General features: G+C 54.4%; 3 protein-coding genes and 1 long non-coding RNA gene across 6 annotated transcripts; 1 reads left to right on the top strand and 3 right to left on the bottom strand.

The window, feature by feature from the left end:
* Positions 1–15,586: 15,586 nt before the first annotated feature.
* Positions 15,587–31,261, bottom strand: FTSJ3 (FtsJ RNA 2'-O-methyltransferase 3). Of its 2 annotated transcripts, none has more exons than XM_038385166.2 (22): positions 31,159–31,261; positions 29,885–30,061; positions 29,479–29,584; positions 28,460–28,506; positions 28,156–28,235; positions 27,659–27,758; positions 26,933–27,127; positions 26,719–26,834; positions 24,579–24,683; positions 24,227–24,327; positions 24,059–24,139; positions 23,740–23,886; positions 22,833–22,968; positions 22,350–22,546; positions 21,385–21,496; positions 20,596–20,686; positions 19,996–20,155; positions 19,722–19,798; positions 18,481–18,583; positions 17,208–17,391; positions 16,996–17,090; positions 15,587–16,421 (listed from the first exon to the last, which is right to left on the bottom strand). In XM_038385166.2, exons 2-22 carry the CDS (start codon positions 29,949–29,951, stop codon positions 16,232–16,234), a joined length of 2,490 nt encoding a protein of 829 aa, XP_038241094.1. In that variant the 5' UTR covers positions 29,952–30,061; positions 31,159–31,261; the 3' UTR covers positions 15,587–16,231. The 2 variants fall into 2 exon arrangements, with proteins under 2 accessions (XP_038241094.1, XP_043359208.1); XM_043503273.1 differs by lacking the exon at positions 31,159–31,261 and adding an exon at positions 30,153–30,348.
* Positions 31,262–31,530: 269 nt separating this feature from the next.
* PSMC5 (proteasome 26S subunit, ATPase 5) lies at positions 31,531–43,048 on the top strand. Its single transcript, XM_038385163.2, has 12 exons — positions 31,531–31,703; positions 33,369–33,440; positions 34,416–34,485; positions 35,206–35,303; positions 36,413–36,469; positions 36,816–37,046; positions 38,107–38,233; positions 40,418–40,608; positions 40,886–40,984; positions 41,347–41,457; positions 41,836–41,922; positions 42,922–43,048. Exons 1-12 carry the CDS (start codon positions 31,587–31,589, stop codon positions 42,973–42,975), a joined length of 1,314 nt encoding a protein of 437 aa, XP_038241091.1. The 5' UTR covers positions 31,531–31,586; the 3' UTR covers positions 42,976–43,048.
* On the bottom strand, positions 40,439–41,359 carry LOC122457592. Its single transcript, XR_006277214.1, has 2 exons — positions 41,317–41,359; positions 40,439–41,253 (listed from the first exon to the last, which is right to left on the bottom strand). It is a non-coding gene; the product is annotated as an uncharacterized LOC122457592 (long non-coding RNA).
* Positions 43,049–43,554: 506 nt separating the features above from the next.
* On the bottom strand, positions 43,555–79,824 carry SMARCD2 (SWI/SNF related, matrix associated, actin dependent regulator of chromatin, subfamily d, member 2). Of its 2 annotated transcripts, none has more exons than XM_038385162.2 (13): positions 79,608–79,824; positions 60,128–60,312; positions 57,906–57,948; positions 56,753–56,875; positions 55,352–55,471; positions 54,482–54,577; positions 50,546–50,647; positions 49,014–49,175; positions 48,443–48,540; positions 47,806–47,941; positions 46,010–46,132; positions 45,595–45,696; positions 43,555–44,748 (listed from the first exon to the last, which is right to left on the bottom strand). In XM_038385162.2, the coding sequence occupies exons 1-13, from the start codon at positions 79,767–79,769 to the stop codon at positions 44,695–44,697; spliced, it is 1,506 nt and encodes a 501-aa protein (XP_038241090.2). In that variant the 5' UTR covers positions 79,770–79,824; the 3' UTR covers positions 43,555–44,694. The 2 variants fall into 2 exon arrangements, with proteins under 2 accessions (XP_038241090.2, XP_043359209.1); XM_043503274.1 differs by lacking the exon at positions 79,608–79,824 and adding an exon at positions 60,744–60,881.
* Between the last annotated feature and the right edge of the window lie 23,489 nt (positions 79,825–103,313).

The following is a 103,313-nucleotide window of genomic DNA, read 5'->3' as shown; positions in this document are numbered from 1 at the left end:
CACGCGGGAAGCCGGGGAGGGCTGAGAAGCAGGTGGTGGCTTCCTGCTCAGGCCCAGGGAGGTGAGCTGGGGCTGGGGGGGCGTGAGGGGGGCCGCCTGCATTGCAGCTGGTAACCCAGGGGGGGACGCAGGGGAACCGCTTCCCACCCCAGCTCACCTCCGCCACCCTCGGCCTGAGCGGGAAGCCGCCGCCTGCTTCTCAGCCCTCCCCGCGCAAACAGCTGATTCGCAGGAAGCCGGGGCAGCGGGGTGGACAAGCAGAGCCGGGGGGGCAATCAGGGGAGGAGGCAGAGGCGGAGCGGAGGTGAGCTGGGGCCGGGCGCGGGGCAGGATGGGGAGCTGCCACTGGGGGCTCTGCACCCACAAAATTTCCCCCGTAGGGGCTCCAGCCCCAGAGCCCCCAGGGAGTCGGTGCCTAAAGCGCCACTTTTGATATGATCAGTGGGGGAGCGGCCGCTCCCCCTGCTCCCCCCCCAGCTACGCTCCCCACCCCTAGGAGCCAGAGGGACCAGCCGGATGCTTCCTGGGAGCTGCCCCAGGTAAGCACCGCCGGGACTCCCCACCTCGCCCCCCAGCAGGTCCCTCTGGCTCTTAGGGGTGGGGTGGGCACCCACTACGGTGGCCCATGAGACCCTCCTGCCCGGTTCTGGGGGCATTTAGGGGACAAGGGAGGGGGGTGGATGGGGCAGGGGTCCCGGTGGGGGAGGGGGTGTCAAGGAACGTGGGGGGTTGGATGGGGCAGGAGTCCCGGGGGACAAGGGTGGGCCATGACCCCCTCATGGGGTGAGGAGGGAACTGGTTGTTAAGATTTTGGCAGCTCATCACTGCTGTGTAGGTATCTGCAGTGGTGGGGGAGGGGAGCTGACAGAACAACCCTCTCCCCTCCCACTCTTCCCAAACCCAGAGCTCTCTTGTGAGTCTCCCTACAGGTCAGGACACAGCCAGCCCCAATGATTGCATATTCACTGTGGATGGAAGAGACCAGGGCTGAAGCATGCTCAGTGCAGATGCAGTGTAGAAAGACAAATATTCATAGCTTGATAGATTCCAAGGCCGGAAGAGAACATTGTGATCATCTAGTCAGACCTCCTGTATAACCCAGGCCAGGGAATTTCCCAAATATAATTCCTAGAGCAGATCTTTTAGAAAAGCATCTCATCTTGATTTAAAAATTACCCTCACTGTTAAAAATGTATACTATATTTCGATTTGTCTAGCTTCAACTTCCAGCTATTGGATCATGTTATACCTTTCTCTGCTAAATTAAAGAGCCTGTTATCCAATATTTGTCCTCCATGTAGGTACATATAGACTGTAACCATATCGCCCCTTAGCCCATCTCTGTGGAAAGCTAATAAATTCAGCTCTTGAGGATATCACTATAACCCATGTTTCCAATCCATTAGTCATTCTCGTGGCTCTTCTCCGAATTCGCTCCATTTTTCTCAAATCCTTCTTGAACGACGGACACTGGAACTGGACACAGTATTCCAGCAGCAGTCGCACCAGTGCCAAATACTGTACAGAGATAAAATAACCTCTTTACTCCTACTCCAGATTCCCCTGTTTATGCATCCAACGATCATATTAACCCTTTTGGCCACAGCATCACATTGGAAGGCCATGTTCAGCTGATCCACACACCCTTCCCAAACTTTTTCAGTCATCGCTTTCCAGAATAGAGTCCCCAATCCTGTAAGTATGGCCTACATGCTTTGTTCCTAGATGTGTACATTTACACCTAGCTACACCGAAACACATATTTCAGAGTAGCAGCCGTGTTAGTCTGTATTCGCAAAAAGAAAAGGAGTACTTGTGGCACCTTAGAGACTAACAAATTTATTAGAGAATAAGCTTTCGTGAGCTACAGCTCACTTCATCGGATGCATTTGGTGGAAAAAACAGAGGAGAGATTTATATACACACACACAGACAACATTAAACAATGGGTTTATCATACACACTGTAAGGAGAGTGATCACTTAAGATAAGCCATCACCAGCAGCAGGGGGTGGAAAGGAGGAAAACCTTTCATGGTGACAAGCAAGGTAGGCTAATTCCAGCAGTTAACAAAAATATCAGAGGAACAGTGGGGGGTGGGGTGGGAGGGAGAAATACCATGGGGAAATAGTTTTACTTTGTGTAATGACTCATCCATTCCCAGTCTCTATTCAAGCCTAAATTAATTGTATCCAGTTTGCAAATTAATTCCAATTCAGCAGTCTCTCGTTGGAGTCTGTTTTTGAATCTTTTTTGTTGAAGGATAGCCACACTCAGGTCTGTGATCAAGTGACCAGAGAGATTGAAGTGTTCTCCAACTGGTTTTTGAATGTTATAATTCTTGACGTCTGATTTGTGTCCATTCATTCTTTTACGTAGAGACTGTCCAGTTTAGCCAATGTACATGGCAGAGGGGCATTGCTGGCACATGATGGCATATATCACATTGGTAGATGCGCAGGTGAACGAGCCTCTGATAGTGTGGCTGATGTGATTAGGCCCTATGATGGTATCCCCTGAATAGATATGTGGACAGAGTTGGCAACGGGCTTTGTTGCAAGGATAGGTTCCTGGGTTAGTGGTTCTGTTGTGTGGTGTGTGGTTGCTGGTGAGTATTTGCTTCAGATTGGGGGGCTGTCTGTAAGCAAGGACTGGTCTGTCTCCCAAGATCTGTGAGAGTGATGGGTCGTCCTTCAGGATAGGTTGTAGATCCTTGATGATGCGTTGTTGTTTAGGCTTGAATAGAGACTGGGAATGGATGAGTCATTACACAAAGTAAAACTATTTCCCCATGGTATTTCTCCCTCCCACCCCACCCCCCACTGTTCCTCTGATATTCTTGTTAACTGCTGGAATTAGCCTACCTTGCTTGTCACCATGAAAGGTTTTCCTTCTTTCCCCCGCCCTGCTGCTGGTGATGGCTTATCTTAAGTGATCACTCTCCTTACAGTCTGTATTCGCAAAAAGAAAAGGAGTACCCATGGCACCTTAGAGACTAACAAATTTATTAGAGCATAAGCTTTCGTGAGCTACAGCTCACTTCATCGGATGCATCCGATGAAGTGAGCTGTAGCTCACGAAAGCTTATTCTCTAATAAATTTGTTAGTCTCTAAGGTGCCATGGGTACTCCTCTCCTTACAGTGTGTATGATAAACCCATTGTTTCATGTTCTCTGTGTGTGTGTATAAATCTCTCCTCTGTTTTTTCCACCAAATGCATCCGATGAAGTGAGCTGTAGCTCACGAAAGCTTATGCTCTAATAAATTTGTTAGTCTCTAAGGTGCCACAAGTACTCCTTTTCTTTTTGAAACACATATTGTTTGCCTGTGCCCAGCTTACCAAGTTATCTATAGAAGCCTGTATCAGTGACCTGTCATCTTCGTTATTTAACACTCCTCCAATTTTTGTGTTGTCTGTAGTCTTTATCACTGTCGCTGACTCTTGTATTCTTGAATGGGTGGGAAAATAGCTTCAGTGTGAAGTTCCTCTGTCAACTTCTGTGTAGTCTTCAGAACGTTTTGAAATCCCTCATCTGACAGGTAAGACTGTAGGTATGACTTTGCTTTGTCCAGTTGTTCCATTGCTCCAGATATATCAAGGTCAACACCTTGGAGTCTCTTGCTTACAACATTTATTTCAAACAGTATGTCATGCCACAACACTAAGCCACACAGAAATGTGAAGTTATGTATGTTTCTGGTGATTCCATTTCCCTCTGCCACTGTTCTCCCACAAACAGTTCCTGTCATAGCCTTATCCTCCATAATGGCAACTATGGCATCATCTAGCTTCCCAATTTGGTGTTTGATAGGCTTTATCGCCTCCACTTGACTTTCCCATCATGTGGCACTCAGTGGTTTCAGTGTCAGAGAGGATGTTCCCAGATGTTGCTTCAAAATTTGCCATCGATGAGTTGATGCAGAGATAAATACGTAGATGCTTTGAATTACATTAAAAAATTCAGCAGCCTCAGTAGAAACTGATGCTGCATCACTGACCACCGAGTTCAATGAATGAGAATTGCATGGGACAAAAAAAGCTTGAGGGTTTAACTCTCGGATCCGTGTCTTCACTCCTCTGTTCTGTCCTCTCATGTTGGCACCATCATCGTAGCCCTGACCTCTCATGTCAGCTATCGCAATTCCTGTATCTTCCAGCTTTTTAAGAAGCACATTTGTCATACCAGTTCCTGTAGTATCATCAATGTCAATAAATTCTAGAAAATGCTCTCTGACAGTCACCATTGCAGGGACACTTTCACTAGGTTCTGCTGTTGTTACAAAACGCACCATTAAAGTCATTTGTTCTGTATGGCTGATGTCAGGTGTGCAGTCCAGAATAACAGAGGAATATCTTGCTGACTTCAGATCTGCCACAATCTTCTGTTTGACTTTTGTTGCCAGTAACTGTATGATCTCATTTTGAATTGTTTTTCCAAGGTGGTGGTGTGTGTACATTTTTTGGGTGGTGACTCTTCTTAGACGCTCCTGAAGTCCAGCATCAAATTCAGCCATCATCTCCATAATTTTAAGGAAGTTTCCATTGTTCGGTACATACAACTGATCTGAAGTGCCACACAGTGCTAGGTTTTGGGTAAAAAGCATTCTCACAATGACAGTGAGCCTTTGCAAAACATTTTGCCAGTAAAGAAACTCTGATGCAATCTTCTCTTGAGGCTGATCATCTATGGTGGCCTTTAACCTTAGTCTCATCTCAAGCTCTTTCCACCTACGGAATGCTCTCTGGTGATTTGCTGCCTTCTCATGGCATGCCAGATTTCTAGCCAGATTTTTACAGTCCTTTGTTCCTGTAGAACCCAGTGTGGCTGGAACATTAGACTGGAAGAGTTTGCAACAAAAACAGTATGCAACATTCCGGGTTTTTGAGTACATAATCCATGGCCTCTCCTATTTGTCACCATTGGGGATTTCACACCAGTAATGTATTGGATGGAAACTTCTATTTTCATTCTCTTTGGGGAACATGAAGTTTTTCACTTGCTGTGGCCCATGCAATACAAGGAAGTCCCTCAGGCTACTGCTCAAGTGGGTCCAAAGTCCTGGATCATCTAGACTTAAGGAACTAAACTCAGCAGCAGCTGTTTCTTCTACCTCCACCACACACTTCTCTGATCTACACTTTTTTTCAGGAATGTGCATGGTTACATCCATTTGAGATGGAGATATGGATGCTGCAATAGCTGCCAGATCACCTGCACTCTGACTAACTGGGAGATCAGGCCTCTCCTCACGACTCACATCCTCCCTGAGGCCTGAAGGCTCACTGTGAACATTCCTGTCTATGTATCTCAGGAGAGCTCCTTCCTGCTTAGATAGAAAAGCTTCCTTTGCTTTCTTTCTTTTTCTGAATGCTGCCCCAGAGGGGTGTTTTCTTCTTTCACTCATGACTGCTGTTCTGTGCCAGCTATAGTGGCTCTCAACACTCAGTTGAAGGGGACAAATAAGCAGGCTGGTAGCAGGACCTGAGTGAGGGAAGATATCAGTGTCTTAAGGACTTAAAAAGAAAAGGAGGACTTGTGGCACCTTAGAGACTAACAAATTTATTAGAGCATAAGCTTTCGTGAGCTACAGCTCACTTCATCGGATGCATTTGGTGGAAAAAACAGAGGGGAGATTGATATACACACACAGAGAACATTAAACAATGGGTTTATCAGACACACTGTAAGGAGAGTGATAACTTAAAATAAGCCATCACCAGCAGCAGAGGGGGGAAAGGAGGAAAACCTTTCATGGTGACAAGCAAGGTAGGCTATTTCCAGCAGTTAACAAGAACATCTGAGGAACAGTGGGGGGTGGGGTGGGGGGGAGAAATAACATAGGGAAATAGTTTTACTTTGTGTAATGACTCATCCATTCGCAGTCTCTATTCAAACCTAAGTTAATTGTATCCAGTTTGCAAATTAATTCCAATTCAGCAGTCTCTCGTTGGAGTCTGTTTTTGAAGCTTTTTTGTTGAAGGATAGCCACCCTCAGGTCTGTAATCGAGTGACCGGAGAGATTGAAGTGTTCTCCAACTGGTTTTTGAATGTTATAATTCTTGACGTCTGATTTGTGTCTATTCATTCTTTTACGTAGAGACTGTCCAGTTTGACCAATGTACATGGCAGAGGGGCATTGCTGGCACATGATGGCATATATCACATTGGTAGATGCGCAGGTGAACGAGCCTCTGATAGTGTGGCTGATGTGATTAGGTCCTATAATGGTGTCCCCTGAATAGATATGTGGACAGAGTTGGCAATGGGCTTTGTTGCAAGGATAGGTTCCTGGGTTAGTGGTTCTGTTGTGTGGTGTGTGGTTGCTGGTGAGTATTTGCTTCAGATTGGGGGGCTGTCTGTAAGCAAGGACTGGCCTGTCTCCCAAGATCTGTGAGAGTGATGGGTCGTCCTTCAGGATAGGTTGTAGATCCTTGATGATGCGTTGGAGAGGTTTTAGTTGGGGGCTGAAGGTGATGGCTAGTGGCGTTCTGTTATTTTCTTTGTTGGGCCTGTCCTGTAGTAGGTGACTTCTGGGTACTCTTCTGGCTCTGTCAATCTGTTTATTCACTTCAGCAGGTGGGTATTGTAGTTGTAGGAATGCATGATAGAGATCTTGTAGGTGTTTGTCTCTGTCTGAGGAGTTGGAGCAAATGCGGTTATATCGTAGAGCTTGGCTGTAGACAATGGATCGTGTGGTATGATCTGGATGAAAGCTAGAGGCATGTAGGTAGGAATAGCGGTCAGTAGGTTTCCGATATAGGGTGGTGTTTATGTGACCATCGCTTATTAGCACCGTAGTGTCCAGGAAGTGGCTCTCTTGTGTGGACTGGTCTAGGCTGAGGTTGATGGTGGGATGGAAATTGTTGAAATCCTGGTGGAATTCCTCAAGGGCTTCTTTTCCATGGGTCCAGATGATGAAGATGTCATCAATGTAGCGCAAGTAGAGTAGGGGCATTAGGGGATGAGAGCTGAGGAAGCGTTGTTCTAAGTCAGCCATAAAAATGTTGGCATACTGTGGGTCCATGCGGGTACCCATCGCAGTGCCGCTGATTTGAAGGTCTCCATTGTCCCCAAATGTGAAATAGTTATGGGTGAGGACAAAGTCACAAAGTTCAGCCACCAGGTTAGCCGTGACAGTATCGGGGATACTGTTCCTGACGGCTTGTAGTCCATCTTTGTGTGGAATGTTGGTGTAGAGGCTTCTACATCCATAGTGGCCAGGATGGTGTTTTTAGGAAGATCACCAATGGACTGTAGTTTCCTCAGGAAGTCAGTGGTGTCTCGAAGATAGCTGGGAGTGCTGGTAACGTAGGGCCTGAGGAGGGAGTCTACATAGCCAGACAATCCTGCTGTCAGGGTGCCAATGCCTGAGATGATGGGGCATTTAGGATTTCTAGGTTTATGGATCTTGGGTAGCAGATAGAATACCCCAGGTCGGGGTTCTAGGGGTGTGTCTGTGCGGATTTGTTCTTGTGCTTTTTCAGGGAGTTTCTTGAGCAAATGCTGTAGTTTCTTTTGGTAACTCTCAGTGGGATCAGAGAGTAATGGCTTGTAGAAAGTGGTGTTGGAGAGCTGCCTAGTAACAAAGCCCGTTGCCAACTCTGTCCACATATCTATTCAAGGGACACCATCATAGGGCCTAATCACATCAGCCACACTATCAGAGGCTCGTTCACCTGCACATTTACCAATGTGATATATGCCATCATGTGCCAGCAATGCCCCTCTGCCATGTACATTGGTCAAACCGGACAGTCTCTACGTAAAAGAATGAATGGACACAAATCAGACGTCAAGAATTATAACATTCAAAAACCAGTCGGAGAACACTTCAATCTCTCCGGTCACTCCATTACAGACCTAAGAGTGGCTATCCTTCAACAAAAAAGTTTCAAAAACAGACTCCAATGAGAGACTGCTGAATTGGAATTAATTTGCAAACTGGATACAATTAACTTAGGCTTGAATAGAGACTGGGAATGGATGAGTCATTACACAAAGTAAAACTATTTCCCCATGGTATTTCTCCCTCCCACCCCACCCCCCACTGTTCCTCAGATATTCTTGTTAACTGTTGGAAATAGCCTACCTGCTTGTCACCATGAAAGGTTTTCCTCCTTTCCACCCCCTGCTGCTGGTGATGGCTTATTTTAAGTGATCACTCTCCTTACAGTGTGTCTGATAAACCCATTGTTTCATGTTCTCTGTGTGTGTATATCAATCTCCCCTCTGTTTTTTCCACCAGATGCATCCGATGAAGTGAGCTGTAGCTCACGAAAGCTTATGCTCTAATAAATTTGTTAGTCTCTAAGGTGCCACAAGTACTCCTTTTCTTTTTGCGAATACAGACTAACACGGCTGCTACTCTGAAACCTGTCATTAAGGACTTAACTGGCTCCTACTACTTCAGCTGACTGCCTGTTCTCCTGAAGTGGGTTCAGGGAAGCAGCAGGACACAGGAAGCTCCCTGAGAAGCTGGTGTTAATCAGTCCAGGTTCCTGGGGGTGCTAGAGGGGTACATAAGAGGCGCCTCCTCCTCTCTCCCTGCAGCTCCTGCTGCTTTCTGTTATTCCCTCGCCCCTTTTCTCGTGCCTGCCAGTTCTGTCTCTTGTGCTCTCCTCCCTCCAGCACAGCACTTCCCCATCTCTGTGCATCTGGAGCAGAGAGAATACAGGTGCACCAGCAGCAGACACCATTTTCTACACTCTGGGACCTAGTGGTGCCCCTCGCCACACACCGAGTCTGGCACCTGGGGCGGCTGCCTCATGGGAAGGCCAGGCCTGGTTCAACCCCTGGCTCTGCCACAGGCCCTGCCCCCATTCCACCCCTTGTCGCCCCCTCCCCTGAGCCAGCCTTGCCCTCGCTCCCCCCCTCCAGCCTCCTGCACACCACGAAACAACTGATCAGGAGGTACGGGGAGGGAGGGGGAGGTGCTCATTAGCGGGGCTGCCGGTGGGTGGGAGGCGCTGGGAGTGGGGGTGGGGAGCTGTTGACATATCACTGTGGCTCTTTGGCAACATACATTGATAAATTCTGGCTCCTTCTCAGGCTCCGGTTGGCCACCCCTGGCCTAGCACAATCCCCCTGCCAAATTTCAGTTCCAGGCTCCGAGGCCTGGAGGCACTATAACTCCTCAAAGAAATGCTCAGAAAAATGGATCGCCCTGGAAAAACCTACCTGTGTTAATGCTAACCGTGTTCTAAGAAACAGTGTGATTAGTTTTTGCTGAAAGTTTACCAAAAAAATTCAACCCAAGGCAGAGCCTGAGCATGGAAAATTCCTCCCCGGCAGTCCCAGTTTGGGAACGTTAGAAGCGATCGTGAACGGGGTTTTCATGAGACATGCTCAGTAAGCAAACGTTCTTCTCATTTGCTTTGCGGTAGTGGGGTCGCTGCCAGAACCGACTTTAACAAACTCATTTCTCAGCAAGTGCCTCTCCCCTGCTCCGGCCAGGGCTTTCCCAGCATCCTGACTTCTGCATCACCACCGACCCCCAGAGGGGCCCCACCCCCTGCCCTGTAACCAATGCAAGGGGCCTCCTGGCCCACCTGAGCCTTTGCCAGGCAGCATCCTCTGATTCAAGTTGCAACAACCTGTCAGAGCCTCAAATCCAGCAGCTGTGGGTGGTGGGTAAATATTGTCCTGGCTGCGTCCCCCAGCTCCAGCCAGAGACCTGACATGACCCTTGTTTACCCTGGATCAAAGCGAAACTCTGGCTCCAGAGTCTATATCAGGACAGAGCAGGCTGGTCTCCAGCACAGAGTGGGGAGGAGAGAGAGAGGGAGAAGGACCCAGAGGGGGGTGACGTGTGTGTGTCCCCTTGCACCTGCCCATCTGACTGAAACCCCAGGAATGGGGGCCCCAGTAACCCCGGCCTGCCTGCTGCTCCTCCTGCACCTCACAGCTGGGACGTCTGCAGAGCCGTAAGCCCTGTCCGTGTCTGTCTGTCTCTGTGGTGGGCGGTGCTGGGCGGGGGGGTTGGAAGCAGTCGAGGGCACCGAGCAGGGGGCTGCTCACTCCAAAACTGACAGGACAATTCCGTTCTCCCCTGGGAACTCAGACCCCGACGCTAGGTCCCTCCTGGCCCCCTGGTCTTGCCCCTCCTAGCGCCGGGGGAGGTTGGCTCTGGTTAAGACAGTGGCTTGGGGAGCAGGAGAGCTGGGTTCAGTGCCCAGCTCTGCTACAGACGCCCTGTGCGCCCCCGGCCAGACACCGACCCTCTGAGCCTCAGCTCCGCTCTGTACCATGGGGTGATAATCCTCTGTGGCCGCCTGCTCCCTCAGCCTGTCACCTCCTCGGGCCACGGCCTGTCTCTGCCTGCGGGTCTGTCCAGCCCCAGTGCAGGGGGGCCAGGCTGGGCTGGGTCTCCAGGCCACAGTGAAATAGAACAGTAATTACCGACGAACACAGGGCGTTAAACGAACGTCTCAGCCAGAACCTGGGAGTGCCCCGAAGGTGCAAACGCCGAAGGGTCCCTGCGAGAGCGGGCGGAGGCCCCGGGGTGCAGAGTGGCCTGGGGGTGGGGGTGGGGTTGTAGCTAAGCTGGTTACTGGCTGCAAAGGGCTCAGGTGCTCAGTCCAGCCCCAGACTAATCAGCCCCCCCGGCCCCTGCTGTGCATAGGGGCCTCTGTTCACTCTCAGCACCATTAGCTCCCCCCTTCTGGGGAGACCGAGCAGCCAAGGAGCCAGGGATGGATGGGGACTGAGCCCCTCTCTGTGCCCCTGGGGCCCCTCCAGCTCTGCGGGAGGCAGGCTGGGGCGGGGGATGCAGCGGGGGGGGCCTTGCCCTGCCCCTGCCCTGTGGTTAGAGAAACGAACCAGCCTCCAGCCCCGTCGACCCAGCTCTGTCCCCAGCAGGAGGGACACACAGGAATCGGGAGTCACCCCCAGCCCTGGGGGAGGCTCTGGGCTCTCCCCTGCCCTCCCCCTCCCGCACTGCCCATGGTGCTTTCCCCTCCCCAGGCACTATGTGGTGGTGAGCCCAGCCGCGCTCTACCACCCGCACACGGGGACGGTGTCAGTTCATCTCAGCGACCTCAACGAGACCGTCCGGGTGAGCGTCCGGCTGGAGAGGGGGGATGGGTCCAGCGCTATCCCCCTGCTGGAGAGAGAGGTCCAGGGGCCCCGTCTGCACGAGAACGTGCGCTTCCAGGTGAGCCCTCGCCCGCAGCCATGGGCACGGCCCCGGGCACTGGTCGTGGGCACGGAGCCCGTCAGCCCCGGGTCTGCAGCCCCCACCCAGCCTCAGGGCCCGGGCACAGCAGGGCTCAGGGGACTGGCCTGGGCACGGAGCTGGTCACTCGATGGGCAGCTGTAGCCACAGAACTTGAGACCATCCCTCAGCAGCGACAGGCAGGAGGGAGCGGGGATGGGGAGGGGGGTACAGAGAGCGCCCTGGCTTCCAACTCCATCGAGCACCCCAGTTTCATGCTCCCTCCCATTCAGGGCCCCCAGGCTGAGGAGGGGTTTCCTGTGTTGGGGGGGCTGGAACAGGGACTCACAAACACCACTGCCCCCCTCCCCACACGATAGCGGGTCTGCACTACGACCAGCCCGTTACCAGCTGCTGTGGCCTTGCTGGGGTCCCGGTGCAGGTTCCAGCCCCGTCCGGGGGGCAGCAGGAAGTGGCAGAGCTGCACGTCTCGATCCGGGGAGATGCCCTGCAGTTCTCTGAGCGGAAGAAAGTGCTGCTGCGGGCACTGGAGCCCGGGACCTTTGTGCAGACGGACAAGGCTGTCTACAAGCCGGGACAGACAGGTGAGAGGGTAGGAGCTGCTGGAGGGAGAGTCCTGGGGCCCCAGCCCCTTGGGACGGACTCCTGGGCTCTGGGGTCAGGCTGGGGGACTCGCGAGGGATACGGGTCTCTCACTTCCAGGCCTGTCTGCACCTGGTCCCATGGGGTGAGAGGCCCAAAACCTGAGGCCTGTTTGGGGGCCTGTATGGAACCAAGTGGGGGTCTCAGCCCGTCCTTGGTGATGGCACAGACGCTGCAGGGGCACCGATCAGCCCCCCCTGGCAGCCTCCAGCCATGCAGGGCAGGGCTGTGGTCGTTGGCAGAGGGCAGCGCGGGGAAGCTGGCACTGCACTGCCCGGGCTGTGCCCATTCTGTGGGTTCACAGAGGCCGTCAGTGCCCGGGTGTCTGGCTGGCACCTTCCCCAGCTGGGAATTCACTCAGACAAACCAAGTCAGGGCTGATCCCACCTCTGTCTCTGCTCCTTTCCAGTGAAGTTTCGAATCGTCAGTTTGGACAAAGACTTCATTCCCAGTGCCAGGAAGGTGAGAGCTGGGGGCAGGGGCCGGGGGCAGGGTAACAGGGCCCTGGTGCACTGAACACACTAGGTGTGTCTACACCAGGCAGGCCATTCATCCGGTTTGAAATCAGACCGTCCTCTTCCTGAGTAGTTTGCCCCTGTCCAGTACATGCTTGTGTCTGGTATTGGATGGGGGGCGCCCTTTGGAAGAGCGCACTGCTCCGCCCCTGCTGGTGTGAACTCACACACACTGAGTGTGCGAGGTCACGCCAGCTGGGAGGGCCGACACCATTCCTGGAAACACCGGGATCTCCGGTATCCTGGGAATGTCTCAGCTGTCACCCCGGTCTTCTCTGCTGCTGGGGGCGAGTCTCCCAGGGCAGGTTAACAGACTTGCAATAGCAGGGCTTGTGCTGGCCGGCTGAAAACAGCAGTGTGGACCCACCCCCCTGGGGCCTAGTGCCTTGGGCAGTCGCCTCTGTTGTTTGCAGTCTCTTTACTACGCAGAGAGGGGTGATTGCACATGGCATTGAGCCTGAATGAGGGCGCTGGGCACCCCCTGGCTTTAGTGAAGTCTGTGATTGGCTGTGGATGCCAGCCCCCCCCCCCCCCCAGGATGACAGTCATTAGCACCTTTCAGTCTAACTGTGCTGGGCGCTCTGAGTGAGGTGGCAGAATCGGGCCCAGTGTGGAAATACAGATTGACAGCTCCCCTCGCAGCCATCTCGCCCGGCCTTAGACTGCCCCTTGGCAGAGACCCCAGCCTCTCGCCCGGCTCCTCCTCACACACAGACCAGCCACTGCCCTGCATCCGCCACTGCAGGGAGGGGAGCTGCTGGCAAACGTCAAGTGGCTGGTTTGGGATTTAGCCCCAGGGGAAGGTGGATCTACGTTTTCTAGTTTCCAGATTCCCCAGGAAAATCCTTCTCCAACCCCCGTTGAACCTCCCAATTTCTCCCCCAAATTACACCCTCCAGGCCCTAGCGCGAGGGGGTAGAAATGGCTGTGCAGATGGTCATGGAGAGAAATCTGGGATGTAGCCTGAACTCTGGTGTCCCTCCCTCTCCTGCTAGGGGTGGAGCTCAACGCGACCAAGCACTGCAACATTGTGTCTGAAATCTGACCTTTGAGGCTACCTACAAGGCTGGAATCCCCTATGCTGGCAAGGTAACGGGATTACCAGTGTGACAGAGAGGAATATGTCTGTACCAAACTGTAACCTCCATTTACATTGACTGTTTGCCAGATGTGCTGCACTTCTGGTGCACATGTCCCCCATGCACTGGAGATCAGAATGCTCCTGTCCTCAAGCCCCCTCTTACCAAGGCACAATGGGGGTTGAGCAACCAGCCAACTCTCAAGTCCTTCTCCCGGCCTCTGGCTGTGAGACAGAGCCAGCAGGAGTGTCTGGTCTCCTGCTCCACTGAAGTTTTTCTCTTTACGTTTTGTAAATAGCAATTTTTGATAGTGGTTTAATTAGTTTAGCTGAACTCTCCTGTTTTAGGGAAGATTAGAGTCTTTGACGCCCTCTCCTCGGAGCAAAGAATGTCAGCCATACTTCCAGGGCGGGGGAGTCTAGCCTGGGAAGCAGGGACTCTGAAAAAGATGTGGGGGTCGTGGTGGATAATCAGCTGACCATGAGCTCCCAATGCGACGCTGTAGCCAAAAGAGCTAATGCAATTCTGGGATGGATAAACAGGGGACTCTCGCGTAGGATACTCTGTATTTGGCAGGGGTGCAAATGATGCTGGAACACTGTGTCCAGTTCCGGTGCCCACAATTCAACAAGGATATTGATAAATTGAAAAGGGTTCAGAGAAGAGCCCCAAGAATGGTGAAAAAATTAGACAAGATACCTTATAGTAAGAGACAAAGAGCTCAATCTATTTAGCTGAGGAGAGAGAAGGTTAAAGGGTGACTTGATTACAATTTGTAAATATTAGGGAACATATATCCAAACTAGCAGAGAAAGGTGGAACACAATTCAATGGCTGGAAATTGAAGCTTGACAAATTCAAACTGGAAATATGGTGTAAATTTTTTGTAGTGAGGGTAATTAACCAACAATTTACCGAGGTTCATGATGGATTCTCCATCCCTGACAATTTGTAAATGAAGACGGGATGTTCTTCTAACAGAGTGGCTCTGGGAATTATTTTGGGGCAGTTCTCTGGCCTATGCTATGCAGGAGATCAGACTGGATGATCACAATGATCCCTTCTGGCCTTGGAATCCATGAATCCTGGTATGGGGGGGTAGGGCTCTGATGTGAGCAATTTCTGTCTTCTCCAGGTACAGGGGGGTTTAGTCCCCAGGATTTAAATTATATCCCTTACATGGGTCTGCCATGCCTAGAACGACAGACACTCTAAGTGTCTGTATTGTCTGGGTACACAGACACACATTAGAGCAGTGCAGGGACGTGAGAGACCTCACAAAACAGACTGTGAAAACCAGGGAGACTAGACTGAAGGTCTTCTCCTGGAGAAGTCTAGGAGGCCAGGCTCAGCCCGAAAGAGATGCAGGATCCTCCTAGGACTGATCACCCTTGGGCACAAAGTACCCTGGAAGCCATCTCTTCCACCTCTAAGGCTGTGCCTGCCCCGGTTAGCAACCTCAAGTGTGATGGACACCATCCTGCCAAGGAGCAAGGGGGCAGCTCTCCTCCCCAGGTGCCTGCTAAGTCACCTCTTTCTTTGTCACTTATGAAGGGCAGAGAGGATTTCACTTGGGGGTGGCCTCTCAGCACCACTGCTTCTGGCACCATCATTGCTCCTGGTGCTGCTGCGGGTGCATTCGGCACCACTGTTTTCTGCTCCAACGCATCACCACTGGAGCTCTCGCCTTCGTTACACGAGGTGCCGCTCTCCTCAGCGCCTCTGCTACCCGCACCTGTGGCCCAGACATCCCATTTCCTGCACTCAGCATCCATCACATGGGTCCTTCCCCCACACTTGGCAACAGTGCTATTCCAGGTGCAGGACAGACCCAGGCCTCCCCAATCCCAGGAGCTAGCACCCCATTGGCCACAATTCAGGGTGCTATTCTGCAACTGAGGCCTTTCTCTGGAGTCACCAGCTCGGCTCCCTTTCCCCTATTGAGACAGGCAGGGCTGGGAGAGAGCCCCAAGCGAAGAGGCCACAGCTCATTTGGGGAGCTGCCCCATCTGATGCTGGCAGCTGCACCTGCTTTAGTGAGCTCTGACAGCAGCCCCAGCGTCCTGCTGGTACTGCAGCCAGGAGGCCGAAAGAGACACCCAGCCTAAGAGCTAACAGAAGAGGCAGGATGCCCCGGCCGCAGGCTAGCAGAGCCACGGGGAACAGCAAACAGGCCCAGAGAACAGGGTTTAATTTCAGAGCAAGCTAGGAGTGCCGCTTCCCGCAGTGAGACCAGACAGTGGAGATGAGAAAGGGACAGGGACGCCTCTCCCTGCCCAGCTTTAGCTCCTGCTTTCCCAGCAAACCCCCATGCCATGCACCCGCTCAGTCTACAATCAGAGCAGGAAGCAATGCCGGACCGACCTCCAAGGAGCCCTGCTATCGGCCAGGCCGCGGACTGCACAGGAAGCCTGGCTGAAAGCAACAGTCAAAGCAGCCTGTGAACCTCCTGGCCTTGCTCTCTGTGGGGACCGGGACATGCACGCAGTGGGGTGTGGCTAGAAGGTGGATGTAGAGAGTAGAATTGACAGCTATGATGTCAACACAGAAGCCACATGACCAGGGCTAACCAATCGTCTGGCGCACAGCAAGCCTGGGAAGGGTGGTGGTGCCAGGAAGATGAGGCTGGCATGGCCAGTTCCCATGAGCTGCAGACAGGAAGTGGCTCCATTGCCAATAGGAAGTGCCCTCTTCTGATCCAGAGCATCTCCCTCCTCCTCTGGCTGAGGAGCCGGGGGCTCACAAGTGGGCTGTCCAGCTACCCCAGCCTGGCACACAGTGCCAGGCGCCGGCCATGCCCAGCCCTCGGGGGCAGAGTCCTCACTTGCGGCGCCGTTTTGTCTTCTCTTTTCCTTTCTGAGCCCTCATGTCCTTCTTCATGCGGCTGTCCACCACCTTGAAGTGTCCCTTGACCCCTGCAGGGCGCCGCACACGCCGGCCAACTCCCTTCTTGGCTACCAGGTAGGTGACCTCCCGCTTCTCCTTCCCCAGGCCGGCCTTCTTGTAGATGCTGCCAGAGGAGAGGGGAGAGAGGTTAGAGCAGAGACCCGCCCCCCAGCCGCTTGCCCGCCGGGTGGGAACAAGCCCAAGGAGGAGTCAGACCAACAGGGGGTGTCAATGCGACAGCTGGTGGGAGCAACTCCCAGCTCTGGATTCCACATGCTTCCCAGGGCACAAACTGCTCTGGGCTGAGCCCCCATCTCCACAGCCCTAGGAGCTGCCACGTCCTCCAGGGCTGCAGCCTCAGAAAAGCATGGGGATCTCCTTCCTTTCAGACCCCCGCCACCTCCCCACCTTTGTTCTCAGCTGCCTCTTCAGCCCCTGTCCAGCCAGCCAGACCCCCACCCTCCCAGGTCACTGGCTGCACGACCCTCTTCTCAGAACCCCCCCAGCTCAACGCCATTGCCCAACATTGGTGCACCAGGCAGCAGGGGCCTGGCCAAGGCAGAGGCGGGGAGCAGAAACGACCCCTCGGGAGCCTCATGGCCGCTTGCCTGCCTGGCACAGCTTCCGTTGTTCCAACAGATCCCAGGACAATCCAACCACCCCCTGTCCATGCCGTAGATCCCAAAATCATAACTCACCTGCGCAGCTGGGCCACCTTTTCACGCTCCGAAATATCCACTGTGCTCACCACAGCCTCTGCCTTCTTCTTCATCTGTTCCATCTTCTTCAGCATCTGGGGGAGATGGGAGAGATCAGGGAGTGGCTGGGGGGGCCCGGGCAGGCAGAGAGAGAAGAGGGTGGGGGGGAAGGGTAACCCCGTCCAGGGATGCAGGCCATGCGGCTCACTTACCCGCCGCTTCTTCCGGGCCTTGGCCTCTGCCACCTTTTTGATGGGGCGGGCGTTGATCTGGCGCCAGCGCTGCTTGTACTCATCCACTGTCTGCCGGTCCAGAGGCAGCTGCTTCCGGCGGTGCTGCTGTTCTTCCTGCTGGAACCACTCGGGCAGCTCCCCCTCCTCCTCGTTAAAGGCAAACCTGGGGAAGGGATGCCCCAGGTGACGACGGGGCCCAGGGACAAGCAGAGGAGTAGCTTCTCCTCCGGCTGCCATGGGGCTGACAGATAGAAGACTCAGACTCATTGACATTAAGGTCAGAAGGGACCATTCTGATCATCTAGTCCAACCTCCTGCACAGCGCAGGCCACAGAATCTCACCCACCCAGTCCTGCCATAAACCTCTCACCTATGTCTGAGCTACTGAAGTCCTCAAATTGTGGTTTAAAGACTTCAAGGAGCAGAGAATCCTTCAGCAACTGACCCGTGCCCTACGCTACAGAGGAAGGCGAAACTCCCCCAGGGCCTCTTCCAATCTGCCCTGGAGGAAAATTCCTTCCCGACCCCAAATATGGCATCAGCTGAACCCTGAGCACGTGGGCAAGATTCACCAACCAGATACCCAGGAAAGAATTCTCTGTAGTAACTCAGATCCCACCCCATCTAATGTCCCATCACAGGCCATTGGGCCTATTTACCATGAATAGTTAAAGATCAATTAATTGCCAAAATCATGTTATCCCATCATACCATCTCCTCCATAAACTTATCGAGTTTAATCTTGAAGCCAGATAGATCTTTTGCCCCCACTGCTCCCCTTGGAACGCTATTCCAGCACTTCACTCCTCTGGTGATTAGAAACCTTCATCTAATTTCAAGTGTAAACTCCCTGGATATAAACTGGCCATTTGTTCTTGTGTCCACATTGGTACTGAGCTTAAATAATTCCTCTCCCTCTCCGGTATTTATCCCTCTGATGTGTTTATAGAGAGCAATCATATCTCCCCTCAGCCTCTTTTGGTTAGGCTAAACAAGCCAAGTTTCTGACACCACCCCCATGGAAAGTGACCACCAGACAACTCACACCCACAGGGCAGGAGAGAAGGGATCAAATGAGGGATCCACCTCCTGCAACACACCCTGTTCTCTCCCCAAGAGTGAGCAACCAAGGGGGAACGGACCCCTCAAAACCACAGCTGTCCCCCTGCCCAGCGCCGCTTCTCCCCCCCAACAGGACCTGCCCAGAGCAGCTGGCCGCCGCTGCCCCCATACTGACTGCTGCCCCTGGTACCTGTTGAAGGAGTTGTCAATCAAGTCCCGCTTGGCTTTCCTGGAGGTGGCAATGACAGACCCCAGCGCGAGCCCCTCCGCATCCAGGACACGGGCTCGCTTCACTGGGGGGGGAGGGGAGGGGAAGAGAGAAGATGGATAAGTATGGGCTCAGGCTGCTACAAAACCTCCCACCTGGCCCCGGTACCTCCATATATGAAACCATTTACTCCTGAGAGAATTCTGCACCAAAAAATGAAAAATTTTGCAAGTTTTATTTGTCCAATAAATATGGAGGCTCCAGCATGGCAGTGGGGAGCACATGCCACTGGCTGCTCAGGGGTGGGAGATCACAGTGCAGCTCCCCCAGGACACAGACTCAGTGGTGAGGCTGCACCCAACCCTGATGCAGTGCAGGGACCAGGCCTGCCCCAGAAACACCCCAGGGCCCTGCCCCTCAGTGCCAGGTGTGCTCAGGCAGGCTCAGCCCAGCAGAATCCGAGTGTGGAGGGGCTTAGTGTGGTGGGATCCAGGTGTGGCTTGAGATCCAGGTGTGGCTGTGTGGGGCAATCTGGGTGCAGGCGGCTCAGTGGGGGATCCACGTGCAGAGGCAATGGGACTCTGCAGGGGGGTCCAGGTGAAGGTGGTTGGAGCTCAGCCGGGGGGGGGGGTGGTCTGGGTGTGGAGGGCTCAGTGGGGTGAGGATCCAGGTGCAGGTGGCTCGTCAGGGTGGACCAGGTGCAGGGGGAGTAATAGGTGCAGGATGCGTGGGGGAGGGAGGAATTTGCAGAGTTTCCTACAGCTGGGGGAGAAATCTGGGGGTGGCTCTGACAACCCCAGATGCCATGCAGGGGAAGAGGAAGTCCCATCCTCCCCAGCCCAGCCAGGAGGCTGAGCCCGGTGCAGGGTAGGAGCCTCATCTGCATCTTCCCCAGTCCCGCCCCCTGCCCCACAGTGATTTACCTCTCTGCCGGCTGCCCTGGGCACCCAAAACATACTGCTGGGGAGGGTGACATGATGGCTCTTGTGGCTTCCCTTTACTTCCCTGTCAGAAAGTCATTTTTCTGCAGGGAAGCAAAGAAATCTGTGGGGCACTTAAATTCTGCGCATGCGCAGTGGTGCAGAATTCCCCCATGAGTAGAAACCTCCATGGCCTTATGCCCTGTGCCCACCACTTAGACCTGAGCTCCATGCTTGTGTCTGGGGGTGCAGACACCCCAGCGGGGCTGCCTTTCCCCTGCACACAGCCCCCATGCAACTCACCTGGGTCCTCAATGGGCACCACCTCGAAGCCACCTGGCTCGGCCAGCGCCCGCTTCCTTCCCTTCTGTGATGTTTCCCTGGGGGGGAAGAGAGGAGCTGTCACTGCTGCTCATGCAGTGTCCCCCAAGGCAACGGTGCTCAGGACTGGGGAGGGGGGGGACTGGCAGCCCCCCCAGCTCATCCCTCCCACTGCGTAGAGTCTGGGGGCGGGGGCCCTGCTACACCCACCCTGCCCCCACACCAGGCGGGCCAGCGACCCCCGTTTGCTCCTCACCTCTCCTCGTCGCTGCTGCTGTCAGAGTCATCTTCGCCGCTGCTCCCACCGCCCTGGGCTTCACTGGGACCAGCCCCCACGGCTGCCCTGGGCCCCACCTCTGCTGCAGCTCCATCCTGGGATGGGGGCAGCTTCTTCTGCCCCTTCCCCTTCATGTTCCCTTGGTGTGACAAGCAAGGCCAGTGGGTGAGGTGAACTAGGGGGCTCCAAAGGGAGCTCATGGCTGGGAAGGGCCTTGCTGCTGGTCATGCTGGTAAGGGGGAATCCTGCTTCCCAGGGGCCCCAGCCACACTGGCTGGATGGACAGCATGGGGCCGGCTAGCTAGCTTCAGGGGAGCCCTGCACCCTGCCCTGTTTGGCTGGGCCCCTTTCCCTGGGGGGCTGAGCCATGGTCAAGCTTGTCTCACCAGACTCTACCCACCCCCATTCAGGCAATCCCGAGAGCAGGCCGGGGACCCAGAGCTCCAATTGCTTCTGTGATCTTGTGGCCAGTTCCTCGCCTGGACAATGGGGGCACAGCTTCCTCCTGGGCTTGGCTGCCAAGGGCGCTACCCCCAGGGACAGCAGGCCCTATTTATCACACCATGGCCCCCTTCTCACCTGGCGGCGGCTCCTTCCTCTCAGACAGCACCCGCGCCTGGCTGATCTCCAGGGCCTCGTCTGCATCGTCCTCAATGCTGGCAAAGACCTCCTAGGGACAGGGAGCGCTCAGTCACAGAAGGCAGGGCTGAGCTGGAAGGGAGGTGGGGGGCAGCAAAAGATACGTGAATGGCAGGGATCTGGCGGAGGAGGGGGCAGCGAGAAACACATGGGTAGCAGGGAGCTGGGGGGTGGGACCTGTGAATTGCAGGGAGCTGGCCGTGGGGCAATGAGAGACACGTGGGTGGCAGGGAGCTGGCGGGAGGGTGGAGGGGCAGTGGAAGACATGGGTGGCAGGGATGGAGGGGGCAGCAGGAGACACGTGGGTAGCTGGGAGCTGGTGGGGGGGAGAGCGGGAGACATGAGTGGCAGGGACGGAGGGGGCAGTGAGACACGTGGGTAGCTGGGAGGAGGGGGCAAGGACACAGGCCCTCGTGCATGGGCTGCTCTCACTGTGCTCCCCACTCTCCCCCTGGGGTCCCTGCAGCCCACGTGGGGAGACTCTGGTCCCTGCAACTCCCCAGCCCCAGCCAAGCCTCCCTGGGGGAGCTCAGGAGTCTCCTGGCAGCCATTAGCACCACAGCTCACACATGCTGTGCTGCCACCAGAGGGAGACAGGTCAGAGCCAGCACAGACCCAGCTCCAGCCAGCAAAGAGTGGGTGACCCAGGTGAGGCTGGAGCCGCTGCACAGGGGCTGGGACACCCCCCACCCCAGGGTCTGGCCCTTCCCGGCCAGCGGGGACACTCACCTTCCCGAACCACAGTGTGGTCTGCCTCTCGTCCAGCACTGACTTCTCCTCCAGGGGCACTAGCAGGGGATTTTCCTCCCCCTCCTCCTCTGCCAGCTGCTGGAAGGTCCCTCTGCAACACAGCCAGCCGGGCACGCTCAGCCCTGGCACCACGGACAGGGACCCGGCGGGGGGCAGCCAGGCTGCTTCGCACAGGGCTCCCCGGGGCGGGGCACTCAGCAGAGCTGCCCACCTGGCTACAACCCCTGGGAAATGGGGCAGAGCCTCCCACTGCAGCCGTGCTGCAAGGGTTAAGGGCCAAGCAGGCCAACTCCATCCGCCTGGTCATCATCCCCGCCAGTCTCAGCGCCCCCTACTGGGAGCCCAGAGTAGAGGGGCTGTCATTTGCCCAGCATCCCTCATGGCCATGGACCTACCAAATTCACATCATTTTTGTAAATTTCAGTCACAGCATTTTATAAAAAGGTTGAATGTCACGGTTTCAGATACTTAAATTTCACGGTGTTGTAACAAAGTATGAATATGTATTTAAAAATGGCAAAATATAAACATGTAAAGCCCATGCCAACCCCCCCCCCCCAAAATGACAACCCCGCAATGCAGTGTCACCCTCACTTCTGTGCTGCCTTCAGAGCTGGGCTCCCAGCCAGCAGCTGCCGCTCTCCAGCCGCCCAGCTCTGAAGGCAGCGCAGAAGTAGGAGTGGCAATGCTAGAAGCCCCAGTTTGCGAAACGCTGCTTAGATTAAAAGTACACAAGAGACCAGATTTTACAGGGAAGACCAGATTTCATGGTCCAGGACGTGTTTTTCACGGACATGAACTTGGTAGCGCCCTACTCATGGCCAAGCTGGCCCGCAAGCTGCTCCAACTGGGGGGATTTTACTGCAGCTGCCAGGATCCCTCACCTGCCCTCCAGCCCCAGGGCAGGTGGGCGAGTGCCCCCTGCTCCCCACAGCGACTCTGACCTCTTTGGGCCCAGTTCCCGCTTGGCTTCCTGCAGCCGCTCCTCGACATCGGCCAGCTCGTCCGAGCCCAAGTCGCTGGCCAGAGACACATCATCCGCGTCGTCCTGCTCCGAGAGGGCCACGTCGTCGTCCTCACGCGGCGCCTCCAGGAAGGCATCAGCAGACGCCATATCGCCCCTGGCCACCTCGTTCAGCAGCTGAGGACCAGGGAGCGAGTTTCAGGAGCCAGGCCCCACAGAAATCAAATCATCCTGTCTCCTCTTCCTCCCCTGCCAGTTCCCCCTTTGGCCAGCTGCTCTCCCAGCCCAGCAGCCACCTGGCCGGCCAATACCCCTGGAGTGCCCCCACCCGCCACTCTCCTAGCCCTGCTCACTCCCCTGTAGCCTCCTCATTGCCCAAGGCCCACCAACCCTCCAGCTCTGCCCCGAGCAGACATTGGCCGTCATGCCGGTGGGGAGCAAGCTGTTGCCCCTGCAGCCTCACCCGGGTCTTGCCGATGGTTCTGAGGGAGAACATGCCAGTCTCGCCCTCGTCCGCGATGGAGACACCGGGCAGGTCCATCTTCAACTCAATGCGCTCACGCTGCTTACGCTGCTCCTTCAGGATCTTCTTCTTCTTCCTGGGGGGAACCCCGTCGGGGGAGGGGTGTCATGCTGCAGCCAGTGCCCCACAGCTGCTGTCACAAGGATGGGAGCCCGGCTGCCCCAGCATGCCTCCCAACGGGTCTGTCTGACTGCCCCCCCCAGAAAGAGACCCCTGTGCTGGGGGACTAGGCCCATAGTTCTCTACTGCTGCAGGGCCATGCTCTGCAGTCATGGGGGAAGGGGCACCATCCCCCTCCACTACTGAGGGCACCCATCATGCTGGGGCAGAGCAGTGAGCTGCCACCAGGCAATGAGCTCCAGCTGCTGCCGGGGCCCCATGGAGCTGGGTCTTGTGGGGGGTGTCAGAGAAGGCCTAGCTGGCAGGACTCCTGGGTTCTATTCCCAGCTCTGTTGCAGACCTTGGGAGCTTGGGCAAGTCACTCCACTCACTCCCTCGCACGCTGGGGTGGGTGAGCGTCTGAGCCGGGCTGGGGTCTCTGGGAAGGGCAGCAGTCCTGAGGCCAAAGGAAACTGCTCCTGGAAATAGGTCTGAAGGGAGAGGAGCCATGGGGGCACTCAGGGCACATAGGAGTACCCGGAGGGTGCAGGCACCCAGGGAGCTCCCGGGGTGCCCAAGTGTGACAAGGGAGAGCCCCCTGCAGCATTTCTGCTGGCTGGACACCCCAGCCCAGCTGAGGACAAGCTCATCACATGCCTGCAAACAGCAGGAGCTCACAGCACTGAGCTTCCCCCACCCCTGGGTGCCCAGATCCCCTGGCTCAGCCCCCTGGGAGGGCAGCACTCACCTCTTCAGCTCAGCCACTTCCTCTGCCTTCAGCTCTGCCAACCTCAGTTCCATCTCCTCCTCCTCCTCGATGGCTCCATCCCCAGCTTCTCCCGATGTCTTCCCGGCCTCCTCCTCGCCGCCCTCCTCCTCCTCGCCGGAGCTCAAGCTGCCAGAAGATGGAGTCACTCAGCCTGGCCCTGCCCCACCAGCCAACCCTGGGCCAGGCTCCCCAGCGCCACCAGTTGGGGGGTACTAGCTACGGAGCTCCCAGTGTCACAGCACGCCCTGGTGTGCATGGAGGGGGCAGCTGATGTTGGAAGCCATGTTTCTCCTCCTACCTGATGTCCAGCTCCTTGGCCTGCTCCTTCAGTTTCCTGGCCATAAAGCGACGGAGCTTCGTCCTCCAGTTCAGCAGGGCCCTGAGCAGAGAGGCAGCAAGTTAGAACCAGTCACCCCAGGCAATGCCGGACTCCCCAAGCCCAGGCCACGTGCCCCTGCCCCCATACCTGAGCTCCTTGCGGCCCAGCACACGGATGTCCCGGCAGCACTGGCGAAGCTCCTCGGTGGTGGTGCTGTGTCGCTCCAGCTCGCTGTCCCCCAGCGTGATCTGCACAGGAGCCAAAGGGGAAAGGCTGCAGCCGCCTCCTTCCCGAGGCCCAGCAGCTGCCGCAACCCTTCCCCTGCCCCAAGCCCAAGGTCAGGGCCATGGGTCCCACCAGCAAGCTCCTGGGTGCTGCTAAGTGCACTGCAGGCGTCCAGCAGAGGGGCTGAGCCAAGCCCCGCACACATGCCCATGGTCCAGCCTGTGGGCCCTCCCTTCTCCGCCCCCACGGGGCCAGCCATGCCCCGGGCACCCACCTCGTTGGCCTTGGAGAGAAAATCCACAGGGTTGGGGGCCTTGAGGAAATCCATCAGGGTGAAGCGGTGATAGAGCGTTGTGTCACCTTCTGCATATCCCTCCGCCTATGAGAAGGGAGAACAGGGTCAGAGCCGTACATTCACGGCAGGGGCCATTAGATCAACTAGTCTGACCTCTGGCCTAGCCAAGCCGTTTCACTTCCCCCCCTCACACCCATATGGAACCCACGGCTTGTGGTGGCTAAAGCTCCTTCCAGAAGCCTCCAGCTTGGAGCTGGCAACACCGAGATGGGGCCCCCTCCCTTCCCTGGGCAGTTTGTTCCAATGGCCAGTTGCCCGCTCAGGGAACACTTCCTGTCTCATTTCTAATTTGAATGCGTCTAACTTCAGCTTCCCAGCCAGGGGTTCTCGTTTTGCCTGTTGCCCTTAATGAGCCTGTTAGTCACCGGTATTTTCTCCCCGTGAAGATCAAATCGCTGTCATCAAGTCAACTCTCAGTCTGCTCTGTGATCAGCGAAACAGAGTGAGCTCTGCAGGTCACTCTCTGGCCTCTTCGCCAGCCCCCAAATCGGTTTTGTGGCTCTTTTCTGCACCCTCTCAAATAAGTCAACATCTTCTTGAATGCAGACCCCTGACTGGGGTGCGATCTCCAGCGTCGATCCCAGCAGTGCCATACAGAACTCTGCTCGGACTCCCCTCTTCACACAGCCACGGGTCACATCAGTATCACACCTGGAGTTCCCGGGCAGCTATTGTCCACGATGAATCCTAGGTCCTGTCCAGAGTCCCTGCTTTCCAAGACACAGGCCCCCATTCTGCAGGTATGGCCCTAGACACATGACCTTGCTTTTGGCTGTATTAAAACACCTGGTGTTTGAATGGGTCCAGATCACCCTGCGATCCTGATTGCTCCATAGCGCTACCCTGTCCCAATCGATGTGTCTCACTCCACAAGTCTTTGGCTCAGCTGCACCTTTGCTATTTGCTTCCCAACTGATGAAAATGTTGAATGAGGTCAGGCCTAGTACCAGTCTCTGTGGAACCACACTGGACACTCGCCCATTTGACGACGATGCCATATGGACAAACACCTTTTGAGATCTGACAGTTCCCCGGTCTTAATCCACTTACTGCGTGCTTCGCAGGTACCGCTCAGTGCTACGTTTTCAGTTAGCATGTTGTGCAGTACTAAGACAAGAACCTTTCAAAGAATGAAATCAGGTTTGTTTGACAAGAACCCCCCCCCCACCATCACCACCAAATCACGCTGACCGGCATGAATTAACATCAGTAGGCTAGAGATTTTCTCAGCCAACTCTTAGGACTTTTTGGGCGCTAGTTATTTGCTAGTGACATGCTGATTTTAAAATGTTTGTTCAGAGTAGATGATTTTTAACATCCACGTTGGTTACTAATGGACTAGAAACTACTTCACCATCCTCATGTAATACGGTAACATAATCCTGCTTTTTGCCAAACACACAAATATTCATTAAACGCTTTTCTGCCTTTTCTATATTAATAACTTTACCATCTCCTCCGAGTGTAATAGGCCTATACCATTGCTAGCATTTATTTTATGCCTAATATCCTTAAACTCTTTATTGTCCTTAGCTCTGCAAACCAGGGAGTTTACCCTGATCTCTTTAGCTTCCCTTACCAATTTTCTATCCTCCATAACTTCTAATTCATATCCATTGCTATGCATTTCCCCTTTTTCCCCCCCATGTAATATATATTGCTTTTTTATGTCTAATTGTCACTTTCTCTTCACCGCTGAACCAGGATGGAATTTTAGGTAAAATTCTTTCTTGATTGTAGAATTATGGTTTTTTGGCCGCACCCTCTAAAAGGGCTCCCAATTTTCATTCATTTGCCTGTCTACATTTTTCCTCCCAGGCAATTTCACTCATAGTTTTTCTCGGCTTTGGGAAATTAGCGTGTTTGAAGTGCCAAGCATATATATTACTAGCCAGATGGGATGATTAAACAGCAGGCTCCACTCGGCAGGGTCCAAGTGCTACAGCTTCCACCAGCCCCACTTTAAGCTGTGCACCCCTCTCCTCATCCCTGGGGGCTACTCTCCCTGACCCAAAGGACCTCCCCTCACAGCCAAGCCCCCCAGACTGCTCACTTGTACCTTTGGTTTCTTTTTGGTCACCAGCTCGCTCACAGATTTGGCCTGAATCTCAACTTCCTTGAAGGCAAATTTGGGATCAAAGAATTTGTTGTCAATTTTATCTGGGGACAGATATCCTGGGAGAGAGAAAAGGAAAGGATCAGAGATGTCAACCAGCGACACCCCCTTCCCCTTCTTCCCCCCCCCCGCCCAGCAACCCCTGGCCCCAGCTCACCCTGGCAGACGACGAAGATCTCGGCTGACTCATTGCGGGAGGCCTGTGGCTTGGTGGCCTGCACCTTGCGAAACAGCTGCTGGAAGATCCACAGGAGGGGCTGGTAGTCGCGGGAGCGGAAGACTTTTGTGATAAACCAGCCACCCTTGGAAAGGAATTCACAGGCCAACTTCAGGGCCATGAGCGTCAAGTTGGCTGGAGTGGAGAATGGAGGTGGGTCAGTGCCAAAGCCAACCCCATCGAGCCCTCACTCCCAGTGTCTCCAAACGCAGCAGGCCGGGACGTGGCTAGGGAGTGGGATCCAGCTTGATTCTGGTTCCCATGGTGCCTGTCATTGTGGTACCTGAGGGGAAGGATAGGGCAGGGCTGGACTCAGCCCTGGGCCTGTTGAGGAAAGAACTCCACAGACACTTGCCCGGCGCTGCAAGTCGTGCTCCTTTCCCTCCCCTGGGGCGTCTCACACTTCCACGGGGCCCAGGCCTCCTGCCACTCTCTGCACTGGAGCATCTGACCAACAGTGCCGGGCTACAGCCAGAGGGTCCCAATCCCTTGTAACTGGGCCGGCCCCAGCAGGCCCTTTGCTCCTGCACTGGGGGACAGGGGTGATGGGACACAGGACTGCTGAGCTGGACGCAGGGACTGCGCTGCAGCTCCAGGGCGCAAGGGATGGAGCTGAACCCTTGGCTATCACAGGGCCCAGGGCTGCCAGGCGAGTGGGGGACGTACCTTGGGAGTAGGCATCATGCACCCAGCTGGCCCCCACATTGGGGGCCCCGTCGTTCAGCACCACGTCCACCTTCCACGTCTGCAGTTCCTTGCGCACGGCCTGTGGTGGCGAGGGCAGGGGGTGAGCCTGGGACACCCTCCCTGCCAGGACAGTCCCCCTCACATTCCCTACAGCAGAGTGTGGGAGGGGGGCAAGGGCACAGTGAGCCTGCCACCCCTCCCCCCAGGCCAGGCCTCTCCACCAACACCCCAAGACCAACGCTCCCACTTGCCTACAGAATCTGCGCTCCAGCACTGAGCGGCTGAGCCACCCCCAAGGGTCCTCCCCAATCCCCCCAAGGGAAACTGGGGTTGGTGGCTCGGGGATACCACCACAGAGACGCCTCTTGGGGGCAGGTGGACATGATGCCCCCAATTCCCCCAGAAAAAGGGCCGGGAGAGATGTGCTAAAGCATCTGGCTGTTGGGGTTCAGGAGACGTTATGGGGTGGGAATTACCTGGCGACACTTCTCCGTGGTGATGTCCTCCTGCAGCGTCACCACGTTGGGGATGGGTTTAATGGGGACCAAATCCACCCCTAGGAGAGAGAGACACTCAGCATCCGCTAGACCCCCTCCCCCAATGGGGGTGCTGCCCCGTTCTCAACAGCCCCCAACTCCCATGAGGGGTGGCACCCACCCCAGTCATCAGGAGGGACAGTGTCCCCTTCCCAACCAGCTCCTCAGCGACTGCCCCTTCTCTCCTAGGCCCAGCCTCCCCAGGCATCCTGTCCTGTCCCCGATCCACCCTCCCCTCACTCACCAATAATGAGGCTTGAAACTGGCATGAACTTGGAGGCCACTTGCAGCCTGTGGAGAGGAGAAAGGGCCAGAGACAGCGTAAGGCTTCAGCTTCCTGCTTTGCCCCATAATGACCCACACAGCCCCCCCCGCCCCCATCACAGGAAAGGAAACGAGTCCCACAGGACTGACTCTGACAGAGGAAACCCAAGTGGTGGGGGGGCTCTGCAACCACCCCTTGGGTCCTGGCACCCCAATGAGTCTCTACACAGGCCACGGATACGGCTGTTTAGGGTCACCCCCACTCCAGGCTGGTCCGAGACTGGGCGGAGGGCATAGTTGGGGGGGGTCCAGCTTGGAGGGTCTGGTAGCGTAGGGAGCTGCTCCCCTGACTCACAGCAGCCCCGCTCAGTCAACGCTGCCTCGACTGGGGACAGATGTGTTGCCCTGGAGGACTCTACCCTCATCTTTCATGGGGAGATACCTGCGATACCTCATCTGGTGGAGCCAGAGCAGGGAGAGCTCCCTGGGGTCCCGTGGCTCCCTAAGGACAGGCAATGCACCAGCAGCAGCTCTAGGCCTGGGCACTGATCTCTTGCCAGCATCTGCCTGCTCTTGGGAGCCGCCCACTACAGGACAGTCACCCAGGGTTTGGGGCAGGATAGCTCTGGCATCCCCTGGAGTGCGACAGGTGCTGAGAATTGCCCCCTGGCAGCAGCCTGCCATGGCCACAAGGCTGTTCGCCAGCCCAGGGGGGCGGGGAGGTTGGACAGTGTGTGTCCGCCGCACAATTGCTCTTCTGCCCCAAGACTCAGTTCGTTAGCCACTGATGGTGCCCAGGAAGCAGGTAGGGCTGCACATGGGCTCTGGGCCTTCCCAAAATGTGAGTGAGTGGGCTGGAGCTCTGCCAAGCCAGCCAGGACATTCCTGCCTCCTGTCACCCAGGGGCCCCCAGGGTACCTGCCAGCCCCCGTTCCAAGGGCCGGCGGGCAGGAGGGTCCCCTGGGTTCTGATGGGGCAGCTGTGGCCCCTGACACTCACCAGCCGCCAGGGGCTGCACACAAGTCCAGCAGCGCGCGGGATTTCGGCAGGAACTGGAACTTACGGTTGAGCTGAATCAGCTTGAACGAGGATCGTGAGCGAAAGCCTAAAAGGAGGGAGAGTCAGAGCTTTCCGGGGAGCCGGGTAAGTCCCAGCTCTGCACTCTGCAGCTGCAAGGGGGGACAAGACCGGCTCAGTGCCCGTCGCAAGCTCCCCAGCAGCCGCTGCAGGGCTGGAAGCGTGGAAACAAACAGAACAACCTACGGCAGGGAGCACAGCCCAGGCTGGGCCATGCGTGGGAGGTCGTGGCCCAGCAGAGGTAGGATGTGGGTGCTGAGGTGCAGAGTCACATCCCAGGAGAGATGCCTCCAGAACTCAGCAGATACAGACCCTCACCCCCACTCACCCGTCTCCTTGGCCAGGCGGTAGAACTTGTCCCGGCGGCTCTTCCCCACTTTGCCCTTCTTGCCCATGCTAGGGGGGTGAAGGAGCCCGGAGGCTTGCTCAGGCCCAGAGGCTCTGCTCGCTCTTCGACAGGCGGGGGAGCCCCACGATCAGTCACAGGCAGCAGTGCACACGCCTTCTGTGGAGAGAGGGGAAGCGGCAGCAGGTTGAACCCAGAGTCCAAATTGCCCCTCATTGGCTCTGAACACCCCCGGGAGCACGTCACTCACCCCAACACTGGGCTGGGGGAAGGGAGGTCTCTCCCATCCCATTCTCTGCAGCTGCTCTCCAAGCCAGACTGCTACAGATCAAGGTGTGAGTAACCCCATGACTCCGCCCGAGGCCCCACATCCCCAGGTTGCTCCACAGGTACCCCAGTTCCAAACCCACTGCTGTTTACAGTAGGACAACCCTCTAGATGCATTTAGTCACCCCACCCTGCAAAAAAAAAAAAAAAATCTACATGGCTAGATATGGTCCCCCCCCCCCCCCCCACTGTGACGCCAAACTCCAAAGCAACCCGCACCCGCCCGCCTCCCCCTGAGCAGCGGCTGAGTGGGGCTAGGACCTGTCAGACCCCCAGCCAGTGGGGAGACCAGATCCGCACTTGCTGGCTCTAGCCCAGAAACTGAGTCAAAGGAGTGCAGGTTCCTCGCACTGCAGGGCGGCCAGAGGTCAGCACCCAGGGAGTGCAGGGGACCAAACCTCAGACAGCCCGGCTGCCCACAGGGAAGGGCAGTGCCAACCCCCGGCGAGGTCCCAGGGAGCCAACTGTGGAAGGGCTGGTCTGGTCATTCCAGCTTGGGGCAGCTTTGAAAGAAATAAATCCCCCCAAGTCCCCACCAATCCCTCCACTCCCCAGCAAACCTCCCCAAGTCCCCGCAGCCCCCGCCAATCCCCCCACCCCCAGCAAACCTCCCCGAGACCCCGCAAATCCCCCCGCCAATCCCCCCACTCCCCAGCAAACCTCCCCGAGTCCCCGCAAATCCCCCCGCCAATCCCCCCACCCCCAGCAAACCTCCCCGAGTCCCCGCAAATCCCCCCGCCAATCCCCCCACCCCCAGCAAACCTCCCCGAGTCCCCGCCAATCCCCCCGCCCCTAGCAAACCTCCCCGCCAATCCCCCCGCCAATGCCCCCCAATCCTAGCAAATCCCTGCACCGCCCCCCGCTGCTGCTCCCGGACACTGGGTCACAGCCCGCCCCGCGTGACCAACCCGACCCCGACCTCGACTCACCCCCACCCCGACCCGGCTGGCGGCGCACACCAGCTGCACGTGCCAAGCTACTTCCCACACTGCCCCGCGCGTGCCATCACTTCCGTTTCCGTCACGACGCCACCCAGCCGCCATCTTGTGAGTGGCGCCCAGGCACTGAGGCCGCCGGCGGAGCTGGGCAGGCAGCGTAACACGGCGCCCAGGGAGGACTGAGGGGAACAGTCACGTCAGGGGGTTCCCCTTCTCCCTACAAGCCCGAAGATTACTGGAGAGACCCTACCAAAATGGCGTCTAAGGACCGGCGGAGGCGGCCATCTTAGGTGTGGTTATTTGAGTCCGGAAGCGACTTGGGTGTTTTGAGCGTTCATAGAGTCAGAGAAAGGGAATGACGACATACGCTCTTCTTGCGCGTGCGCACGAGGAAAGGGTCGCGGCGGCGGCCATCTTGGATGTGGGCAGATAGCGCCGCTCGTCTCTCTACGCCTGTGCAGTACGCGTCAGTTCCCTGCCCTGCTCACGGCGCTCAGATGCCGGCGGAGAAGATGGCGGTGGACGGGCCGGAGCAGGCGAGAGACCCCGGGGGGCTGAGGGAGCGGCCGGGAGGAGGGGGCCGTGGGGGCTCGTCCTAGCGTCGGGGCAGCTCCGTGGAGCTGGGGACCGGCTTCTGCTGAGTCAGGCCGGGGCTGGGATGGGGGCTGGGAGGAGGAGGGGAAGCGGGGGGGGGTCGGTGATTGGGGGGGAGGGGGAGGAGGAGCAAGAGGGGGGATGGGGGGGGAGGGGGAGGGGAGGCGGGGGTCAGTGATTGGGGGAGAGGGGAAGGAGGAGGAAGAGGGATGGGAGGGGGAGGAGGAAGGGGGGGATGGGGTGGCAGGGGGAGGGGAGGCGGGGGTCAGTGATTGGGGGAGTGGGGAAGGGCGGGAGGGAGGGAGAGGGGAAGGAGGAGGAAGAGGGATGGGAGGGGGAGGAGGAAGGGGGGGATGGGGTGGCAGGGGGAGGGGAGGCGGGGGTCAGTGATTGGGGGAGTGGGGAAGGGTGGGAGGGAGGGAGAGGGGAAGGAGGAGGAAGAGGGATGGGAGGGGGAGGAGGAAGGGGGGGGATGGGGTGGCAGGGGGAGGGGAGGCGGGGGTCAGTGATTGGGGGAGTGGGGAAGGGTGGGAGGGAGGGAGAGGGGAAGGAGGAGGAAGAGGGATGGGAGGGGGAGGAGGAAGGGGGGGATGGGGTGGCAGGGGGAGGGGAGGCGGGGGTCAGTGATTGGGGGAGTGGGGAAGGGTGGGAGGGAGGGAGAGGGGAAGGAGGAGGAAGAGGGATGGGAGGGGGAGGAGGAAGGGGGGGATGGGGTGGCAGGGGGAGGGGAGGCGGGGGTCAGTGATTGGGGGAGTGGGGAAGGGTGGGAGGGAGGGAGAGGGGAAGGAGGAGGAAGAGGGATGGGAGGGGGAGGAGGAAGGGGGGGATGGGGTGGCAGGGGAAGGGAGTCATGGACGAGGGAGGAAGAGGAGGGATGGGGGCAGGGTTTGTTGCAGATGCTCCTGCAGAACCAAGGGAGGAAGGGTTCCTCCCTCACCAGTGGGGTCCAGCCCCCTTGGGTGGGCTGCCCTGGATCTCGGTGCCTGCTGCCAGGGATGCCCCCTGGGCGGTGGGGCTGGAGCACCAGGGCTGGCCACAGAGGTTCTCCCACCCACCAGCTCCTGTCCTCTTTGGATTCTTTGCCTGTGATCGGAGCAGCCGGGTCCCCTGAGAGTTTGGGGGGATCCATGGAAGTGACCAGAGAGCCCCGGCCTGCACCAGCCTCCTGGGTCTCCTTGGAGCCTGGTGGCTGCAGATGTTAGTTACTCTGGGGCCGCCTCCTGCTCTTCCTGTGCAGAAGGGGCCTGTGGAACGGGCTGAACCTGCCTGCGCCAGAAGCTGTCCCTGGAGGGCCATTCAGATGCTCCCCGCCCGATCAGAGGGTCTCTGGCTGGGGCCGCCTTTACCTCAGATCAAGCCTTTGCGGTGCCCCGAGCTCCAGCCGGGCTGTGGCTCTGAGAGCAGAGGCAGAGGCTCTGGGTTGGTTTATAGCTGGCAGCCAGCTCAGGAGGCTGTTCTGCCAGGCCTGTGGACGGCGCCCTTCTTGGATGGATCCGCCTGTCGCCACCCAGCCTCTGCTCCTCTAGAGAACGAGCAGCACCTCCCCTTCAGCGCTGAGGGGCTTCCCTGGGCCGATGGACGTGTCCTGACGTGTGCTTTCTCTGCAGATGGAGATGGATGAAGGCAAAGGGGGGACAGGTCTTCGCCAGTACTACTTGTCCAAAATTGAGGAACTGCAGGTGAGCTGCATGGTGGGGGCTCTCTGGCCACAGGGAGTGGGGTCTGGGCTGGGGCACGGTTTCTTACAAGTGGGTGGCTGGAGGGGTACTAGTCTGACGGTGCTGAGGATGCGCATTCTGGATTGCGGCAGGGGTATTACCATTTCTGCTCGGCAGTTCTTCTCACAGGACCTCCAAGGGAGCCAGCAGCCTCTTCCAAGTGATTCTAGTCCATGCTCTGAGACAGCATCTCTGTCAGTAGGGCTGGGGCCTCAGAGGGCTCCCAGCAGGAGGTGCAGGTTGGGACCCAGGAACTAGCAGGCAGATGTGGGGCCTTCCTAGAGCAACGTTGCTAGCTGTCAGTGGCAGGCATCTCTAAAGCCAGCTGGCCTGACTCCACAGAAGGCAGGTCTGCAGGGCTAGAAGGGGCCGTTTTGTCTCTTGTTCCTCGGAGCAGAGTGGCGCCTCCCCGATAACAGATTGGGGGAGGGGGCATCACAGCAGCTGTTTGTCTAGGCAGAGGCCCTTTGCCCAGGTTTCAGGGTGTTGAGGTTGGTGGTGGTACTCCCACTCCTGTGGCAGGGACAAAGTGACCAGCAAACCCCTTCAAAACATTCCTTGTTCCTGACGGAGGGGGGGGGCCATTAGCCTGGGTTTGGGTGCAGACCACGTGGTGAGAGACGCTTACAGATGGGTCGCCTCCCCTTCCAGTGCTGGGCTGCTTTCCCGTTCACACTGGAGACGCTAGGGAGGACTCAGTGCAAGGGCTGCTGTAGTGACGGGCGTGAGGTGGGAACGATGGCCTAGCGCTCCCCAGGGAGGAGCCTGGGCATTGCCAACCGGAAACACATGGGCACTTCCTAGCTGCTAGAGTGGCAGTTAGCCCGTGTTCAGGAGAAAGCAGACCCTGAACTGAGGTGCTGTGGTGGGGGCAGCTGTGCAGGGGGGATCCCTGGGCTCGTGTGGGCTTATCCCTTCTCTCTCCTCTCCCCAAAGCTCATTGTGAATGAAAAGAGCCAGAATCTCCGCCGCCTGCAAGCACAGAGGAACGAGCTGAACGCCAAAGGTAGGGCTCCCGCTGGCCTTCCCCGGCCTCGTCCGCGGTCCCCGCGCTCGGCTCCCGCTGGCCTTCCCCGGCCTCGTCCGCGGTCCCCGCGCTCGGCTCCCGCTGGCCTTCCCCGGCCTCGTCCGCGGTCCCCGCGCTCGGCTCCCGCTGGCCTTCCCCGGCCTCGTCCGCGGTCCCCGCGCTCGGCTCCCCCTGAATTGGTGCTTTGAAAACAAGAAAGTTTTATGCATCCCACCCAGGGGGTTGGCCTGGTGGGTGGGACGCGAAGGGTGGCCAGAGCGTATCATGAGAGCAGCCTCCTGCAGGGAGGGTTGGATTGTTCCATGTTCTGCCAGGGAGGGACGCAAATCTCACGGCTGGGTGATCTCTTGCATTATTGGTGGTCACAGCCTCTTCATTTTCACCCCAGCGGGAAAGCCGGACAGCTCGCTTCCCAGGCACCCTCTCCTGGGGATACAAAGGCAGGGTGCTGGTTGTTATTCCGTGCCTGAGAAGGAAGCCGGCGCTGACTTAGGAGCATGGCTGCTGTGTCCCCAAGGGGCTGGGGCATGTGGGAAGTTAGCAGCGCCTGCCCCCTCTGAGTTAATGGAAGTGGCTAGTTACCCCTGCCCTGGAAATGCCCTTTTTGCTTGGGCCCTGAGCGGGGGCCCTGTGAGCAGCTACTGGCCTCTTTGCTCCTTGGTGGCCAGGCAGAGCTGACGTCTCCTCGTTGCGCTGCAGTGCGCCTGCTGCGGGAGGAGTTGCAGCTGCTGCAGGAGCAGGGCTCCTATGTCGGTGAGGTGGTGAGGGCCATGGATAAGAAGAAGGTGCTTGTCAAGGTACGGAGCTGGGGTGCTGCTTCCGAGGGCCGAGCAGTGCCAGCTGCTGGCTGAGGGCCTCGATGGCACTGCATGGGGGTTCGTGGGTGGGTGGCCAGGCTCATGAGCTCAGGGCAGCGCAGCTCTGCTCCCTGACCGGGGACTGTAGCTCTCCTGGCCTTCCCAGGCTGCTAGTGGGCTCACTCCCTAAATGAGCCTGGGGACAGAAACACTTGGAGCCCCAGCCGTGCGCCCCAGGGGACCGCCCTGGAGCAGGCCGGGGGAGGGTGAACTGCCCTAGGGCTGCCAGCACACTGCAAATCCATGTGGCAGCAAGGAGCCATCTGTCCCCCTCCCAGTGCTGAGGAGTGGCCCCGGGATAAAGGGGGTGCTAGACCTGGTGGCAGGCACTCCCTCCGAGGGGGAGGAGAGTCATTCGAGTTGGCCCGGGGGGCTGTAACTAGGAAGAACGGGCTAAATCTAAGGGGCTGGCTCTGCGGAGAAGTTGGTTACCAGCATGTTCTGCTGGGCTGGGGAACCGTCTCCCAGGATCAGGAGGCCCCGTGGGTGGGACGGGGTATTACAAAAGGCTTGAGCCGGAGCAGCCCCACCCCAAGTCCCTGGGAACCTTGCTGGGCTCTTTCCCCCCACCCGCGCCCGAACACCTGGGGTGCTCCCTGGACAGGCTGTGGAGGCGCCCTCAAGAGCGGGACTATGTGGACCCTGATGTGCCTGGCCCTCAGTGGTGTTCAAAATGAAGCAGGGCTGGGCCCAGGAGACCACCAGGGGGTCACTAGGGGCCCATTCAGGGCGACTGCCCCAGCCCTGAGAACCGACTGCTTAGACTCTGCTTGTGCAGCGAGACCCACCTGTGTGGGGGCCAGTTACTGAGTGCCCTGCAGAGTCCTGGCCCCTGTGGGACCTGCCCCAGGGCTTGGCTCTCCTGCGCTGACTGGGAGGTATGTGGGAGCTGTGCATGCCTGCTGGGGATGAGTGAGGTGGGGGGGTTGTGCATGCCTGCTGGGGGGGAGGAGGCGTGTGCGCACACATTGGGGCAGGGCGGGGGGAGAGCTGCGTGTGCTGCCGCAGCCCCACCCCCACCCCACAGATCTCTGCTCTCTCTGTTCCAGGTTCACCCAGAAGGGAAGTTTGTGGTGGATGTTGATAAAAACATTGACATCAATGATGTGAGTACCAGACCCCTTGGTGAACCCAGCCCTCGGAGCAGCGCGCCCAGTGGTGGGCAGAGAGAGGCAGCTTGGCAGCAGCTGCCTTCCCTTGTGCCCGTCTTCACCAGCCTGCTGGGGGCAGCAGAGGGTGATGCCCCCTTCTGACCAGCTGCTGCTGCCCAGCCCAGGGGGTTCCGTGGGCCTCACCCCTGCCCCAGCAACTTCCCCGAGTCCTAGCTCTTGCTGGGGAGGTGCCCAAGCTGGGTGCATAGGCTGGGGCGCTGCGAGTGCGGCAGCTCCCGCCAGCTGGTGCTGAAGGTGATTGGAGGCCACACAGTGAGTTCCTACCCGTCTATCTCCAAAGGTGACCCCGAACTGCCGCGTGGCGCTGAGGAACGACAGCTACACGCTCCACAAAATCCTGCCCAACAAAGTGGACCCCCTGGTGTCCCTGATGATGGTGGAGAAGGTCCCAGACTCCACCTATGAGATGATTGGTGGCTTGGACAAGCAGATCAAGGAGATCAAGGAAGTAATCGAGCTGCCCGTCAAACACCCGGAGCTCTTTGAGGCCCTGGGGATCGCCCAGCCCAAGGCAAGCGCTCTCGGGGCAGGACTCCCAGCATGTGCAGAGCGCACTCAGCCAGCTGTGCCCTGCCGCGGGGAGGGGGCTCTGCCAGCCCTGGGCATTTCAGATCTGCTGCTCAGAACTGAGCAGAAAACAGCTCTGCATTGCTGGGTGCTCTGCACACGTGCCCTGCCAGGCTTCTGGGCTAGGTTGGCAGGGAGAAGGGAGCCCTCTACGTTCCCTGGATGGTTCCCGCCACCCCATGGAGATTCATTACCAGCTTCCAGTAATGGGGACGACAGAGCAGCCGGTGCTGTTCACCACCTCTTGCTCCCACTTTCCCGTGACTTGCTCTGGTTCTCTGGCCGTGTGGGAGGAGGGAGCAGGGAACCACTCACATACCAGTCACTGAGTGGGTGGGATCCCAGTGCCTGCCAAAGGAGAGGGCCAGCACTCAGCCTCTGTGCGCCCACTGGCAGCACCCCCCTGCGATGCTAGCTGGGGAGAGGGATGGCTACTCGAAGGACGTTGATACTCCCAGTGGAAAGCAGTTGTAACAAGACCCTTTTCCCTGCCACAGCCCAGCACGGTTCCCTGCTGGCAGCTGCAGCAGGGCCAGGGCCAAGAGTTGGTGCGAGTCTCCTCCAGCCTCAGCCCTTCCCAGGGGGTGGCAGTTCCTCACCCATGTGGAGGAGGGGGTGATCCCCACGGAATGCAGCACAGTGCCTGCTGCTGCCCTTGCCAGAGGAGGCAGAGCTTGAGCAGCCCCCCTCAGTGAACTGCATCCCCATGGCGCGAATCCCCGAGGGCACTGCAGGCCTGGTCCTTCCCCACCTGTCCAAAGCCAGGCTCCCCCCCTTCTGGCGGCACTGGGCACGGCTCTGGCGGCTGCATTTCACTCCCTGCTGCACCCAGGGCGTGTGACCCTGGACGGATGGTTGGGCCCCCCGTCCTGCTGAGACCTGGATGGGGTTTATGGGTACATTGCCCACTAGGTGGCACCAAATGCCCATGTCTGTGCCAGGCTGTGCAATGTAGCTCCTGCACTGAGCACCCTCAGCTAATGACACTGTACTGGCCATTGCAGGGGGTGCTGCTGTACGGACCTCCCGGCACCGGGAAGACCCTGCTTGCCAGGGCCGTGGCTCATCACACTGACTGCACCTTCATCCGAGTCTCGGGCTCTGAGCTGGTGCAGAAGTTTATTGGCGAGGGTAAGTGTGGATGTGGGAACACGGTGGGGTGGGGGGGTAGGATGGAGACACATGAGTTCAACCCCCCATCCCCAAGCTGTCCCTCTGTGAAGCCCGCTAGCAGGGCAGGGGGGCGATGTGGCCCCCCTCACAGCTGTGGCTGTGAGGCTGGTGTTCCTGTTCTGAGGAGCTGGGCCCAGGGGAGATAAAAATCAATGGTTACAAAAAACCCTACAAAATGGGATTAGGTGCTGTAATTAAATAAATTTTTTTCTCTTTAAAAATAACATGAAATTATAAAATTCAAGTTGAAATTATTTTGGCCTGTGTTCAAGTCTGAGTGTAATTATTAACATTTAAATAACCAATATGTCATGAGCTTTCAAAAGGTTCTAGTGTCATGTTGCCCATCTTACTAACAATCCTTACAATGGAGCGAAGGCTGGTTATTTACATCTTTCCAAGTTTCGGTATTTCCAGTGTCTGGGGGAGCAGAGACACTTTTGGGGTTCAGATTAGCTAACAGGTGGAAAGAATCCTTCATCTGGACTAGCTCATTCCAAATCGAGAAAGCAGCTGGGAGTTGGAAGCTTGAAGCTTGTTTCCCCTTCCTGTCTGTGAACAACAGGCAGGTGTGGGAGGATGAGCTCTGCTAACTAAAACCTTGAAGGATGTGGGCCTAGATTGCTCTCTATAAATATATCAGAGGGAGAGGAATTATTTAAGCTCAGCACCAATGTGGACACAAGAACAAATGGTATAAACTGGCCAGCAGGAAGTTTAGACTTGAAATCAGACGAAGGTTTTTAACCATCAGAGGAGTGAAGTTTTGGAATAGCCTTCCAAGGGAAGCAGTGGGGGCAAAAGATCTATCTGGTTTTAAGATTCTACTCGATAAGTTTATGGAGGAGATGGTATGATGGGATAATGGGATTTTAGTAAGTAATTGATCTTTAAATATTCAGGGTAAATAGGCCAAATCCCCTGAGATGGGATATTAGATGGATGGGATCTGAATTACCCAGGAAAGAATTTTCTGTAGTATGTGGCTGGTGAATCTTGCCCATATGCTCAGGGTTTAGCTGATTGCCATATTTGGGGTCGGGAAGGAATTTTCCTCCAGGGCAGATTGGAGAGGCCCTGGAGATTTTTCGCCTTCCTCTGTAGCATGGGGCATGGTTGACTTGAGGGAGGCTTCTCTGCTCCTTGAAGTCTTTAAACCATGATTTAAGGACTTCAATAGCTCAGACATGGGTGAGGTTTTTCATAGGAGTGGGTGGGTGAGATTCTGTGGCCTGCGTTGTGCAGGAGGTCGGACTAGATGATCAGAATGGTCCCTTCTGACCTTAGTATCTATGAATCTAGATTTCCAAAGGGGTTCAGGCACCTAAAGATGCAGGGAAGCCAAAGGTATCTCTCAGTGCACCCATTGCAGTGAATGCTTCCTTTGTCTAATAAATCAAGCTGTTTTAAATGCAAAACACATTTGACAACCTGAATGTTTTTTCCAGCGCATCTGAGCTAGTTTTATTGAACTGAAACAGTTTTAAAATGCTGGTTTTGTACATTTAATCAAAATCCAGTTTCCAGCCAAATACAGCTTGACCCCAATCCCGAGTCAAAGAATTAGCTAGTAAATAACTGAATCGTTTCCCGTTTTCAAACATCATAAAGTGACAGTCAAGAATCTGAAAACAAAACGTGCAGCAAGCTTGTGTGTCAGCCTGGCTGGCGGAAAGCAGCACCAAGCGCAGAAGAAAGCCTGTATTGGTTGGCCAGGCAACACTGTGTAATGGTTATACCACCCAATGAGCATGAACCTGGGTGCAGGGAAATAGCTACAGGACAAACACAAACCAAGATTGCAATCAGTGATTTAAATCAGGCTTTGGTGGTTTAAATCAGTCCCTCCTGTTTTCATGGCCCGCAGCCAAGCCCTGCGCTGAATGCCTCTTGCCCGTGCCCGCAGGAACTAAGTCCAGAGGGCCAGGGCCTGGTCTCCCGGTTCCCAGTGCTGCAGAGGAGCACTCCTCAGGCTCGGCCCGTGACCAGGCTCCTACCCTCGGGGGCGCCATGGTCCCAGCTCCTGGGGCTGCGCTGACCAGTGCGTTGAAGGAGCTCTCCATTCCTGCAGTGAGAACAGGGCTGCAGAGCTGTGGTGGGCCTACGGCAGGGCGTTCAGGGGCCCCTCTGCTTTGCTCTCAGGCGCTCGCATGGTGCGGGAGCTCTTTGTGATGGCCAGGGAACACGCTCCCTCCATTATCTTCATGGACGAGATTGACTCCATCGGCTCCTCACGCTTGGAGGGTGGCTCCGGGGGGGACAGCGAGGTGCAGCGCACCATGCTGGAGCTCCTCAACCAGCTCGACGGCTTCGAAGCCACTAAGAACATTAAGGTGCGTAGAGCCTTGCATGACCCTGGCCTCCTGGCCACTTCTCGGCCCCACCGCGAGTCTCCCTCACACGGCTAGGCTGGCGCCCCTCCTCCAGTGCAAGGGAGCAGCTCCCACATGCTCAGGGTAAGAGGGGAGTCAGCTACCCCATTTCTGAGCTGGGAGCGGAAGTCAGGTGGCTTGGGTGGCACCCTGAGCCCCAGCAGAAGGGGGGCACTTGCCCCTCACTGTGGGATAAAACCCCAGCTCCTTTGCACAGTGACAGCCTCCTCCCCTGCAGGTGATCATGGCCACTAACCGGATAGACATCCTGGACTCTGCTCTGCTGCGCCCAGGCCGCATCGACAGGAAGATCGAGTTCCCTCCTCCAAATGAAGAGGTAATGGGGGCGTTCCCCTGTGGCAGGCTCTTTGCAGGCTCCCAGGCCTGGGTGCACATTCTCTGTGTTCCTAGTGCTATTTAAAAGCAGGGCATCCCCCCATCCCCAGCGGGCATTCGCCTGCGGCCCAGGGACAAAGGGTTGAACTTTGCTTCTGTAGTGTCATGGCACTGAAAGGGTCTGAGTCCCAGCCTGGACCTACAGATGTTCTCCCTGTGCTGACAGTTCCTTCTGCTGGCTGATGGCTCAGGTGCCGGGCCCCCTTGTCCCTCACCCCCCTTGCTGGGGCTCTCCCCGGCTCTTACCCCCCTTGCTGGGGCTCTCCCCGGCACTTACCCCCCTTGCTGGGGCTCTCCCCACAGGCTCGCCTAGACATTCTCAAGATCCACTCTCGGAAAATGAACCTGACGCGGGGGATAAATCTGCGTAAAATTGCAGAGCTGATGCCAGGAGCGTCTGGGGCCGAGGTGAAGGTGAGTAGCTGGGCCTGGAGCTCGGGCAGCATGTGGGACAATGAGCAGCTGCCTCTGATTAGCTCTGGCTGGAGCCCAGGGCTTTGGAGTGTGTTTTGAGCCAGGACAGGCTTCCATTGGGCTGCCATGGGCCTGCTTCTTGCATGTTCCTGGGGCAGGCTGGGGCCCTTTCAGGCAGTGCTGAGCTCACTGCGTTCCCCTGGAGGGATGCAGAGCGGCAGGAGACATACAGGACTCCTCCGTCACATGCCACCCCTCTACCAAGGAACTGCTCTCCCCGTGTGAGAAGACAGCTGCAGTGTGTGGCTAGGTGGGTGTGTCGGGGGAGCTGTGCAGAAAGGGGAGTGACTGTTCTTCCTTGCTCTTGGTCCCTTGCAGGGGGTGTGCACAGAAGCCGGCATGTACGCCCTGAGGGAGAGGAGGGTGCATGTTACACAGGAAGATTTTGAAATGGCTGTAGCCAAGGTAAAATCCCCCTTGCTCTGCCCCAGCAGTGGGTGCGGGAGGTGGCTTCAGGGCGCCAGTCACTTTAAGGGACCAATTGCAGGCTCTTCCGTTCCTTCAGAGCTGCTGGCAATGGCTGGCCTGCCAGCCCAGTCAGCCCCCTGCTGGAGAAGTGGGACAGCCCCTCTCAGGGACTGAAGGCCAGGGCTGTTCAGAGCTGGAGGGACTGCTGGAGACCAGCCCTGTTCTCCCTGAAAGAGAAGTTGGGGGGAAGAGACAGGCTAAAGGAATGCAAAGAAATGAGGGGTCCCCCAAAGGTAGATGGAGGGCTGCTCATGCACTTGTCCCCCATGCGGCCCAAACAAGGGCCCATAATAAAACCCCGGGAGGGACTTTTACCCCATGCCCCTTTGGCTGTGAGTTCCACAGGTAGCAGCATGACTCGAGTGGAAAGGCTGAAACCCTCCTGCCACCTATCCTGGCTCTGCTTCTCTCACCTTCCTCTGCAGCGTTGGGCCAGGTGCTGGCCGTGTCCCAAGCTGCTCCCTCTGGCAGATCCTGGGCTCCCAGTTTGGTTGCTGGCTGCTCAAGGAGGCATCAGCCTGTGGCCGAGTGGCTCAGTGTGAAGTGAGAGCAGCTTGACTGGCTTAACTGGCTTGAGGGGGGGCGGCCTGGCCTTAGCTACTGGGAAGCTCATTGCCCCAGCACAGCTGCAGTTTCCTTCCCTGAGTCTTGGCTGCTGTGCACTTTGGGGGATGGGTTTTACTGCTACTGTCATTGCCCTGCCTTTGGTGAATGCCAAGGGGGCTGTGGCCTAGGCAGTGCTATGGTGCCCTAAGCTGAGTGCTGGGTCCTGCCCCTGCCCGCAGGGGGCACCAGGAAGGATCCCTGCCAGGCAGGCTCCTGGGGCCCAGCCTGGTTCCTGCCTCAGGCCAGTGGCTGAGGAAGCATGCAGGTGACTTGCAAGGTCTGAGTGCTGGATGCAGGGCCTAACCCTTCCCTTCCCCCCCCCCCATGCAGGTGATGCAGAAGGACAGCGAGAAGAACATGTCGATCAAGAAGCTCTGGAAGTAACCGGGGGCCTGAGCCCTGTGTGCTGGGTACTGGCCCCCTCACCTCTTCTCTAATAAAGCTCGGTGCTGGTTGAGTTACTTCCCCTCAGACTCTGTTGGAGGGAGGGATATGAACAGGGGAAAGCTGCCTCTGCTCCTGCCAGCAGCTGGGAACCCCCTTCCCTCCCTCCACCCCCCCTTCGGTTACAGATCTAGGAGCCTACAAGCCCCCAGCCCAGCTCCTGGCTGTGGGGTGGGGACTGAGCAGCCTGCAGGCTAAACACTAGTGGGTTTCCATGTGGCAAAGGGGACGCAGTCTGCTCTTCCCTGCGTTGAGCAGCTGAAGCCCAGGCTGGTGCTCAGTAAGGGCTCTGCAGGGAGAGGGGCTCCTCCCTCCTCCCATCCCTGAGGGGCAGGACTGGACTTTGGCCTGCTTACACAGCAGGGAAGTATTGACAGTGTTACTCCCTGGGCCTCTGAGCTCCTGGCTGCAGCCAGGGTCTCCTCCCCGCTCTGGTTACCCTTGGCAGGCTCGGCACAGCAGGGGCACTAGGCTCCCCTCTGCTCAGGAGGTGGTGAGGAAGGAGACACTGGTGCAAGCTGCTGCTAAATGTTTTTATTAGAAAATATCCAACCCAGACAAAAATGGTTACAACAGCAAGAGCAGGTGGCCACAGCCTGCATGTCTGTAAACACCCACCCTCTCCTGCCTAATTCTCCCATGTGCCATAACTGCAAGGCTGCTCTGCCCCCCTAGGAAACAGCCCCTTCCCTCCTGCCAGGAGCCCTTGGGCCAGGGATGGCTGGGGCTAAGGCACATGGGAATGCCCAGCTCCTGGTGTCACCTTTGGTGTAACAGACGCTGGCTTCTCCACGTGGGTCCAGTCCTGTGTGCACTACCCTGAGTAAGGTGTCTGCAGCCAGCAGGCGCAGCTTGCTCTTCCTGCCCCTGCTCCAGGCTCCCCAAGAGAGGAGCCCCCCCACGCTGCTGTATGTGAAAGAAGAGGGAGGATGGAACATGTCAGAGACTCAGACTAAGCTCAGGAGCAGAGTGAATCTATTGCATAGGTTTAGGTAGTGCAGGAAACGTCATATTAATCAAATACAAACCCACTGTACAAAAGGCTTCCGTTTATAAAACCTGCTCACAAAAACAGATAGTGCAAAATGCCACCAGCCTTTGGAATGGACAAAGCTTTGGTTTCAAAAGTGCCAGCAGCCGCCTGCCCTCCCCCCTGTAGGGGAGAGGCTGGCACAGCTCAGCAGGAAGCAGGCGAAGCCCTTATCCTCCCCGTGCTGAAGCCCAGGAGCCCATGGGGCTGTTGTGATGCTCTGGCCATAGCGCTCGGAACGTAGAAGGGGCTAGGTGACCCCTTGGCTCCAGCTCAGGGAGAGCTCATACCCTCTGGTCAGCGGCTCCACCCAGGCAGGAGCTCCAAGCCTGCAATGAACACTATGGGGAGACACGAAGGCAGCAAGCTAGGCCAGTAATGCAATAAAGGGGCCGGAATGAAAGGCAGGGAAAGGGCAGAGGCTGCACAGGTTACCACGTGACCCATGCCTTTGGCTGGAGCTCCCTGACCCAGAGAAGCCACAGGGCTGGGAGCTCCTGGGGATGCTAGTGGCTCGGAGCCCCTGGCACACAGGCTTTCTGCAAGTGCTGTATTTGGTTCCAGTAAGATGTACCGTAAGGCTCAGGCACTAGAGGAGAGAACAAAGCTCCTGAGCCGCACCCAGCCCATTAGGTGAGGCGAATCCCAAGCACTTGTTCCAGTTCCTGTCTGCGCTGCTGAACCTGAAAAGGCACAAGAGGCAGGAGGTCAGGCGGGCTCTGGGACCTGCCGAAGCTCGCCCAGGAGAAAGGCAGGGCTGGCTGGGGGAGTGTTGGATGGGCACAAACTCTTATTGCCCCTTGGAGGCGTTTTCCACTTCGGAGTGTCTCACTGGAGTTCCACCACCACTTGAGAACCTCACAGCACCAAGCCGATGGGCGAGGTATGTTTCCTGACTCCGCTCAGGATTTTAGACAGCAGGCCTGATGCTCCCCCATGCTTGCTACTCTGTCCCTGGCTGCAGTCCATTCCCACAGCATGCTGTGGGGCAGATCTTACCTATTCTAGGCCTCCCATAGCTCTTCACCCTTGAGTCCTTCCTCCAGGGGAGAACTCCAGTACTTGTTGCCTCCCTGGGCCGCTGTGAGTGAAACCCACAGGGCTGGGTCAGTTTCATGCCTGCCCAGTGAAATTGACCAGCGTCTTGTCAGGTTCACTGCTGGCTGGGAAGCGCCTGCAGAAGGGCAGGGACAGAGCTCTAGAGTGGGGGTGGGAAGGACCAAAGCTGGTCAGGAAAGGGGAGGGGCTGAGGTGCAGGAAGGCAGGGAGCACTGATCCTTCAGAAACAGCCCAGTTCCCAGCTGGACATCCCAGACCTGGCTCAGCTCCAGGGTGGGGCAGGGGAGGGCAGGTTCTAGTTCGAACCATGTGCTCACAGGAAAAGGCACAGTGTGACTGGGCCACAGAACATGGGGCTCTGCCCACCCCTCTAGCATTGGCTAGGGCAGGGAGGAGAGGGTGGCAGGGATGCTGGTAACAGCTAAGGGGCCAAGCCCAGGCAGCCTGGGTCGCATGGCAAGAATCCTCACCTTGGCAAAGATGTGCCTCCCCGCAGCCTCCTGCGCCCAGGGCTGATGGTAGAAATCAGCTCGTCTCTCCTCCTCGGGGTTCCCAGTCACATCCGTTATGATCTGCATCACCGCATGGAGGAGGGAATCGTCAGGGGGACGCAGACTGCTGGGCTCACGGGAGCTGCTGCCATCCCAGGACCCACAGCAGGCTTCCCGGACACCCCGCCCCCGCCAGCATGATCACACGTCCCGCGGGGCAGGGCAAGCATCATGGCAGAGCCTGCTCCAGAGGGGAGATGCCCCATGGTTTCTGGGCTGGATACTGCCGCTGTGGCTATGCTACAGGGGGCTGTTACTGCATTACCCTGCAGGGTAATGCCATGCCCCAGCCCCTGCTCAGCAGCTCGTCTCTCCAGTGGGGCTCCAGCTTTACCTTGAGGTCCCTCCTCTGGGATTTGATCCATTCCTGAATGAAGTCCTGCGGGTTGTTGCTGAAGCTCAGCATGAAATCTCGCTGCGTCTTCAGCTGGTTAATGGACTCAATGGTCTCATGGATCTAGCAAGAGAAATTGGGTGAGGGGGAGCCAGTCAGGGCAGGGCTGGCTTTGACATTTTGCTTGAGATTGTCTGTAAAAGGCTCCAAGCCAGGACCCTCTACAGCATGGGGGAGAGGCTGGGCGGGGGCCCAAGGGAAGGCTCAGCAAGAAATAAGTGGAGCCCTCTTCCTCCTTGTGCCAAAGCTCAGGAACACATGGGGTAGCAGCGCAGCGTAAAGCCAGGCCCAAGTCCCTGGAGCTGCAGTGCAGAGGGGTTAACTCATCCCCCAGCCCAGTGCCAGACAAAGAAGGAGCTCCCTCCCCCAGGGGTTAGCGTCTCCACTGGCAGCTAGCACAAGGGATTCCAATTCCCAGCCCCGACCCCTTCCTAATCCTGCCCTGCCTGGCCTGGCCCGGCCCCGGGCAGGCGGCTCTGGACTCCCAGGGCAGGGCTGGCTAGGCCAGCCTGCGGAGCGCAGCGTGCCAACAGCACGAGGAGGATCAGGGGAGCAGTCTGCAGCCTGCAATGAGAGCAGAGGGGGAGCGGTGCCTGCACTGGTACTGAATCTCCTGTGGGATGCTAGCTCACCTGGTGGGAGGCTGCTGGCCTGGCACACAGCTCAGATGGCGCAGTGAATCTGACCAGGGGCTCATTTCCTCCTCCCCGCCTGGGCAGCGGCAGCCCAATGGCTTGGCACACCGAAGGGCACAGGACTCTGCCTAGCTCCAAGCCAGAAGCAGCAGATTCCTGCCCAAGGCTTGGGTGCTGTGCACTCAGCCCTCGCCCAGAGCCGGGATCTCAGCTGTTACTCAAACAACAGGGGTCTAACCCATATGGGGGAAGGGGAAGCTTGAAAACATGAACCAGGATGACTGGTGTAGTAATATCTTTGCGGGGGAGGGATAGCTCAGTGGTTTGAGCATTGGCCTGCTAAACCCAGGGTTGAGTTCAATCCTTGAGGGGGCCAAACTGGGGATTGGTCCTGCTTTAAGCAGGGGGTTGGACTAGTGCTTCTGCCGATGTGCACGGGCTGAAATTGTGGAAAAGCAGCATCACTTGCCCCATAACCTCAGCCGTGCAGAACACAGTGCCATCCACAGCCTCAGAAACAACTCTGACATCATAATCAAAAAGGCTGACAAAGGAGGTGCTTTCGTCATCATGAATAGGTCAGAGTATGAACAAGAGGCTGCTAGGCAGCTCTCCAACACCACTTTCTACAAGCCATTACCCTCTGATCCCACTGAGAGTTACCAAAAGAAACTACAGCATCTGCTCAAGAAACTACACCATCTGCCCAGCCCACACTGGCAACAGAGAGCTCAGGCCTGTCGAACTGGAAACGTGACGAGAGCAGACAAGAAAGGGAATTTCTAATGGCTCCCTCTGGCTGCCCAGTTCCCCAACCCCCATCCATTGGGTACCCCATTAGCATCTCCCTGCCTGGGCTGGGTGCGAGCTGCCAGGGCAGTCACCCCCGACCAGCCTGGATCATGTAGGCTGCATTGCGCTCTGGGACATGGAGCCTTCTGCAGAGAGAGTTTAGCAAGGGCGCTGACTGGCGACCCTGCAAGCCAGCCAGGATCCCAGCCATTCACAGCCTCGGGCTCCGCCACTCCCACAGCAGGACTCCTGCTCTCTACAGATGGGGGCAAGGGCTGAGCTCCAGGGTGGCACAGACATGCCGCAAACCTTGGTATCCAGGGAGGCGATTTCCTGCTGGTTGGTGGTGGAGGCCAGGAAGTTGCTCATCTGAGCTTTCAGGGGGTCATCCACCTCGACATCAATGTCATAGCAGGCAGTCTTCTTCTGGTCGTTGGGATCCACGCTGCGGGAGGGGAGGCTGGCAGTTAGGGCCTCCACCTGGCACTTTGCAAACAGCAGCCAGCCCCCCAGCTGGAGACATGGTCACGTGCAGCCGCAGCCCCACCCCCAAGGGAGACCAGCCTCCACCCCTGCAAAACCAGCGGAAGCACAGGCAGTGGCAGGGCAAACTTCAGCCTGGCAGGAAACTGAATGAGCTGCATGGAGCTCATCACACCCTGGGTCCGGGCTGGAGCCGGTGCCTAGCCCCATCCCCTGGCCTCCTCCAGCCGTTCCATCTTCCGCTCCAGAGCCGGCCAGTCCTGCCCATCCCCCACCCCACGTACACAGCCCATCCATCCCTGTCCCCCACTCCAGAGCCAGCCAGTCCTGCCCATCCCCACGTACACGGCCCATCCAGTCTGAGCACGCTGAAGAAAAGAATCCCAGAAGCAAACCAAACCCCAGCCCGGCGCAGGTAAGTCCCAGCCCCAGAGCAGACAGCAGGAGCCATGCCCTGCCCTACCTGATCATGTGGTTGATGATGATGGGATCCGGATGCTGCAGCAGGCCTGCCAGCTTCATGGGGATCTCGGAGAATCGCATGCGAATGCAGCTGAAGATCTGGGGGGGGCAAGTCAGAGCATTAGCAGCCTGGTGAGGAGGCTCCTTCAGTCCACGAGGGGATGGGACCTAGCTTGCAGGGCAGGGACCAGATCACCATTTGATGGTGTAAGGCAGGTAAACGCTTCAGTGACACTCATGGGAAGTGGGGCACATTGCAGAGCAACTGGCATGGGGGCAGCCAGATCCTCAGCACTCCTCCCCCAGAGGATCCCTGGCAACCCTGGGCATGGCCCAGAGACACCTTCCCCTCACCCACCTTGGGCCCAGCCGCAGGCTGCTGAGCCCATTTCTGCATGGCAGGGACCAAACAGCAATGCTGGCCAGCAGGGAACGGTTAACCCGAGGCTGGAGAACCCCAGCTGGTGAAGGGCGGGAACAAGGGGCTGGTCTCTGCCAAGGGACAGCGGGGCCAGGCTGAGCTGGCTGCAGCCCTGGGCACACAGGGAGGGAGTGGGAAGGCCCAGACCCACCTGGCGGAAGTAGCGGTTGCAGTTGATGTACTCCTTCTCATGGCTGTCCTGCAGCTTGTTGTGTTTGATGTAGAGCCACAGGGCCTGCATGATGCTGGCCCGAGTCTGGGTGTGGACACCCAGCAGGCGAGCCAGGCGAGGGTCCAGTTTGTACTGCGGAGGCTGCAAGGAGACACAGCGCCCGGCTAGAAACAAATACAGAGACAGTGCTCCACCCCAGGGAGGGACCGGGCATCTGGGCTCCATTGAGGTACCCGGATGTTCCCTCCCAGCACCACCTGCTGATACAGAGCTGCACCAAGCATGCCGAGAATGGAGCTGTCTGCAGCCACCCCTCCTCCCTTGGTGGGCACACTGGGTCCAGAAGGGTTTGTGGTTAGAGGGGTTGGGGGGTTGGTTTGCTATTGCCATTCGAAATTCAAGCTATGGGCGCAGCCCAGCTGAGAGCTGTTTGCACTTCTCCCAGAACTGGTGCAGCTCCAGCAGCACTATCCCAGCATGCAGTGTGGCTGGGCTGATAGGATCAGGATGGGACCTGTAGTCTTCCTGGGCCACCAGGGTGCTGATCTAAACTGATCTTCTCTCTGCAAGAGCCTCTCATGAACCCACCTGGCCACTGCCTTCCTCACCGTCCCTGGTGACCTGGGTACCACTGGCCAAGGGCTTCACAGGCCACCGCGAGAGTGGCCACGCATCCCTCTTGCATGGCGGCCAGCTAACCCCCTGGCAGAAGCCCAAACTCTCCAGTGCGCTTGCTGATTATCCGCCAGGAGGGCAGAACAGGTCACTGGAGGGGAGAAAAGTCGGTCCCATGGGAGCCAGCCCCTGTCTGGGGAAAGGACCCTCACGGGGGGAGGGACAGGCCTGGCTCCTTCACTGTTCAGTGAAACCTGGGGCTGGGCCACACCAGCCTCTCCTGCTGTGGGACCCAGCACATGCCCTCCCCATCCATGGACAGTCAGCAGGTGGCCTCACAGACCCACCAGGGGAGAAAGAGAGAGAGAGAACCCCCGGGCTTTCTACAGCCTGCAGAAAGAGAGGCTCTGGCGGGGTGCAGCCATCGACAGCTGAAAGGGCAGCCCCAGGACCCCCAGGGGGTGGTGCATATGGACAGGAGGTAGGTGGGGCAGGATGGCGACTCGCTGGCAGTCAGTGCCGGGACATGCCGCCTGCCTCCGGAATTTGTCCCCCCCACTCAGCAGAAACTGCCAAACCTGCCCTCCCTGGGGGGAGCTTTATGCCTGCTCAAAACAAGCACGTTTTGCCTTTGGGATGCCCCAGCATGCACATGGCAGGTATTTTTATATACCTTTGCTGCCCCCACCCCCCCGGCTCCTTAAAGTCACTTCACGGGCTGCTCAGGAGAACTGCCCCTGGGGCGGCCCCTGCCAGTCAGCCCCTCCCTGTGCTCCCAGCATAGCCATACCATTACCTGCTGCTAGAGGGGAGGGGCTTTCCCCAGGGCAGACAGGTTGGGCAGTGGAGGAGTCGGGGGGACGCCAGGCTGCACTGCTGACCCCAAAGGGTCTCACCTGGTGATCCAGCATGAGCAGCAGGGTGCATTTCACATTGACATCGCCAGGGCGCTTGACCTGGAAGCCGTCCGTCTCTTGGGTCGTGGGCATCCTGTGCCACTAGAGAAAAGGCCAACATGATTAAAGATTTACTGCCAAGACCGCAAGGGGGCACTCTGCACATGTTATTCACTAGTTCATCAACATCAGCCGTTTGGAGCCTGACCCAGCGCCAGGTAGCTTGGGGCCAGAGCCTTCTCCGCACCCTTGGGCTGGCACCCTGACAGCTTCCTGACCAGATTGCTGTGCAAGGGTCTGTGAAAACCCAGCTCCCAACTGCTCCGAGTGGACTTTAAACATCCCAGGGCAGTCGAGTTTGAGCCTGTCCTTGGTTGAAAACTCACCCTGCACGCTTGTGCAGCTCAATGTGTCCCACTTCCCTGCTGCCCTCTACCCCAGGGGGAGGAGGCGTGTTGCGTATGGTTTCTGAAGAGCTCCTGTCTCTGGCGGGCCAGGGGGATACAGAAACCCGAGATATCACAGTTAGGGGTTCACACAAACAGCTCGTTAGCAGCGCTGTGGCTGGAAACACAAGTCAAGAGCCCTGGAGCTGTGCAGCTATCACAACCCAGCCCCTTGGTGGGCTGGAGAGTCAGAGTCGAGTTCTTGAAGCACCTCTGAGCACAGCATTGTGAATTCCAGGACCGGCCCTGAACCTTCCTAACACAAGCCAGGATGTTGCAGACAGGCTCAGAATCACAAACCAAGTGTAACTCGAGTCTGCAGCCAGCCTGGAACAATAGTGCTGGGACAGGGCCCTACCCACTTCTCTCAGAGAGTGAGCGGAGCCACCTGGAGCGAACAGTGGAGAACCCCGTCAACCAGCACCCTGGTGAAGATAATCCCCCATGATTTAACCTCCCTGGGGACGATCAACTAGGAATCACAGTGGGAGAGGATGGGGGGGGGGTGAGGAGGAGTATTGCAGGGGTTGAATACATTAGTGTCACTGCAGAATTTGGTCCCACTGTGCCATGGAGTACGATGCCCCCCGACCCATTATTCCCAGGACCCTTCAAAATTGTCCAACAGGCAGATCTTGGCGATCACAGACCTGTTACAGCAGCTTCAGAAACCGTTCAGATCAACGGTAACCGGGGTGGGGAATCTTTTCTCTATCAGGGCCACAGACCCACAGAAAAAAAAAAAAAAAAAAAAAAAAAAAAACAGCTGTGGGCCATACACAGCCCCACGGGGGGGAGGGGGTGCAGAGGCTTAGGGTTCCCCTAGGCTCCAGGGTGGGGCCAGAAACGAGAGGTTCAGGGTGTGGAAGGGGGCTCTAGGCTGGGACGGGGTTGGGGTGCAGAGGGGGTCAGGGCTCTGGTTGGGGCTGCAGGCCTTGGGGTGGGGCTGGGGATGAGGGGTTTGGGGTGCAGGAGAGTGCTCCGGGCTGGGGCAGGGGTGCAGGTGGGGGTCGGGGGGTGTGGTCTGGGAGGGAGCCAGGGTTCTGACCTGGGGTTCAGGGTGTGGGCTTCAGTGCTTCCTTCAGGTGGCTCCCGGTTGGTGGCGTAGCGGGGCTAAGGCAGGCTCTCTGCCTGCCCTGGCTTCACGCTGCTCCCAGAAGCGACCACCATGTTCAGCCCCTAGACGGAAGGGTCAGGGGGCTCCGAGCTGTGCCCACAATCCCCGCAGCTCCCATTGGCGGTTCTTGGCCAATGCAAGCTCAGAGCTTCCCTGAGCAACCCTGTGCCTAGGGGCCGCAGGGACATCCCAGTCACTTCCAGTCGCTGTGCAGAGCAGACCAGAGTTTTAACAGCCTGGCAACCCTCCCCGCGCAGCGGGGAAAGGCAGCACTCGTGGCTCCAGCCCAGCGGGGGCGCATCAAGGCTCGGGACTTCTGGCCTGCAGTGCAGGGACTTGCCATAGGCTGGATGAAATGAAGCAGAGGGCCGGAGGTTCCCCACCCCTGAACTATAAGTGAACACAGAAACTGTCAATCTGGGTCAGAGCTGAGGTCCATCTAGCCCGGGATCCCACACTACAGGCTGGAGGCAGGTGCAAGAAGCCCTGCAGGAGGCAGTTCTGGGATAATCTGCTCAGGGGGAGGGGAGGGGGGCATGGGGGCAAGGGGGGGGGGGGTGTCTGACCCCATTAGAGGTTGGCTGATGCCTGGGACCGGGATGGTTTCGAGTGTTCACTATTCAGCTCGGGATCAACTCTTCCTCTGCCACCCACTAAGCTCTTGGTCCAACGACATGTCTGGCAATAAGTTTCACAGGCTAGTCACACATCACGTTACCAGAGGTTTCCTTCTTCCCCAGCCCCCAAGGGCTGACCAGGTAAAAAGCAGATTTATGATGATATTCATCCGAGGGCTGGGACAGGCAACATTAGCCCCGGACCAGCGACCATGTGGAGGTTGGGATTCTCATGCCCCATCAAGGCTGGAAGGGTCTAGCACGCACCCCACTGCAGCATGGGAATCCTCCCCTCACATGAGGGGATGGAGAGCACTGGGACATTCTCTGAAGCTGCTGTACAGCCCCTTACGCCACCCCACAGAGCCCTAGGAAGCTCGCCAGAGGACCCCTGGAGACCCAGCTCTCCATCCCTGCTCCATCCCATGAGCCGAGATGCTGTGGGGTCACTCTGACCCCTCAACTCCCATCTTGCCTCAGAGCTCCACATAGTGGATTTCAGGGCAGGTATTTGTCAGGAGCAGGTATTGGGCAGGATAGTGCTCCATTATCAATGGGATTTTACAGTGTATGGGCCCCTGAGGCAGGATCTCCCAGGCCCTAGAGGCTGCAAGAGTCATTCTACATGTGGGGTGTGGGGAGCTGACACGCACAAGGTAGTGCCAGCAAAGCCACCGAGTGGCTGCTGGAGGCACACTCTCTCTGCTGTCTATTGAGCAGTATTGCACAAGCCCCCCTTCCCGCCCCCGTTCTTTTTGAAATCTAGACACGACAAGCACAAGTATTGGTGTGGGCAGCAGTCGCCGTCATGGCATGCCCAGCACTGCCCTGCCCAGACCTCAAGGGCCATTTCCACAGTGCTGGGACACAGCCCAATTCCTGCCTCAGGCTACAACGGCACCAGGACCCTCCGATTGGTCCTGCTGGGTCTGCAGCTCGGACTGGGGCTGCCTTCTTCACCCAGCACCTCCCCTGTCCTCGAGCTCCTCTCCCACCTCCTGCTCTCTGCAGCTCAGGCTTGGTCTGACTGCCCACTGCTCACCCTCCCCTGCCCCACCTGAACCTCACCTCCGGTGACAACTGCACCCAGCCCACCCCAAGGGCCCCCAAGACTGCATCTCTAGTCTGCTCCTCTCACCAACACCACTTCTCAAAACCATCCCACACCCCACTCCCAGTTCTCCTCTCCCCAAGCAGCTTCCTCTGCCAACCTGCACTGGGACCCAAGAGGTTAACAGCCAGGACTGCTGGGGCGGGGCAGGGCAGCAAAGCTGCAGGCAGTTGCTGCTGGGAGCCTTCCAGGTGGGGGCGGGGGAGGAGAGGCAGGCCAGGCCGTTGCCACTTCAATCTGGGCCACAGGCCAACAACGCCACAAACAAAACAAAGCCCCAAGCTGGAGGCCAGAGCAAGCCCCAGCCACTCCCTGCAGGGAGTGCCCGGTGCAGCCACTTAGATGCCAGCCCCAGCATTACTGCCGTTCTCCCGGCTCCCCCACGGAGCGGATCTCTGCTCCTGGCACTAGCCCTGGGGGTGCCAAGTACTCAGGCCGTAACTAGCTGGTTAATGGTCTCCCTTGGTCCATTTGGGTCTTGGCCAAAAGGATCCTTCCACCCCCCCCCCCACTGAGCATGCACCAGAGCCAGCCCCAGGCCTCCAAGGAGCCCCAGAGCTCGCAGGCAAGAGACCCACTGCAGGGCGCTGCTAGGACACAGCTGCTCCACCCTGAGCTGCGCAGCAGCTGCTAGATGCACCGCACCTCCACCAGATGGTTGTCTGGTCCATACAGCTCCTTGTCCAGTTCGATGACGAGGCTCTTGAAAAAGGAGGAGAACTTCCTCTTCTGCTTACTCGGCTGAAAGACAGGAACCGGTGCAGTGCTCGGCCTGACCTTCCCCAGCCCCAGGGCCCTGCAGCGGCCAGTGGGCATGAGTGCAGCAGGCCATTACCAGAGCCCCAGTACCCAGACAGATGGGGTGGGGGGAATTAGAGGTGTGGCTACAGGCAGCTCCTCAGCTGGATGCTCCCAGACAGTTGTGGGTACATCAGAGCTGCCATTGGTGCTGTGGGGCCCAGGGAGCACAAAGCTGTGCCAGGCCCCGATGACGCTCCAGTGACGCATGGGGCACAGGGAAGGGGGGCTGGCAGTTTGCAGGGTAGGGCTATGGAAGGGGCATAATGGAGAGGCCCTACACAGCTAGAAGTGAAGGGCCACTCTGGAAGAGGGCCTGGGAACGTGTTGGCACATTGGGGGAGGGTAAGGGGGTGCCATCAGTGCTGTGGGGCTCCGCAGAGAGTACCAGGTGTGGTGTGGTGTGGACATTCACACAGCCTCCCACACTCGGGGCAGAGCACACTGTAGGAAGTTAGGTCAGACGAGCCAAGTAAGGAACCTGGGCAGGGCCAGCATTGCTCCCTGTCCTGTGGCTATCAAAGGGAAGGTCTGGGCTGGGAGAGAGGCTCTGAACATGGGGTGGGATAGAGGGGGGCTTAACAGCTGTGCGCAGCTCCCCCAGCAGGCGCTCGGTGGGGAATAAGGGAACAATTCTGAGCTCCACTGTGCAGCACCAGGCAGCGTGGAGGTTGCAAGGCCAGCAGTCAGTTTACACTTGCGCGCCTGCGTCCTTACATCCTCCAGGAGCTTGCCTTCCACACGCAGCTCCCACGAGGCCACGCGCTCACTGCCGTCCCCCTCCTCCTTGCCTGGGGTGAACGTGTTGGAGATGTAAATTCGCAGCTTTCGCTTTTGCTGTGGTGTGGAGAGAAACAGAGGAACACTCAGGATTCGGCGAGCACTCAGCAGCACCCACAACAGAGCCTCTCCCTACAGAGACCTTGTCATAAATATAAAGGGAAGGGTAAACACCTTTAAAATCCCTCCTGGCCAGAGGAAAAACCCTTTCACCTGTAAAGGGTTAAGAAGCTAGGATAACCTCGCTGGCACCTGACCACAATGACCAATGAGGAGACAAGATACTTTCAAAGCTGGAGGGGGGGAGAAACAAAGGGTCTGGGTCTGTCTGGGTGATGCTTTTGCCAGCGACAGAACAGGAACGGAGTCTTAGAAATTAGTAAGTAATCTAGTTAGATATGCATTAGATTCTGTTTGTTTAAACGGCTGAGAAAATAAGCTATGCTGAATGGAATGGATATTCCTGTTTTTTTGTCTTTTTGTAACTTAAGGTTTTCCCTAGAGGGATTCTCTGTGTTTTGAATCTAATTACCCTGAAAGGTATTTACCATCCTGATTTTACAGAGGTGATTCTTTTTACTTTTTCTTCTATTAAAATTCTTCTTTTAAGAAACTGAATGCTTTTTCATTGTTCTTAAGATCCAAGGGTTTGGGTCTGTGTTCACCTATGCAAATTGGTGAGGATTTTTACCAAACCTTCCCCAGGAAGGGGGTTGCAAGGTTTTGGTGAGGATTTTGGGGGGAAAGACGTTTCCAAACGGGCTCTTTCCTAATAAAAAACCCAGTTAGACGTTTGGTGGTGGCAGCAAAAGTCCAAGGGCAAAAGGTAAAATAGCTTGTACCTTGGGGAAGTTTTAACTTAAGTTGGTAAAAGTAAGCTTAGGAGGTTTTCATGCAGGTCCCCACATCTGTACCCTAGTGTTCCGAGTGGGGAAGGAACCTTGACAGACCCGCTGCCAGGAGAGGAAGCCGCAGCTAGAGTGGGAGCACCATCTCCCATAGTGATCGGGGAGGGGGAAGGAGAGGAGCTTGCACACAGGAACTGACAAGGCCGGACCTTGGCTGCAATCTGCCATGCTGCCCCAGAGCCACACAAAAGGGCTATGAAATTGCTGCTAGGCCACACGCTCCTCTTGGTCCCAGCTGCCTGGAGGGCCACCTCCTCCATGAGTATCTTGGGAAGGCCCAGAAGTGAGGTGGGCCCCACTCAGACAGGGCAGCTCCATCCCCTATTTTTGCCCTTCCAGCAAGGCAGCTGCCTGCTCCTTTGTTCCATGGGCTGGATCACAAGCAGGAGTTGCCCCAGCAGGATCCGACTTCCCAGGGGCTGCCACGCACCGTGAGGGGTTTCTTGATGGCCTCCTGGATTTCCATTCTCTTCCGGGCAATGGTCTGATCCAGCTTGCGCTCAAAGGCAAGAAGGTCCATGTAGGCCTGAGATTCTGGGACCAGCTCCCGGATCTACCAAAGAGAGTGCCCATCACAGAACTGCCATGGGCCCACACCACATGCCTGCCCCTTCCCTGCAGGGACAGCCTGCTGGTCTCCACCCTCCCCAGGCCATGCGCACATCGCAGCTCGCTCCCCCCGTATCCTCCAGCAGCAGCTCCCAAGTCATGATGCCAAGCCTCTGAGCCCAGGAGTCACTAACACCACCGAGCCCGACAAGACGGAAGCCCAGCTTGGCCTTATGCCATTTGGAAAAGCTGTCCAGTACCCCGGGACACCCTGAAATCCCCACCCCAGTTGAATAGGCCTGACCACCATGATATGAACACCCCAGCTCACATCCCCACCCACAATGCCTGGGGTGTCTGAGCTAGGTATCCCAGCTGTTCAGGCTCCAGCTCTTTACCACTCTACTGCTGTGAGGCTCACCCCGGCAGGCGGGCATGAAGACAAACCTTCCCCACAGCCCATCTCTGAGGACCTAGCTTCGTTCCGGAGTACTGTTACTGCAGGCACGCCCAGCAATGCATCTGCCAAGCACTCCAAGCAGGGCTGGCGGCATGTTCCTGCCCCCATGGGCACTGCCACACAGCTTGGAGCCTGCCTCTCCACTCTGCAGCCAGCCTAGGGTTCCAGCCCAACAGCTGATCTCGCACCGTTGAGGGCAGGGCAGACCAAACACCCCAAGGGAAATGGCCTTTGTCAACAAGACCAGAGGCTCAGAATGGGAACAACGGCCCAGGAGCTCCACCAGGGTTCTCAAAACCAAGGCACTGTTGCTCTCCCCCAGCCGCACCCTGGATAGTCCCTAACCCACAGGCATCATCTTCCTCTGCTGCTACAGAGGGCACTTCACCTCCCCCCCCCATCTCCACCCCACTGAGGGTGCCTCAAGACCCTGGGCACCTTCTTACCCTCCAAGGGCAGGAAGGTGACAAAGAGAAACTATCTTCCTCCTACAATGCCCGTTCCACTGGCATGATTACACCCCACTCCGGGGCTGGGGCCCAGCACCCTCGCTCAGCAGGGAGGCAGCACTTACCCTCTGTGGTAGGACCTTGTCCGCCATCTTCCTTCTTTTCAGCCTGCAAGCAGCACACAGAATGGCAGCATTAGGTGAGCGCAGGCTGATCTCCCGAGAAACTTTTAATACCCACATCAGACCAGAGACCCATGCACTGGGGCTTTGCAGACACAGGGCCTCCCTCTCCTCCCCAGCACATGCTGACCACCCTACCCCTCAGCACCGCCTCATTTGCACCACAGCTTGTTATTGGTTACAGTGGCCTGCAGATCTGGTAACTCCAGCCTAGAACTCAGAGGGTCACAGCGACTCTCAGATCATGGAGAGAGTCAGCCACCTAGCCATCCTTAAATCCCCTGGAGACTGGGCTCCTTGCTGAGGGCGTGAGAATCAACCAAACAGATCTGGAGTTTCTAGACCACGCCATCTCACCTAGCTCAGGAGCGCACAAGACATCACAGATTGGTCAGTCAAGGTGTGGACTCAAGACAGCTCATTACGGATCGGGGTTGTCACCTGAATTACCCCAAGCTTGGGTCTGGCTACCTCTAAGCACCGCAGCAGCGCTCTGGCTAACAGCAAGGGGCAGGATGTGTAGAGCGGGAGTATCCCAGCACCTCCCAACATCCTCCAAGAGCTGGACATTTCTGCTAAAACAATCTGCAAAGCAGTTATTGTAGACATTTGAACTGTCCTCATTAGGTTTCAGAGTTCGTATCGTGCTGCCCCAAGGCCTATGCCGATACCCTCCCTGCTGACTGTCAGCTGGTCGCTCAGACGGGAGTTCAGCACAGGAAGCCAGGAGGTCCAGTGTTTGGAGCGGTCGCTCCTACAAACGTACCTGCCCCTCTGGGAAGGAGGCAGAGCGAGGGAGAGGGCCACACCCAAGAGCTTCTGGACAATGGTTGCCTCTTGCACGACATCAGGCTGTTGGGGAGCCCTGGCCCATTAGCTCTGCAGCTAATAAGGGAGCAGAGCCAGTGCAGTGTAAGCCATGGGGGTCAGAGCGCAATGCCAGGCTGGCTAGGGTGGCCAAGCTCACGCATGGGAAGGGGTCCCTCACTCCCCCTTTCCATCCCCACAGCCCAGGTGTTGCTCGTGCTGTGGAGATCACAGGAGGCAAACGGAGGACTCCAGAAACAGGGACACTGCCAGTAATCAGCTGCTTTCACACCCCTCATTCAGCCAGCTACATTTCCCCATTTATCTAAATTCCACCTCTGCTCAGGAACATCACCCAGACGCACAGACCCAGTGAGTCCCCTGAGCAAGTCTCTTCCCCAGATGCCTGCAGCCAGTCTGTGACCGCATGGAAAGCTGCATCGATTCCCAGAGCATGGGAGCTCTGGCATCATACAGTTACAGTTAGGCTCCGCTAAAGGGAATGCAAAAGTACGGGCTCAGTTTGACCCAGCGATCTGCAAAGCTGGTAATGCACCTTCATTCAGGTTTTGAAATAACCGGGGCCCAGGGAGCAGCCTCCATTAAACCCAGAAGAACCTGCCCTGGGGCCCCTGAGCAACAATCAACAAACCCACATGAAAACAGAAACAGAGCAAAGCAATGAATAGCACTGTAAACAACTCAGGATGTGCTGGCACGGCCGCTCACCTCGAAAGGAGGAAGAGGCCAAGTGAACGCTGCGTGCCGGAAAGCTGGCTGCCACAAGGCCATGACTTTGGCTGCAGTGACGCTCCTATCAGCCTCCAGCCCCACAGCAATCCCCAGAGGACTTCCCTCTGTTCCCAGCAGCCTGGCAGGGGCGTGGGGGAGACATTCGAGGCATAAAGCACACCATACAGCCCTCTCAGGAGAGGTCCATAGCTCCCATTGGGTCTGTGAGCCTGCCAGCACAGTGACACAGCAAGAGCCCCACTTGCACCAACACTGCTTTTGTTGTGGGTTTGTTTTTGTTTTTTTTTGGGGGGGGGGGGAAGACACACGACATGACAGTTCTCAGAGCCCAATCAGAGCCTGTGCAGGGAGTGATTAGCAAGTGACAGACACTGGATCCCCACAGCTCCCCTGCAAGGGCACTAGCATTCCCCCCACGTTGCAGTTGGGGAAATGGAGGCAGACGTAGACCAGTGACGTGCTCCCAGCCTGGAGCCCTGGACAGAACTGGATTGGGATGTGGCAGCACAGCCCAGAGCCAGCGCACTAAGCACGACAGCGGTGGGGACTTTCGGCTCGCCCCGTCCCGAGATCAGGCAGATCAGCAGCAGCGCAGATGCCCTTACCCTCGCCTTTGGTTTGCCAGGGATGGCTGCGACTGTGGAGCAAGCAGGCGCTTTCTAAAGGGATCCATAATGGATTGAGGCATTCCTGGTCGCATCGGAGAGACTGCTCCATAGGGGGATCCTGAAGGGGATCCCACTTGCAATCCTGCCATGGGCATCCGGCTCCCCGGCGGCATCCCAGGACGCTAGCAGGAGAGAATGAAACACGGTTACCTTGGGCAAGCCTTTGACCCACACGGCCCAGGAGTCTGTGCACCCAGCGGCTTGAGGCACAGAAGGGAACTCAGAGCCAGGCAGATGCGCTCTGAACATGAAGGCATCGGGAGCAGGCACCGAAGAGCCTCCAACACCCCACCCAGCGCACTCACAGGGGAGGGTAACGGTGTGGAGCAGGGGGCACAGCCAAAAAGCCACGGTGCAGGGGCAGCTGCACAAGGTGAGGGCTCATCTACATTCGGGTTTTACACGGAGATAACTGGCTGCTAATCGACACACAAGACTAGACTGGAGACACTGTAAACATCTGTGTTTCACCCTAGGCTGAGCACAGAGCGCTGTCACCTGCTGTGCTATGGCGGGAGGTGTGGGGGGCAGGGCTGGGAGTACAGTCACTCACAGAGATGGGGGGACGGCACGGCTTCGGGGCACAGAGAGCCATCACCAAGTTGCAGCATGGGGGGCCCAGAGAGATGTCACTTGCTGAGATGGGGGAGCACAGCAGCATCACCCGCTGAGCTGCAGCGTGGAGGGAGGGGCCATGCTGGCTGAGCTGGGGGGAGGGGCACAAAGTGCCATCATGGGTTGAGCTGCAGTTTTTGCTACTCTCCAAGCCGGAAAGTGGAACAGAAAATGCAGAAGTGCAAGCGGCAGAGAGCACCCCCCATGCCAACGGACTTGTCAGTACATGGGAAATCCCCCTTTGTGAGTCCTGGCAGGTTCCACCACAGGCCTGGCCGCTTTCACTTCCCTCTGGGGGCGGGGAGGGAGACACTGGGGCTCAGCACAGAACGAGAACTCCCTGCTCTGGGGCAGGCCCTCCCTGCTAATGCCTTTGGGACCCACATGTCACCACCCTGATTCCCTACAACACAGGAGCTAGGGCACCAAGGGGATGCGCACCCATATCGCACTCAGCAGCTACTGGTGGGAGGTTTGGGCTCCGGACTGGCCTGGTGCCTGCCCGGTGCTGCAGTGCCTAGGATCAAAGCAGCTTGACTCAGGGCACACAACGGCCTCTTAAAGCATGGCAATGGCCTTCACACAGCTCTGTTTATTAGATTCATGTGCCCAGAGATGGTGTGCATGGCTCAGGGCGGGTCCTCTCTCCTGACAGCCCCAATTCTGGCCCCAGAACCATCATGATAGGGCTGTGCCAGGGAGAATCCAATTCCCTAATGGCCCATTGGCCCACCACTTACATGTACCTTGTGAAAGACAGTATCTGATTAGGTGACAAAGGCTGCATGGGGACCAGAGGGGTTTGAGAGACTTTAAATGAGCCCGGAGGACACCTCAGGAGGTACAAGCTTGATCCTGTGACCTCTGGCCACATCTCATGATCCCCCTGGGGATCCAGCAGAGCATTCCTTGGAGGCTGTAAACCCACAACTTCAAGCCTCAACCCTCCTCTCCAGGATCCACCTCCACACAGAGTCAGGCCCAGACAGCTGGCCTCCCCCCCAACAGGAACGATCCAGTCTCCAGGGCACCCAGAGCAAACCGGAGCATTGCATGCTGGGATCCGCAGTCTCTACCACAGCACTGAACACAAGGCTGTAATTGGCCCCGGGTTACCTATATTAGGTGCACCCTTGGGTGCCTGACAAACTGCCAGCGTGGTCGCTGGCTGGCCAACCGCCTCAGGGCTCCCTAGTTTGCTTGGTCTGCCTTCCGAGATATCAAGAATGGGCTCCCTATTGCCAAGGCTGTTGCATGGTTGGGAAAGTCATCAAGCCAGCAGGACAACATTTCATTGCTGCCGGCAGCTCCAGAACATGCTGAGACAGCACCCACTGTTCCCCAGCTGCTTTTGTTTGGGCCCTGCATGTGACGGATGGCGTTGGACAGCATGGAACAAGCCCACTGCAGAAAGACTGACTGAGTCGTTGTGTGGTGAGCGCTCCCTCCAAGGGAGAAGAGCTAGGGGAACTGACCCAACGAAAGAGCCATGTAACGGACAAGCAGCAGTGCTGCCCAGGAGCTCAACAGGAGCAGCTGCCGGGCCTGGTGCATAAGGCCACCAATAAAACAGTGAGGGACCCATTTAGCTGGGCTGGAAAGAAAAGGAGTAGCAGCCTATGGATCTCTGTTCCAGATGTGTACTCTGTAATGCACATCACAGCCAGGTTTTGCACAGCTCAAAGTGACATTTTAGGTGAACTTAAAGAACTTGTTTGCATAGAGCCATAACTTCAGCATGAAGTCGGGTGATGTAGCGATCGTTTGAGAGCCCTAGTTAATAAAGCCTTCTCCAGAACCAGCCTCCTGCACACACAGCCAGAGGGGGGTGAGACACCGCTTTTAGGAGTAACAGGAGCAGTTCAGTCTCCATGGCTCACACAGCTGTCGACCACTTGGCTGAATTCACCAGTTAGCATAAAGCCTGGGTTTGGACTGGGGGAAACTGGTCCCACCAAACTCATCTCCTATAGAAGCCAAAGAGCCATTAAACAGGCACAATTTTTACTCCCTGCTCAGCTGGACTAGATGCAAACTGGTGAGCTACAAGTGAAAGGTTCTGACAGCTGCTAGATATGCTCTGAGGCCCCGGTTTCTCAACAAGTGCCAACTTCACAGGAGGTCCTATAAAAATATTTTGAAGTCCACATTTAAACACATTAAGGTTGCAAAGTCAGGCACCCAAAGTTAGCAAGTGCCAAGATTAAGGCTGCCCATGCAATCACAATCACATTTTTTTTTCCCCCACATGGGCTGTCAGCATGCTGGAACCCAGGACCTTCAGATCCACAGTACAGACCTCCTGCTACTAGTTGCTCCTTTAGCTCAAGTGGAGAAGTAGGCTGTTGCCCAATATGCCATTACTGTATCACAAATAGTTGTATAATCTACCGGCAAACTGTCATGTTGCCCTCTTGGGGCTGATACACAGAAGAGTATCAGAATTCCTAGGTTATATTAATAGCTCTAGAATAGAGTATGGCACAGGGTTACAGACCGGATAGACGAGCACATAAACGTGGCATATTCATTTTGAAAGGCACCATGGCAAATGGATAAGCCTTAGTTCTATCTTACTAGAGACCTGGGCTCTATTCATAGATCTTCCTGAAGTCACCTTGGGCAATCTTTCATTTACCTCCATTGTGAAGCATGGAGAATTCCAGTCGCCTAGATTTTAAGATTTACATTTCACTTGTCACTGAAAACACAGAACAGAATGAATTCTAAGGGGCAATGCTTGTGTAGAACTTGTGCAAAATGAATTCATTTTGCCTCAGATTTCCTTTGTTGGCACCACACAGCAAGCTGAACAATATTCCCAAACAGAGAGCGATCACTGCTACACACCAGCTAGTTCCCTCCACCCACAACTGTCCATGTGGCTGCCCCCACACAGGTGCGTGGCACCTACTCCACAGTACATGGGGTCAGTTTCCTATAGTACCAAAAGGAACCTGCCAGCTGCCACCAGTTTAGTCAGGGACCAGTCAGTAAGGAGATACCTTTGATTACAAGATACTACTGGACAGATGGAGTAGTCCAGTTGGCTAATGAGCAACTAGATTGTTAAATAAACTGCTTATCATTTTACCTGGTAAATGAAATGAAGCTGTTCTGGTGGCATTTATGGACCTCGTTTGGTTGTTTCCAGCTCCCCCAGTTGGGCCCACTCCTCGCACATTTCCTCACAGCACTGTTGCTACTTTCTCTCTCTGCTCCCTCCCCATATTTCTTATTTTCTCTTCCCTCATCCCACATTTTTTCCTCTCCTGCCCTGCTAGCTTCCCTTCATTTCCCCAACTTGCTTAAAGGATAGATGCTGCAGAGGATGGAGAGCAGCCAGCTGCTGATGGCTCTGCAGAGCTGGCCACATGTACTTTTGTGACTGAGGTGGTGCTGTAGGAGCAAAAGGGCAAGAGAAGCTTGAGCCAGTGGCCCTGTCGTAAAGCGCATATCCGCTCTGATAAGCAACAACATAAAGATGGCATCGTCACACAGATCCACACACAACCCCCAGTGCATGCACTGAAATCAGATCTGCTGGCTTTAGTGACACAAATCAGTTTTACTGCCTTTTTCTCCGGATTGCCCAACACAGTCAGCAATGGCAGGAATCTTTTCCTTCTTGGACATCACCACCACCACAAAACTTTTCCCTCGTTCCTATCAGTTCCATTTGCACAAGCCGAGCCGCCCCCGAGCTCTCACAGTTCCTTCTTGCCAGCCAGTTCTAATGCAGAGGTAGGAGGGCGAGCCGTGGAATGGACATGTGCAACACGTCTTGAAGAACAACAGTTACAAAAGGTTAGTAACCGTTTTTTCTTTTCGAGTGATTGCACATGTGCATTCTTCTTTCGGTGACTCACAAGCTGTAATATGGGAGAAGGGATTGGAGTTCATGTATGCACAGACTGGAGTACAACTCGTCCAAATTTAGCATCGTCTCTGGAATACCGAGTAATGGCATAATGGGATGCGAAGGTATAAACTGAAGACCAGCCACTGCTCTACGAATGTCCTGGTTAGGGACTTGCACAAGGAATGCCGTCCTGGCTGCCTGTGATCTTGTGGAATGTACTATCGGTTTACCTGGCAGTGAAATGCCTGTCAGGTCATAAACATGGAGTGCAGGAAGTTCCAAGATGAAATTCTTTGCAAAGGGAGCAGGAGACCCTTCATTTTGTCTGCTATGGCCACAAGTAGTTGAACTGTTTAGTCCTCTCTAGGTAGAATGTCAATGCTCTTCTGACATCTGAGTTATGCAAATATTGCTCCTCTCTATTGGCCTGTGGTTCTGGGTAAAATGCAGGTAGGTAAACTGACAGGTTAATACGAAAATTAGATACCATTTTAGAGAGACATCTCGAACAAGGGTGCAAGTACACCTTCTCCTTAAAAAAAAGATTGTATAAGGCAGCTCGACCCCCCTCCTGACTGAAGAGAGAGCTACCCAGAAAGCTTTCTGGCTGGGGCTGCGGGGTACAATCCCCAAGACTTTACAGTGGTCCTAGAGCCCCTCAAGGAATGGAGCTTAGACTCAGTTTGCTGCAAAAACAGCAAAGCCTCTTCCAAGGGCAGGTGCCCTAAAGGCTGTTGGACCCCTTGGGGAAGCCCAGAGGCTTGCAGCCAAGAGCTCCCACAAGTGGCCACTGCAGAAACCATGGACCGAGCCACCAAGTCGGCTGCCTCTACGCAGCCTACCGAAAAGATCTTGCTACAGATTTCCCCTCATCAACTAAGGAGAACTCCGGCCTAGCGTCCTCCAGCAGCATGTCTCTGAACTTTAAAAAGGAGTCCCACATGTTAAAAATCACACAGGCCCAAAAGCATTTGCTGGTTGGCAATCCTGAGCTGCAACTCCCCACTAAAATAAACTTCTCTACCGAACAGATCTAGTTTGTGTGTGTTTTTTGATTTATAGGTCACTGCTTGCTGCTCCCTTTCATTAGCTGCTGACACCACCAGACAGCCCAGACGGGTGGATGAGGTATTCAAACCCCTGGGAAGGCACATAGTATTTACGTTTGGCCCTTCTTGAGGTGGGGAAAGGGACAAAGGGGTCTGTCAGAGAGCCTTAACAGGGTCCCTAATTGCTTTATTAATAGGTAAAGCCACACAATGGCCCTGCTGGGGCCAGAATGTCAACAAAGCAATGAGGATTCTGGTACTGGGCTCAGGAACAGGAGGTGCCTGGTGAGCAGGTGTCCCCCACCTCTCTGAGGACACAGAACAGGAAGTCTCATGTACGACCTAGAGACTGGTGGGAAACTCCAGGGGTTCCAAAAAGGCCATTGGTCTGGTGGTGGGCCCCAGAGTGGCCACCTCCCTCAACGGTGCCTCAATGGAGAGTAGTGAGAGCAGCCCTGAGGCTGGGAGACACAGGAGCCAACCTCTGATTCAGAGGACAATGATTCTCCTTCCGCTGACAAAGGAGGAGCTGCTCCCAACAGTGCCAAAGACCAATGCCGAGTTGGAGAATGACGTAGCACAGCCCATATTGCAGGGTTCCCCGTGGATGGTACCAATGGACGTGCAATTTGAGGTAACAGAGGCTGACACAGTACCAAATGGTGCACCGATGTTGCTGGTGCCCTCCCAGTCTGCTGGTACCAAGAGCATGATCTCCTGCACCACTGGAAATACCGGCCCCAAAAGGTTAAGCAGATCTCTTGCTGCTGAAGATGCATCCGGCATGGTCAGTACCGAGATGGTCTTGGGACAGCATGGTGCCGCAGATGTAGAAGGACTCCCTCAGGCTCTGGACTCGACAGCACCTGCCTTGGTGCTGGAGTCAATGTTTGCCAGCTTTAGCAGTGCCAGAGAAGAGGCGTGCTTAGCTTTAGGCGTCTCTCTACTCTTATCCCCATGCCTAGATGACTTTGGTGAAAGCAACCTTCCTCTCTCAGCGGCCTGCTTAATGGTTTTATACCTCTTCCTAGGCACTGGGGAGGATGAGCAGTGCTGGGACTCGGGCAACTGGGAGGCATCTAACTGATGCCAAGGCACTTGGTGCCGAGTCTGACCTACTGGGCTCTGACAGAGGTCTTCGCATGAGCAAAATTTTACCCTGGCTTCTCCGTCTTTCCTTGTCTGAGGCTTAAAGTCTTTGCAGATCTGGCAATGATCTGGAATATGAGCTTCCCCTAAACACTTCAGGCAGCCTGAGCGTGGGTCACTTAGGGGCATCGGCCTAACCCGAGAGACATAGGGCTTGAAGCCGGTGACTGAGGCATCCCTTGGTACAGAGTAATGGAAAAACCCTAACTCCAGCCAAAAGAGAAAACTTGCACTATTAACTAAGTACTAATACTATAAATCTAGAAAACTCTCTACAATTAAATTTACAATGAACACGCAGAGCACTCGCTAAGGCAAGCCAAGCAATTCCAACAACCGTCACCGGCAGTAAGAAGAAACTGAGGGAGCTTGGGAGCAGCTGAGCCCTTTATACAGGCACAGAGCAGCTGAGGGGAGTCAAGCCGCACCGACAGGTACCACCAGAGGAAAAGTTTCCAGCAACTGCATGCAGGGCCCATGCTCACCAAGAATGGAATGGACGTGTGCAATCACTCGAAATAACCTTCATTGTGGTAAAAGAAAAGGGGAATGCCCAACTTGACTTTCAGGATTATCAACAGCAAAGGAATTCACACAGGGCAACTATGTCGATGCAGCCCTAAAGCTGACTGGTGTAGTTTATGCTGGTAATTTTTCTGGCATAAGCATATGACAAGTCTGCCCAAGTGAGAGGATGTCACCAATGGCCAGGGCCTGGCCTGGCCAAGTCTCTGCCAGCCAGAGTGCAATGGATCTGCAGTATCCCCAACTCCTAATCTCATCACTTGCTATTCCTCTCTCATACACACTCTAAAGCAGTGGTTCTCAACCAGGGATCCAGGGCCACCTGTGGGTCTGCAAAGCATGACTGGTGTGAGACTCGCTAAGGCCCAGAGCACAAAGCCAAAGCCCCATCACACAGGACTGCAGCCCCGGGCCCCGACCCTGCCACATGGGGCTGAAGCCTAAGCAACTTAGCTTTGCGGGGCCCCCTGTGGTGTGAGGCCCCGGGCAATTGCCCAGCTTGCTACCCCCTAACAATGGTCCTGGCTTTTATATACAGAAAAAATGTGGTTGTGGCACAGCTGGGCAGTGGAGTTTTTATAGCATGTTGGCAGAGGCCTGAGAAAGAAAAAGGTTGAGAAACCCTGCTCTAAAGTAACCAACCCCTGACTGTCATTCTTGGGACATGTCCACCTCATTCCTAGCTTTGGTCGCTGTGCTATTTTATTTGGTCAGATTTCTGAAGCTTGGACAGGAAAAGGAGATCTCTTTGGGGAGGGACTTGGAGGAGCCTGGAGTCAGCTCAGAGGGTGTGTCTGAAAGTGTGCCATGAGTGATAACATCCTGTATGAAGATTTCTTGAAGCTGACCTGGCATGGGGAAGCCTGCAGAGACCACATGGCTCCAGTGGGGAGAAGAGAAGCCTCATGTTTGTAAATGAAGTGTCAGCACCATGACAAATGATGCTCTTTGATGCTTGACTTTGGCATCACTTCCACTAGTGCTTGAGCAGTCTTCACCCACAGCTCAGATTTAGCCCTCTGTCCTGGCAGCACATCACAGAATTGGGTTCAATCCATTGCGTGAGAGGAACTGGAAAAGTGGAATCACACAAGCAGATTCCCCATGTCCTGGTTTACCCTTGCAGCCTTGTTAAACAGCTGCTTAGAGAACCCTCTCAAGGACAAAGCAAAGCCCCTAGTGGTTTGAGTTCTACCAGCAGTATCCATGGTACTGGTTTGTGTGTGTTACAGCCAGCATCATCAAAGCGAGTCCCAGCTCTTAGAACATAATGCCCATCCTGACTGGGGTCTGCAAGGGTCTCCACTCTCCACAGGCCTCTGCAGTCCTTGATCAGTGATCCTGCCATCTAGATCTCCTCACATTACTCCAGCTGAGGGGCTAAGCTAAGGGCAAAGCTTGGGAGTTACATTCCAAGGAAGATGTTGCCAACAGAGAATGAGTGGAGCCATTTGGAAGTGGGATAGAAAATTTTTGTTTCTATTCCCTCCCGAAGCTGAAAGCATGGACGGAGTGGTCTACAGTTGAGTGGTTCATTCCAGATAAATGCATAGGCCTCTTGGGAGCCCTGCTTGGAGCTCTGCTTGGAGTCAGCTTCCCTCAGAAGTAACATGAGTTTGGAATGCTTCCTGATGAATATCTGCCTGCATGACAGAAACCTACATGCCTGCCAAGGGCTCCTCTTGAGAAGTGGGAGGCCAGGAATTGGAGACGCTGCAAGTAGGGAAAAGAAGGGGAGAAAAGAAGGCTCTCTGCTCCTCGTGCTGCCCTTCTTAGGTCAGTGGAAGTCCTCCTGGTGAGGATGTGCACCACTGACCCAAGGAGGGTAGTGTGGACATGCACCACTGCAGTAATTAATGCAGTGGCTGTAAGTCAACCTAACAAAGGGCGACTTATCTTTGTGGTGTAGACATAGCCTGAGTCACACACTGTTAAAAGAAAGAAACAGTGATTCAGAAAGTAATGGGAAAAGACATTCTCTAATTCTTTGTTCTTCTTTATCACAATGTAATGGCTCTTCTCTACAACTTATCACTTAGGAGCAATACTGCCCTCAGTGCCCAGGCCTAAGGAAAGAATGATCCAAAAGACCTCATCTGTCTAATGAAAACGAGGAGTGGTGCCACTAGAATGCAGTATCAAGTACTCGCAAAAAAACACGTGCACAGAGAGCACTTCCAAGGCAGACAGTGGGCAGGGCACATGCTTGAAAGTTGTAGGAAATCAACTGTGACTGAAACAGACAGGTTGCTGCCACAGGGGCAGGTCCATGGGACGCCTGGTGCAGATCAGAATATGTTCCTTGCTCTGGTTTGCATTTCAGGATCCTACAGGCCGTAGTTACTGTCAATATCCGTCAGTTCCCAAAATTGAATCTAGTGTAGCCTTTAAGAACAAAGAGCAAATAGGGCTTTCCTGACATGCCAGAAGCATGTGATCCAACTTCGTACACACTGACATTTATGGAGAGAGCCACATGTATTCTTGCTCGGGGCTTTGGAAGCAAGGCCTGGATGGATGCCCAGTGAAGGCAATTCCTGCATGTTCCTTCAGAATCCCCATAAGCCAAACAACAATGTTTACCATTCTGACATGCAAAACAAACCCTGTTCAAACAGGATTTCAGCTCAGCTTTCAGGCTGATGCGAGGGATCTCTTGGATTTTGAAGCTATATTATTCATGCTGCAGATGGGCCCAACCCCCACGTAGCACTCTGAGTCCATGGCTGTTTCACTTCCCCTCGACTCAGTTTGCCAGTCTGTAGACCAGGAATACCTGCCCCACAGGGACAACAGGAAGCTCAGTTTGTTCAAGGGCATTGAAATCTTCAAACAGAAGAAAAGGAGTACTTGTGGCACCTCAGAGACTAACAAATTTATTCAGAGTAGCAGCTGTGTTAGTCTGTATTCGCAATACAGACTAACACGGCTGCTACTCTGAAACCTCTTCAAACAGAAGGTATCAGAGGAAGGCAATATTAAGATGTTGCCTGGTCTCCTGGAAAACTCAGTACAGACTTCTCTCCTAGCAGGACTACAGCTGTGTAAGGAGACTGCTGCGGGTTCAGGACTTGCATGACTGGAGATTAGTCGCATTTTATCACAAAAGGAACTCCAGAAGTCGGGCTATTCCTGCGCTAAAAACTGAAGGGTAGTGAATAAAAGGGGCTGGGAACAAAGCAATGGCCAGAACCATGGAGCAGAATTAAGTCACGTGCTGGCGATGTGACCCAGCTGAGATATTTGGGTCCAGACAGATTTTCTTGCAAAGCCACAGATGTTACAGGTCAGAGGATTCTTTCTGCCTTCAACTCAATCAAGCATTGTTTCATGTCTAGTGCCAGAACCCACAATGGCAGTTTTACTGCTTGCTGTTACCCGCAAGGTCCCAGTGAGAGAATGGGGGAGACCGAGGGAAGGGAGAGAAACAAGTCAGTTTATGCTGTACTTCAGGGTCCATTTAATGTGAGTAAAAAAATCCATTTCTGACATTCTGTTCCCTTAGTGCACTGTACAATTGATACACAAGTTATAACCTGAGACTTCTGCACCTGTCATTGAAACACACCAGGCTAGATCCATGCCATCCTTCATGTAAAGCATCACTGAAGAAGACAGTCTCTTCCTTCTGCCTGTCTGAGACCATAAAGTGTGTGAGTCTAACTGAGACGGCACAACAAAAAGTAAATGCAAGAGTGAAAATATCACAAGCAAATCCAAGAGAAAAATTACTGGAATTTAATCTATCAGAGGGTAGTCGTGTTAGTCTGTATCCACAAAAACAACGAGGAGTCCGGTGGCACCTTAAAGACTAACAGATGTATTTGGGCATTAGCTTTTGTGAGTAAAAAACCCACTTCTTCAGAGTTTTGTGGAATTAAATCTGTAGCACAAGCATTAAGGCAAAATGAAATAAGGAGAAAGGAGTAAGATTCTCACCAAAAAGAGAGTGCTGAGAAGACTAGCTTTCTACTCCACAGGCCACAGTTAACAGCAGCATGAGAAGCAGCACGAGAAGCAGCACTAAGTTCCCACAGGAAGTTCAGAAGGGAAACAGATCACTGAACTGGCCCTCCAAAAGGCTGAACTGGTAAGGACTGCCCTCTCCAGACCATGGCTAAGGAAAGGAAGACTACAGAAAAGAGAGGAGTTGAGGAGATATCTGCAGAAAGTGGGGGGCTTCTCAAGAGAGGCAGCAGTGGGAGTGTGCTAATAAAGTTTGCAGATGATACAAAGCTGGGAGGTATTGCCAATTCGGAGAAGGATCGGGATATTATACAGGAGGATCTGGATGACCTTGTAAACTGGAGTAATAGTAATAGAATGAAATTTAATAGTGAGAAGTGTAAGGTTATGCATTTAGGGATTAATAACAAGAATTTTAGCTATAAGTTGGGGACGCATCGATTAGAAGTAACGGAAGAGGAGAAGGACCTTGGAGTATTGGTTGATCATAGGATGACTATGAGCTGCCAATGTGATATGGCTGTGAAAAAAGCTAATGCGGTTTTGGGATGCATCAGGAGAGGCATTTCCAGTAGGGATAAGGAGGTTTTAGTACCGTTATACAAGGCACTGGTGAGACCTCACCTAGAATACTGTGTGCAGTTCTGGTTTCCCGTGTTTAAAAAGGATGAATTCAAACTGGAGCAGGTACAGAGAAGGGTTACTAGGATGATCCGAGGAATGGAAAACTTGTCTTATGAAAGGAGACTTAAAGAGCTTGGCTTGTTTAGCCTAACTAAAAGAAGGTTGAGGGGAGATAGGATTGCTCTCTATAAATATATCAGAGGGATAAATACAGGAGAGGGAGAGGAATTATTTTAGCTCAGCACCAATGTGGACACAAGAACAAATGGGTATAAACTGGCCACCAGGAAGTTTAGACTTGAAATCAGACAAAGGTTTTTAACCATCAGAGGAGTGAAGTTTTGGAATAACCTTCCAAGGGAAGCAGTGGGGGCAAAAGATCTATCTGGTTTTAAAATTCTACTTGATAAGTTTATGGAGGAGATGGTATGATGGGATAATGGGATTTTGGTAAGTAATTGATCTTTAAATATTCAGGGTAAATAGGACTAATCCCCTGAGATGGGATATTAGATGGATGGGATCTGAGTTACTATAGAAAATTCTTTCCTGGGTATCTGGCTGGTGAATCTTGCCCATATGCTCAGGGTTTAGCTGATTGCCATATTTGGGGTCGGGAAGGAATTTTCCTCCAGGGCAGATTGGAGAGGCCCTGGAGGTTTTTCGCCTTCCTCTGTAGCATGGGGCATGGTTGACTTGAGGGAGGCTTCTCTGCTCCTTGAAGTCTTTGAACCATGATTTAAGGACTTCAATAGCTCAGACATGGGTGAGGTTTTTCATAGGAGAGGGTGGGTGAGATTCTGTGGCCTGCGCTGTGCAGGAGGTCGGACTAGATGATCAGAATGGTCCCTTCTGACCTTAGTATCTATGAATCTATGAGCAGAGACAGAACTGATGGTGGGTAGAGCGGAAGCCTCAGACAGCAAGTTTCACGGAGATTTTACATCTAGATTAACTCCAATCTCACAACTGCAGGTGCTTTCCTCTTGGGGGCAAAGGGCTGGGTATGACCCAAATGGTGCCTCTCCCTGCCTCCCTCCTCAAAAGAAAAGCAGATAATTTAAGCGGCAATACAGAATTCAACTCAGATGTATAATCTCTCCGATGAAACCTGCCCTCTAAAACCACTGCCGTTCAGGAATGGGATGGTTACACACCAGCGTAACAGCACATCCATGGAGCTGTTTTTAAAGGGAAGATATTCCCTTGCTTGGCTAGAACCCTAGTCCAGGTCATTTGCTCTCATCTTGACTCCTAGCAACGCTGATCCCTTCTCAGATTCATTCAAAATGCTGCTGTTACTGAAATCTTCTTGGCCTGGCACTTTGTCCATGACACCCACTTTGAGTCCCTCCATCGGATCAGTCTTCTCTACTGCAGACAAGTGGCCTGGTGCAGATTCATATTAAAAACTCCTGTGAAATAAATATAAATATATATATATATATATATATATATAAAAACCTGGATAATATAGCTTAGATAATCATAGGTTTCAGAGTAGCAGCCGTGTTAGTCTGTATTCGCAAATGCATCCGATGAAGTGAGCTGTAGCTCACGAAAGCTTATGCTCTAATAAATTTGTTAGTCTCTAAGGTGCCACAAGTACTTCTTTTCTTTTTAGATAATCATGTATTCCTATTACTGATACTCCCTTCACTGTGCGTTACACCCACTAAATCGCATACCAGTGAGACTGCAAGCTCTCTGGGGCAGGGACTGCCTCACTGTGTGTACAGCACAATGGGGCCTCTGCGTGCTACTGCAATACAAACAACCTTATTTCAAACAGCCTCTAAACACCTTGAAAAGAAGTTCTCTCTCAATCAGCAAATAGTTATCAAACCATTTCCAATGGAACATGTACCTTTCTGTTCTCTTATTTCTATTCTGGCATAACATTAGTACACAAGAGAGTTAATTTATAGGGCAGAGCCACTAGGGGCATAAATAATAGGCCCTACATAAAAGAACTGAAAGCCACTGTATCAAAGCTGGCTCTTTCTTCACCAAAATATAACCATTTTCACATGGTCAGATAGCTTAGGCCCAACACTAGATCTGTGCCCTTGCACATTAAAGGTGCCCTAATTTTGACTGAATTAAACCATCACCTAATTTGCATTAAAGAGCACAAATGGCACTTGGGTCCCTGGGTGATCAAGATGGAGCATTTCATCTTGGGACTCAGCCTCTAATGGCTGCATTTCCACCTTCGAGGTGAAAAGCACAGCAGAAATGCTGCAATTAAATTCCTCTCCCTCACCGGTTCCTCAGACCACACCACTCCCTTATTCAAATCCCTTCGAGAGCTTCACTTGCCAGCTGCAACAAGCTCAGGCGTCACCTCCTCACTATCAAGACTCTGCCTGTCTCCAGGCTTGTCTTTTTTCTACTCACTAGTTGTCTTCACTCTAACCAAGCCTCCCCTTTTGTAGCCAGTTTTCTGTCTGACTCCTTCTATGCTTAGGACAGAGTTCTCCTCATGATTGAACAGTCCCCAGCACCACTGCTCACACCCTTCCCTCAAAACCGCTTCTGCTAAGTCCTTCAGCAGTGACCTCTGCCAGGGCCCTGCACTGCCTGGAACTCCTCTGGACACCCATCTGTCAGAATTAGCTGGCAGGCCCATGGGGGGCACTGACCTGGTCTCCTCATTCTGTACTGTGCCAAGCACCTTGGCAAAGCTTGAATAATCCTCCATTTTCTGATCCTCTTACTCAACCCCCCTTTGTTTTCTAAACTCAACTGCTGGGTGCCATGCAAAGGACCAGGGTCTGGCTATTCTGGAAACACCAGTAACTAGCCACCAGGTTAGAAGACTCTGGAGCCACTAATGCATGGAGGATTAACAGAGACAAAGACCCCTGATGCCGAGACGAGCCACTTGCTTAAACTCCCTGCTCGAGTTGTTAACGAAACAGCCAAGTGATACACAAAGATGTAGAAGGTTTAACATATCATGTTAGTAATCCACCAATTAAAGAGCCCCTGAGTACTCCTTGGCACAGACCCGAGTCACTGATGGTTATTGTGTCCCTCAGAGCCTGAACTGTGGAGTAAGTCCCCAACTAAACCAAGGCACACCAGGTCTGAATCTAATGTGTCCATAGGGCCTACACCAGTGTTCTCCAGATGCGCAGAACAGATGGCAGCAGCTTTGTAAGGCACGCACCCCCTCTGATCTAGCGCTGTGAGGCATCAGTGAGGAGCAGTCATGGAAGTGAAGGGCTGATAGTACTGTCTATAGCCAGTCAGCGTGGAGACAGTATGTAGCCTCCCACCTCCCCCAGGGCTCTATTAATGCACCCAATCATGACCCACAGCACCCCTTGCTACCCCTGCCCTAAATCTCAGCAAACCCTTGTCAGCATACCTCTGTCCTGCCCTATGGCACCTTTCACAAATTTAAGATGTGGGTCTTTACTGACTAGTTTAATGACACTATCTTAGCATCTCCACATACTCTACACCAGACAGACAGAACAGTACGCAAAGATGCTAGGATTGGAGCATTGTGGGCGATACTGTTGAAAGGAAAGCACAAGTTACAGCATATTAGTGTGGTCAAGAGTTGGGACTCTAGTGGGTTAATGCTCAGAGTTTTTATATTATCTTGATTTGAGATTTCCTCATTTCTGGTGTTTGAGGGAATAACTTGAACAGCTTTAACTCTATGTTAATGACATTTTCAATGTGGAAATTTCCTAGGCTGGGGGATGTGTTGTTTTTTAATTGATGGATATAAATGGGGATGGGCTGTTGACGTGGAAGTGGAGACTACCAGAGGGGTGGAAGATGGGCTAGCTGGAGAGTGTAGAACAATCAGGTCTCCTCCATTTAAACACTTTGCTTGCCTGGCAGAGAGCGTTACCCAACCGTTCAGCCTGCCCAGACCTAATCACACCAGCATGCAGGAGCCTAGCAGCACGAACAGCTTTGCACGCTGAGGGCAGAGAGTTTGAGTGTCAGTTATAACATTACACTCCTCACAAAGAACGCTTTAGACGGCAGACAGAATTGCTTCACTGACTCCCAAACTTCCCTAGCTCTGCTCACTGGCCAGCTCCACTTCAGAGACCAGTGTCCATTCCCTGCTTCAGATACGAAGCAGGAACCTTCTCCCTCCCCCTCCATTATTTTCCACTCTCTGTCCAACTTTCTTCAGGTAAACTATATGCAGAAAATCTAAAATTTGGGCATAGCTGTTATACCTGCAAACGTACGCATATATATTGACTTACATGAGAACGCTGCAAAAGGGGAAACGGAAAACAGGGGAACTAGAGAAGCTTCAGTAGAAAACACCATTGTTGCCTGGGGTGGTTCACACTTAGCTGTCTTCAGAATGGGCTGGCTTTCACACAAACAGAATGACCATCCCACAAACCCCAAGTAAATCTCAGGGCTGCCCCTAATATGGAGTCATGTGCAGCAGTTCCTGCTGGCTGTTTACAGCAGACCCAGGCCATCATCCTATGTTGCTGACACAGAGAGCATTTGCACAGCAACACCGCAAGTGAGTCAGCGTTCATCTGCTAACAACGTTTTTCATGGACTTTAAGTGGCTAAAAGCCATGGAGAACCAGGGAAAAGGCGGTGCAAACAGAGGCTGTATAGGGGACAAATCTGCAACAGCATCTGGACAAAGTTTCTTTAACACACTGATCACATGCTAGAAGATTTCAATAGAATAAAATTCTCAGTTGACAATACGGAGCCTGTGATATCACCCTGCATCGTGACAGTTGCCGTCCTAAGGAGAAGATGTTAATCCGAGAACCAAGTCTGGTATGTGTTAGAGATCCCATAGCACTTTTTGGAAAGTGTATAGGGAAGGAGAGTCTTGTACTAAGACACAGGGAAGAGAGTCAGGATTCTATTCCCAGCTCTCCCACTGGCTTGCCATCCAACCGTAGCCAAGAAATTCAGGCCAACATTTTCTAAAGCAGGTTCTAACATCCAAAGCTGCATGCAGAGGGGCTGCTTGCTGGTCTACGGCACGTCCATGATCCAACTCACCACCTCAGAAAAGGTAAAGCAGCAAGTGGGTGGCTGAATAGCCAAATCAAGCCCCCAAATGTTACCTCCTCTCAGCACCTGGGAAAGAGGAAAGGACGGTTTGATGCAGTCAGTTTGGAGAGGTGGGCGGGGGGGGAGAGAAGAAGAGAGATGTTGGCTGGATTGTAACACATTCCTATTGAGTACCACAGCTACCCATAGATATTATGCACACACTCCCCTACAAGACCCCAAAAAAGCAACCCCATTCTCCGCCCCACCCCTCTGCCAACAGGCTTTTTATCACCTCCACAGAACAGCCTCAGAGCATGTCTGCACTGCAGCTAGAAGTGTGCCTCCCAGCCCGGGTAGACAGATATGAGAGAGACAGATCTAGCAAGCTAGAAGAATCAGTGTGGATGCTGCACCATAAGCTAGCCACCCGAGTACAAGCTTGCCCAACTCCCTGGGTCAGTACTGGAGTGGCTAGCCCCTACCGTCACCTGAGCCACAGCTATTTTCAGCATGCGAGCTTGAGCAGAGCTAGCGTGCGTCTGTCTACCCAGGCTGGAAGGCATGTTCCCAGCTACAGTGCACATACCCTAAGAGTCTAGTTCATAGAATATCAGGGTTGGAAGGAACCTCAGGAGGTCATCTAGTCCAACCCCCTGCTCAAAGCAGGGCCAATCACCAACTAAATCATTTTTACCAGACCCTTGTACAGGGAACCTGGTCACAGCACCAAAACAGCAAAGAAAAGAATTGATTAGGAGTCTGTCTCTTGTCCTGTAATTTTCTAATGACTCTCGCGCACAAATCCTTTCCCCCAAACATGCACCATGCTGTTTTAGGCACCATAAAAGCCACCAAGCTTCTGGTCAATATCATCCAGTTACCTTTCAAGTAGAAGCTACCACCTCTATTTTATCCTCTCCAAAACAAAATAACCCCCCAAGTGACAGCTCCTACCAGGAGACACCCTACCCCAAGCCATCTGAAAAGGATCTCAGCCAAATTCAGAAACAGGAAGTGAAGCATGAGCTCATTCCCATGAGTCCCTGAGGGGGGAGCCACATATCTCTCCCAAGTTCCCCACTGCTTCAGAGAGCAGGGTGTCCATAAGCAGGACTGCTTCAGCCATTTCTTTTTAAACTAGTAAATGGAATGATCGCATCCAGCCCCATGGTAAATCCACCCCTAGGGCAAGATCTCCAAGCCTCAGAACTCAATAAGCAAAGTTACAGACTCTTCTTCGGTTGACATCTTAGGCCCCTTTCCCTACTTCTTCCAAATTACATTGTGGAATAAGAGCCAGAGCGGAGGAGCTGGAATTAATGTAATGTAACCATTGCCCACTTGATCCCGGCTTACTGCTGCACACTCTGTTTTAATTAGACCCTGGCTGCTGCAGGATGCACAGCAGAAGCAGAGTCCATGAGCAGGTTTTTCCATCTGTGCCTGGCATGACAAGCGCGACATTTTTTTAGATGCAGACTTTGCTGTCACGACCCAGTGTAACCTAGCGCAACGTGCTCTGTGTGGGGCCATGTTCTGAGAGCACTTGGAAACTGAGGCAGGTGGCCACTCTGTAAAGCTGACCATACCCGCTGCCACCATGGTTTAAGGACTGCTGCACTGAGCAGCGTGAGACCTAGTTACCCGAGAGGCTGCCGTGCCACTGGGCCACTGCCGCAGCTCCAGTCAGGAGAGGCACTCCAGCTGGTGGAGAGCCCAACCCCATCAGGGCACTGGACTGGAAATCATTTCCTCCCTTGGGCCGGAGCTTGGATCCCCGGGGGAGGGCTGCAGGGTGCGCAGGGGCAAATTGGAAGGATGGTGTTTAGCTACATATGGCTCTAGGAAACTTGTCCACGGCAGGGGAGCAGTGGGGGCTTCCTGGGGCTTCCACCGCCCTCCTCCTGTCCAGCACCCCATGGCACCTTCCCTCCCCAGTACTCTCCCCACACACATCCTGGTCCCCCAAGTGCCCTCCCCCAACACACAGTACCCTCCACACATGGCCCCGGCCCAGTGCCCTCCTCCCCACACCCACTCCCGGGCTCCACACAGCTCCTCCCCCCACACACCTGGGCCCCCAGTGTCCCACCAGACCTCCAGTCCCCCACAGTACCCACACACCCAGACCCCACAGTGCCCTCCACCAGCCCCCCAACACACACTGGTCCTGCAGTGCCCTCCCAGCCCCCCCAACCCCTGAGTCCCCCCAGCGCCCTCTCCCAGCCCCCCCAACCCCTGAGTCCCCCCAGCGCCCTCTCCCAGCCCCCCCCAACCCCTGAGTCCCCCCAGCGCCCTCTCCCAGCCCCCCCAACCCCTGAGTCCCCCCAGCGCCCTCTCCCAGCCCCCCCCACCCCTGAGTCCCCCCAGCGCCCTCTCCCAGGCCCCCCACCCCTGAGTCCCCCCAGCGCCCTCTCCCAGCCCCCCAACCCCTGAGTCCCCCCAGCGCCCTCTCCCAGCCCCCCAACCCCTGAGTCCCCCCAGCGCCCTCTCCCAGCCCCCCCACCCCTGAGTCCCCCCAGCGCCCTCTCCCAGGCCCCCCACCCCTGAGTCCCCCCAGCGCCCTCTCCCAGCCCAAACCCCCCCGTGCCATCCCGCCCGGCGCCCGCACCTGGTACTGGACGACGGCGGGCCCCACGGGCCGGTATCCGGCGGCCCCCGCCCCGGCCGGGCTCGCGCCCCGCATGAGGCCGGGCCCCGGGGCGGAAGGGGGCGGCGCGGCCCCGGGGGCGGGGGTCAGGGGGCTGAGCGGGAAGGCGCCGCGGCCGGACATCGGCCCCGCGGCCCGGCTGTTTACTAGGAAGCGGCGGCGGCGGCGGCTCCCAGGGCGAGTCACCGCGCGACACCCAGAGCCCCGCCTCCTGGCCCCGCCCCCACCCAGAGTCCCGCCTCCTCCTGGGCTCTGGGCCCCGCCCCATCCATGGCCCCGCCCCCTCTAGGGCTCTGGGCCCCGCCCCCACCCAGAGCCCCGCCTCCTGTTCTCTCTGGGCCCGGCCTGTGAGCTTCGAGCCGCGTCCCCTGGCCCTTGAGCCCGCGGCGAGGGGGAGTTGCCTGCTGGCTCAGGGTGGGCGCGGGGCGCCGTGGCGGCCGCTGAGAGGGCAGGGGCCGCCCTGGGCTTGGTGCAGGGGACCTGGCCCGGAGCAGGCGGGTGGGGCTGAGGACCCGGCTCCGCTAGGATGATGGGCTGCTTTACTTGTCATTAAAGCAACATGTGTGTGTGTGTGTCCGTACCCCGACAGCCGTGTGTGTACGCCTGTACCCCACCCACCTCAATACACACTGTGCGCCTGTACCTATGTACATTCAACAGGCATGCATGTGCGCCTGTACCTCTGCGCACACCCTGACATCTGCATGTCTATGCCTGTACCTACACACACCCAAAAAACAGGTGTGCACCTGTACCTACACACACGCTGATATCTGTGCATGTACACCCATACCTATGCACACCTCAATTTGTAGGCATGTGTGCCTGTACCTACACACAACCCCTCAGTGCATGTTTGCCTGTTCCTACACACCCTGACAGGCACGAATGTATGCCTATAACCCCATACCCTCCAACACCCATACATGTATGCCTGTACCGATGCATATCCCAACAACCCACATGTGCACCTATAACTATGCACACCCGACACCTGTGCATCTGCACCCATACACACACCATGACATGCATGTATGTACATCTGTACCTCAATACATAGTAAGGCTTTTGATACTGTCTCGCATGACTTTCTCATCAGCAAACCAGGTAAATACAACCTAGATGCAGCTACTATAAGGCATAACTGATTGGAAAATCATTCCCAGAGAGTAGTTATCAGTGGTTCACAGTCATGCTGGTAGGGCATAATGAGTGGGGTCCCGCAGGGATCAATTCTGGGTCCGGTTCTGTTCAGTATCTTCATCAATGATTTAGATAATGGCATAGAGAGTATACTTATAAAGTTTGCAGATGATACCAAGCTGGGACAGGTTGCAAATGCTTTGGAGGATAGGATTAAAATTCAAAATGATCTGGATAAACTGGAGAAATGGTTTGAAGTAAATAGGATTAAATTCAATAAGGACAAATGCAAAGTACTCCACTTAGGAAGGAACAATCAGTTGCACACATACACAATGGGAAAGGAGTACTGCGGAAAGGGATCTGGGGCTCATAGTGGATCACAAGCTAAATATGAGTCAACAGTGTAACACTGTTGCAAAAAAAGCAAACATTATTCTGGGATGTATTATCGGGAGTGTTGTAAGCAAGACACGAGAAGTAATTCTTCCGCTCTACTCCACTCTGATTAGGCCTCAGCTGGAGTCTTGTGTCCAGTTCTGGGTGCCACATTTCAGGAAAGATGTGGACAAATTGGAGAAAGTCCAGAGAAGAGCAACAAAAATGATGAAAGGTCTAGAAAACATGACCTATGAGAGAAGACTGAAAAAATTGGGTTTGTTTGGTCTGGAGAAGGGAAGACTGAGAGGAGGCATGATAACAGATTTCAAGTACATAAAAGCTTGGTACAAGAAGGAAGGAGAAAAATTGTTCTTCTTAACCTCTGAGGATAGGACAAAAAGCAATGGTCTTAAATTGCAGCAAGGCAGTTTAGGTTGGACTTTAGGAAAAATTTCCTAACTGTCAAGGTGGTTAAGCACGGGAATAAATTGCCCAAAGAGGTGGTGGAATTTCCACAACTGGGGGTTTTAAGAGCAAGTTGGACAAACACCTGTTAGGGGTGGTCTAGATCAGTGCTTCTCACGCTATCTGATATGGGGGACCGGCAATTTTTTTTTCCAATGTGCGCGCAGACCGGCAGCTGATGGCTCGCAGACTGGCACCGGTCCATGGACCACCATTTTGAGTAGCACTGGTCTAGATAATACTTAGTCCTGCCTTGAGTGCAGGGGACTAGACTAGATGACCTCTCGAGGTCCCTTCCAGTTCTGTGACCCTATGTACACATGTACCTACACACACCCTGACATGCATGTGTGTATGCCTGTACCTACACGTGTCCCAGGAGCATCCCACTGCACCCCCACATGCCCCAACATCCATGCATGTGTGCCTGTACCAACACACATGCCCCAACATGCATACATGTACACCTGTACCCCCCCCACATCCTGACACACATCTATGCCTGTACCCCCAACACATGGACACCCATCCATGTACACCTGTACCCCCAACATCCCAATGCATACACATACCCACGTGTACCCCCACACACCCCAACACCCCCACACGTACACACCCGACATCCATGCGTGTGCACCTGTACTCGCCCTCATACCCTGACACCCATGTGTGCACACCTATACACACAAACCCCAGCACTCACATACACACACTCATACCCGTGCACACACTCCAACTCCCATGTGCATATACCTATACCCCCCACACACTCCAATACATATGCGCACACACTCCTGCCCATCCATACACACCCTGACACCCACATGCACACACCTGTAGCAATGTGCACACCCCAACACCCACATGTGCACACCCCAGCACCCAAATGTGCACACCCCATCCAGACACACACACCAACACATACTCCCACCCCCTGACATCCCCACATGCGCAACTGCACCCACGCACACATCCCATGCACACCTGCACCCATACACACCCCAACACCCGTACGTGTGCACACATGCACATATGTTCTGACACACATATGTTCCCTCACCCACACCCTGTGCACATTCCCCCATATGAACACACACCCAACCTCCCCTACACCCTCCATGTATGTACCAACACACACACGTGGCCCCCCCATGCACATCTGCATGTATGTGTGCACACACATACACAGTATAATAGTCCTTATAGCCGTGTAGTTCATTCTGGTTCAGGAAGCTAAATAAGCTACATCAATATAAGTCACCTTTCTATGGGCACAACTGCATCTGACTAAGGCTTGGATCCATATAACTATATCGGTAAAAAAAAGTCACACTCCTGCCTGCCTTGGTTACTCCAGAGTAATTGTTCTGGGCCTCAGGGACTCCTGGTGCAACTCCATTAGCTTCAGAGATGTTACACTGGGGATGAACATAGGGGTCTTGCATCCATTTTACCCAGCTCGTTTCTCTTCTGGAGCTAGGTGAACGGGTGAAGCTGTAACATCATGGAGTGATAGATGCTGGTCTCTACAATACAGCAACCATTAGCTGTCCTCTGCCTTGTTCTGCCACCATGTGGCCATTCTACTTCCTTTCATTCATTTTAAGCTCACTGTCTCCCCACCAGACCTCCGTTATTAGGCTCAGATTCCCTCAGACCGATCAGACAGTTTGTTGCTCCTTGGCTGGGCTTTTTTTGACTAAATCCAGGGAGCTGGACAGACTTTGGAGTGAAGCTTGGAGCAAAGCTTGGAGCAGGTCACCCAGATCTTCACACTAGTGTAAGGGGACTGTTGCCCCCTTACTAACATTCAGTGGGGGTGTTTTAGTTGCTAGCTCCCAGTACTAAAAGGGGAAGGGTCTATGGGAAACCAGGACCCTGAGACTGATAGTCCCCAGAACTATAGGGAGAGGCCAATGCTCCTGATCAGCCTGAATGACAGGGTGGGCAGGCTAATCAGGGAGTCAGGAGGCCCCATCCTCCGTGTGAGCTGGATTTGCCTGGGTCAGACAGAGGGGGGTCAAGCTAAGGAGAAAGCAGGGGCCCGAACCTAAGCTGGGGAGCAGAGCTGGGCCAGATCCAGAGGGACCAGAAAAGCAGCCCAGAGAGAGCAGACCCTGTCCCAGGAGCAAAGCTGCAGCCCCAAAGCCAGAGGCACAGCCCAGAGAGAGCAGACTTGCCCTGGGAGCAGAGCCGCAGCAACCAGAGCCAGAGGGGCCAAAGAAGCAGCCCAGGGACCTGGAGGCAGAGCAGCAGCAGCAGCGCAGAGACCACGTGGTGCAGCTGGGGCTGGAGCTGTCCGGAGCTGGGTGCGGTGAGCAGCTGGGGAGAGCGAGGGGGACCCTGGGCAGCAGGCCCAGCACAGGGAGACGCCTCAGCCAAGAGGCTCTGCAGGCCAGGCTTGGATCAGGGCGGGGACGACACAGGGCAGAAGGGTCCTGCCACTTAGAGCCTGAGAGCGTGTGGCCACCACCAGAGCGAGTGTCCAACCCACAGCATCCCTGCAGCACAGCCAGGGCCTGAGAAGAAGGCCGGGGACTTACAAGGAACAGACTGTGAATGGCCCTGACGTTCCAGAGACACTGTTTGTGATGTTCCCTGCCACAGAGCAGGGTGATGTGTTTCCTTTAACCTTTCCCATTTTTCTTTATTCTTTTTAAAATTAATTGTTGATTAAATAACTTGCATTTGCTTTAAATTGTATGTTATGGTCAGTGGGTCAGAGAAGTGCCCAGTGCAGAGAGAGTACTCTGGAGTGGGGACACCCCAGCCCCTGTCCTAGGTGACCACAGCGGGGTTGGGGGTCGAGCCCCCCAGGAATCCTGGGCCCAGCCTTGTTGGGGTTATGAGGACTCTGCCAGACAGGAGAGTGGAAGGGGAGTCCTCAAGAGCAGGGAGGCCACTGGGTAAAGGAAGTGGGAGCGAGGACTCAGATCCTTTCGCTAGCCCACTTCACCGGGGTAGTGCAGAAGCCAGGAAAGTTCCCCACAATAGCGGGACGATTCCCCCGCTTACACTAGTGGCAGAGGAAAGCAGGAATTGGCGTATCGGCTCAAACCAACTGTCCCGCTAGTTCAGTCTCGGGCCAGTGCCACATACTTCAGAGCAAGGTGTCAACCCCTGGCATGGTTCAGGAAAACCACGCCTATATTTCCCCTCAGTGGGCCAGCAAGGGGCCCCCCGCCCCGTCGCAGGCTTCTGGCTTCCTTGGCCATCTCCTCTCTCGGGTGAAGACACGTGTCTCTCTCCCTTCTCCAGGCTGAACAGGTCCCTGCCTTCACTGTGTTATTCCCAGCAAAAGGCAGACTGTGCTGTGTCCTCGCTATACCAAAGGCAGCCAATCAACTCCCAGGAAATGGAAGCACACCCCTCCCCTGCCCCGTTCAAGTGCAGCAGCTCGGCATTTAACCCTCCCGTTTTATTCAGACTGCTGAGCTGCAGACACAGGGAATGTTCTGCACATGGGCGGTGGCGCAGCTGCGGCCGCTGGTTGCGGGTTGGGTGGGCAACGTTTTTGCTTATTATTATGCCCCATGCAGGTTCCAGGGCGGCCAAGGAGGCGGTATCTGCGATTCAGCTTCCTGGGTTCACCAGTAATCTCTCTGAACCCAGGAAGCTGAGTGACATATATCGCCTCCTCGGCCACCCTGGAACCTGCATGGCTCATATCAACAGCTCAGGTTCTTCTTCTGGAAGAGAGACGAACCTAGAGCTTTTCCCGCAGTGCGGTTTGGGGTCTGGGGAGGCACAGCTGGGGGAGGGGAGGGGCTCCAGCTGGCCCAGGGCTCCTCTGGCCATGGGAAGGGTAGGGGTTCAGGGCTCCAGCTGGCCCAGGGCTCCTCTGGCCATGGGAAGGGTAGGGGATCAGGGCTCCAGCAGGCCTGGGGCTCCTCTGGCCATGGGAGGGGTAGGGCTCAGGGCTCCAGCTGGCCCAGGGCTCCTCTGGACGGAGGGTGGGGGAGCTTGTGGCTCTGGACGCAGGGGAAGGCAAAGGGTCTCAGGGCTCCCACTGCAGGAGTGGTAGGGCGCTCTGGGCTCTGGCTGTGGCGGGGGGGGGCAGGAAAGGGTGGAGCTGGAGACTAGCCTCCCCGAAAGGGGGCCCCACCCATCACCAATAGTTGTGCATTTGCAATAGCCACTGACCAGAAGTCCTTTGCCAAATGCCTTGCTTCCTGGGTGCAGGGGGCGCACAGACAGATTTTGATGAATCTCTGGGGTGAAGCGCAGCAAACTGTTCAACTTGAACAAGAGTTCCAGGAATGACCAGGCATACCAGCTAATAGCGAAGAAGCTGGCAGCAGTGGGGATGCACCAGACAGGTGACCGGTGCATGGAAAGGATTAAGTGGCTCAGGGATGATTACCGGAAAGCCAGGGATGACAACTGCACCTCTGGGAATTCACCGTCACCCTGCTCTGAGGAGTTTGACTGGGTGCAACAGCAGCACAAGAGCCAGTAAACGGAGGTGAAAAGGGGGGAGGTTGAGTGGAGCAATGTGGGAGGAGAAGACAAGCAAGCCCCTGGTCCTTAGGGGCAGTGAGTGAGTTCTTGAGGGGTGTTTGCTTGCTCGCTGGTTTGTTTTCAATTTGCAAAGTCTGGTAGGGTGCAGTGTGTTGTGAGAGAAGCACACCTGAACCTTGACTGGATGCGGGCCTATAAAGGCAGCCAACATAAGTGGGGCGTGAACCGCCCTTTCAGGGAGGCTAGCTCCTGGCCCTGCCCCTTCCTCCTGAGGCCATGCCCCTCCCCTGCCAGAGCCCCGAGCCCCACACTGTGGCTGGAGGAGCCCTGTCTCAGCTGCCCTGAGTCCCAGCCTGCTGACTGGCCCAGGCCACCAGCCACCCTGCCCCAGCCCCAGCCCCAGCCCCAGGCCACCCCGCCTGAGTGCCCCCAACCCCAGGCCAGCCCGCCCGATCGCCGTCAGTCCCAAAGCACCGGGCAGCCTGAGTGCTGGAGACCAGGCGGAACTAGCCCGGAGCACGGGGCAGGCCCTGTCCTGGCTAGTCCAAGCACCAGCCCCAGCTGCCCTGAGTCCTGGGCCACCAGCTGGCCTGCCCTAGCCCCAGCCCCAGCCCCTGCATGCTTCTGGGAAGAGGAGCAGCCTGGGCTGGGGCCATGGGGGAAGAGCTGGAGGTGGAGCATGGGTGGGACCATGGCTGGCTGTCTGGGGAGGCTTAGCTTCCTTGGCCTACAATACCTGCTGCCAATGGGACAACCAGCCAGCCAGGGTTGAAATGGGCTGAAAACTAGGTGGGAATTTGTAAGGGGAGGGTGTGTATGGTGATTTATTTGTTTGCTTGCTTCCTTCTTGATGGGAAGGCTATGACACGGTGATAGTGACCCAAAGAATGGAAGAGACAAGATGACGGGATGTGCATTATCCTGGAGCAGGTACCTGAGAAGAGCTGCATTTGTATGAGGTGCCGCCTGATAGAGCTGATGGAAGAAAAGAGCCGAGGTTTGGAGACACAGCTAGAAACTATGGTTGAGTTTTGAAGGAGATTTGAGCAGATGATGGAGGGAAGGAGAGAGGAGGCTGAAGGGAAACCTCAAGATTGGCAGATGCAAGCTGGACCAGAGAACTGTGAGGGGAGACTGCTGGGTGAAGAAAGTGGCTGGGGAAGCATGTGACTACGAAAACAAGGCAGAGGAAAGACCGGCTAGTGAAGGAGAAATGGAACTGAGGAACAGGTTGGCAGTGCTGGAAGATGAAGGGACGTGGCAAGCAGTAACAGAAGGTGGGAAGTCAAGGAAGAAGAGAAGAGCAGCTAGCTCTCCAAGAAAAAGGGAAGAGTCAATGGAGATGGCTGGAGTTTGGAGCCCCAGGAGGATACAGGATGACCCACAGAAGATTGCAAGAGAGAACAGAAAATGAGCACTTGCAGCCAGCACAGAAGGGCGAAGGCTGGAGAATTGCACCAACTATATGACTGGGGACTCCCTACTAAGAAGAACAGACAGGCCTGTCACCAGAGCTGATCTGGAGCACAGAGGGATGTGCTGTCTGCTGGGGGCTAAGATAAAGGATGTGGACCTGAGGCTGAAGAGGATCCTAATGGGAATGGGAAAGAATCCAGCGATTATCCTTCATGTAAGAACAAATGATACTGCTAGATTCTCTCTGGGACACATTAAGGAAGAATACGCCAGGTTGGAGAAGATGCTTAAAGAAATGGAGGCTCGGGTGATCTTCAGTGGGATTTTACCTGACCCTAGAGGGGGAGAGCGAAGATTATGATAATCAACAGATGGCTCAGGCAGGGGTACTATTAGGAGGGCTTTGGGATGTTCATTCACTGGGAGGCATTCATGGACAGAGGACTATTCTCATGGGATGGATTCCACCTGAGTAGGGAGAGAAATAGACTTCTGGCATGAAAGTTGGCACAACTGATTAAAAGAATTTTAAACTAGGAACTTGGGGGAGACAATTTGGAAATGCTCATGTAACCTCCACGCCTGATTCTAATACTGAGTGGGAAGGAAATCAAGTAAAAGAGAATACAGCAATGGAGAAAGGAACAACAGAGGGTAGGAGAATGGACATGAAGAGGAAAGATAGTGCCAATACCAATGACTGTAACAGTCAGGTAGGCAATACTGGCAGTAAAATGACCCTACTTAATTGGGTGAGGAATCTGGGTGAAACCAAGCAGAAGCAACAATGCCAGGAGCCTGGGTAACACAACAGAGGAACTAGAATGACTGATGCAGGAAGTGAAACCAGATATTATTGGAATCATGGAAACATGGTGGAATAGTAGTCATAACTGGAATATGGGGATTGAAGGGTATGTGCTGTTCAGGAAAGATCGAAATAAGGGTAAGGATGGAGGAGCTGCATGGTATATTAAAGATGTGGTAGAGTGTAAACAAATTAGAAATGATGAAATGAATAAAACTGAATCTGTTTGTGTCAAAATCACTTTGGGGGAGAAAGGGAACAAAGGCTCCACTGGAACAGTGCTTGGGGACTGCTACAGACTACAAGGATCTGATTGTGATATGGATAGAGATCTCTTTAATATTTTTAATGAAATGAATATAACTAGGGATTGTGTGACATGGGAGATATTAATTTCCCAGATACAGATTAGGGGACAAGTGCTACTAATAATAGTAGGTACTAATAATTCCTGGATGGAATAAGATGACAGATTTCTTCACCAAATAGTCACTGACTCAGCATGAGGGGATGCCATTTTAGATTTAGTATTAATCACTAGCGGGAAGCTCACAGAAGAGCTGGTTGTAGAGGACAACCTTGGTTCGAGTGATCATGAGTTAATTCACTTCAAACTAAATGGAAGGATAAACAAAAATAGGTCTGCAACTAGGGGCCACGATTTCAAAAGAGCAAACTTGAAAAACATTAAGGGAATGAGCTGGGGAAGTGGGCTGGACTGAAGAACTCCAGGATCTGAATGTGGAGGAGGAATGACTTCAAATCAAAGTTGCAGAAACTGTTTGGAGCCTGCACTCCAAGAAAGGGGAAAAAACTCATAAGGAAAGATTGCAGATCAGTCTGGATGAACGAGCATCTCAACCAGGTTATTAAGAGAAAGCAGAAAGCCTGCAAGGAATGGAGGGAGGAGAGGTTACTCAGCCTGTGCAGTGACTGTAGTTCTTCGAGATGTGTGTCCCTACAGGTGCTCCACTTCACGTGTGCATACTTGAGGTTCTAGGGAGCAGTGCCCCGTCTCATGCGCTGCCCTCAGCCCCAGGCCAGCTATATGGAGCTGTGCAGGTGACATACCCTCTCTACTGCCAAGCTCCCTAGCAGAGAACTCTGAAGCAGCGGGGAAGGAGGTCAGGTAGTGGAGTATCCATAGGGACACATATCTTGAAGAACTACAGGTACTGCACAGGGTGAGTGTCTCTCCTTCAAGTAGTGTCCCTATGGGTCAGTGGTTCTCAACTTGTATATCATTGTGGGACGCATATGCAGTTGTCTGTGTGTTATGTGGGCTCATCCACACAATAGATACACTACTTGTATGGCCCTTAGGATGTCACATGGGCCGCAGCTGTGTGCTGATTGGGCGACAAGCGGCCCATGGGCCAGGGTTGAGAACCACTGGTCTGAGTTCTCCACTTCTCTAAGGAGGGAGGGGTCTTCAGAGTTGAGTCCAAAACTGAAGACTGAAAAGCTGAGCCAAACACAGCCTCAGAAGCTGAGTCATAAATTATTGCATAATGTTCCAAAAAGGTGTGAAGGGGGGGTTGTATAAGTTGCAGCTCCACATATTTCAGCAATGAGAACGTTCTTAAAAGAAAAAAGAAAAGGAGTACTTGTGGCACTTTAGAGACTAACAAATTTATTTGAGCATAAGCTTTCATGAGCTACTCCGATGAAGTGAGCTGTAGCTCATGAAAGCTTATGCTCAAATAAATTTGTTAGTCTCTAAGGTGCCACAAGTACTCCTTTTCTTTTTGCGAATACAGACTAACACGGCTGCTACTCTGAAACCTGTTCTTAAGAGATGCTACTGAAGTAGGGAGAGATCTCGCTGAATAAGTGAATACTCCAGAAGGAGGTTGGAGATCAGGAGACTGATAACAAACGGTAATGCAGTCAGAGATCCATCTAGAGAGTCTTTGCTTGGGAATTGGAGATTCCCTTCGATCTGTCCACAACAGACATGAACAATGTGGAGATTTTCTAATGGCTTAGTCCTGCCCAAGGAAAAGGCTAATGCCCTTTTGACATCAAGGGTATGTAATACGTCCTCCTTATTCAGGTATGGTTTAGGAAAGAAAACTGGAAGATGAGTAGACTGGTTAATGTGGAAATCAGAGGACACCTTCAGTAGGAATTTGGGATGTCAGTGCAATATAACTGTGTCCTTAAAAAATACTGTGAAGGGGGTGGAGGGTATGCCATCAGATCCCTTGTCTACCCAACTCTTCGAGCAGAAATGCCATTTTCATTGATAAGTCAAGAAGGGAACTGGCTCAAAGGGAGGTCCTGTAAGGCACCTAAGCACTAAGTTGAGGCCCCAAACTGGGGTAGGATATTTGACTTATGGTGTGATTATATCTCATCACGAATGCCTAAGAGCTGGTGATTCTAAATGGCAGTGTTGCAGACAAATATGATATGCACTAACTAAATCAAGACGTTTCCTTTCTTTATAGACTTGGTGGTGCTGGTATGCTGCCCATGGATCCCAGTATGGCCAATCAGGGGGCCCGTACAGCATAGGTAGGAGCACCCAAGAGTGCTGTAGGTACAAGATGCCATAGGTAGGAGCACTCTTGGGTGCTCCCAACGCTAGAATGGAACTTGAATGTTTCTTTCATGAATATGTTCTGTCTCTAGAATTCTCCAGAAAAATATTCCTCTGATAGCAAAGAGGAGAGCCCTGAACTGAAATGTGGGAGATTGATGAGAAATCAATCATCATCACCGTCCATGTCACTTTGTAGAGGTGGTGCTCCAGTAGAAGAATGTGGTGATTCCATTGGTGAATATCCAGAGACCTGGGTACCGAAATGGATCAGTACCAAACAAAGGCGAGTCAGGCATCTCTGCTGCCGGAAGGCCCTGTGAAAAGCTAAACTCCTGCAGTACCAACATGGTGGCCATACTAAGGTGGCAGTCTGACCAGTTGTGATTGTGACAGAGGGAGCAGACTGTATCGTAGGCTTTATGCATTCCCAGGAATGTTCACTAGCTGTTAGCCTGATCTTCAGCGGTACCAAAAGGTTAGGTACCGAGGGCCTGGCTTATTCTACCAGTACCAACTTAGAAGAGGTAGACTTCTTCTCCTTTGTCGCCTTGATCCCCCAATGGAGGCAATCAAAGATCTTCCTTAGAACCTTGGGGTTCACAACACCTGAGGAAGCTGCAGCCTTGTGGGAACCAAGTCAGGAACTGGCAGGTGCTGAAGTAGTTGTCTCACTCATTCCCTATCTGGGGAACCCGAGCTCCATTTCCTAAAGTCTTTGTGAGAGGATCTCTGAGTTTTCCTCTTAGAAGCTCTAGGAGAGTGTTGTGCTGTAGTGGTTGAAGTGGCTGACTTGCTCAGAGACTGGTGTACATGGTGGTCAGACAGTCCCCTGACCTGGGGCAGAAGCCAGATGAAGGGAGCTCTCCATCATTAGGTCACACAGTTTAATCTCCCGGTTCTTTCAGGCTCTCGATTTTTAAGGCCAGGCAAAAATTACACTTTTTGTCGCTGTGTGACTCCCCAAGGCAACGAACATACTGGGGATGTCTGTCACTCACGGGATAACCTCCTGGCACAAAAGGCAATCTTTAAAACCGGGAGAGCTGGGCATAACTTTCCAGCCATCTAAATTTCCCCACAGGGAAAAACTGAAAGGACAACAGTCCTTACCACAATTTAAAAAAAAAAACTAAACTACTACAACTAACTAAGCTGTGATGCAGCAGGGAGTGGGGTGGATTTGACCTGGGAGTCTTGCCAGGGAGGTTCACTGGGACTGTCTGCATTGGGGATGGGAGACTTCCCCTGAAGGAAAATACCTGAGGCTGTAACATGAGCCAGGAGGCAGGTTGGGAGAGCTGACACCTTTGCCTGGGAAACTGGACAAAGGCTAGAGGAGGAGCTGGGGGGAGGAAGAGAAAGCCTGCTGGAGGGGTTTTTTGTTTCAGTTTGGAGCTGAGTGGTGAAGCTCAGGGAACCCCAAGTCTGGGGTCTAAGCTCTCTGCCCCCCAGAAGGATTTGACTGAGGGGTCCTGGTTGTACCTACAAGCTCTGTTTGGGACTGTTCCCATCATCCAATAAACCTTCCATTTTACTGGATGACTGAGAGTCATGGTGAATCCCAGGAAGAGGGGTGCAGGGCCCCGACTCCCCCACACTCCGTGACAACTGGTGGTAGTGGTGGGATGTACTGCACCCCATGGATGGCACTTCCTGCAGTAAATGACTGGGGAGCAGTAAAATGAAGGGGGATTGACGGGGACCAGGTGTGCTGAAGATTCAGAGAGAAGCAGTTTTGGGGGGCAGAGGAGCTACACTTAACCAATGGAAGTGTGTGACCAGCGAGAAGGACTGTCGCAATAATGGGGTCCCCTTGGGCACTGCAGTGAGCAGTCTCAGGCGTGGAGGAGTCTGCAGCTCGACCCTGGGAGAGAGGTGGTGAGAAGGGCTGGCACTAGGGGTTCCTCCTGGAAACCGTGGAAAGCTGAGAGCACAGGCCTGTGAGTGGCCAGCAGGAAGATGTATGCTAAACGCCTTAGGAGTGATCTGGTGGAGCTGTGCAGGCAGAGGGGGCTGCGCATCGGGAGGTCCACCAAGGAACAGCTGATTGCTCAGCTGGAGGAGAAGGATCACTTGGATGAACCAATCCCTGTCCCTGAGGGAAGCTGCCTGGCAGATGCAGCTCAGGCCCTGGGGCCTGATCTGCCTGGGAGGGGTCAGACTGCTGCTGAGGACATCCCAAAACCCTTCCTATCTATGCCTAGGGGTGGGGTTGGGAAGCCCAGTGAATACTGAGGGCACCCTGACCCCAGCAGCCAGCAGGGGATCCTCCCAGCAGTGTTTGCCCATCCCTGGAGCTGAGGCGGCTGGAATGGGAAAGGGAAATGAGACTGAAAGAGTTCGAGTTGAGGCAGCAGGAACTGAAGCAGGAGAGGAAGAATGGGAAAAGCAGCAGCAGCATGAAGAAAAGCAGCATCAGGATAAGCTGGAGGAGAAGGAGAAACAGTGTCAGCATGAGCTGGAGCTGACAGGCTGAGGAGCAGTGGGGCCTCGGCTGCGGTGAGTGAGGGGGGACCCAACATTTCAAGGAGCTTTGATAAGTGCTTCCTGGCCCAGCATTAGGAACGGGAGGACATAGATAGCTTCCTGACAGCCTTTGAGAATACCTGTGAGATGCACTGGGTTGATCCTGCAGACAGGCTCCAGTTTCTCACCCCCTTACTGGACCCCAAAGTCATGGAGGTGTACAGCCGAATGAAAGGGGTGGAGGCAGGGGACTATGAACTGTTCAAAAAGGCCCTGCTTCGCGAGTTTGGATTGATTCCCGAGATGTACCGGAAAAGATTCCGGAGTCAGCGTAAAACGCCTGAGGTCACATACCTACAACTGGTCAACCGGATGCAGGGATATGCCCGGAAGTGGACAGCTGGGGCCCAAGCTAAGGAGGACCTGCTTGACCTAATCGTACTGGAGCAATTGTATGAACAGTGCCCATCTGACCTGAGGCTATGGTTGGTGGACAAAAGCCAGAGAACCCGCAGCACACAGAGAAGGTGGCCAATGAGTTTGTGAACAGTTGGTCGAGGGTAGCAGGGAGGAGTCCCAAAAGAACAGGCCCCCCCCCCAAAATGAAGAGAGAGAGTCACCATGGAACCTCCCAGTGGGGAAATATGGAGAACCCCCTCCAAATAGGAACACCTGGCATCAGGACCATCCGACCCGCTAGAGGGGACCAACGTGACATGAGCTGCTATCAATGTGGCCAGAGAGGCCACATACGGTCCCAGTGCCCCAAGCTCAGGGATAGCCTGAGCAGACCCAACCCACCCAGGGTTAACTGGGTAGGGACCCAGCTGGACGAGGGGCAGACGGCTCAGGCAAGGGGGGCTGCCAGCTTACCACCTGCTCAGGAGGGAGGAGTGCCCCAGGCCAGCTCCTCCTGAGGGCTGGATGCCCCAGACTCAGGGTTCTCAGTTTACATGGTGGGCACGGGGCTATCCCTGCAGAGCGAGTGCCTTGTTCCCCTGGAGGTGGATGGGAGGAAGATCAATGGATGCTGGGATAGAGGCACGGAGGTGATGCTGGCCCGGCCCGGCCCGAGGTGGTGGCCCCAGATCGGGTGGTGCCCAACACCTACCTGATCCTGATGGGGGATGGGTGGGACCCCATTCAAGGTGCCCGTGGCAAGGGTACACCTGAAATGGGGGACCAAGGAGAGCCCCAAGGATGTGGGGGTGCACCACCATTTGCCCATTGAGGTTTTGATGGGGGGGACCTAGAGGACTGGCCAAGCAACCCCCAGACCGCCCTGGTTGTGACCCGTAGCCAGAGCTGGCGAGGGGCACTGCGCCCCAACCTTGGGGAGGGCACCACACCGGAGGCGCAGGACCCTACCCTGGTAGGGAGGGAGCACCGAGGGGCACGGCTCAGAGAGGCTGTGGCCTTAGACCCAGCCAATGAGAGAGAACCAGGCCCCATCCCTTCTCCAGCCGCTGCGTTCCAGGCCGAGTTGCAGAAAGATCCCTCCTTGCGGAAGCTCAGGGACCTGGCCGACTTCAGTGTGGTACAGATCATGAGGAGAGGTTGCCAGGAGAGGTTTCTGTGGGAGGAGGGGTTCCTGTACCGAGAATGGGCTCCCCCAGGGGAAGTGGTGTCCTGTGGGGTCAGGAGGCAGCAGGTGGTCCCCCAGAAGTATCGCCAAAAGCTACTGTACCTGGCCCATAACATCCCCCTCTCAGGGCACCAGGGAATCCGGCGCACCCAGCAGAGGCTGCTACAGAACTTTTACTGGCCTGGGGTCTTTACCACTGTCCAGCAGTATTGCCGATCCTGCGACCCCTGTCAGAGGGTGGGGAAGGCCCAGGACAAGGGGAAAGCGGCTTTGAGACCTTTGTCCATCATAGAGGAACCTTTCCAGAAGGTGGCCATGGACATAGTAGGGCCTCTCGGCAAGACGACCCGGTTGGGGAAGAAATACATTCTGGTGGGGGTAGATTTTGCCACCCTCTACCCCAAGGCAGTGCCCTTAGCTTTCATTGAAGCAGACACCGTGGCAGATGCACTCCTGACCATTTTCAGCCGAGTGGGGTTCCCCAAGGAAGTCTTGACAGACCAAGGATCCAACTTCATGTCGGCCCTGCTCTGGTGCTTGTGGGAAAATGTGGGGTCCAGCACAACTGGTCCTCAGCGTATCACCCCCAGGCCAATGGGCTGGTGGAGAGGTTCAATCGGACGCTAAAGATGATGCTTTATGAACCAGCACCTGCAGGACTGGGACAAGTACTTACCTCACCTGCTGTTTGCATACAGGGAAATGCCCCAGGAGTCTACCAGATTTTCACCTTTCGAACTGTTATATGGAAGGAGGCTAAGGGGCCCCCTGGACCTGATGAGAGACAAATGGGAGGGGAAGGCCACTCCCAATGGAGAGTCAGTGGTGGAGTATGTCCTGATCTTCCGAGAGAGACTTGCTGAACTCATGGGCCTGGCCAGGGAGAATCTGGCCAGAGCCCAGAAGAAGCAGAAGGTCTGGTATGACCGCCTGGTGCGGGCCCGCGCCTACACCACTGGGGATCAGGTGATGGTTCTCATCCCCGTGAGAAGGAACAAACTACAGGCCACCTGGGAGGGCCCTTTCGAGGTTGTCAAGCAGCTAAATGAGGTAAACTATGTGGTGGAGCTGTCTAACCGGGCGCACCACTGCCTGGTGTACCATGTGAATATGATGAAGTCATATTATGCCGGGGGAATGTGGTGTTGGCCATGTGTGGACATTGGAAGGAGCAGGGAGATGACCCTTTAGAAGATCTATTCCCTGGAACCAGAGCTGGTTCACCCCTGGAAACAATTCCCCTCTCGGATCAGCTAACCCCTGCCCAGCAAGCTGAGATCAGAGGGGTGCTGCATCCGTACCGACAGCTGTTTTCCAACCAACCTGGATGCACTAATCTGACTGTCCACTGGGTGCAGACAGAGTCACACCCACTGATAAGATGCTCCCCCTTCTGAGTCACAGGGAAAACGGCTCAGGACCTGGAAAGAGAGGTCAGGGACATGCTGGCTTTGGGGGTGATCCAGCCATCTGCTAGCCCTTAGGCCTCGCCGGTAGTGCTGGTCCCCAAAAAGGACGGGTCGATCCGGTTCTGTGTGGACTAACGGAAGCTCAATGCCATCACTGTATCTGATGCCTACCCCATGCCCAGGCCTGATGAGCTCCTAGACAAATTGGGAGGAGCTCGATACCTTACCACCATGGACCTTACAAAGGGCTACTGGCAAGTGCCACTGGATGCAGATGCCCGGCTGAAATCGGCCTTTATCACCCCTCTGGGGCTCTATGAGTTCCTGACCCTGCCTTTTGGCCTCAAAGGAGCACCAGCCACCTTCCAACACCTGGTGGATCAGCTTCTGAGGGGGATGGAGAGTTTCGCCATGGTGTGTATTGATGACATCTGTGTCTTTAGCCAGACCTGGGAGGATCATGAGTCCCAGATTAGACAAGTGCTGGACCGACTCCAGGAGACTGGGCTAACCGTAAAAGCTGAGAAGTGCAAGGTGAGGATGGCTGAAGTGTCCTACCTGGCCACCGTGTGGAGAGCGGCTGCCTAAAGCTGGAACTAGCTAAGGTGGAGGTGATCAGATACTGGCCCACACCCCAAACCAAAAAGCAGGTCCAAGCCTTTATAGGGATGGCGGGATACTATCGAAGGTTTGTGCCCCACTTTAGCACCATAGCCGCCCATATCACTGAGCTATGCAAGAAGGGGAAACCAGACAAGGTGGTCTGGACCAAGGAGTGCCAAAGGGCTCTCTGGGCACTGAAGGAGGCTCTGGTCAGTGGCCTGGTTCTGGCAAACCCGGACTTTGACAAGCCCTTTATGGTGTTCACCAACACCTCAGACAGGGGGTTGGGCGTGATGTTAATGCAGGAGGATGAAAAGGCGAAGAGGCAAGAATTTGCTACCCCGGGAGCAGAACTACGCGGCCATCGAGAAGGAGTGCCTGGCCACGGTGTGGGCCCTTAAGAAACTAGAGCCATATCTCTTTGGGCGACACTTCACCGTGTACACAGACTACTCTCCCCTGACCTGGCTACACCAGATGAAAGGAGCCAATGCCAAGCTCCTGAGGTGGAGCCTGCTCCTGCAGGATTATGACATGGATGTGCCAACATGATAGCTGATGTGTTGTCCTGGAGTGGGGGACCTGAACTTCCCCAGGTCACTGGTCACAGTGACCCTGCTCATTTCAGTCTCGAACGGGGGAGAGATGTGACGCAGCAGGGAGTGGGGCGGATTTGAGCTGGGAGTGTTGCTGGGGAGGTTCACTGGGACTGTCTGCATTGGGGATGGGAGACTTCCCCTGAAGAAAGATACCTGAGGCTGTAACATGAGCCAGGAGGTGGGTTGGGAGAGCTGACACCTTTGCCTGGGAAACTGGACAAAGGCTAGAGGACGAGCTGGGGGGAGGAAGAGAAAGCCTGCTGGAGGGGTTTTTGGTTTCAGTTTGGAGCTGAGTGGGGAAACACAGGGAACCCCAAGTCTGGGGTCTAAGCTCTCTGCCCCCCAGAAGGACTTGACTGAGGGGTCCTGGTTGTACCTACAAGCTCTGTTTGGGACTGTGTTCCTGTCGTCCAATAAACCTTCTGTTTTACTGTCTGACTGAGAGTCACGGTGAATCCCAGGAAGAGGGGTGCAGGGCCCCGAATCCCCCACACTCCGTGACAAAAGCTAAATACAACTATGAGGAAAAACCTGCAGTTGAGGTAAGCTCAACTCGGCCTTTGCTCATGAGGAGAGGAATGGAGAGCATACCTTATGAGACAAGACTTGAGCTTGGCTTGTTTCACCTAACCAAACGAAGGCTGAGGGGAGATCTGATTGGTCTCTACAAATTCATGAGAGGGTTAACCACCGGGGAGGGAGAGGAGTTAAGTTAAAGAACAATGTTGGCACAAGAACAAATGGATGTCAACTGGTCATCAAGAAGTTTAGGCTTGACGTTAGATGAAGGTTTCTAACCATCAGAGGAGTGAAGTTCTGGAGCAGCCTTCCAAGGAAAGTAATGGGGGCAAAAAACCTAACTTGTTTCAAGACTGAGCTTGATAAGTTTGTGGAGGTTGCCTGCAATGGCCTATGGCCCATCTGTGACTGCTGTTAGCAAGATTTCAGAGTAGCAGTCGTGTTAGTCTGTATTTGCAAAAAGAAAAGGAGTACTTGTGGCACCTTAGAGACTAACAAATTTATTAGAGCATAAGCTTTCGTGAGATACAGCTCACTTCATCGGATGCATAAGTGAGCTGTAGCTCACGAAAGCTTACGCTCTAATAAATTTGTTAGTCTCTAAGGTGCCACAAGTACTCCTTTTCTTTTTGCTGTTAGCAAGTATCTCCAACAACCAGAGATGGGGCCCTAGATGGGGAGGGCTCAGCATAACTACAGTAAATTCTTTCCCACTTGTCTGGCTAGTGGGTCTCGCCCACATGCTCAGAGTCTAATTGATGGCTATATTTGGGGTTGGGAAGGAATTTTGCCCCAGGTCAGACTGGCAGAGACCCTGGGGAGATTTCACCTTCCTTTGCAGTGTGGGACACTTAGTGGTTTGAAGCAGAGTAAATGGTGGATTCTCTGTAACTTAAATCAAGATTTGAGGAATTCAGTAACTCAGCCAAAGGTGGGTGGGTGCGGTTCTGTGGCCTGCCATGTGTAGGAGGTCAGACTAGATCAGGTGGTCTCAAACTTCATTGCATTACGACCCCCTTCTGACAAGAAAAATTACTTTATGACCCTAGGAGGGAGGACTGAAGACTGAGCCTGCCTGAGTCCCACCACCCAGGGAGGAGGGGCCAAAGCAGAAACCCAAGGGCTTTAGCCCCAAGTGGGGGGGCCTATAACCTTAGCCCCACCATCTTCAGCCCCAGGCCTCAGCAAGTCTAATGCCAGCCCTGGCAGCTCCATTAAAATGGAGTCACAACCTATTTTGGAGAACTGCTGGATTAGATGATCAGCATGGTCCTTTTCGGCCTCAGTCTCTCAGTGCTGGGTACCACACCGAGCATGGAGCTGTCAGTGGGACAACTGGAGACCTGCTGACCCCAGAATCAGCATTGGAGGCAGCAGCAGCTAGATCAGGCCACTGACCTGACTCTGGAGATGACACCGGGCCCCGAGGAGGCTTTGCTGCCACTACAGCACATCCTGGGGCTGTACTCAGAGGAGCGCCCAGGAGCAGCCTGCTGGGGAACCAGCGGCAGAAACGGGAGAGGTAGAACTCGCCCCGGAGCCGGGTACGTTTCTGGCTCCATGTTTGTAGCTGCTAATACAAGAATGGGAGGGATTTCTGGTTTATGTGCCAATGCAAAAGTAACAAGAAGAGTGGGCCAGCAGTGTGTATCTGCTAATAGCGATTTGCATGCCAGCACCTTGGTGCCCCCCCACCCCTCCCGCTCCACCTGGAATTCAACATAGATTCATAGATACTAATGTCAGAAGGGACCATTCTGATCATCTAGTCCGACCTCCTGCACAGCGCAGGCCACAGAATCTCACCCACCCACTCCTATGAAAAACCTCACCCATGTCTGAGCTATTGAAGTCCTTAAATCATGGTTCAAAGACTTCAAGGAGCAGAGAAGCCTCCCTCAAGTCAACCATGCCCCATGCTATAGAGGAAGGCGAAAAACCTCCAGGGCCTCTCCAATCTGCCCTGGAGGAAAATTCCTTCCCGACCCCAAATATGGCAATCAGCTAAACCCTGAGCATATGGGCAAGATTCACCAGCCAGATACCCAGGAAAGAATTTTCTATAGTAACTCAGATCCCATCCATCTAATATCCCATCTCAGGGGATTTGGCCTATTTACCCTGAATATTTAAAGATCAATTACTTACCAAAATCCCATTATCCCATCATACCATCTCCTCCATAAACTTATCGAGTAGAATCTTAAAGCCAGATAGATCTTTTGCCCCCACTGCTTCCCTTGGAAGGTTATTCCAAAACTTCACTCCTCTGATGGTTAAAAACCTTCGTCTGATTTCAAGTCTAAACTTCCTGGTGGCCAGTTTATACCCATTTGTTCTTGTGTCCACATTGGTGCTGAGGTTAAATAATTCCTCTCCCTCTCCTGTATTTATCCCTCTGATATATTTATAGAGAGCAATCCTATCTCCCCTCAACCTTCTTTTAGTTAGGCTAAACAAGCCAAGCTCTTTAAGTCTCCTTTCATAAGACAAGTTTTCCATTCCTCGGATCATCCTAGTAGCCCTTCTCTGTACCTGCTACAGTTTGAATTCATCCTTTTTAAACATGGGAGACCAGAACCGCACACAGTATTCTAGGTGAGGTCTCACCAGTGCCTTGTATAACGGTACTAAAACCTCCTTATCCCTACTGGAAATGCCTCTCCTGATGCATCCCAAAACCGCATTAGCTTTTTTCACAGCCATATCACATTGGCAGCTCATAGTCATCCTATGATCAACCAATACTCCAAGGTCCTTCTCCTCTTCCGTTACTTCTAATTGATGCGTCCCCAACTTATAGCTAAAATTCTTGTTATTAATCCCTAAATGCATAACCTTACACTTCTCACTATTAAATTTCATCCTATTACTATTACTCCAGTTTACAAGGTCATCCAGATCCTCCTGTATAATATCCCGATCCTTCTCCGAATTGGCAATACCTCCCAGCTTTGTATCATCTGCAAACTTTATTAGCACACTCCCACTTTTTGTGCCAAGGTCAGTAATAAAAAGATTAAATAAGATTGGTCCCAAAACCAATCCCTGAGGAACTCCACAGGTAACCTCCCTCCAACCTGACAGTTCGCCTTTCAGTAGGACCCGTTGCAGTCTCCCCTTTAACCAATTCCTTATCCACCTTTTGATGTTCATATTGATTCCCATCTTCTCCAATTTAACTAATAATTCCCCATGTGGCACGGTATCAAATGCCTTACTGAAATCTAGGTAAATTAGATCCACTGCATTTCCTTTATCTAAAAAATCTGTTACTTTTTCAAAAAAGGAGATTAGGTTGGTTTGGCACGATCTACCTTTTGTAAAACCATGTTGTATTTTGTCCCATTTACCATTGACTTCAATGTCCTTAACTAATTTCTCCTTCAAAACTTTTTCCAGGACCTTGCATACTACAGATGTCAAACTAACTGGCCTGTAGTTACCCGGATCACTTTTTTTTCCTTTCTTAAAAATAGGAACTATATTAGCAATTCTCCAGTCATTCGGTACTATTCCTGAGTTTACAGATTCATTAAAAATTCTTGCTAATGGGCTTGCAATTTCAGGTGCCAATTCCTTTAATATTCTTGGATGAAGATTATCTGGGCCCCCTGATTTAGTCCCATTAAGCTGTTTCAGTTTCGCTTCTACCTCTCATATGGTAATATCTACCTCTATATCCTCCTTCCCATTTGTCATGCTACCATTATCCCTAAGATCCTCTTTAGCCTTATTAAAGACTGAGGCAAAGTATTTGTTTAGATATTGGGCCATGCCTAGATTATCTTTAACCTCCGCTCCATCCTCAGTGTTAAGCAGCCCCACTTCTTCCTTTTTAGTTTTCTTCTTATTTATATGGCTATAGAACCTTTTACTATTGGTTTTAATTCCCTTTGCAAGGTCCAACTCTACTCGACTTTTAGCCTGTCTCACTTGATCCCTACATGTTCTGACCTCAATTAGGTAGCTTTCCTTGCTGATCCCTCCCATCTTCCACTCCCTGTATGCTTTCTGCTTCTTCTTAATCACCTCTCCAAGATGCTTGCTCATCCAGCTTGGTCTACAACTCCTTCCTATGAATTTTTTCCCCTTTCTTGGGATACAGGCTTCCGATAGCTTCTGCAGTTTTGATTTAAAGTAATCCCAGGCCTCCTCTACCTTTAGATACATAAGTTCTTCAGTCCAATCCACTTCCCTAACTAATTTCCTTAATTTTTGAAAGTCAGCCCTTTTGAAATCAAAAACCCTAGTTGCAGATTTATTTTTGTTAATCCTTCCATTTAGTTTGAACTGAATTAGCTCATGATCACTTGAGCCAAGATTGTCCCCTACAACCATTTCTTCTATGAGGTCGTCGCTACTCACCAAAATTAAATCTAAAATGGCATCCCCTCTAGTCGGTTCAGCAACTACTTGATCAAGTGCCTTGCATAATCACAGGTTTCAGAGTAGCAGCTGTGTTAGTCTGTATTCGGAAAAAGAAAAGGAGTACTTGTGGCACCTTAGAGACTAACAAATTTATTAGAGCATAAGCTTTCGTGAGCTACAGCTCACTTCATCGGATGCATTTGGTGGAAAAAACAGAGGAGAGATTTATATATACACACACACACACACACACACACACACACACACACACACACACAGAACATGAAACAATGGGTTTATCATACACACTGTAAGGAGAGTGATCACTTAAGATAAGCCATCACCAACAGCAGGGGGGGGAAGGAGGAAAACCTTTCATGGTGACAAGCAGGTAGGCTAATTCCAACAATTAACAAGAATATCAGAGGAACAGTGGGGGGTGGGGTGGGAGGGAGAAATACCATGGGGAAATAGTTTTACTTTGTGTAATGACTCATCCATTCCCAGTCTCTATTCAAGCCTAAGTTAATTGTATCCAGTTTGCAAATTAATTCCAATTCAGCAGTCTCTCGTTGGAGTCTGTTTTTGAATCTTTTTTGTTGAAGTATAGCCACTCTAAGATCTGTGATCGAGTGACCAGAGAGATTGAAGTGTTCTCCAACTGGTTTCTGAATGTTATAATTCTTGATGTCTGATTTATGTCCATTTATTCTTTTACGTAGAGACTGTCCAGTTTGGCCAATATACATGGCAGAGGGGCATTGCTGGCACATGATGGCATATATCACACTGGTAGATGCGCAGGTGAACGAGCCTCTGATAGTGTGGCTGATGTGATTAGGCCCTAAGATGGTATCCCCTGAATAGATATGTGGACAGAGTTGGCAACGGGC

Source organism: Dermochelys coriacea, chromosome 27 (assembly GCF_009764565.3).
Source record: "Dermochelys coriacea isolate rDerCor1 chromosome 27, rDerCor1.pri.v4, whole genome shotgun sequence".
Classification (NCBI taxonomy): Eukaryota; Metazoa; Chordata; order Testudines; family Dermochelyidae; genus Dermochelys; species Dermochelys coriacea.
Note: the sequence above shows the minus strand (reverse complement) of the source record. Positions and strands in the feature narration are given on the sequence as shown.

Coding starts and splice junctions, on each gene's coding strand:
- FTSJ3 (XM_038385166.2), bottom strand. CDS start 29,951: ATGGGCAAGAAGGGCAAAGTGGGGAAGAGCCGCCGGGACAAGTTCTAC. Junction 28,507..29,478: donor TGTGCAGCCCCTGGCGGCTG/GTGAGTGTCAGG, acceptor TCCTCTCCACAG/GCTGCAAGTGGCCTCCAAGT. Junction 17,392..18,480: donor ATTGACAACTCCTTCAACAG/GTACCAGGGGCA, acceptor TCCCTTCCCCAG/GTTTGCCTTTAACGAGGAGG.
- PSMC5 (XM_038385163.2), top strand. CDS start 31,587: ATGTGGGCAGATAGCGCCGCTCGTCTCTCTACGCCTGTGCAGTACGCG. Junction 31,704..33,368: donor CGGTGGACGGGCCGGAGCAG/GCGAGAGACCCC, acceptor CTTTCTCTGCAG/ATGGAGATGGATGAAGGCAA. Junction 41,458..41,835: donor CGTCTGGGGCCGAGGTGAAG/GTGAGTAGCTGG, acceptor GGTCCCTTGCAG/GGGGTGTGCACAGAAGCCGG.
- SMARCD2 (XM_038385162.2), bottom strand. CDS start 79,769: ATGTCCGGCCGCGGCGCCTTCCCGCTCAGCCCCCTGACCCCCGCCCCC. Junction 57,949..60,127: donor CTGGCAAACCAAAGGCGAGG/GTAAGGGCATCT, acceptor TGCTGCTTGCAG/GCTGAAAAGAAGGAAGATGG. Junction 54,578..55,351: donor AAGGCAAGCTCCTGGAGGAT/GTAAGGACGCAG, acceptor CCTGTCTTTCAG/CCGAGTAAGCAGAAGAGGAA.